The following is a 144,179-nucleotide window of genomic DNA, read 5'->3' as shown; positions in this document are numbered from 1 at the left end:
GTCATGGCTAAAAAGCAAAACCCAACAATGATTTTTTTATGTGTAATTTTCGCTAATTTGTTTGGGGTTTTGAATTTAGCAAACAACTTTTTTGTACATTTTCTTGTTTATCTTCTCATTTTTTCCTTCTAGCTCTCTTGTGTCCTTATGAACTGATATATAATGAGATATGTTGCTGAACTTTAGAGCCTATTTTTACCCTCATAATTTTATTCCTCTTATGTGGTTAGATAAAGATTAAAAGATAATAAATGGAATTAAAACATTTTAAAAAATGGTAAAATGTTATCAGTTCAAACAATTTCAGGTGAACTAGTCAACTACATACATTTCTCTGCAATAAAAATGACTGTAGTGAGAACCCAATTAGATTAACCCTTAAACACCTGGATCGACATCAGTTTTCGTGTGCTGTGTATATATATATATATATATATATATATATATATATATATATTTAAAATTATGTTACAGAAACATTTTTTAGCACTTTATTGAGGTCATTTTTTAGGGTGTTATTTTAACTTTTTTTTTCCTTTGTTGTGTATTTCCAGGGGATTTTCTTTAACTTTTAACTTTTTTTTTTACTAATTTCTCGCTAATCTTTGAGCCATTTCTTTTTGAGTTCACTGCCTTTTTCCCATGTTTTTGAATGAAATCAACTCAGGTTAAAGATGTTGAAAAAGTTTCCTTTTTTGGACTTGATTTGCAGTTGGAAAAGGGTAATAAATTAGTAATTTTAAGTAATTAATCGCAATGTATGTTTACGCAATACTCAACAATTGCAACAATTATCGCCTCTTGTGATTCCCTTCTCTAATAATGTCAAAATGAAAACTGAGGGGAAATTATACATAAAAGTGAATGAGAGCGTCAGCAAATATAGGTATGTGTGTGTCTAAAATGTATAATTTTCAACATATCCAGTGCTATTCTTTCTGTCTTCTGTCACCCTGTCTTTTTACACCTGTCCTCACGTCCCCCTCCTCCACTCTTCCACCTTCTTCTACACACTGCACCCCTGACATCCCCCCCTCCCCGGCCTTCACCCCTCTATCTGCTTCTTTTCTCCATCTTCCTCTGTTGTTTCCCTTCTGCTCATCTACTTAGGGAGCAGTGTAAATCCAATGTTTGATGTGGCCTTTTCATTCAGCAGGGAAGGGGGGAGGGGGCAGGGATGGAGAGGTGAGGGAGGTTCACTTGAGGATGGAAGAGAAAAAATTGGGAGGTAATGGGGGGGGGGGCTGGAGCAACAGGCTATGTTTGTACAGCTCAATGATTTTCACATTTTGGAGTCACTAGAGATCAGTTTAAACAAGGACGTTAAATATTAAGTTGCAATTATTGACAAAATGGGATGTTGTTACCTGGAGATTCCCATAGCTGTGGGGTTTAAACTGAACACTAAAACATCTTTTTATTTGGATTTCTTGTTGATTAGTAATGGCCAACATTTTTTTTTTTCTGCTGTGGCATATATCGCTGTTCTTTGACTCCTTCGGCCCGTCCTCTACCTGCAGCACCCATAAGGGAGAAATTAATATTTTACATTTTATTGGTTTTTGTCTTTGCATTGACCAGCTCCAATGCTGTTAGTTCGCCAACTATGGAGTCTAGGAGCTTGTTTTCATACAGCTTATCAAATGGTATCCGAGCCATATCAGTACATATATTCATGACACAGATCACTTATCGGTGGGGGTGGGGTGGGGAATCAGTGTGTACAGTGGTCTGTGAAAACTTTACGGTGGTTACTTGTCTTTATATATCTCTTACTTATTCAGTCTCTTTTTCAAACTAATTTGGATCTGTGTTTTTGCGCTGTTTAGGCGTAGATGGACAGTAATTAGTGGCGGCATGACATTGCATCTCATTGGTTAAGGTGCTGAAATAAGCGCATTCATCTGCGTGTTGTGTTTCCATCAATGCCGATCATAACCAGAGGCGATAAATACTCGTGACTACTGCAGAGTCGTTTGACCCAGGTGCGAATACCAGTTGAACACTTTCCCACTGCATCGAAAAGCCAGATGTTAGCGAGTGTTAGTGAGTTGTTTTTTTTTTTTTGTGCAGTGGAAAAAGGCTCTCAGGGTTCAACTGTCAGTCAAACACCAACACCTACTATATGCCCCTGCAGCAGCTAAAATTGTAATATTTCCCTAAGATTTTCTTTCTTTTTCATTGTGTATTACCGTTGTAAAAATCCCCTTGACATTATTTTTGACTGCAAAAAAGTCAGAAATATTTTTTTGGATTTTTTTTTTTTTGGTAACTTTACAACAAGCTGACAAAAAAGTAAACTCACCTGAAAGGTGAATAAATGAAACACATCCTGGGCTGACAGATGGTATGACATCCTAATTAGAATGAAAAAACAGCAGTGAACATGAGACACATTGTGCAAAAACAAGACTGGAGCATGAAAACGGACTAATGAGCAGTAAACTGATAACCCATCTCGAGTCTATTTTGAGTGAGAGTATGATGAGATCAAATCGTGGTTGGTTGGTAAGTCAGGCGTGCAGATCAGCTGGTAGCTGAATGTTACAATCTGACATTTGATTCCCAGCTGCGGCACCGTTGCTGTTATCCTCCGTTTTTACAAGAAAAACAAAATTAGTGTTGTCGGACTGATTAACTGACGGTCGAAATCAAACTTGGTTTTTTGTTTTTTTTAATCCATTCTTGGACAATTCGTCTTATGAAAGGCAAGTTGTTTAAAACACAACAGAAAAAGGCTCGAGCTGCTCCGTCCTCATGACACGCAGGTTGTGAATCACGATTGGTTCGCAGAATAAAGGATGTGGCAGTCTGTCTGTTTTTCTGTTCTCTGACAGACTATAACATCGGCGCTGTCAGGCCCAGCCCCCCCCCCGCACAAAGATAAGAAAGGATTTATTTCAATAGCACTGACAAAGGACTGTCGGCATAAAGGAAAATACAGATTATGCTTGAAAACTGGAAGGTCAGAGACAAAGATCTGCATCTCACACGAGTGCCTCAATGTTGCCATGGTACAAACATGGCAACACTGCTTGATTCTGAATCCTAAAAACTCGCTTTTTTATTGATTTTCTCAAACAATTTGATTTCCAAATCTCAGCTCTATTATTCACTTGAAAGAAAAAGTGATAAACACATTACACACACGTTCATCGGCCTTAAAAGTCTTCATTTAAAATAGTGGTCCAGCATGATTGCAGGTACTTTCAGGATAACAAGGCGGCGGGATATCTAATTAACCCTTATGTCCCGCTTTAATATCACACACAATCGCATCACTCCGTGCACAAAATGTGCTTTTCAAAAACAAGCTTTAAAAAATATTATTCATTAATATTATTTTCTACTTTCTTTAAGTTATTTTCTAACATCTGTCCAAATAAATAGTCCATAAATATTGAATATTTATTAATTTTCATTCCAGGTTCTTATCATGATGCCACTATGTTTTTAGATGAACACACAAAAAAAGAATTATTTTCAATATAATACATACTAAGAAGATTTTTTAAATAATCACAACCTAGGATATGACCATGGTTTCCAGCAACATTGATTTTTATGCATTATTATGTTTTGTGCATTGTCAAACACTCACAGTCATACTGCTCTGCACACAAAATGCATTTTTTTAAAAAAAATCAGGCTATAAAAAATAAACTACATTAATATATTATTAATAAATATTAAATATTAATATTAATATTAAAAATTAATTTGCACAGTTTTAACACATTAAGTGCAGTCATGTATAGTATATGCAACGTAGATGTATTTATTTATTTTTGATTATCACAGCCTGGGATATGTCAATGATTTACAGCAACACTGATTGTGAAAGTGCACCTAGTGGAAATAGCATGTATTTTCATCAGATGCCAAATATGGTTAAAAAAAAAGTAATCAGGTGGAAATTAATAAAAATGCCAAATTCCAAGGCAAAAGCCCAGAATGACACACAGAAACAATACAATGCATGTTTTTATGCTTTGATGTCTGTGAGATCAAAAATAACAGTTTAAATGGATTTTAATGGTGCTTTTTTTTTGCACTTAACAGTATGAATGTTAACATTTGGTTTCCACAGCGTATTTTAGACATAATGTGAGCTGGAACTTCCAAAAGTAAACAAAAATACACAATCCTGCAAAATTTACGCCATATCCATGAACACAGCCAAAATTATCAACAAAATTGAAGAATGACAAGCGCGTAAAATGTGCCAAACAGTCCCTGAGGCTTAAATATCGGCTGATTAAAAGAAACATTTATAAGCTAATTATCTTGCATTGTAAATACAATGTACAAAGTCTATTAATTATTCCGTACGCATCTTTAGTACGATAATTGTTCAGAACACCACAAGTTCATCTGTGCACAAGGCTGCACAGATGTATTATATGTCTGTATGTGAAATGATGTGAATACAAACACAGATTGTTGCTTCATTTACATGTCAATGAATCAGACCTGGCACACTGCACATGATATAGAGAACTACAGAGCAGAACAGCACTTGCAGTTTCACACGTCTCAATTGGTAACTATTCACATTCCTGCGTATCAGACAGGAGAAGCTCACACAGCAGCATTGTTCACGTCTGACTGCCTTTAAATACTCACATTTCTATCAGGCCTTTCAGTCTATACAAAACGCAACAGCGCAGACAATTATGTATTTCTGCCTGCAGATTTGTATGTCTATTTTTGTGTGAATGACTGCAGCAGTTAACGATTCAACATTTTTCACTCCAAGGTCGACGCAGAGTTCTTTAGCGAGAGGCAAAGCGCTTCATCGTCCACCTGCACACTGTGAGTAACTGTCAGCATGTCGGCCATCTGCCGCCTTGTTTTTCTCTCTCTCTCTATCTCTCTCTCTACACACTTCATTGTGTTGTTTCTGTGACTGGAACGTTTGCAATCGGCCTGCGTGTATTTATTGCTGTTTATTTTTTTCCTGATGGTCAGACCTTTTTTTTGCACGTTCTTTCATGTGTGAAGTCTGTTACGAGTCTGCACGAAGGTGTGAAAGCGGGCGTGCTCCATGTTGATTCTCTGTGTTCTTTATGTGACCGACTCCTCTTCATTCGTGTGATTTTATGATCTTCGTATGCTGTTCGTCACAGTGCATGTGCGTGTGTTCTGTAGGCGTGTGCAACTGACTTCTTCAAGCATGATGCGTGTTCCCTAAGTTTGTTTGTGTGTCCTTGTGTGTCTCCGTATGTATGCCTGTGTGTGAGTGTTTATAATCCAAGGCCATTCAATAGCACCACATGGATCCATCCCATATCCTGGTTGTCATGGTTACCGAGGCCACTTATCACAGAGGGTCCCGGCAGATCAAACAGGTGTGCATCCGGACGATGTCTATCCTCAACAACTGTTGCTAGGAACCTTTGTCGCACACAATTCAAAGGTGGTTGTTGCCGCCAGTGAAAAACCAGCAGGAGTGCAAAAACATTGTCTTGATGTCCCAGTCTGAGCTGGTGTGTGTGTGTGTGTGTGTATGTGTGTGTTGTACTGGTCTTTGTGTGAAACAGTGTAATTTTGGTCTTCAGAAAGAGGATGCTTTTTGTTAAAAAAAAAAAGGCCATTTTTTGGTCATTACTTTATCAAGATGCTACATTGGGACCTGGAGTTGGGTTTAGGGTTCAGAATAAGTGTTGAAGGTTAAAGCCCGTGAAAACATGGTTTCAGATTTTAAGGGGCACTTCAGCAATTTAGTATAGCAGTTCCAAAAGTTGGGGTACTTACATAAGACCAAAAAAAAAAAGAAATCAGTGAAAATCAGTATAGCAGAGGCCAAGATATCATCTTTGAATAAGTGCAACTTCAAAAATGCCAGGTCCTATAACAACCATAATGCATTTTAATAATATATTACATTAGACCTTGCCTACCCTAATCTTTATTTTTTTCCAATTTTGGAGCTCTCCCTCAATCACAACATAAGAAACTATCCAACTATGTACAAAGCGCCTTTGAGTATTTGTTACTAAATGTGCAACAATCAAACAAAGTTTTCATTTTCATCATCAACATCAACATCATTCAACATCCTTAAGTTAGTTAGGTAGTCAGTTAGTTAGTTCGTTTTTATTTCTGTCATGCCGTTTCTGGCTCATCCCACATGGGATTACAAAACACGATTACAGTACAAAGCATGTGTCATATTCCGGTTTTACACATATCAGCAAAAAAGAAAAGTTAGTCCTCAAGTATTATTTACTTAAATGCTCAAAAAACTGCCCCAATCTTTTCAATCAGCACACTGTAGGCCTGATTTGATGCCATTCGATTACCATTAAGAAGAAGCAAACATCCTCATAACTGTTCTCATTGATTCAGACATTGCAAAATACTTGATTAGTGCACAGATATGCACTTTTGCATTATAAAATCTCAAACTAATTAGAAACATCTACGTTTTTAATACAATTTAAGCCTACTGCATTAACATTACACAGATAGCTTAACTATCAATACTCATATTTGTTTTCGTACGGGAGAGTGTTTTCGTATAAGAGGAGAGGATCCACAGTCTGCCAGCTAGCTGTCACTGCTGTCCAACATGTGGAAGTGCAAATTCAACAAAAACTCAACCGGCATGGCTGAAACCGCTACGAGGCAATACATATAATGCTATGTGTATTTTGCAAAATCGGCAAGAAGATTTGCCATCAACTGAACATATTCACCAGTTCTGTTCAACCTTGTCTCTGCCTAACCTATCCAACGCTTCATTTGATATCAAACAAACCGATGCCTCACGAATAGGGTTATGTACCTGACAGAAAGTTATGCAGGTTAGAAACACAGGTTACAAAGTGCCTGATAACTCAAAGTTCACTCAGGCTCACACGGTTAAGAACAAAGATCTCCCATCCACCACCCCAGCCTGCTTCCATCTTTTCTCCCGATGATGCATTGGTCCCATGACTGCAGCCTTCCAAAATACATAGTATAAACAAATTAGTGGCTTGTGATTATGTACGATACTAATTTTGGTGCATTACTGTACTTAGGACAAGGTACCAAAAGTACATGAAAACAGCCAGCTCTGCCAGGAGACAAGAAAGTCACGTTTTCTCAAGTGTTTGGTCGTTTCTTTCAAAATCACTGGAGGAGGACAATGAGCAACTTAACAAGAAATGGATGAAAAAATGCCAAGAAATTGGTAAAAAGCTACCAGAAAATAAAGACAAAAAAGAAAAGTAAAAAACAAAAAGCACCCCCTGCCCCCCACAAAAAATGACCTAAAGAAAGTGTTTAAATCATTTTTCTTTTTTTCTATACCATTATCTTAAATATATAATTAAGAGAATTATAAATGTAGTTTTCTGGCAATTATCCTCTATTTTTTTGATAATATCCAATAATCCCCCCTTGCTAATTTTCAAATAATTTCCTTGTCACCTTTTACTATTTTTATACAGTTTGTGAGACATTTCTTGCCAAGTTGCTCATTATATTTTTCCAGTGTTTCTGAAAGAATTCAAACCAATTTTCTCAGGTTTCAGAGGTTAAAGGCATCTAAAAGCAGCACAAGAAAACTGATGATGGTTCAGGTGTTAAAGGGTTAACTTTTCTACAAATGTTTAAACCTCTTGTGTCGCAAAGTTGAAAATTCAAATTTAGGAGTGAAATTCAAAGTGTCTCCTACACCTACAGAAAGATTTTGGTCCTGTGAAGGATGGACTCGCCCACGTGGAGCTGCTTGATACTCAAATTTCAAATCCCTCCTGAAGCTGCAGATGTGTAAAATTTCCTTGTGGAGCTTTAAAATTGGGTTCAGGGTTAGGAAAAAGGATGTATTCAATAGGAAAAGGGAACTAAAATAAAATGAAAGGACGGGGAACATTTGAGAGTGCTCGAGGCTCTGCCAGAGAGCCAGGAAAGAAAGACTGTATGAAACAGTGAACCTGGTGAGCGTTCTTTGACTTGCAGACCCTGCCGAGAGCACCGCTCCTCCTGCCCTCCCTCCATCCATTTCACTCACCACTCTCTCCCCCTTACAACTGTATCCACGGCACTGCCACCCTCACCCTTTCACCTCGCTCCCCGCTGTTCTCCATAGCTCCTTCCTCCTCCACCACCCTCCCCCTGGCCTCCGCACGCAGCACCTGTTCTCCTATTCATCCTCCCTGCCCACCTCTCCATCCTCCAGCGCCCACTTTAACCACAGGGTCCTCGTGAGGCATCCCGCTGGCGATAAAGCTACACCTCCCCCACTTCTCCTCCACTACATCCTATCTAATAAACCTGAAAGGACAAACATAAGCACCCCCCCCCCCAACAAATTGCCCTTACCTCTTAAACCTCCTCGCTGTCTGGCATTAAACTCAGAATAGAGCTTCATGTGACATTAAAATCTCCTCGGTGTATGTGTGCATCTCCCAGGTCGGGTTTCTCCCCCTCAGTTTGCTTTGTGCATCACTTCCACTAATAATACTCACAGGATAATTAATATTGACAGAAAAGCGCTCGGTCTTGTTCAGTCAGCCTAAAAGTATCCTCATAAATCCATACTGAGAAGTGGGTTGCAGTCTGAGCTGCCTTCCACCTGTTTGTGAGTTTATTTCTCCGTGAAGTTCAGTGTGCTGCGGGTGCATTTACACCTGCAGCTGATCTGATTTTTGTTCCATCTGATTAGGATTTAATTAGGTTGTACTCTGGTGCCAGGTGCACTTAAGCGAAGGGAGGTACAAAATGCAATTTTTTTTTAATAAAAGATTTCCGTCGTTCTGTTTTCCTCGCTCCACGCTGTCCACCTCGCTCCGTCTCACCTTTTCCATATGTCGCTCATTTGAGCTTTATCCGCTACATAGCACCTTTTTCCTTTCCCTCGCTATCACTCCCCCATTTCTCTCCTCTACCTTGCACCTCTATTTCACCACATCCCTCACCTCTCCTTCCTCAGCAACACAACCCTCCTCCTCCTCCTCCTCCTCCTCCTCCTCTCCTACCGTGTCCCTGCTTGCTTCTGCTCTTTCCATTTGCGCTCCTTCTCCTAACCCAATAACCTCGGCCCTCGAGAGCTCCCATCGCCCCTCCACCTCACCTCCCCAGTTGCTCTTCCAGCAAAAACCACACAGCCTCCCCCCTCCACCTCCCGCCCCCACATCTCTGGCTACTTCTCCCCCTGCGGCGAGCCCTCGTCTCAGGCCGCCGTGTACAGGATGCTCCCTCTGTGAGAGGTCAGCGGTCTTCTCTGATCTCCCCCTCAGCAACTCTCAAACCACGACTGGAGATCACAGAGTCTTTCATTCACTCTTGAATAAGCTGCCAAAGGGTTAAATATTTATTTATATGTCCAATATTGTTTTACAGATACATTTTGACCCTTCGGATTATTTTTGACGGCTTCGCTCTGTGTTCTGTTTGATCCTTTTACAGCCATCCTGACACGGATTTGTAGCATTTTAAAACATGAATACAGGCTTTTCACATTAACTGTGAACCACTGTAATTACCACAAAATAACGCTACACAATGATAGCACACCAGTGGCAGTGTTAGTGCTATTATTTCTCAAAATTAGAAGCTTATTCCCACTGAATGTGGCACCGTCACAAAAAGGATGTCCCTCTCTTTGTGTCTCCAAAGAGAATAAACAAAATGCATGTGAGATTTTCAAATTGTTTTCTCAGTGTGACTAAGTGTATTCAATTTGTGATTGTATCAAACAGAAAAAAGCAAGCAATTGTTGCATTTGTGAAAGTGTGTGCTGGGAATATAACTACTTCATTTGCAGAGTCCCCTTTAGATTTTCCAAACACAGAGTGCAGAAGGCAACCTGGATGTCATGGTTTTAAATCAAACCTGTGACCAGTGGTGATTTATATATATATATATATATATATATATATATATATATATATATATATATATAGGCATATATATTTAAAAAATAAGAATAGACCTAGAAATGTTATTTTTTTTAAACCCCAGATCTAATAATGTTGACCAAAAACACAAGTTTTGGGTTCTCTTTGTCATTTCTGGAAAAGGTGCAGCTCATTTTAAATGCTTTACGTTCTGCTAGGCAGTTCATTCTATGGGCCTAATATCACATCACCATGTATTAGCTGATTATATTTTGTATTATTAATCTGATTCTTCACAGTAACTAAAACAGTCAAGTAAATGTAGTGCAAAAAAAAGCTACAATAGTTTCCTCTGAGATTAGGAGTTATAGTACTTAGTAATATGAAATGGAAATACTCCGACACAAGTACCTTATCTCAAAACTCTAAATTTTAATAATAGAATTTGCAAAGTAGTCTGCTTCTTCACTAATTACGAACAACCACCATTGTTTTTAACATTAAAATTCATAATTAATCTCAAAGTTAAAATAGTTTTAAGGGACAAGAAGATGCCACAGTGCATAAAAAAGTATCAAAATGAGCTTGTTCTTCAAAAAAAAATAAGAAGAAGAGGAGAAAAATCCCTGGACCCCAGTGTCTTTAAACCCTAGAAAGACCCAACACATGACTGTGATTGAAAAAGTTAAAATTTTACATGGTACATATACAGTATGTTATACAGTTTGGAGAGTTTTTAAACTTTAAACTCTTTTTTCTAAATAGGGGTAGATCTCATCGTATTTGTCTCCCTCAACGAAAACATAAACTTTTATCTTGACAAAATGAAAGCCATTCACACCATAAACTGATGTGGAAAAGACACCAACTGATGCATTAAAATTCACCATAACGCAGAAAATTGAGTTTTTGACGCTCGAGATGTTCTGTTGAAGGAAACCTCACATTTCATATGTCCCCCGAAATGTTGACATGAAATCGACACCCCTGATTTTTTTTCTCTCATCCTCAACATGTCTGTAGTTAATACTCTACAGCAGATACAGCAGATACAGCAGATACAGCAGATAAATACACATTTCTTTTCACTGGTCTGATGCTATATGTTTTGCATAACAAATTAGCAAAAGAAAAATAAGAATTGTATGTATTTTTAAAATATAGCTTATAAATGATGATTATAAATATTGCTACCATGCTATATTGTTTAAAAAGGGAATTAATTTAACAGAAAAGGGGGCATAAATTGATGATATTTGAGAAAGACATTTTATTCTGTAAGGCTAATTAATTTTCTGAACCAATTTGAACGCTGTTTACAGTTGTAAAGAGATGTTATCATTTATTATTTTTACCCCAGCTCAGAAGGACCTGTAGCAGAAATAAAATGACTTAATTGCCGAACCTTTTAATTTAACATCCATTTGTATTAATGTACTTTTTGCGAAATTAATCACAACAGAAATTATCTGCGGAATTGCAAATCATAATGTATGCCGGTGGCCAGAGGACAGAGAAATCTGTTCTGTCACCGAGCGAATAATGAAAATGTGTCATCTTGGATGGGGAAGGCAGACACACACTGCTCTTCAGAGAATTTCATTTTCTAATTCTCTGACAGACGCAGAGGGGGAGCAGAACACATGTACCTCCCCCTCACATACACCAATTACCGCAATGAGCAAATGAAAGGTTGTGTCCCATCAGGGCCGCCATAGGGGGTAGAGAGAGAGGAGAATGTGGAAAGAGACGGGGGAGTCAGACATAATTGCCCTCCCTTCCCTCCATATACACACACCCATACATCACCACAATCATCATCTGCTGTCACCGTTGTTGATAATCCCAGAGTTGTCTGTTCAGTTTTACAGCAGATTGGCGCTTGCATTTGTTCTCCTTGTTTTTTTATTTTATTTTTATTTTTCTGTCTCGCCCTGGATTTCTTGTCTTCATCATGCCATTTTACCCACTCCACAGATTTTCCCTCCTCCCCCTTCTCCTCCTCCTCCTCCTCCTCCTCCTCATCAACTGTCACCATGCTCAGTGACATTTTTACTGACTTCGTTTTTACAATAATAGCAGTCAAAATATGTAGAAAGATTCTGTCGGGTCAATCAGGATTATTTGCAGCTTCACAACATCCAAATGGAAGACAATGACTGACTGACTGCTTCTTAAAAACTGAATTATGCAACTATGATAGTGCTTATATTAATGCAGCTATTATACTGCTGTTGTGACAGTATTTGAGTATTTGTAATCACTCTGTAAAGCTTCATAAAGCAAATCTTTCAAATTCTAGTACAGCAGGTATAATTCACTTGCTTTGCTTGGGGGCCATTTTTGCAAAACGTCAGGAGACCAGGGGCCAGTCCCAGCAGCTCCATACATGTTTTGAGGATTTTAGGACATTTCCTAGACTGTAGGACGTTTCTAGGATTTTAGTGTATTTCCAGGACTGTAGGACATTTCTAGGATTTTAGTTTACTTCTAGGACTTCAAAACGTTTCTAGGATTTTAGTACATTTCTAGGATGTCAAGGTCTTTCTAGGGTTTTAGAACATTTCTAGGATTTCAGGACACTTCAAGGATTTTAGCATGTTTCTAGGATTTTAGTACATTTGTTGGATTTTAGGACATTTTTAGGGTTTCAAAGGTTTCTCTGATTTTAGGACATTAGGGGCTTAGCTAGGACCTCTGTCGTTAGTGTAGGGGATCCTTCACTGGCACTTTTTTTGATGAACAAGCTCTATATTGATGCTGATTTATGCTCCTTATGTATACTTAAAGTACAAAAAAATCTGCTTTATCGTTACTGTGGATAAGAAAATGGTTGAGGGGCCACATGGCACCCTATCAGGGGCCGTAAGTTGACTATCACTGCTCTATAGTCATTAACAAAAGGCAACATAATGAAAGTTCAAGTTTAAGTCTTTCAGTCAAATTTACAGTCGCTCCATGAGTTCATCTCCAAAAACCAAATCTGAGAGCCCGACTAACTGCGTATTCCCACCATGCTCAGCTGCAGCACAGTGCCTCTGCAGGCTAATTGAAGTCAACCACAGGGCACCGCTAATGATCAGCCTACAGCGACCCTTGATGGTCCGTCATCTCTCTGTCTGCAGCCCTGCATGGTATTTAGAGTGAAGGTTGAGAGAAAATGAGAGGAAGGCAAGAAGCAGGGTTTAAAAAAAAAAAGCGAGGAGGGGGAGGAGAGGTGAAGATGATGGGGTAGAGGTGATGGAGGTGGGGGTGTTAGACAAATGACCCAGGTGATGAAATGACACCACGCTGTGCAGGAAGTAGCCACATCCGCCTCTGCTCACTTCCGCTCAGTTGTCATTATCCCTCCCTTGAGTTCCCCACAGCTTCAAATTCACTAACACGGAATCAATACGAACAGGTGGAGCAAAAGGTGGGAGGACAGGGACTGTGGATGAGGTGAGAGGGGAGGAGGAGGAGGAGGAGGAGGAGGAGGAGGGGGCAGAAAAGGAAAAAAAAGGAAAAGCAAAGGAAAGTATGGACAAGAAAAAGGGTAAATAGAAAGAAAAAAGAAAAACAGAACGTATGCTACGGATTGTCATAAAAAATAGTATGGACTCCTCATCTAGTCCACAGATGATCTGAGTAAAATCTGCAAGAGTCCTTCCTGAGCGTCATGAGAGTAGAGCACAAAAACAACCTAATTACCATCCAATGCCTGTTTTTGTCATTTGAATCATTTAGCTCAAAAAACAAAATGTAAAACAGTGAATCTTTGTATCATAGCTCTGTTAGAATAATTGTCAATCAGTCACCAACTGTTCACACCAAATGCTGAAATATAAAAATAAAACAAAAAGACAGAAAAATTATTTTTCTTCTGACATTAAAAAAAAGAAGTCCTTCCAATCTCCACGGCTTGTTATTAGAGCCAGTGACAGAACTTCCTATAGGTGACGCAGGGAGCTGCCCAAATCTCCCAAAATAAACTTGGGCCCAAGATGTGCTAGTTTCAGCTCTGATCAGAGTTTTACCTGTTAACAAAATGAAATGTTTTTGCTCAACATGCTGCTATTTTACTTTTTTTCTCAGATGTTCATCATGTCACAAAAAAAAAAAATCAATTCACAAGAAGGAACATGACTGATTGTGTGAGAGCTGGTGGAGGCAGAAAAGTGAGCTGGGAAAGCCGGCAGATAAATGGACTTTGGTATATAATGCACAGGATGTGCACGCAATAACAGCAACACCTGTAGAACATAATGTGATCCAGCAGAACATCCCTGCAGTACTCTGTGAAGCTTTTTCTCGAGACTTTGAGAATTTCATCTGTTGTATTGTAAAATGCACATTTCTGGTCATATGCAGACAGTATGACTTTATATAAAAACTTCAATGCAAAGCCCCTACGTGATCAGCACATTACATTAAGAGCCTTGTCTATATAATGAGGCGGCATGGATGAAGATAAACTCGTCCGGCACTCGAGAGGCCCTCTTTTTGCATGTCATTAACATAAAATCGTAACCTATTTGAAATCATAATGAACAAACACTTAATGATTTGATTAGCTTACCATACACGTAAAAGGAAATTGATTAATGTTGGATATGATGGAAAATGATAAAAAGGACCCCCCTTCCTCCCTGTCCTCTGTATAAGAATTACATCTCACTAACTGGCCTTGACAACCTAATTGAACATTCATCTAATATCGAACATTACCAGAAGAAAAATGAAAGCCTGCTGTCCCTGAAACACTCTGTCAGCTTCATTGTGAACACTACTGTCTTCTCCCAGTTATTTCTCTCTCTGGCTCTGAGTGAAAGGACCTTCATCCCAAAGTGAAGAGCATAATTTAGCCCGCTCTAATGACATAGAACTATTCAGCAGGCTGCCCATAATTGTTGAACCAGGGCTGGCAGAATAATAGTCCAAAACTCTCACCCTCTGAGCTTTTCTTCTGCACAAGTCTGAGTACACGCAGTGACCTAAGTCCTCCAGAAAGACAGAGAGACCAAGATAACTAGAGCCACTAAGTTATGTGAACTATGAGGAGCCCATTATTTCTTAATATGGTTTTTTAATGTGAGAATTAGAAGCCGGCTGGACGTGGAGCTAATTTCTAATGTGTCATTCTGTGAGTGTGGGGGGGTTCATGGGTTTAACCAGGCAGCATGTCCTTATGTGGTGATCTCCAATGTTCCTCAGCTAATACCTTTAACTCAGTGGCTCATTCTGGACGTTAATGAGTACTGAGAAGGGCACACCTCAGCAGGCAGAGAGATGGGGAGAGAGAGGAGTACTTGGGGTGCAGAGAGAGAGGAAGAAAGGAGAGCAGTGCTGGTCTAATGAACTCATAGCTGGCTGTACGCTGTCACTCTCCTGCTCAGTGCTGTGACCTGGACAATGCAGCCACATTGTTGCTTCGGCATTGTGTGTGCTAACCCAGGCAGCCAGCACCCCATAGAGAATCAATGGCTCCTGTAACTTAAACTTGGTGGCAGTGCGGGCCAGCGAGGCAGCTGTCATTCTGAGTATTGTTGGCTCTGACAGCAGCCTCTGATGAGGGCATTGTAAAGAGAGAAACTCGGCAGAACGGCAGAAAACTACAGACACGACGTGGTGCAATGTGGAGGCTGTACAAGTTCACTATGAGATGATAAAGATTTATATCTGAAGCTGAAGTAACTAAAAGAGCTGTTAAGCAAGGGACTGTACAAAAAGTATTTGTGGGTAGGCGGGGTGCACCAAAATTTCACATGGGTTTCTAAACATGAGTAAACACACTGAAAAATGGCTACAGACCATTTTGTGAGTAGTATATGGCTATGCAGCAGATGAGTTTGCCTTTCTGTGTGTGTGTGTGGTTGGTTTGTACCATGGACAGACATCTGTGTAAACTTAACAATGTTTTTTTTTCTTTATATATCTCTATTCAGTCTCTATTTCAAACTCGGTGCAGACTAATTTAGATATGTGTTTTAGTGCTGCTTAGGAGGAGATGGGCAGTAACTAGTGGGGGTGCATCATTGCTTCTCACAGGTTAAGGAGCTGAAATTAGTGCATTCATCTGGGTGTTGTGTTTTATCAATGGCGATCAGAGCCGGAGGCAATAAATACCTGTGACTACAGGCAGGTTTGGATGGTGGATTGATGACAAAAATCCAGACTTTCCCTTTGAGACATGTTCTGAACTGTTTAACCTTTGAGAGAGCTTTGAGTCATTTGAAGGTACATCTACATTGAGGATAAGTGACATAAATCTCATCTTACACATAATTTAAAATGTCATCTCATATAAATACATTGTTCAAATTCCAAATCTGTGTGGGGTAAAAATCTAAGGTTACGTCAACAGTAATATGTTTTCATTTTAAAACGCATAACTATTGTCCATGCTACTCTGGCATTTCAAAACCCCTAAAACATTTTGAAACCCTCTTTTAGTTTGGACACTCCAGGGCTGCTCCAAGGCTTTTTTAAGAGGTCAACACAGACACCCACATTTGCTTTCCGGTTGTGTCTTATCAGTCACGGAGTATAAAGCCAAAATATTGTAGCTTGGTCTACAAACCTTATGTAGGCACTTCTTTACCTTTGCCACGGCACCCTCCATCAATGGATAAGTCTCCCAGTATCACTCTGCTACGTTGTTGTATTTACTTTGCACCGACTCACAATCTTTTTCCGTTGCCTTGACTACCTTATACATATCTTAATTTTAGTTCCACCTCGTTGTTGTTCCAAGAAAATAAATCTCTGGTCTTACTGTTCGCCATCTTCATATTACAAACAAAAGAGTAAAAAATTTGCTTTGTTTTTACACACTGTACGCACACCCTCAATATGCATGAATGGCCATGTGATACATGTTTTCAGACGTGTTATATGGACGGAAATAACTTCAGAAACTGTACTAAAACGCTTGTGTGTACGGAGGTTGTTTTCCTTTTAAAATGCTCAGTGGCAATTACTCACAGAAAGGAGGTTGAATATTCACCATTTTGGGGTGTTTGTCATAAATTTGGCAATTTTCATCTTCACTTCTGACGTGTGTTTTGGAGGCTATCATTGGAAAAAGATATTTAAGTTTAAATTGGAGTATATTATTTTAACAAGTTGTACCAAATTGGTGCTGATCAATAATATTTTGAGATATTGGGAAGAGCTGGGAGGCAGTTTGAAACATAAGAAGCATTCCTCTCCCCCCAGAGATTGTTTTCCCTGATTTATCGCAGTCCCTTATTTATCTCTCTGTGTAAACAGGGCTGACTTCATTACAACTCTATCAGATATTTAAAGAAGAAAAAAAGACATTTTCATAAAAGTAAATGTCAGTGATGCTACGCTGTGTAAATTATGTTTTGATATTGAAACATAGCCACTTAATGAAAGCTTTTATACGCTTCTCTAAGGGTTGTCTAATGCAACCCCTGTAGGCAGTCATGTGAAAGATGAAGTTATAATTTCTACACACTGCCATTAGACAATGTTTCAATTTTGGACCTTCATTTGCCATCAAATTCACAATATGAAACATCTTTAGACAAGAGCCACAGGCTGCAACAACCAATGAACATGGTGGTCAGATCTCAAACACCTTTAACAGTCTTTCTTATTCCAAACCATCCCCCAAAAGACCAAAACCAACAGTGCATTATTCTGTCTCAGTATTTTCTGACTTCCCTTCCGTGTCTGTGGTTCTAATAATAATAATGATAATAATAATTTTACCTTTGAAAAAGGCTCAGTAATTTCCTAAAACAGCTGGGCATTGTAGTTTTTAACAAACGTTACTCAAACAAGAGACATTCTGTCATTGTGGGGACTATTTTCAGCAGTGGCTTAATACACATTTGGTGCTCTATTTAGAATTCACAGCAGGATGGTGTTTGTGGGACTGAGTCAAAATAAATTAAAGTCCCCATGTTTATCACAACGAAGGAACATGTCACCCTGTGCAAATTTGTGGCTCACTGATGTTTATTTAATATTTTTTCTACACATGGAGCTTTATGGATATATCAGACTTTGGCTACACAGACAATACTTGTTATTTGGATTAATTCATTGCTGGTTTTGGTCTTTTCATGAGATTTAGTGACAGAAAGAAAAATACTGTAACACCAGACTCGGGTAGTGAGTACTAGAAGAAGAGTGCCACTTACAGAAACCCCGTAATGCAAAGAAGTGCTATGCACTTTCTTTGGCTGACAAATGATCTGCAGAAGTGCAGAGCAGAAACACCAAAGCCTCAGCTAGTTAGCACCCAGGATGTGACAACTGAAGAAGGAAGTCAAGGATTAACCACTTTTTGTGGTGTTGAGAAAACAGTATTGTTCTTGGAGAAAGCTGTGATTTTACAGTAATCACATGCTTTTGAGCTCGTGAAACACCAGCTTGGGTGTTTTTTTTCTCATACTAAACCTCCCACAGTCTTCTACAGTATATTTTAATATGCAAACCAGTGAAATTCATTTAATCTGTTCTGTGATTTCAGACATCAATCATCCATGTCATGGGTAAATTAAGTATGTGTTACTTCCTGGGAAAATAAGGGTGCCTCTTTGAGATACCAAGTTTTCCTCCAGCAAGAGTAATATATGAATTTTATATTATACATTTAACAGCTCAGCAGCCCCAGGTAAAGCTCCTTAATGGGCTTTAGAGTGAGATTTGATTGGGTCCTGTTATGCCTCAAACCCTACAGGAACCTGAAAGGCTCTGCAGAGCAGAGCACCCAGAGAGCATATGAATAGAAAGGTATTGAAGCAGGTATTGAAGTCCAAAAAAGATGTGTGTATGTGTATGTGCATGCATGTATGTGTGTGTCTGTGTGTGCGTGCTTGTATGTGTGTGTGTGTGTGTGTGTGTGTGTGTGTGTGTGTGTGTGTGTGTGTGTGTGTGTGTGTGTTCTTTTCAGGTCTTAAGAGCTCTTGTCCCCAAGCAGTAAAACATGGAGCGCAGCGCTCCCCGACCCTGCCGGTCATTTCATCTACTTCCAAATGTCACAGTGTCATAGACCTTTGTTGAGATCAGCAAGCAGGGTACGTGTGTGTGTGTGTGTGTGTGTGTGTGTGTGTGTGTGTGTGTGTGTGTGTGTGTGTGTGTGTGTGTACTGTTTATGACTGACAGACAGGGCAAAAAAAGATTTTTTCAAGCACAAAAAGAACACCATATTGATAACTATCGCTCTGCTGTAGTCTGCTTGTACCTCAACTTGTCTGTCACAGTCTGTGCCTGCGCTTGCGGGGGGTCATTAAAATCAAAACAATGCGCATTGTGCAGGTCTTCAGAGGACCTTTTGACACTCACCTATCAGCACCAAAGTCACTTACTCAGTCAGTTACTTCCTCCTCTGTATCCCACCCATCTGCTAAGTAGTACTCCCAACTTATCAATTACTTCTACACCTCTGAGAGGGGTGTATGTGGAGAGGAAGAAAATGAGAAAAAAATCTGTGTTGAAATCGGCAGAAAGAGAGCTAATTAACGTTACCTCCAAGAAGCCGGTAGCCGCAGCTACCAGCTAACGGAGGCTGCATTGAACTTCAATGTAATGCGTTAAAGCTCTATTCAGTAAAAATGAGCATTGTGCGAAGGGCAACGACAACATCCTCATGATGTGTTCAATGTCATCTTGTAAAATGTAGCTCTTAGCCAGAAACTTGAATAAAGACAGCTGGCTGAGGGGGAAATTTGTGGATGTTTTCAAAGCATTATAAAATAGATATTAGAGAGAGGGGATTATGATATTAAGAGTAATGGAGATTTTTGTTTATTTAAAATAAAATAGCCTTTATGTTTTTCATGTGAAAGAAGGTTATTTTGATGGTTGTTTCATAAATGTGTATCATTTGTGCTCATTCAAAGGCGGTGTAATGAATTACTCTAAAATGGCTGTTTTGGGGGGTTTTTAGTTCTAGGTTTTGTGTTTACCTGGAAAAAGGAATACAAAAGAATAATAAATAACAACAAAATACAACATAAATAGCAATATAAAAAGATCAGTATCTATATCTATCAAACAAATTGTTATTTTAATCATCGATATCTGGCCAGACGTTTTTAAAATCGGTACATCCTTTGTTTAATTCTAGTTAGTTTGTATGTTTTATCATCATTTTACATTAAAACATACTGTTTTCTTCTATCTATTCCTCTAATTAAGTTAATTTGAAATTTTTAATTTAGATGATTATTTGTTGATTTGTGATCTATCTGATGTTTAACATGCTGCTGAAAGGAAATTAGTACATATTTTAAAATTATTTTTAATTATTAACTAGATTGTTTATTTGCATTTTGGTAGTAAATGTGTAGTACTTTGTCACTAGAGCTGCAGTAAATGACCTTTTTTTCTTCTTCTTTGGTGGGTGTGGGTACATAGGGGCGAGGCTCAGTTTCTGGTTACAGTAAAACCATCAGCCCGAGGAAGATGGCCGCCATGAAACAAAAAGTCACACATCTTGTCCATCGTGGCCAAGATTAAAGAACAGGAATTCATCGAGACTTGAAACAGCTCGCCGCAGACTAACCATATGATGATGAAACATTACAAACATCGTGGAAGTCCACATCCTCGATACATGTCTGACAAATAAGTGATTTTTGTTGTTCCCTTCTCTCCTCCAGGACAATAATGAGGTGGGACAGCTATGTCGGTCAGCGTGTGGCGCCGGGCCGTTTACCCGCCATTAAAGATTAATAGAAATAGAAGAACGGCAGAGAGGTCAGCGAGGCTGAAGCCAGCGATATTAACAGGAAATAGGATGGAGCAGAGACGCTGTAGGCGGGCTACGGCTAAACAAGCCATTATCATTCATTTACAGGATATTTGTCATTCACAACACAACCTGCAGCCGCAAATACTGTTGTGAAGTTGAATAACAGACACCTGCTGAACATCAAAACAGTTCATGCTTTACTCTTTTTCATTTGCACCGTGCGTTCCCTCTGCAGTTTTCTCATCTTTTTCTTTAATTTACTCTCCTTCCCCTGTTGTCTTTTTTCTTTCCCTCTCTCTCACAATCTCTCATTTCCTTTTCTTTACCCGTTCCTTTATTTTCACATCCTTTTTTATTTTCTTTCCTTTTCTCTTCTGGCCTCTGCGTTACTTGCTTCACTCTTATTTCATCCCCCATTTCTTCTGTTTCCTCCCCTCGTTTTTGTTCACTTTTCTTCCATTATCTTTTCCTATCTTTTGTCTTCTTTTTCCCTTCCTGTTTCTCATTCTTTTATTTGCCTTCCTTCCAACTTCTTTTTCCTTCCTTAACTCTTCTTTCCTTCCTCCTCTTTTTCCCCTTTTCTATTTTCTTCCATTTCTTATATTGTCTTCCTTTACCTTTTCCTTCCTTTCCCATTTCTCTTCCCCTTCTTTTTCTTTCCTTCCAGGACTCTTTTTCTTCTCTTATCACTTCTTTCCTTCCTTTTCTTTTTACCTATTTTCTACCATTTCTTTCTCTTTACATCCGTTTACCTTTCCTGTTTCTCTTCCCATTTCTTTCTTCCCCCTTTCTTTTCTCTTCTTCACTTTTTCAGTCTTTCCTTTCCATTATATCTTCTTTCCTTTCCTGTTTCTCTTCCTTTTCTTTATTCTTTTCCTTCCTCCTTTTTTCTTTTAACTTTTCTTTCTCTCTTCTTTGTTTTAGTTACCCCTTTCTCCTTTTTCCATTTCTCCCATTTTTCCTTTACACCCTGTTTCCTTTCTTTCCAACTCCCCTTTCCCTTTCTTTAACTCTCTTTTCTTTTGTCTCTATTCCTTTTTCTCATTTACTTCTTTCCTTTCCTATTTCTCTTCCCTTTTCTCCCCCTCTTTTAACTTAATTTCCCTCCTCCTCCTTTGTCCTTTTCCTTGGTTCTTCCTTTTTTCTTTTGCTTTGTTTCCCTTTTCTCTTCACTTCTTTTCCCATTTCCTTCTCTCTACTTCTTCTTTCCTTTCCCATTTCTCTTCCTTTTTCCTTTCTTCTCTTTAACTCGTCCTTTCTTCCAGTCGTTTTTTCAATTCTCCTCTTTTCCTTGTTTCCCCTTTCTCTTTTCTTATTCCCTTTTTTCTCCTTTACTTTCCCTTCCCTTTATTTGTTTCCTTTTATTCCAACTCCTTTCTCCTTTCCTTAGCTCTTCTTTCCTTTCTTTACCTTTTCCACTTTCCTCTCGTCTCCTCTCCCTTATCCCGCAGAGATCCAACTTTATTGGCAGTGCATTAGAGAACCAATACCAGGAGATTAAACTTGTGTCCTTTCACTCTTCTGTTATTACAACAACCGTTCTGTCACAACTCTCTGCTCGGCTTCCTGTGTGTGTCTATGTGTGTGTGTGTGTGTGTGTGTGTGTGTGTGTGTGTGTGTGTGTGTGTGTGTGTGTGAGAGAGAGAGAGAGAGAGAGAGAGAGAGAGAGAGAGAGAGAGAGAGAGAGAGAGAGAGAGAGAGAGAGAGAGAGAGAGATCTCCATGCTCTAGCACAGCTTATAGCAGAGTGGGATCCACATTGCAATAGCTACGGTGAGAGTTGAGAGTGTGTGAGTGTGTGTGTGTGTGTGTGTGTGTGTGTGTGTGTGTGTGTGTGTGTGTGTGTGTGTGTGTGTGTGTGTGCTGTACTTATCGGTGCATTATTACCGGCTCAAAGGCAGCTGGGACGCTCTGCTAAATTAATTCATCAAGGCTGCTTTGTCTCTCCCACTGTATGTTGTCTCTTTGTGCTGCTGTTGGCATCAACAAATGCAAATCCAAAGTGCCTTAATATCCCTTGATATGTACATCATGTGTGATAAATGAATAAGGTAATGAATCACAAGTTGATTCACAATCACATTGCGGTTGGTCATTATACAGTGTGGAGTGTGTTGTGACATGGCATGTATTATGTGTTTATGCGACTTTTCTTCAGATACATGATCTTTGATGTTATAGATGTTGGATATGTTTTTACATCTTCAGTATTTCATTTGTTAATATTATTAATAATGCACCTTTTTCACAGGCAACTCCTGATATAGTCCTGTTGATTCCCACTCTAAAGAGCAGATAAAACCTTTTTAATCAGTAAAATCCTCAATACTTAATATCACACCTTATCTGACTTACAGGGCTGCTGCTGTCGGACGATCAGCAGAAAGCACTTTGACTCTCGAGCCTGAACAGCGTGGCGCATTGTGGAAGACTAGTGATTTTGTTGTTGTACATTCCCGTTCCTGACAACAAGTCACAGTCTACCTCAGTGAGTCATGCCTGCACTCCTCCACCTCTTTCTGTTTGTCTGCGCTTCTGACCTCCAGCATCCACATGGCTGCGGTTTACAATTATAATCAGCTCCCTCGAATCTCCACTTGCTTGGAAACTACATGTGCTCACAAACAGAACCTAGAAAACAGTACGTTTAATGGCTCTACCAGAATAAATGCCAGCCAAAAATTAGGGGTGGGAATCACCAAACTATTGCAACTGTAACGATAATATCACGAGTAGGGGTCCAGCATCACACCTGTTTCAAAGTATACTGTGCAATTAAAATTAAAGGCTCTCATATTGTGTACTTTTGCTTTCTGCAGTATTGAAAATAATATGCAATTTATGTCCTCCTCCACAGCCTGTCAGACGTTTTACACATTCTTCGATTAAAACATGGTTTTAAGGTTCTTCAATTAATACTAAGCATTTGTTGAACCAAAAAAACACACGTTTTCATTCCTTTAAGGGGCATTGTGACTGATAATAATAGCAATTGTCTGATACTGTGTACTGTGATACTGTAATATTTTCTGAGATGGTTATCGTACCATGAAAATCTCCTACAGTTGTAACTCTAATCCCAATACTTGAGAACTTAAGTAGAAAAACTGCATTTTTCAACATTTTTTTCAATATGCTGCATATTGCAATATCATATATTGGGATTTATGACCCTTTGTTGACTTTGTCAACATCTGTTTTATCGAATACGATAGTTTTCAGTCTGTTTATTTCACTTAAAATCCAAACAGCAAAAAGCAAATGTCCTGGTAAAGCTAAGCCCTACTTCAGTTGCGATAACCATGCACGTGGATACGGCAGAACTGCGAGACAACCCTACAACACATCTGTCAAACCCAATGGAGGTGGAGAAAAAGGATTATTGTCCCTTTCTTTGATGTCATTCTTTACATATGACTTGTACTGTATACATTTTCCACTGTACCTGAAATAAAGTGAGAACCTGCAGCCCGTTCGTGTGAGCTGATTAATGTTCTGTGCTCTGCATATTCCACCCCATTGTACATCTCAGCCAGACTCCAACTGTGGCAATCAATTCAATCAGCAGCGCTTATGAACCCATTACAATCTAGCTGAGAGCAGGCGGGGGCAGCATCCTTCAACTGGCCTCGGAGTAATTACTATTTAGTCAAGCCAAAAAGGATAGAAGGATGAAAAGATGGATGGATGGATAGATAGATGGAAGGGTAGATGGGTGGGTAGACTAATAAAACATGTCCCTAATGACTCGCATGTGAGTATGAATATGCATTACACCAATTGGGCAATAAGAGTGGGTGTTGCGTTATTTACACCCCCACCCCTCCCCTCTGAGAACGCTGTAGCAGGTTGCCACGGTGACTAACATGTACCATAGCAACCACGCTGAATGTTTCATCCCAATTCTGAAGGCCAGAGGTCTCGCAGCGCTGCAAGCATGTCTGCAGGCCTCCAAGGCGTAATATACTGTATGATGTAGGAAATTCATTGGCCCGCAGCGCTGACAGAGGCGGCCCACCGCTCTCACCTCGTGCATAATTACAGGCTCGTCTCTCCGTCTGCACAAGAAAGGGGATTTTAAAAACGCTCGCTGTGAAAATTTGGAGTGTGTGTTTGAACCGCTAACCTTTGAGCAATTTCTGTGTCACTCGTCTGGGAGCTGTAGTGCTGGGTTTTTATGTGTGTGTGTGAGAGCTGCACATGTGTGGGTGCATAGTCAAAATGGTCCCGGGGCCTTGCAATCACTGATTTAATGCTACTTTTAACCCCTCAACATCTATTTTTTTGCCTTTTCTTTCCTCTTAAGTAGCTTCAAGGTCGGAAAATTTCACATTCACGCAGCCATTTTACTATCATGTATCACCTTGTTTCAGCTCTTAATTAGATATGTAGATGTTTACACAAAATTCTACCTGCAGACTAATGCTCACATTATTCGGTTCGGCTGCAGGTCAATGGGGTCAAAGATGTTGAGCGAACCACAGCAAAATGTACTTGTTTACATGTTTCTATTCTATTATGTTTGCAAGGACACACAGCCCTGTACACACTCGAGTTCATGTACCCACTCCCCTCCTTGGTAATCAGCCTTGACCATGAATAGCCTGAGGTCCAGTGAAAAACACATTCAATTACTCCTTGCCCATTCCGAAAGCCTCTACAGGCTCTGAATGTGTGTTTTTATATTTATATAATATGGTTTTGAATCTCAGAAAAAAAGCCCAAGGCTTGATGAGGATGAATGACACTTATTGTATTCATTTTATTGTGAATGTGCATCACGTGCTATATGAATAACAATGCCATATGGCGTTTGTTGGGAGCACTGAATGCTTTTGTCATTAAATGCCACCTGAGTTACTCAATGATGACAAAATAGCTGTTTTTTTCTTTTTCTAAACTGTCACTGTCATTGCAAAATGAAGCTCAGTTTGGTATTAAAGCTCTGTTAAATATTAGATCTTGGAGAGACAGACTGGCATGTGCATGTGTTATAAAAAACATTGATTATTTTGTCAAAGATAGCTGGAAAAACATCCGTTTTGGGATAAAAGGCCAAGACATGGGTCAGTTTCTTTAGGGAGGCAGCAGCAGTGATGCTCTTAGTAAGTCTTTTAGTTAAAAGCAAATTGTTTTATAACTGAACAATTGTTTGACAGGATTACTGTTTTTTAAGAAAGGCAATTTTATCATCATGAGGCCAAAAAAATAAATAATAGCTGTAGTCTTATACTTAGCTTTAGTACCTGCCTGACCTGCTTATATCTAATATTTGACAAACATACTGGAGCAGACTCGCTTACATCTATACTTGACAGACAGCATACTAGAGCTGGAGATATGATGGCCCTCATTTATTAAACAAACGTACTGCAGAAAACTGGGCGTTCAATCATTTCCATGCAAACCTTGACATCATCAATACGGACAAGAGCGGAGGCTCCAATCGCATCTCACATCAGGTCTCAGGTCGTGTGCATAAGTTTGAATAAGTGTGGAATTGCAAAACAGCAGAAATCTAGCTCAGTTGGAGAATTGTTATTAGACCATACCCTGACTGGCATCCAAGCATTTGCAGCCACATATTAATCACTTAAATATGTCAAGTAAATGTTGATCTGATATTTATCTCAAACTTTTATTTTTAACACTGAGAAGCCAAAGCATCTTTACATCAATTATCGTTAAAAAGAAAGAAATAAACTCTGCAACAGTGTAATTATTTAAATACTAGGTGATAACATTTTTACTGTTGTGCAGCTCGGACACAGGTGCCGTGTCTGTGTTTCCTCCACCACCTGAAAATGAAAGCAGCCCTGTTATGCACAGCTACATGTTCTGAGTCAATTCTAAGCTTTTATATGAATAGTATAAAAATATCAGTATTTTATATTATAAGGGCCATTAATATTGATACATGTGAGCTATAAGACATCACATATCATGGATGTATAGATTATATATTCTAATCTCAGATGGAGTTTGATTATCCACTGCGGCACTGTTTTCCTTCCATATTGCATTTTTCCAATTTCCTGTGATGCCATTTCAGGCTGCCAAACACAACCATTTGGTTAAATTTGTTCTGGGATGTCAGCGTTTCCATTTCTAGATCAGAGTAGTTTTCTCCTCTTGGCCATATTACGCATCTCCATGTTGTAAACTCTTGGGAAGAGGCCTTTAAACCAAGAAAATATTTGCGCGGGACATGTAATTGCTAATTGTTTTCAGAGGCCATATTTATCAACAGCCGGTTATTCGTATGCTGTTCTTATATCTGCAAGGCAAGAACATTTCACGAATCACTCGTAAACCCCATCGTAGGATGATTTCTCCGCTCGGATCTGCGCTGGTTTGTGCACAGGACTGATAAATGACGGACTTTGGCGCTGGATTAACCATCAAGTGCTTCAAAAGAAATGTGCTGTAATTTTGGAGAAAGATAGTTGATTGTTGAGTCTCACTGAGGCATCAAATACCAACACTTTGGGTTGGTAATTGGACTGAACCACCAGCCGAAAGTTTCTGTATCTGAAAACCTTTGAATCAGACCAAACAATCAACTGTATCGCTCCAGAGTTAAGCGACAAATCCTTGTCATAGTCACTAGAACAACACGTAGAATTCAGTTATGACCAAGCAGCAACCTCAAAAGCTGAGAAATTATGCTAATGTGCCAAAAACTGCATTTCATTGGTGGGCCACTTGAGGCTGGGTCCAAAACAAAGTAAATTCCCTTAGACCTCCATGGTATGCCCAGTCTTACGGTAAAAATAAACGTGTTTACAGCCTGGTGCAAAAACCAGTTTGGTCTCTATAGTTAATTTCAGCATTCATGATGACAGTACAGGGGGTAAAATTTTCATTCAACTCATCAGTTTACATTTAATCAAGGCTCAAAGTTACCCATATTTAGGGGTGGAGCTGCTTGAATGACAGGCTGTCTACAAGTTGTTACCAACGGTCATTGCAGTCCATGAGTCGGTTCCACCCCTCACTCCTCCAAAGCTCCAACTAATCATCCAAATATGATCACTTCTGACTCCAAAAACCCAAGATAGCGACGGCTAAAATGTCGAAATTGAGGCTTTAAAACCACCAACCACCAACCAATGGGTGACGTCACGCTGGCGACATTATAGTCTATGGTTATGAGGTCCCTATGAGAAGGATGGCATTGTTCGTCAGTGCCATCAAAAACAGTCACAAATCACTGCTAAAAATCAATTCACCCCACCGGACGACACGTTTTGAGTCACTGATGACACGTTATGACATGTTTCACACCACCCGGCAGACCTCCGCCAGCAGATGGGCATGGAGCTCTGGGCACATGGGGAAGGCTAATCACCGCTCATCTGCACACACTGCCCAACTGCCCACACTGTGATGACACAGAGCTGGTTGAGAATCAGCTAAGTTTTCTTTTAATAACGTGAAAATGCCACAGTTAAGGTTTCCTTGAAAAAAACAGCCTGGTTAGGTTTAGGGAAAGATCATGGTTTGGGTCTTAACATCTACACCCTCCTATGGACCCACTAGACATATGTTATTTTGGGGCACTTGCTAAATGACTGTTGCTGTCGTTCTTAGAGTGGATTTACGCTTATTTAAGACTGATTTATGCTTATGTGAGCCTTTTTACTAATACAGTTGTGGTGTCTACGGTCAGCCTAATACTTCGTTGGTGTGTTCCGTTGAACTTTTGATATACAATCATATCTGCGCATTAAAGCTTGATAATGGTGATCAATAAGTAAAATATCAGGGAGTGATTAATGAATGAGTGGAGCTGGTCAGTACTGAAAAGTACATCATGTGTCAACGATTTCAGCACTATGGACAGCTCCACCGCTCGCATGTCAGCCTACAGTCTCTTCTCTGGCTTCACATACATACAGTATATTCAGTCTCAGGGTTGGATTGTGGATTTATGCTTTTTGTTCAAATGAACCTCTAGAATTGATTTGGTAGTATTAGCTATTTCATTCTGTGTGGTGTGAATCATTCTGTGTGCCGTGTTCACGTTGGTTATGGCTGTTAATGATCTACATTGCTGAAACACTTGCAACAAGTCATTAGATTTTGAGCACCCACCAGCATAAATCGGCACTTATGTGTCCAAGGCATTTCCTTTGTAAGTACAGGCAGTTTAGGTGCTCCCCAAAGTTTATTTAGGCCATATGAATAACATTTTCACAGCAGCATGTTGATAATTTGCGAAGGTGAAGCAGTGGGTATGAAATACACATACACATTTTCTGGCCCCTTCACTTGCCACAATGATTGAGATTAACAAAACAGAATCAGTGTGTACACACAGCTTTATAAATCTGACAAAAAGAAAGCATATTTCTGCCTCTGTGCATACACAATTTCAGTCATGAATCTACAGAGTTTTATGCATCTGGCCCCAGATGTTTCTTTGCAGCTTGAGCCGAACGACCTACTGCTAAATTAGACAGGTATACAGGTATTTAAGAGAAGTCATGGGACTCATGACTGAAAAGGTGGAAAATTTAATTCACTATGTTGCAGTGAGGACATAACATTACTGATTGATTGTATGCCTATTTTAACTGATCACATTTTTTCTTATATTTAAATTTTTTTTTATATATTTCTTTTTTTTATTATTTGTTAATCTTGCCTTTCATTATTTTTATCTGCTCAACATCATTGTAAACGAGGCCTCAATGATTTTCAAGTCTAAATAAAGATGAATAATATCCCATTTGTCTTTGATGATGATTGATTTCAAAACTGTATTTTCATTTTCAGCCCTTTAAATAAAACACAAATTCCTTCACTTTACATCTTCAAAATATATTTCCACTTTTCAGATTAGTTCTTTTCTAAAAACGGGAATTATACTACAACTCTATGCAAAATTGTGTTTCCGCTTGATAAAAAAAAAAAAGATAAAAGTTGCCAGTTTGTGTGTATCGTTTTATCCGTGGAATGTGAGGAACAGCTTGGGAAAATGTGTAAATTCAGAAAACGTAGGGATGGGGAGAAGCTACTTCAAAGAGAAACTGAGATCTAATATCCATACACTATATACTGTGTGTTTATTCTTGAACTAAAAATGTGTGACATTCACAGAGCAAATGGAAAGAGTTAATGTTGTGCTGGTTGTATTCCCCAACCTTGTTCTGCCCTCTGGTGTTCAGCTACAGTAAAACAAAAGGTTCCACACATCAGGAATAACAGATGACATAATGTCTGATGTGTATATAACACAAGCTGCTGTGAACGTTGCAGCTCTGGTGGACTTATGAAACAAGACGTCTGCTGTTTGTTGTTGCACTACTACAGGGATACTGTAATTTATACACCAGGGCATTGGACAGCTTTCTTTCCATGTATTGATTTTGACTGATGAAATTAACATGGAAACAACACAATGATTATTTTTAAGAAAAAATAAGTCAGTAGCAATCCATGATAAACCTGTATATAATTTATTGGTCAATTATACTTTCTTATATGTCCTGTTATTTGGAATCGTGGGGGTCAACCTTTAAAACGATGACAAAGTCTTACTACAACAATGAGCCACACATGTCATAATGAGGCTGGTTACTATGATTACACTAATGTAATGTACTGTATTTAAAATCTACAACCATTAAATGTTATGATTTTGTATATAATAAAATATTGCAAATAATGTTCAGAGCAAAAACTAAGTTACTTCCAGAATGTGCACAATTATAAAGGGAGATGTGTCAATATGAGTTTTAAAATGTGTAACTCATTTTTGGTTTACCAAAGAATGGTTTACAACATTATTTTTGAGGGTTACAAGTCTGAATGATCTCTGTTTATTCTGTTTACACATCCCGACCTCAATAAGACTGTGGCATGCCATTTTGGCCTTCCAAATCTGCATGTTTTCTTTACAAAATTGACGGTAAAATAAATATAAAATATAACCATTTAAATCTGCATGCCCCTACTCAAAGCAAGTTTTTTTGCCAGCATACCTTTCAAATTGAACTCTTGTGTTATCCCCTTTTTTAATTTTCTGTGTTTTGCTTAATTCTGTTTTCTTAACGTTCTACTCTGTCTGTACTGTTATTATATGTCTTTGTGCCACTTTATGTAATTTCCTTGTCAGTTTATATATCCCTGCACTTGCCTTCACTTGTTCTGTTATCACTACATTTCACAATAAAGGAAATTAAAAAAACAAACAAAAAAAAACAACCCTGCTTTACAGTCTGGTAGCAACAGGACTTCAGTGCAGTTTACTGTAAGCAATAGCTTTTTACTTCTGGTAGTTATATTTAGGCTTAAAAATTCCTAAAAGTGTTGTTCATTTATTAAGATAATCTTGCCAAACACAACTTGTACGTATAATAAACGTTCCTTTATGACAGAGCTTGTCCCAAATTCAATGGAAAAATCCCATAAGCTTTTTGACGAGGGAACCAGGGCGACGTTAGCTTCCAGGTTGGCCTACATTAAAACGTCACCCCTGAAGTTCTCAGCATAATATAACAAAAAAATATGAATTACCTGTACTCATCCGTGAGTATAAGTTAAAAGTCCACAAAACAAAACACGCAATTTTATACCTCCACAGTGACAAAATTATGAGCATGAAACACTTAAGTGTGTGAGCAGAGAGAGAACTGACCTCTGAGTCTTCAGGTTTGTTGTCTCGTCGCTTGGTTTATCTCCTGCTGTTTAAACTGGCCCCAAAGCATGAAAATAAAGCTGTTACTGAATCTGTGAGATCTTCAACAGCTGTTTGACAGACAGTTGAGCTTCATTTAACCGTCCAAAGTCCAACTTCCCCCGTTTCTCCAAGACAACATCACAGCGTCCGGACAAAAGATGGCGCCTTCGATTCACCGACACCGACTCCCGTCTGTTGGTTTCAACGTCAGTGTTTTTAGTTACGTGAATACAAGCTGAGGCGTTTTTTTTTAATCTCGCAATTGTAACTGAAGACTACAAGTCTTTAAATAAAACAATATGACAGGAATTAACGTAATTTACTTGGCTTCTGTAGCCCACTTTTCGCCTCTCTCCTCTTGCCGCAGCTAGCATCACAACACACCGGAAAATCCCTCCGAACTGTCGGCGGTCAAGTTGCATCATGGGAAATGTAGGCGTCAGGTTTTGACATTGCAGAGGAAGGCATATAATAAAAAATATCCACAATTTAGTTAAATAAACCTGTTCTTTTTGCATAGTTGCCCATTTCAGATTCATGTCAATATGATTCTTACATCATTAAAAATCAATATATCAATATGTTGTATGGTTTTTCCTACACAAAAAAATACATGAGTAAATATTCCACTTGCAAACTTATTATGTTTTGGGTCTTAAAAAAGGAGGTTGCTAGCAAGTGGCTACATGAGACAACAGAACGTCATCACAGCGAACCGCTCTAAACATGGCTTTACAGCCTCGTAGTGATGGCAACGCAATCGTAGTGTAGCCCGCTTTACCCTAGCAACAGCTTTTTACTTCTGGCAATTATTTTTAGGCTTCAAGAATCCTTAAAGTGGCGTTATTTTTTGTAAAGATTATCTTGCTGTACAAAATGTGTAAGTATCTCAAACATTTGTTTATGGCAGAGCTTATTTTCTGCAATGATCCAAAATCCAGGGGAAAAATCCTGTAGGCTTTTTGATGAGGGAACCAGGTTAATGTTAGTGTCCAGCCTACAGAAATATGTAATTTTTTGGGGTAAAATAAGTCTTGGCTAGCCCACCATACTGTTTACTAACAGAGGCAATGTTTTTTGGAGATTTAAAAATTAAAAATTGAGAACATAAACTAGAAAAGGGCTTGGCCTTTACACTGTCAGTATTGTGTCTCAAATACAGCTTAATAAGTACATCATACTCAAAATGTGACATGAAATATACCCTGCTAAGTGTCTTATTGCTAAATTTACAGACACTGACACTTCCTGCTCCTTTTGCAAACATAACACAAAAACTACCATTTAGTTAATATTTTGAATGTGTAATATCTTTGAAACCTCCAACTTAGTCTACCACTTTAACCTCAGAGATATTATCTGCTATTATTAAAATCCAGACTACAGAACTCTTGAATATCTAATCAGTTTCATAATTTTAAGTGCTGAATTCTTTCCTCAGAAATCACCTCCTAAGTTTGTATTTTTCCTCCTGGAGTTTAAGGCTTTCCTCAAGTCGATCTGCTTAATAAACAAAAACAGTGTAAAGTTTTTGGAAATCCTCTGAATGACGATACCATTTTATGTGCATGCTTATACATTTTATCTTTCTATTTATATGTATTTTTGTTTATTTACCTATTGATTTTTTCATCTACTTATCTATCAAGAATGTTTGTCATCTGTATGCCTTATGTATACTTGCATCTTTCTTTTAGATGTGCTGTACCTTTTACCTAATGTTTTATATGTGCTGATAGAAAAGAAATAAACACACCAAATGAAAACAGGAGATCAATCATATGCTTATGGATGTATTTTAATAAAAATAATTCTGTCAAAATTAAACAGAATACAATATTTCTTTTTTAACATGTTTCCAGTACATAGGTATTTTTTTTTTTTTCAATTATCATTTTTCCTTTTTTATATCGTTTTAAAGGTTTTAAAAGTCATGCTAAGTAGAGGGTAACTCATTTCACAATTGTTTTTTTTTTCCTTTTTTCTTTTTTGCTAAAACTCAAAAGTCAAAATATGAAATTAAAGTCATGATAGAAGTCAATTGTGCACAGCTTGTTTGCGATGCCTAAATCCATTTCTCTGGCCTCTCCGCAAGAAGTCCATGTGGCTTCAGAGGCCTCGGGCCCATTTCCAAAACTGTTCACATCCATCCTTTCCTTAAAACAATCACTGATCACATCAGTGCTTATGTCTATGCAGGGATTAGAGGAAGGGTGCGCGGTAACAGTGCCGAGACGCAGCCCAGGCTCAAACACAAAGGACAGCTGGGAGACTTGTTCCCTACAGGTATGCAACAGAGGTTGTTCTTTCACGTACAAGTGTGTGTGTGTGTGTGTGTGTGTGTGTGTGTGTGTAACAGAAGTCCTTTACAGCGGTAGAAGCGGATGTTGTGAGTGTGTACTGTTTGTGTGGTTATTAGAATAGTTCCTATTATAGCAGAAGGTCTGTATAAAAACCAGCTCAGTAAAAAGTTTGACCACATACCCTGTAGTAAACCCCACATTGCATATACACATCTCCTGTATTATATTATTCCATAGTTCTCTACCATAGACTGAAATTCTCTTATAAATGGTAATATACACTTCAGGGTGGATCCACAAGCCATTTGCCAGGTCACAACAAAGCAGCCCAAGTGACAGCTTGACACTAATCAGACAACATTAAGCCATTGCCATTTGGTAGAAAATAAGTCTGGTGTAAACATAAAAAGATAAAGCTAATGTATGGAACAAACCAAGTTTATCAAAGTCCAATTACTGGATTAGAAATTGGATGAATTTTAGTCAAATCTGTAATCTGCAATAAACAATCATCTGTTTAGATACAGAGACAGAAAGCTGATTGTGATGGTGATAACATGTCAAAATTAAAAATCTAATAATACACTCCAATATTAAATAAAAAAGACATTTTGTATAAATGATCTCACAAACATATAAAAAAGAGCCTATAAACCACCGCAGCAGCATGATATGCAGATGGTCAGCGTCAGTTGAAATGCTGCCGGTAACGACGTAATATAAGGAGCATGAAGGTCCCTGTAGGGCTTGCAGGAGGGGTGGATGGATCGAACAAACCCCGGACTTTCATGCAGGAGCCTGGTTTTCGCTTCCCATCTGAATGTGATCTTTTTGTCAACACCTTCGCATGTGCCTTTTTTACCTAATCCTACCCATCTGCGCCAGAATGTGTCTTTGTTGACGTCCTGGCGTTGGTTGCCATGTGCGTCTAAACATAACCATGTGCAGCGTAATCCAACCATGTGCATTTGTTGAAACATCTCCAGAACATCAAAAGCAGATCCAGAGGTATACTTTAAGTGTAACATAAATCTAATTGTGGCCAGCAGCTAAACAAAACACTAAAAAATCTTGCTTTTCCATCTTTTTATAAAGTTATTGTGCATACTGGGAAGGACTCTGCAACAAACTTGTGTTTAGGGGCTCTATAAACAAACTTGACTACATCCTCCTGTCCAGAAAAAGTAGTAGTAAAGTTACATTTATCTGTGATGGAGAAATGGAGGGGTTTGAGTGGAAAAAAAGCCTTCTTACAACACACACAGCCTTTGAGAGGTTTGGAATCAAACACCTAATATGAAAGAAAAACCGTGACTTAAATATCACAATCACAATCTCCCTAAATTTAAAAAAAGAAAGAAACCCTTCTTTTTGGCAAATGATTTCACGGCTTGATTTGAAACTCTAATTGCAACAGCACATGCACAGAGCAGGTCAGGCCGTGGCCGATGTTAAAATGTAACACTGCAGTAATGAAACCCCTCGGGGTGACTTGACTTTTAGCCGTCCACACACTGTGCTTGTTAGTCTGCGGTTCATAATGGTTTGATAGTGTTGTTGCTGCAGCTGGTGCTGAGCTCTGCCACCTGCAACGACATCACTGACTGCTCGATGCTGTGCTCGTTACGGTAAAATTAAGGCTCTGACACCTCTAATCTTCTAATTCAATCACCCTCGCCCCTCAGCTCTCAACTACAGTCTCCTTTCAATTATGGGCAAGGTTCAGTCTTTCTGTCTTCTGTATCTTCTCACAGATGATGTTAATACACCTCAGGTTTTGTGAACTGCAGTTGTGGGGGTCACCGTGGTAACCAGATGTGGGTATTGTAGTCTGTGATATGGCGAACAACAACAACGTGAGTAAAATACTGATCGTAGGGAATCAAAATCCACCCATTAAAACATAAGAAAAATTAAAAAGGGGGGATTTACAATTTGTCTTGTCCAGGATGAGCACAACAAACTGACAAAAAAAGAACTATAAAATGGCTAGATAAACAGAATAATAATTAATTATCTTTAAATAGTGTCACACATTTCTTTATTTGATAATACTAAATTAAAAGGAAGCTTTCTTCTCTCGCGCTCTCCTCTGCTCCTCTGTCTGTGCCGCTGGCTTGGTCTGACGGACAGCCAAACACACCAATCACACGCATGCTCTTTCCTCCGTCGCCATGACAACTACCTGCTGGACATGCCTTCTCTCAGTGCTACTTAACATTAACCTGTGGAGAGACGGGTAATCATCTGAGCAAGGTAATGAATGAATGGCGCATGATTAAAACAGCTAGATATTTGCATTTGCATTGGTTTTTTGGGATTTTCATTTTGTTTGGGATTATTGCCTTTACTTTTACTTTATTACTTTATATGCTATATGACCACTATATATATATATATATATATATATATATATATATATATATATATATATATATATATATATGAGAGTGTGTGTGTGTGTGTGTGTATTATGTGAATGTTTTCAAACTGTCAGATTAAAGATTAAAAAGAAGTGTTGTCCGTGGTTGTGTGTTAATGATTTACACCACGTAAACTTAACTCACCTGGACCTGGGCTAGTGCAAAAAGTTGTCTACTCTGGCGAAGGAGCAGGAACCAGACCGGACTCGGGCCATGAGCTGAACACACTCTGTGGCTTGGCCAAGCGCTAGCATCAGCGGAGGCTGCTTAGGCAGATTTTGGGACTCTGGAGCAGGAAAATACAGGCGGGGCGGGGTGCGACACATGAGTCAAACAATGCATCCAACTGTGTGTGCTGGAGATAAAAGATTCTGTATCTAAGGCAGGGACAACATGACGTGGTTGCTTTCTTTTTGCCACATGGCTGTTACGCTGATGTTACAGTAAATAAACTGCAGCTGTAGTTTGAATACATAAGTGTCAGTGTAACACACAGTGTGCGTATGTTTTTGCTCTTTACCCAGTATGGCGCTGTTGAGTGCGGAGCAGAGTGATTCTCTCTGCGTAGGGTCTAACTGCTGGCCAACGGGGCAGTTCCACGGATCTGAGTACGCTAGCAGGCTAAATGCATCCTACAGAGAAAGAGACAGACAGACAGACAGACAGACAGACAGACAGACAGACAGACAGACAGACAGACAGAGAGCTCATATGAATATTTTCTGTAGCTTTTTAGGTTGGGCTTATATTTTGTCATTTGGCTCCAAAGCTGCATTTTACATCAGCCCGTCGGTTCAGTTCAGGTGTCAGGTGTGTATAGTACCTTTAGTAACTTCAGAACCACCCTCTTTTTGTGTTTTGTTTGGGTACCTAGCACACTGATCCGGTTCTAAAAAGTGGATCTAGAAACACTGCAGGTCTTTCACTGGTCCATAGAGACTCAACACTCTGTGCTCAGCGCTGAGCTGTATCTGGTTTAACCACTGTCCATACCGTGATGAGTTTTTCATACATTAATAAACTAACAATAAAATGAAATGATGTTTCTCAGCCTCCAGAAGCAGCTGTGGACTAATTAAATTTTTTTTAATTTTTTAAAACTTGCCGGCAAGTTTTAAGGGTGGAACGTTTTCTTGTAATGTTACTCGCTGCATGAGCTGATGACATGAATCCATCAACACACCTTAAATATCAATAAGACAACTTCGACCACTCTGTTTTTAGTCTCTCTTGGATGACATATACTTGTGTGAGTTTAAAAATGTGTATTAATTGCAAAAATGTATATCAATTTGTAGATTTTGTGAACTGCATATGTTCTTATCCTCACTTTTGGAGAAAACTTGACAGAGCACATTCATGTGTAATCTGGCAGCACTAAACTTCTGCTCTCACTTAATAGGGAATCAATGCTCACAACTATTTTTAAATCAAAGAGAAAGACTCTTACTCCAGCCTGATCTTTTTTGTTCTGAAAATTGAGTTGTGCAGTCCGTTTTGTGGATGATAAACTGTGCAAACTTCACTCTGCACCACCGGTCAGCAAAGAAAAACAGCGAGGGCTGCTGGATGGAGCAGTGAGTGACAACAACCCTACATTACTGTTTGCGGTGGAAACACTTAACAGATCTAGGATCTGGATACATGTTCGTGTTACTTTGCCCTGGTGGTGAAACACCACTTACTGTCATCGTAGAGGAAAGCTGCAAAATTGCAGATAATTTCAAAATAAATATCCTTTGAAATGTCAGTTTCTATGACAATTTCTATCATAATATCCATCTTATTGTGATAGTGGTTTTGCTATAATGCAATCGGTCCAAAATTCCTCTGATATTAGAAAACGGTCAGTGTTTAAAGACAACAACAGATGAACCTCTTGGCAGAGTCTTTATCATTCCCATGCAGTGTGTAGTGTTTTTCCAGAGACTCTATTGTTTTCAGAGCGGCTGCTTATGAATCAGAGGACACAGCCTGCAGTACAAAGTAATTTGAGCCTCCTCTTGTGTACCAGAGAACTGACCCACTGGTTGTTGGGACTCTAACTGCTTTATTACAGCACATCCTAAAATCAAACATTGCTCAAATTCCTGCAGCGTGTACAGAATGCTGCCACCAGGATTTTAACTGGTGCCAACAGAAGAAATCTCTTCAGCCCAGTTTTGGCATCACTTTAATCTGTTGTTGCACAGCGGTTTGTTGAAATCAAAAGTGTGTGCACGTGCAGTTTTGTGTGTGTGTGTGTGTGTGTGTGTGTGTGTGTGTGTGTGTGTGTGTGTGTACCTGTAACATCTTCTTGTGTGTGGCGTTCTTGCCGTACTCGCGGCACAGCTGTTCATTGAGCGCCTGCAGCTCCCGTCCAAACTGGATCATCCTCTCTGTGGCTGCCTGGTTCCCTCCACAAAGCTGCCTGCCATTACTGCAACCCTCATCTGCTGGCAACAGACACACACGTGCACACACAGTTTAAGTAGACACATAGAAGGATCCTGCAGGAAGTTTAATGTGAGAAAGAAATATGAGGGAAATGCAAAAAAAGTGGCAACAACAAAAGAATAAAAGAAGCATAATGTTTTCTTAAATGCAACTCTGTGTGTGTGTGTGTGTGTGTGTGTGTGTGTGTGTGTGTGTGTGTGTGTGTGTGTGTGTGTGTGTGTGTGTGTGTGTGTGCGTGTGTTTGTGTGTACCTGTGACCCCATTGCCAATGCTGTTGTCATCTGGCTGAAGGATCTCTTCATGTTTGTATGTGCCATTCATGATCCGTGCTGAGGAGCCCTCAACAATCCCGTTGGTATAGTGCTCTGCTTCGATCTCCATCTCACTGTCACTAAACACACACACACACACACACACACACACACACACCACCTTATTTAACTTCACAGAAAGGGTAACAAATGGCAGTCTAAACATGACTAAATACAACATTGAACAGAGGTGATGAAGCCCACGGTAAATGGATAGTTCAATTTTTATATTTTTTTTGAAGTGGGGTAGTTTGGGGTGCTTTTCAAAAGTCAGTACATTACATACGGTAGATATATAAATACTGACAATGGATAAGTACCTCATACAACCCAACCTTTAAAAATCCGAACTATCCCTTTAAAGATTTTTACCAATCACAGCAATGTGGTTGGTATTTTTTTGACCTTGTGTATTTGTGTGTGTGTGTGTGTGTATGTGTGTGAGAGAGAGAGAGAGAGAGAGAGAGAGAGAAAGAGATCATGGCAAAATGTGGTCCTGGAGACACCTATTGTAGTGGGAACTCCATAGAAGGTTTTTGTATTTTGCCAGGTGTTTATATGTCTCTCTGTGCGTAGACAGATTTTGTCACTAGTGATAGTTTCACAACTGTGTAAGATGGAGTCACAAAACTTTGCAGGTGAATATTTGAGATTGCAATGAATGTAAGGTTTGACAATGGGTGTAAAATTGGATGTGGTTCCCCTTTAATTATTATTCTATGACATTAAATATTCAGGACAAAATAAGAACTAATCAAAAACTTGAATCTAATTCATCACTGTGTGGGTGTAATTTCATCAGATTTGATAGGCAGTGTCTGGCAATTTTAGCAAACAACCCCACAACTATCACCAGATTGTGATTAAGATGTTGTTTAATCTTGATCGTCTCACTGAAAGATGCGATGTCACCTTTTCCAGACTGAGCCGCACCCATTTGAAACCAGTGAGAGGAGCAGAGACAAAAGAGCACAGACACGAATCTCTCATGTGAAATAACCAAAAGTGTAAAAAACTTTGGCAGACCCTAAAAGTGTCTCCATGTAGGAAACACATCATTCATTCAACACAGGACGACATCAAACTGAAACTCTGCAGTTTAAAATGGAATAAAAGTAAAATGGCTCCTGTTTCCTTCTATAAATAATGCACTGACACACAAAGTAAAATGTTGCAGTATCACTGAAGCTGACAATGTTCTTGTTTGCCAGTGTTTTTATTTGCTTGCACTGATTACATATTAATGTCTTAAAATGACTGTGGTAATTATTTATTGATGATAAACTTTCCCATGCGGTTCCTTTGATGCTAAACTGTGATAATAATGAGCACAACTACAGCATTACCTACATCTCTGTGTACAACTCCAATTCCAATAAAGCAAAATGCTATGCTTTGTAAATCCTTTTTGACTTATATTCTATTGATTACAGCACAAAGACAAGATTTTTTTTGTCTAAACCAATTAACTTCTTTGTGTTTTTGTAAAAATCTAAGTCATTCTAAAGTTGATGCCTGCAACACGTTCCAAAAAAGTTGGGACAGGGGCATGTATACCACTTTGTGACATCACCTTTTCTTTTAACAACACCCAGGAAATGTTTGGGAAGAAAGGAAACAGATTGTTTAAGTTTTACGGTGAAATTCTTTCACAATCCTGCTTAATATATAACTTAATTTGCTCCACAGTCCGGGGTCTTGTCGTATTTTGCGCTTCATAATGCCCCACACATTTTTAAGGGGAGACATATATGGACTGTGGGCAGGACAGTCTAGTGCCCGCACACTTTTACAATAAAGCCACACTGTTGTAACATGTGCAAAATGTGTCTCAGAAAAAGACATTGTCTGCATGGCAGCATATGTTGCTAAAAGCCTGTGTGTGCCTTTTGGTATTAATGACACCTTCACAGATGTGCAAGTTACCCATGATGCCATGGGCACTAACAAATCCCCATACCATCACAGGTGCTGGCTTTTGAACTTTGAACTGGTAACAATCTGGTAACAATCTGAATGTTTTTTTTCTCTTAAGCCTGAAAAGACGTCTATGATTTCCAAAAACAATCAAACATGTCCATTTAGAACAATTAGTATCTTGTCTCAGTACTGCCCTCAACTGAATATGAGTCAAAGACGATTTGCAAATCACTACATTCTCTTTTCATTGACGTCTTACACAGCTTCCCAACTTTTTGGGGATTGGGATTGTATTTGTAATAGGCTTGGGTGGTATCATGATATTACAGTATATCAAAGTATTTAGAAATCTTAAGGCATTTTTTTTCGGTCATAAATACATATGCTCTACTAAACTCATAAACTCATAAACTCATTGTATGAAGTGCACAGCACGCACCACCAGAGCTCAGTCTCTGGTCTCTGCTGGTGGAACAGGCAGCTGAGCTGAAAGACTCCACGACATCTAGTGGTGAAGGGAGAAGTTACGGGACAGTAAACAGCTGGGGGCCAGCAACAGCAGAGACTGTGGGGAATAACGGCATGTTTTTTACATCTAACTTGTTAAACTAAGAATTTATTTTGACCAAACTTGAGCGGGTGATTGTTGGAAATGTAGATTTACTAACTACATTACCAATAAGAGCAACCAAGATGGTTTCGGTGAGTTTTATTTTGTTTCTGTCAAGTTTGAATGAAGTGTGTTTTCTGATCAACAAGGCAATTAAGCCTCATCAGTCTCTGGTGATCCAATAAGAGTTGAAGGTGTGAGAATATTACCTTCCTTAACATTTTGTGGGTTTATTGTGTATTTATTAGTATAAAAAGCTAAAAGTAAGTAGTGGGTGGGGGTGGTGCTGCTTATTTATACCATCATATACAGTATATTTGAAATTTCAGGATATCAGATATGAACGTAGGAAAAAATCAGATACTGCCCAAACCTAATTACCAACACCTCAAATCCTGCCTGTTGTAGAAATAAAGCCATTATCAACAAGTCTGGGGTTATGTGCTCAAAATGAAAGTGACAGGCCTTCCTACCTGGTTTCCTGGGTGCTGTTGGCGCTGTGTGGCTGGCTCTTAGTGGAGTCGGAGGAGTTGGACTCGGAGTAGTTGACGGAGGAAGGGGAGGAGGAGGTGGAGGAGGAGGCGGAGGAGGACACGCTGGGGTATTTGACGCTGCTGCCACCAGTGCCACTGTGGCTCTTTGACTTGTTGGGGGGAGTCACACCGTTACTGCAGGTTGGGCTGTCTGCTCCTGATAAACAAAGACGCATATCTCATGTTGTACAATGGCTGGAAAAATCCTACTTTCTATCATTTCCATCTTTGTCACTGTGTCGCTCTTCAGGGAGGACAGAGGTTATGAGGAGATGTGTACCTCCGGTGTGCAGGTGTGTGTTGCTGGCTCCGTGGCGGGGGCTGAGGCTGGGTGAGCCGGGGTAACTGTCCTGGGACTTGGGGGAGCGAATGGTCAAGCAGCGAACCTCGCTGTCTGTACCGTTCACCATCTCCACGAACTGACGACACCTAAAAAGCACACTGGTGTTACTGGTATTTACTGGAAAACTAAGCGTTTGAGTAAGTGGTACCATGTGTTGCTCATCAAGTGAATTTCACATCCACAGCAGTGTTAAAGAAGGTAGAGAATCGGATTTCCGGTCCACAGCTAGCAGACTCCTTTGACAGAAACAGTGATTTTACCTCGGATAACACAAGGAGTTGCTGGTCTGTCCCAGCCTCTGATCGGTTTGTTAGTTTGTGTTATCGTATAGCTTTCATCACCAAACTAACATGGCACCCACAGCAGTAGGCTACAATGATCCTGACCGCTATCTACCGTCACTAATGCATATGCATCTGTATATATGTATTCAATACAAAGGCAATATATATAAAAACTCAAGCACATTCTCATTGCAAAGTTGTCAAATATCGCAGCATTTGCAGTGATTTTGGTGTAAAATCCCAACGCCAAAAGCCACCTTTCGCATCTGCATGATATGCTGCTACATGGCATCAACTAAGAATGGGGCCGGACAGAACTGGTGGCAGCATGATATGCGGCTGGCGTGTGGGTGGCATCAGTTAATTACAAGGCCGACATATCCTGTAGCATCTGCATGATACGCCACTTAATGTCAACAGGTTGGAACGCTGCTGGCAAAGACGTAATGAGAGGAGCTGGAGGGTCCCTATAGGCGGATGGATCCAACAAGCCTCAGACTTTAATGCAGGAATGAGGTGTTCACTTCCCGTCTTAAGGTGATGCTTTTTTCAACCAGGTGCCCAATTTTTCCACCATTTTTGCCTAATCATAACCATCTGTGCAGCATGTGGGTTTGTTGACGTCCCAGCGTTGGTTGCTATGTGCTTTTGTTGATTTAACATCACTGTGCGCTGCGTAATCCCACCATGTGCATTTGTTGGCATCACAGTAGCAGCATCCCGAAACGCCAACAACAGACACAGAGCATAATAATAACCACTGCAAAGTGGCAATAGGTGACGACTTGGGATGAAAACGTGTTGGAAACTCAATGTGTCTTCACCTGGTTAAATAAAGGTTTAATTACATAAAAAAAAGCACCATCTTCCACCTACACGCTCAAGTCTTCCAAGTGTACACTTTCCTTACTCTCCATGCTTATATGTCTGAGTGGGAGTTCCCATTTGAAAAAGAGCACAGACGGATCCACCCTTTAGTCTCTAAAGCGCTGTGACTTACTTCAACATGAATAGTAGGTTGGGGTTGTGTTCTAACAGGCCGGGATAAAGCTGCTGAGTAGCCTCTATGGCTTCGCCCACCCGTCCTGCCAGCACCAGCTTCTGTATTCCTATTAGACAAAAGAAACAGGGTGCTATTTACAGTATATTGATCAAGAGGAACTATGCTTTAACAGCAAACATTTGATAGAGGCCATTCATAGACGCCACGGGTCATAACGGACAAACAATACCCACAGTATCTAATTCTGTACATATTTTATTTCAAAATGATGTTATACTTACACATTTAGTCTGTATGTAATATCTGGTATGGATAGCGCAAATGTCTTTTTTTGTCTTTTGGACAGCAGTTTATATTTCAAAATATGCATCCGCACAGACACAGTTTAGTTCCTCCGCTGTTCCGATTTTTTCAAAATTTAAGAACTGCTTATGTGCATTTTGGGAGAAGTAAAGTGTATACATAATGGCTATATCATACAAAACAACCTAACAGGGTTATTTATCTGATACCTCCAGAAAATCTGGCCATAAGGGTCTAAAATATCTCACATTTCACCCACTTGGTCCAGAACTCAATGAACACACTTTTCTGAAGGTGAAGAGAAAAAGTTAAGCAATTTCTCCATAACATAAATATAATTTACGATATCTATTCGCTCCTGTATTGTCGCGGATTCAGGAAATAACCAGCACCTTGTGAGGACTTTTTTGCAAGCAAATATTAATATACCAAAAAAAAATCTATGAAGACAATTTGTATGAAAATCAACATGTCCTAAAAATGATGTGTTTTGATGGCTGTGGGACCAAAAATTTCAGTTTGAATGGGTTTCAGTGGCACATTTTTTTGCACTAAACAGTTTGAATGTAACAATTTTGTTTACAGTGTATTTTATTCCTATTGTAGGAGCTGAGAAGGAAATTCCAAGATTACACAAAAAACAGACAGTCTTGCCAAAATTTATGCCAAGACAGACAAAATGATCAAAAAATGAAGAATGAAAGGCCTGTTAAATACATAGTCCCTCAGGGTTGTGTTTTTTGTGCTTTTCGAAATTCTGCCCAATGATTGATCTCCTGAAACCGAAACAGTCTCAAAAATTTTGGTGTGCCCTCCAACAAAATTTGCTTAGTGCTTCAGTGTGAGAAAAAAACCCAAAACATTTCCACCCAAACTTGCGCCGCACATGTGATTTGCCACTTTTCCACTGAAATTTACACGCATCCAGCCAGTCTTCATCTGATATTGAAAAGTCACTTTCTCTTTCGCACTAAACGTTTAACTCAGAAAAAAAGTCTGCTTGTAGAAGAGGGTGAGCACTGGAGGTATTTTGTTGTTAAAACAGTCAACTACATCTTAGTTTAGGTAAAAACTTCAGCAACAACACCAGAACCAGAACATTTTTTGTGCCGTTAAATGACTTTATACTGTCTGTAATACATGCAACAAGAAATAATTTGTTTGTTCACTCACTCTGTCTGTTCTTTATAGATGTCTGGTCCTCTTGTATCATGGTCTCTGTGGCTCTGGCGAACGCTGTTGCGGTAGCACAGTACCCATGATGCACCAGGTAGCTGGACACCATACTAAAGACAGAAAAACATTAAAAAAATAAGTTTGAATTTCTTTACGGACAAGTCTGGTGACATTCTTTATTCATTCTATATTCATGTGGCATCACTGTCACATACTGAGGCAGTAAAATTTGCTCCGTTTTGATAACTTTCTAAAATTCACATTCCTCAAACTTAATTTTTAAATGCTTTCAGAATTTAGCACAGAATATTTCTGCAAATTTATCAGCAGGAAAAAGAGAGGTGGGAACAGCAGGAGCACAGCAAGCGGCAATTGTAAAATCGCACGTCGTAAACCCTCTCTGGGGCACTCAGCATTTTCTGTGAAAGGCTCTAAAATGTGAAACACACTACTACCCGAAAAAAAATCACAAGATATAAGGCATTACAATATTATAAAAGTATTACAAGTTGGCTAAAGCAAAATCAGAGATGTGAGCATTTTAAACTATTTTATCATGTTTTATAGAGGATATGACAAGCAGCAAAGGGTTGAGGGTGGAATTGAACCTGCAGCCGCTGCAGCAAGGACATGGCCTTTGTACGCTGGGTGCCAGGTGAGCTAGTGGGCGCCCTAAAGCGCTATTCTTCCATTCCTTCACAGTGGTTTAACACCTATGTTGTTACAAAGCAGATTATTTTAGCCTGTTTTTTTTTTTTTGCATTTTTGGTGAAGTCTGCACCAGTATAAAGGTCTACGGTCTGCACAAATTTCCTGGCAAGCACATCCTTTTAAGTCTGCATGTACTTGCGATCCACATGTCTCTGGGTATGGACTAGTAAATCTTCAAAAACAGGTCATAAATATATAGTCTTGTCATTGAAAAATGCTCAGTAATTTCCTAAAACTGCTGAGCACTGTAGTTAAAGATTCAAGAACTTTATTGTCCTTATGCAAGCATTACAAAATTGCAAATTTGTCATCCTCAGTGGTACATACTAGTAAATATAAATAGTAAATATTTACAAAAAGTGCAATGACTGTGCAAACATCACCAAAAGCAGCAAGGACAGTCAGGGTAAAGTAGACAGGTATGAAGTCAGTGGATTAATATAAAGTGAATATGAATATTGCACTACCTAATGGTGGCCATTCCTCAGTTTTGTGAAATTAAGTTTCTTGTTTTGTTGTTTTTGTTTTACCTTACTCAAACATAAGTAAATAGTGTATTTGTTGGGGACTATTTTCAGTAGTGGATTCATAATTATTGTTTTAGTGAGTATTTACAGTAGCAGAATGGTGTATGTGGAACTGGGGCAAAATAAACCACAGTGCAAATCTTTGTGATAATAAAGAAATATGTCAACAAGTGTAACAGTGATGTCTTCCTATTAGTTTTGGGTGATAACTGAGCTCTGTAGCACAGAATAATACAACATATTTGGCTTTGGTTACACAGAATAAACAGTGTAGTGTTTTTGCAACATTTTGTGTAAAATGTACCCTCATCCAATGCGGCACTGTCACCATCTGCCGCTTAGTATTTAAATTATTTTTGTTCAGCTGCTACATTTTGTCATATTTACAGCTTTCATATGAAGCTATATCACTGTAGCATCACTCAAAAAAGTGTGTTCTCATAATGATGTGTGAGAACATATTGTGTGTGTGTTTGTGGAGACTGGATCTTACTTCTGCAGGACGGCCTGCCACTCCCCCAGCCTCTCTCCTATTGGGAAGCGAGCAATCATGCCGTGGATCTTTGCCCGCCACTCGCTCATGTAGTCCTCGATGTCAAAGACAAACGGCTGCTGGCCGAAGTTAGCGTCTACGATCTCGCCCGGAGTTTGAAGCCCCACAGTGGGGTACAGGTTGGGCTGTAAAGATTCAAAAATATTCCAGGTTATAGAGGTTCATTTCTGCATTGTTTTAAGAATAGCATGAACATTTATAGTTGTGTATAAGAAAAATTAAAGGGATACTAAGAAGGATTTTAAAAAACCCACAGAATCATAGAATTATACAATCTCAATCATCACTTATGACCCACTTAAAGTGCTTGGCGGTGTATTAATCTGGATAGATTCTGCCCTCTGCCTGTATTTTATTATTTTCTCCTCATTTTGCTGTGTTCAGGATGTTCCTGGATACAGTGCGCCGGTAAGGTCAGGACTTTTTGTGCTGATAAGATGCAAGTACAGCATGAAACATTTAAGTGTGGTGAATCTGGGATTAGGCTTTTACTTTCACCTTTGCTCACTACATGATTTACAAACAAGTTCTGCATGGTGAACTTACACCTTTAAGTATCAAGCTAAATTAAAGTTGCAGACATATAAGACACTAACCGTGTTTCCCTCTTTTTTTCTTTTTTTTTTCCCAGCAGTGGTGCCGAAGTGCGTTCATTTTATTTTGCACTGCTGACTTCAAAACCACATATTGTTACAGTTACTTTCGGTCTCCCCTAATTAATCCTGCATTTCTTGTCACAGACACAAAACAGGAAAAATCCCAGAATAAAGTAGATGAGAAAGAGCTGGTGTAGATGAAGATGCCATGTCAGTCGAGGACAACACAAAGTTTGAACATTGTCAGAAAAGTGTTTAGCGTTCAGTGCGGTGATAAGAGAGAGATGGTGTGTCTGCAGGCGGGACAGACAGGTGAGCAGTAATGTTCAGTGTGAGCCAGAACAGCCAGACCAGGGGAGCTATTTTAGCGGCATGTAAACAAATTGTCTTACCTGTTTACAGTTATCTGATTGGCACTTCTAATTGGCCTTCAGACTATTTCGAACAAATAGCTCCTGATAATTATCAGTGGCTAATCGATCGGAGCACCTTTATCTGGGAATGTTTGATTTATAATCTTTGCCCGTCCCCGACTCTGGCTGCTTAAGTAGAAATAACAAATAAATCAGGTGAGCGGAGATTTTATCGTGTAGTGGCCTGAACGATTTAGCATCTGAGCAGCGCTGCAGCTAAATGCATACAGAGGAAACATTCAATAAGATGCTTTTTAGTTAGTAGTTTATGGTGGCAGCAAGCATGTTTTTGTACCTGCAGCTGATCAAACTGGGACTAAACAGTGCAGTTTATCCATTTTTGCCTTTTTTACTGATGTATTTTTTAAAAAACATCATAGGAAATGCAAATAAGAGCTTAAAGGGATCATTTACTTTTTTTAAATGTGGGTTTGTATGGAGTATTTCTTAATAGACAGAGTATTACATGCAGTGAATGTCAGTCGGAGCTAGGGCTGCGTGATATGACGAAATATATTGTCTGACAATAAAAAAACATATATCGTTTTATATTATGCTATATCTTTTATTTCATTTTTATCTGATAATGATTTACCTGAAAAAAAATCAGTTTGAGCTACAATGAGAGGATTTCGTTGCTTTACCTTGATGTCAGACAGCGCATTTTGAAGGGTAAGCCATCATGGCTTCAGTTTCCCATCTATGCTTTAACCAAAGCCACCAGACCACGCAGAGAAAAAGAGTCAAATTAGCTCCCTGGTCACAGGAGCTTCTGGTTTATTGCTGGTTTGATCAGTTTGTTCGTTTCTGTTATTGTGTGACTTAAGTGAATCCCAACTAACCCTTTTAAACACTTAAGTCACACAATAACACAAACAAGTAAACTGATCGAGCTATAGACCAGCAGCTTTCATGTCAAGCAACGTTAAATCGCTGTTTTTTCAATGGAGTCTGGCTTTGACGAAAGAGATACAACGGCCTCATTTTCCCATTAAAAATCACTGTATGACTCCTTTGGGACTCCTTTTAGGTGGCTAAAAAAACATTTTGTTGCTGACTCCTGTCATAGCAGTAGATTGCTTGGCTTTCATGTCAGACTCCAGCCTGCTTCTCCAAACTGGGGGCCCGACGACCACCATCTACTATCTATCTATGTAATACATTGACTACTGATAAATACCTCATTCAACAATACTTCAGAAAATCTGAACTATTCCTTTAATGCCCAAGCCTCACTAGTTCCTGTAATGGAAAACTGTCACTGGGTGAACAGACTGGCTACCAACACAAACTGTAAGCTGGCTTTTTACTGGGCTATCATTAAATTATAGTGTTCAGTTGGACTTTGGTTTATGCAAAAACCACCAAAAGGATATGAAATTAACACCCAGTTGAATGCTGTTTAGGTTTGACTGTGGTTGGTAACTCCATCTGCTCTTCCAGCAACGGTGGCCAGCAGCCAACTGTGATTTTAAAGTTGCTGTTCTATTCTGAAAACTTTTTTAGCTGGTAAAACATTTAAAGTGGCTGTTTGGGGTTTTTTTTCAGGGGACTGTTCAAGTTACTGCGGCCACTGGACAAAAAAAGGCAAGTTTCCAGCCCAACTGCCAACATAAGCTGCAATTAGATATGAACCTACATGTTCAATATTTAGCCATATATATATTATTGTACTGTTAGTCAGCCACTACAGTTACAGGAAAGGTATGATAAGAATCATATGGGTTTGCTGTCATAATATTAGCATTAGTAAAATGTGCTGTAATAGTAATTTGCTTGAGGTAATAGTATATATTTTACTAAAACTTTTTCTCTCAAAACAAACATGGGCAAATTTGGCTGTTTTAATGGCTGCCAAGTTGCTACAGATTGAAAATTGAGGCACATCAATGAAAATACAGCAATAAAAAAAAAAGAAAAAAATAAAGCACTGGAAGAGTTAAGTTGGCATAACATGAAAATGACACATAAATAATGATACTTACAGGGAGGTCTGTGAAGGCTACACCTGAGGGAAAAGGACAAACAGTTAGTTTAGTTTACATGATTATTTAATGCTATAAAATGGCTGTATTTTGTATTTATTTTACTGCCATTTTTTAAAGATTTTTTTTGTTAGAGTTGGGTATTTTCTTTTGAAGCAAAAAAAATCTTAGCCATTTTTAATTACAAAAAAATTAAAAATCAGCCTTAAAAATCAGTATTTTTAAAGACAGAAAATTAGGCAATTATTTTTTGCTTAAAACTTTTTGACAATGTTTCAAACTTTTTTTGTCTTTAAATATTTTTTTGTGTTTTTTTAAGAAAAGATGCCTGTCATACCTACAGGCCTGTGGGTTTGGAAGGCATGCTTTTTAAAAAAATAAATAAATAAATCACCAATAATTACATCATCATAGCCACTAACTATAAAAACAGAAATTATTTTTGTATCTTCAATTTCCAATGGCCCTTGAACATACCAAGTGTTATTATAAAAGTTTGTGAAACAAATATTAAACATATAGCTGAACACACATAAACATATATTAAAAACTATATTTAGTTTTCCAAAACTTTTCCAGGCTAGAAATTGCTATGTGCAAATTTCATGACTTTTCTAAGTTTTTCATGAATAAACAAACACATATACAAACCTAAACTGATGCCATTTTTGGTGTAAAAGCAAGTGTTGTTGATGAGGTTAACGCAGCAGCCAATCACATCTCCCGTGGTGAACGTTGGGCCGTATGGTTGTCCGGTCCCAGAGGAGCAGAAGGAGTGGCCGTCATCTCCATGGTAACCATATGAGTGCTTGTCCCATCCTAAAATAGGACAAGGATAAGGATTAGTTTTGTCATTTTATATTTGACCCCTTTATGAAAAAAGTGCTGGAAATCAAACCCCTCCAGCTAAACACTGGAAAAGGTTGATCCATCTTGTTTTACAGCGTTCAGTCTGCTTCCTATTCAGTCTGATAGTGCACACGTCAAGTGAGCGCTGCTTGGTATAAACACTTTCTGAACCTACAGGAGCAAATGAGGTGAAATAATTTGCCCGAGGTCACTCTTAACAGTAGCTGCTGCTGAACGAGGGGAGACAGTTACTCATTGGCTTCTGTTGCTCAGATTTTCCCATCTGACCGCCTGCAGGGCGACTCATGAAAATTCACACAGACACAAACACACACTCTCTAACTCTGGCATGCAGTGCAGTGCTGTGGGTGACCAGCAGGAGGATCTGGTCTATGTAAAGAAACTGGTGAGTCACTGCTGACAGGAACAGCAGCTCAGGAGGCTGAACCAGGAGAATATAGAGGGGGGAGAAGATGTCAAGACTTGCTCATTAAACCCCCTAATTTCTTGCTGCGGCTGGTACTGGTGCATGTTTATGTAACTGCCTTATTTATTCATCCAGACTGTTAGCTTACTGCAGCTATAGAGTGACAACCCCTTTATTCAGTATGGCGCTCAACACTTCATAATTCGACTATTTCTTTATAATTTTCAAAAAGGTTTTCTGGAAAGAACTATGTGATTTGGTACAAATGAAAATAAAACAGTGACATAATTCAGTGGGGCATATATGTAAGACTTGGGGTTGACAGATTATTGGCCTGGCTGATTATTGTGGCTGATATTTGGCATTTAGCAGATTATCTGTATTGGCATTTAATTTGAATGATTGCAGATAAAATTAATGAATCAAAAAGTGTAAGTGTCAGCATGGGAGGAACTTTTACTTTGTAAAACCTCAGGGAGCTATTTTTATTTAATCAGTTTTAATTAAATTTCCACTTCTTTGAAGAAAATGCTGGGAACTTGCTTTATATGATGTTGGACGTTTAAGTTTTGATTAAACACTTGCTGAAGGCATTTAAACAAAGTTTTGTGTTCGGGTTTGTTATATTCAAAATTCTAAATATTGACAGAAATTTGTCTGTAAGTCTGTGTGTTTAAATATGTAAGTGCATGTATGTCAAAGATTAAGTTCACAAATTAATTAACTAATCAGCTGAGAAGGGGAAGAAAAAATAAGTCTATACTTCCTCCTGCTCCTTTTAGAACATGAAAGACGCAACTTCTTGTCGCTTATTTGAATCTTTTCATTGAGTGTTTTGTGTAGGTTATCATCCATTTTTGTTATTGCCATTTTTTAAATTTTTTAATTTTTCTGTTTGTTTTAATATTCAAAATACCTGCCCAACTACCTAACTATGACCATGAAAAACATAGAGACTGGGCTCAATATGCCTTTTTCACAGCAGACATTTTGACTTGTCCTTGTAGGCAAAGCACAGACGTCACAAATAACAATGGCTCCATCTAGTAACATTAACAATGGTCCTGAGACAGCATGCACAATACCAGGACCCTGAAACTAAAGCAGCTAAAAAGCATTCAGCCATCATTCATTTTATTATTTACACCTGCACTTTTTCTGCTCTGACATGTCAAAATGTCTCCAGAGAAAAAGTAACATAAAATGGTGGTTTAAAAAGCCTTTTGGCTTGTAATGCCTCCAAGAACCAGCCATGAAACTGAATAATGGCCAAAAGTGTTTTGCAGAACATTATGACGATACAGTGAAGTTGACCTTTGACCTTTTGAAAATGTTATCACTCAATTGCTTTATCGATAGACTGTATATAGAGACAGACGGCATGACAGAAAAGTGAAGCTTTTCAATCTCGATTGCCCCCTAGTGTCTGACTGCAGTATAGGTCATAAAGCCCGCCCCTCCACGTTAATGACGGTAGTTCTCATTACCCTGATTTTTGATTGAGGGATCAGTTTTATAAGTTCGGTTTCAATGAGTTTTTCATTTCTACAAAAAGGGGATTTTCCACTATGATTGACAGCTGTGTATGCCAATCCATGTGCATGTGTCAATGGAGTTGCTTGTAATTGGTTGGTGCAAGACGACAGCAGTCGTATCTGGGATATTTTTTGGGACTTGTCGTCCATCTTTATATACAGCCTATGGTTTTATCCTATTAGACGTTTCTGTGAAATTTTGTCACAGAAATGCATATGAATTCTTGAATTATGGCCAAAAACAGGTTTTGTGAGGTCACAGCTACCTTGACCTTTGACGTCCAATCACCAAATTCTAACCTGTTCATTCTTGAGTCCAGATGGACGTTTAAGAAATTCCCTCTAGGTGTTCTTGAGATATCATGTTCAGAAGAGTGAGATGGATGCAAGGTCAGGTTATTACTTAATTAGACATTTATGTGAAATGTTGCCACAAAAATGTGTATGAATTCTTGAGTTATGGCAAAAACATGTTTTGTGAGGTCACAGTGACCTTTGAACTCCAAAATCTAATCAGTTCTTTATTGACTCAAAGTGGGTGGTTGTTCCGAATTAAAAGAAATTCACTCAAGCCGATGATATAATATCAATATTATATGATATAATAATGCGTTTACAAGACTGAGACAGACGAGGTCACCGTGATTTTGACCTTTGAACTTACGCCATCTAAATCAAGTCACTTCATTGTGGAGTCTAAATGTACGTTTTTATCAAATTTTAAAATTGGCACAAACAAGGATTGCAATTGCAATTTTTTGGCAATTTTATGTATGGGAAACCCTGCCCATGGACACACAGATGGACGCTAGTACGTTTGCTACTTACACAACGTGGGCACAGGCTGTGAAAATGACAATCTGGGTCGATCTAAATCTAGAAATGACAGTTGTGCTGTGCTGTGCTGTGCTGTGCGTCATTTTGTGCAGGTGTAAGATATGGCCCTTACAATCACTATACAGCAGATCAGCTGAACACACAATAATGGGTTGTTTGTCTACAGGCAAGCATTTCTTTCAACATCTATATCCAGAATTAACCCTCTATGCTGAATTAACCCTCTATGCTGCTTCTAACACACCCATTTTGGGGCCATTTACACTCATAAAACACATCCTCAGTTGATAAATTGTTTATGTAAAGTTTGCTGCATTATTCTCATATTCTTTCAATGGACTGCTCCACAGTGGTACTGTGGTATGTTATCTTAGAGTAAGATAGTTTATTTTTTATTGTTTTTTTATTTTATTATATTATTTATAATTATAATTATTATAATTATTATTTATTATATTATTATTTTATATTGCAATTCAAACTTAAAGGTTTCTTGAATATTTTCCACAAGTATTTGATTAAATTTTATTAAAATTTTAAACAAAAACCCTCTTTTTTCATTTCTAGCCATTATGGTACAATGTTGCTTTAAGGTAATGTACCAAAAAATGTAACCCCAAAATAAAATGTTATGACACACACACACAAACAAAAAAAAAAACATTATAAGCATTTTTTTTTTTTTTAACCAAATGGTATCATAATAATCATAATAATCCGTACCATAGAGGAATAATGGAGAAATGTTAACTTGGGTAACAAAAATTACATTACATAGTTCTTTTTTTATGTAACTTGTTTAGAAACTGTAACGAAATTATTAAGACATTACAGACTCATAAATATAGTTTGCCATCTATTTAAAGTTTGTATTTTCCTTTTGGTTTCACAATAGGGACCATCAGGCCCACTAAAGCACTGAATAGACTATCTGCATTACCCTTCAATGTGAAAAAAGGTTGTGGTTACCAAGGCCTTCAAAGATGAGGAGGCTTTCGTAAGTATGTTCTTAGCTCTAATTTTAAATCAGTGCACTTAACCATGTCATTCTTTTCAGTCCACGAAACCTCATATAACCTCAGAGAACGAAATTAAAAAAAAAAGCTTGGTGCACCACAGCGCAAGAGAGGCTAATAACTAGGACATGAATGTGCAGCACAGCCGACATCCAGGCTGACCTCAAACAACCTTTATATATACATATACACACACACCATCCCTGGCTGTAAAGCACTCTCTACAGGGTAATGTGTCCAGTACTCTGCCTAAGCCTGCCAAAACTAAAATACAACCTTGGAAATGGCATTTTAGACCTAATTCTACCTCTTATTTTTACCCCTACCCCTTGTGTTTGAGTGCCCCTGTTCCCCTCAAAACAGGGTCACAAAGGGGTAGTGGCTGACAACCCTTCAAGACCATGATAGATCATCAGTAGCGATTGATGGCGTTTATGTATATGGACGAGTCTATGGCAGTAATGGTACAACCACAATGACATTTACCATTTATCTGATGGAGACAGAACAGCAATTCCTCAACACACACAAATTACCAATAACAATGTAACATTAGCCACGGATCCCACATTTTCCCCTTGCCCCACTTACCCAGTGTTTTTCAGACTTATCAGTTTCAAACTCTATTAACCCTTTGAAAGCTGGATTGACAAAAGTGCATTAAGATGCAGTGCAATAAAAAAAGGGGTCTATAATTTTCTGTCATAGAGTATATCACTTCACTGCTAAACAAAAAGAAAGCAGACTTACTGCCAGCTGCAGTGTCTTATTTTGATTTGCAGACTTGTCTGTGATTGTCATTATTAGTACTTAGATGAATATATATCACTGAATATAAAAACGATCATCAGAAGCAGTTAAATGTAGTGCTTTTTACTTGTATTTGTTTACAGTGCAGACCTGCCACATCCAATATGGCGGACATACTGACGTATAGCAGCAACGGGAAACACATAGTCAACGCGGCATCTACATATATATGGCTATGGCTGTTCTTCCTCTTTGAATGAGCTGCTAATTGCTAACAGCTAATTTTTAAATGTCCCGCATTGTGGTCACCAACAAATACATAAAATATGTCACACCTCTCTACCCATGGTGACATTTTTCAGGCTTTACATTTTACACAGACCTAGTTTCAGGGCTGTTACTACCTCCTACGTTGGCTCAGAGGCCGGACATCTCTGCCCCCCCTTTCAGCGGGGCAGAGGTTATACACAGAACGGCGATATTCAGTGTAAATGAGGCGTTAAAGAGGAGCAAAGATGACTGTCTTTGTTTGAATGAAACATCTCTCCAAGAGAAAAAACAGGAAATATCTCAGTCACTTTGGTCCAATAAATCTGAACCAGCTGTCTCATTTCTAGTAAAACATACAGACTGGATCTGGATTTGTGGATCATATCGTCATGATTTCAGTGCAGCAATGAGGCAAGACTCTGACGTCCACTGCATGAATCCCCTACGGCGCGAGGAAACACCACATTTGCCAACATCAGAGATCCACTCGCAGTCGTTTGGATGACAAGCTTGTCATGCCTTAAGTTTTACACAAGTCGAGCTTCGCTCAAGTTCCTCGTCCTGAACTGACCGAGCTGAGAGGGACCTGAACCTGAGAGCGTTCGGCTTCGACTCACTGCTGCTCTGTCAGTGTCTCTCCTCAATCACAGATTGTCGGTCGTTGCCAAAAAGCAAAGCGGGGTTAGTGAAAGTAGGTCGTGGGTGAGCTGAGATATTAGATGTGTACTTGTACATGTGTATATGTGAGCATGTAACAAAGTATTAACCAAAGCCAAATGTGTGAGTTTGTTTTTATGCGCATGTTGTGTGCATTTGCATGTTTATTTTTACTTGAGCGCATACTGTGTCGTCTCCCCATGCATTCTTTTGTGCATGTGTGTATATACGTATATGTGTGTGTGTGTGTGTGTGTGTGTGTGTGTGTGTGTGTGTGTGGTGAGGTATTAGATTAATCTGCTGACAGGGATATTGCCTCTAAAGCCAGGCTCACTGCTCCAACATGCTAATGAAATGGGCAGGCCTCCACAGCAGGATCAGACACAGAGGTCAGCAGTGGAGAACGTTGTACTATTAACGGACACACACACACACACACACACAAACACACATGTACTGTATATAAACACAAATGTACGCATGAGTGCACCAGCACACACAGTGCACGTGCAGAAGGACATAAAAGTGTGCACAAACACACACAGGCGAGTGGGGACGAGCACAAACCCAATCAGTCATTTCAGGACGCACACAGATAAATCCACCCAGTTCAGAACAAACTCACACTGGCACACAAACACACTGAGTCAGTCAGAGTTAAGGTAATCAACAGTAATCTGTCTACCAGGGCTACAGACCATCTGTAGTGGAAACCTAGCAACGAAAAATATTTTCATAACTAAAGTGTGAGCGGGTTCGGAAAACACGGTCATCCACGCAACGCTGTTCCACGTTATTCCACCCTTTGTGTGACATTTGACACGTGTGAATCAAGAAGAGGGGAGAACGAATGATCTGTGTGTGTGTGTGTGTGTGTGTGTGTGTGTGTGTGTGGATCTAGAGTCTGCTGAACTGGCCACAGCATTCCACGAACCTCAGCCACCAGACCGATCTTGACTAGTCAATAAGCAGGTCACACAGCCCCAGCCAGGAATGGAAGCCCCACAACGTGATTGGTCAGAGAGCAGAGGAGAGATCTGATTGGTTGGGAGAGGCAAGGGGCTTTATTCAGGCTCGCTGCTGCTATATGGCTACTACGCTTCCTCTGATGTCACCAGAGATTGCTGAACCATTCACAGATGTCATTGTACGTGTGTGTGTGTGTGTTAGCCGAGTGTATGTATAGGGACATGGAGGGCAGAGGGCTGAGGGTATTGTTACTTTGTTGGCAACTAACTTACAGAACATCAGTGTACCGCATACAATAAGGGTTTATGCACGTTTTTACCAATAAATTTTCATGACTTTGAGGCAAATTTTTAAGACCATGCATTCTCTGAAACTACCATTGATACTCATTACTGGTTCTTTTTCTGTGCTGTATAACAGCTTTTCAATATTAAAGCAATATTAAATTAAGAACAGGACTAGAAATTAATATTTTAAATATAATTTAGGGATTTTTCATTATCTATGAGAGGGGAGGGGATGGTGCAAAAAAGAGGAGGCATGTCATGTGGCAAAAAAAAGGCAATTTTCAAGAAAAATGTTGTTTTTTCTTTTCTTTTCTTTAAAATAAATGTAATTTCTTTAATTTTATTAAGAAAAAAAATCGGCTACTTGTTTTTCTTTAAAACAAATTTTGGAATTTTATTTATTTCAGAAATTCTTGGCAATATTTCAAGAAAAAAAGTCTGTCTTTTAAAAAAAAAAATCTTTGGCTGCTTTTTTAATGAAAGAATCTGGTCAATTTTTTTCTTTAAAAACTCTTTTGTGATTTTTAAAGAAAACATGCATGCTTTGTTTTTAATCATCCGCAGAATTACACCATTTATCATAGCCAGAAACTGTAAAAACAGAAATTATCCTCGGTTTCTCATATTTTAGACAGTCCTTGAACACACCGTGTTATTACACAGGCTTGTGAAACTTTTCCAAAACTTTCACTTTATCTTTAGTTTTCCAAAACTTTTCCAAGTCGGAAAGTTGTTGTATGCAAATTTTCCTTTCCTTTTTTTCATGACCGAATGAACCCTGTACTTAAATAAATGTTTTTGTGTCGGTAGACATCATCATCAATGATTGTTTTCTTGTTAAATTTTTATAGTAGCACCGTTGTTCTCTTTGGACTCTGGCAGGGGACCACTATGGTATCATTTCAACTTTATTCACACGTGATAACAAAGTCACTGAAAAAGGACAGCATGTATAGAATGACTGATATGCTTGACACTTCTTATTCAGAAAATAAGCTTGTAATGAGCTGTAATTCAATGTAATTCAGCACAACTGACTCTATCTTTATCTTTGGAACCGAGCCTATGGTTTGTTTTAGTTGTTCTGGTTGTTTCAAACTTGGTGGTTATGTTTTGTTTTGAGGGGAACTTCAGTGATTTCACACATTAAAGTCAGTTAGTTTACTCAGGGTGAGTAGTATTTATCATAATAAGCACTTCTTTAATTTCATCTGTGTCTCTGGAGGAGCTTTATCACACATAAAACAACCCTGGTGATGTCACAGTGATATTGCTGGGTATGTGAGACCACATGTGAAATTACTTAAAACTCACTCTGTAATTTAGGATTCAAACAAACCTGAGCACAAGTTTACACTAACAGGTTATTTTTTACAAGACTGAATTGTGATGACACCCTTAGATGTATTTTTGTACCCAGGATTTTTCACACAATAGCCTGTATGAAAAATACATACTGTATTCCTGTAATGTGGTGTTGGTTAGGGCTCAAGCCCAGAGTTTATTTCTATGGACATCACAGTCTGAGCAATCTACCATTTCAAAGTAAGAAGCAGTGTTTGTCAGAAGTCAGATTAGTCTGAGGTCAGACTGCAGGCCCCAGTCAACATCATTTGTCACTGATCCATATGACTGTTCAGTGACATGTCCTGACATGTTCTCTCTGCAGCTGTCAGACTGCGCAGACTGAATCCACAAGCCACATCCAATTACTATAGCAACGCCACACGTCCTCATCTCCTCCTGCTTTCATCTCCAAATCTCATAAATGTTGGCACTTCTCCAGCTACTTTCACTTATCCACAAAATCTATTTCTTGTCACTTTCCTCATTTCTTTCATCTACATTAATGTCTTGCCTCCACATATGGAGACACTGTCCAATGACTCTGTCTCCCCCGACTACTCCAGCAACAAAAACATCTATGGCCTAAATGAAAACAATGAATAATTGCTGCTTATCAACCCTTTTCCAAAGTTTATATTGTCAAATGAGACCTCCCTAAATGGTGATGTGAGGCTTAAGGTGCACATCAGGCTACAGCCTGTGGGTCGACCTGGTGGAGGTTCGGGCAGTTGAGCCAAATTGCGAATTTTGGGCAGTTCAGGTCATAAAGTGACAAAGCAGCATTCTGAGTGAATTTTCATAATTTACAGAAATATTGTGCAATAATCAAGTATAAACCACCTCCTCTCTGTCTCTGTCTAGGCTGACATCTATTACAGATTTGTACAGAAATGTTGATAAAACACAACAGACTGTGTTTCAATTGATCAACGTTATGCAACTTCTCCTCTGGTCATATTATGTCAAGATGCATGGCACTGGATGTTGAACATTAGCAGGTTTATTTCTGTTGCAGCCAAGCCGTCATTATTTCCAATCGAAGGCGACATAGGCGATGTAGGCGACAAAGACATGTTATGCGAGCGATAATGGAAAGGGAAGCCCCTTATATGTGGTAGTGAGGGATTTCTGGGAGGTGATAGTCCTTCATTTCAAAGAGGAATTGTGGATTCAAAACTTCTAGATGATCGGCTCAATTTTTGAAGAGTTATGCGATGCAGTAACACCTTCTGTAGCGCCTGCTGCATCACACCCGAGAATTTCATGTGACTCTTTGTTATAGATCATGTGATCTACAAAAGCGAAAAAAACGTTTCCATTGTAGTTGTAACGTCTGGTATGTTGAAATGGCTGTTATGTCACAATAGTCATCGTATCATAACAGCCTGTCAAAAAAAAATGCTTGCTACAGAGAGACAAGTGGAAAAGAAACAGTAGCACATACAGGTCCAGGATATATATATATATATATATATATATGTGTGTGTGTGTGTGTGTGTGTGTGTGTGTGTATACACACATACATATATATAGATATACAGATATAAATATAGACATATATGATATAGACATAGATATGGATATATGTATTATTTATAGATTGAAGACAATGTTTTCTGTATTCAGTAACTGTTAAGATTTGTCATTTTAATTGATTTTACGTCAATTTTAATATTTGTATTTTATACAGACTATAAATCTCACTATGACTTCCTGTTGTTGACAAACTAAAGAACTGAGAGATCATTTTTGTTTAGGTTTTATTGAATATTCAAAGGAAAAATCTATTTATGTTGACATATAAAACTTATTTTGTTGCAGTTCTATGAAATTAATATTAAAATATTCTCAGTATTTTTGTCATATCACCAATATCATATCATCAAACTTATCATTATAGCAAAAGTACCCTGAAATATAGTGATATTGTTTTACAGTCCCACCCCTAGCTCTTGCACATTATTTATATTCAAAGTAACAAAAAAACTCATTGTGAATGAATTTATTTTCATTGTGAATTAGAAAATAGTCTGCAATTCATCCGTCACTGGGCCAAAGCAAACCAACCACACAGCACTGACAGTGCTTGATTATAATCTGAGACGGTGGGGTCCGAGGGCTGGAAAGGTGGGCCAATGAGTAATTAGAAAAGTGCAGGGTCAAGGTTTTGGCGAGCCCCTCCAGAGCTGCGCAGGCTGTCCCGTGTGTAGCCACGACTGAACAAAAGAAGAGAGCGCTGCAAGATGTTTTTCTTCCCAGCTTGCCAATGTACTGGCCCGATCCGACCACTAAGTGTTTGAAATCCTGGCTCGGACCCACAGAGCCAATGCTATCGCTGGACATTGGCATGATTAAATACTCGCCATACCCTCAGCTCATGATGAGTAACCTTGAGTATCCTTATTCAGCCCCATCTCGCTGATTGCTCCAACCACAGACTCCGTCCTGTTGTTCTACCATCCTTTCATTAAATAATTCTGACATCCACCCGCCCTTTCTAACATCCTTAAATTAATTTCAGCATCGATCCATATAACAAAGGTCTTATCTGTCCATCTATCCATCCGCACACTGGTTATATTACAGTGACATCATTCACGTGTTACTCACCAGGCAGTCTGTTCATGTTGACTCCCTGGGCAGACAGGCCGATGCCCATGTACCTGCAAACGACACGAGAGGAAAAATGAAAACTGAAGAAGATTTTCTATATTTCATTGCATGCACCCACATTTTTTTTTTTACAATTTTCTTTTTTTATAAGTTTATGTAAACATACAAAAACAAAATACACAACTAAATGAACACGAAGACTTTACAATCATGTAAAAATGGAAAATAAATAAATAAGTAGAATATTTTTATTTTTATATATATATATATATATATATATATATATATATATATATATATATATATCCTTCATCCTTAAGCTCTAAATATGGAGTGGGTTCAAGGACAAATTTTAATTTCTTTTTTTTTTTTAAAAAAAAAAGGACTAATAAATCTTACTTGTACTGTGTTTATAGATTAAGAAATGAAAAAAAGAAGAATAGAAAAATAGAAAAAATTAAAGCAATGAACAAAAAAAAATAGGTGGGGGAAAGGGAAATAGGAAGGGGGGGGTGTTTAATAAATAAAAACAATAAAATAAAATAGTGGTAGAAAATAAGTTGAAAATCAGCATGCACCCACAGTTAAACACATCTGAATCAAGGTGTTTTCTCAGGTGAAAAATATTCAGACGATATATAGATGAGTGTCGGGCAGAGCTAACTTTGAACATGCTGTCTTTGATCTCCTATCACATCCCAAATGTGTGGACTAGTTATGGCAGAGTGATGAGCCTCAAAGGGAGAGTCGTAACATCAAAAGTGTCAGCGAGAGTTGAAGCTCAGGGGTCAGCGGTGACATCATTAAGTCCGTCACACCAGGATAAGCGCTTGGCCTGCATCGTTTGCATGTGAGCAAGCTTACAAAAGCTCTGCAAGAAACCTTTTTGCTCAAGTGAACCGGTCATCAATATTGTCAGTTGAATGTGTTTGGCAAAGTCTCAGCTCGCGTTGGCACATGCTGATGTCATCACTCAAATCTCGCCAATAAATTGTTTCTTGTCTAAGCCGGACGGATGTCCTTATTCACAAGTTTCTGCTCTTTCCCTCAATGACACTGAGGATGTAAGAGGAGGAAAAGACACTGGTGTCACAGCAGTCAAGTGGAAGATGTTTTTAAGGAAGTTGTCAGCAATTTCATGTTTTTTTATAAGATGAAGACTGGCAGTAGTCGAAATATGTTGGCTTCTTTAGTGATTTAGCCACTATGATAAAAGCTTTTTAACAAAATTCCTCCTTGTTTTTCACATTTTTGGAGTGCCTGGATTCCCTTCCTGTTTATCTTTTTGGTTCCCGTTTTCACCCGACAGAAATTTTTGACCTACGTTTGATCATAGCGCACAAAGCAACCAGTCATCTCTCTCTTTTTCCAAGTTGTCAAATAAGTTGAACTATGGTTGGGACAAGAGTCATGACGCAGAGTAACAGGAAGAAGTCAATATCACTTCAGCAACTGCTCTTCTAGGGAACCGTTTATTATTTTATCTGCCATAAAATGAGACAAAGAGTCTACTGTCATGCTGGCAGCACTTTGGGGCATAAACATGCTTTGAGCTTAATACTAATATCAGCTGAACATTTGTAATTTTAACCTGATAATGGCACTAAATAAAAAAAGTTAGGGGGCCACCATAGTTACTGCAATTCATCCTTTAATCAACACAAATGTATGTACCAATTTTCATTTCAATGCTATCCATCTCCAATTGTTAAGGCATTTCACTAAAAACGAAATACATGTTGGTGCAAAGGAAGTCCTGAGATCATTAAAAAAGGCTTCATCCTCTGCTGACCTTGAAAGTGTTTACTAAATTTGACACCAATCCCTTCTATTAGCTGTTAAGATATTTCACCGGATTAGTCAGTCACATCATTGTGTTAATGTTAGTCTGTTAGTCTCAAACTAGTCAAACCCTCTTCTTACATACAATGAAAAATGATCAGCTTTTGTGTTATTAAACTTTACATTTCCAAACACAAAAGCGATGAGACTTAAGTTTTCCTCTTTTTCTTCCATGGCTGTGAGACAAAAGCCTGAGAAATAAGTCCATAGTACTGACGTTTTGTATTTTTTTAGTCCCAGTTCAGTGGTCAATACCATACTTGGGTTTATTTTGGTTTTAATTTTATAGCCAAGTTCCTTCCTTGGAAATACACGTGCAGGCCATGTTGTTGTAGCGGCATTTTGTGGCATTACTCATGCAGTATTTCCTGATTTACCACTTCTATCTGCACTATCGGAATGAAAGGAACATCCATTCAAAAGTGCTTGTAATGCACTTTTATGTCATTATTTCATGTTGTAACTCAAAATTGAATGTAAGATGTTGTTAAGTCCTGTTTCTGCTGCAATAAACAAGACAATTCCTCTGTATAAACACACTGTGTGGTGTTTTAATTCAAGCGGCCGACTTGATTTCGGAGGCTTTCCCATTTACAGCAAAGGTAGTAGTTCCACATGCAGACACTCCCACATTGCATTTCTCTTTTACATCATTGTTTTGTTCTTCTTGCTGAGCTGCTTAACTGGAACTGGGAAGTGTTAACAGTGTATTATGCAACCTGAGACTTTTGTTGGAAAGGAGGAGAGTTTCAATTTCAATGCAGAGAAGCCTACAGGTCAAAAAGTGACTTCTAAGCACCTAGAAAAGCAGCTACAGAATCGCTGGGACTGATCTTCAGCCACAACACCAGCAGATGCTTTAGCCAAGGGGCAATAATGCAGCATGCTATAAAATTCAGTTTGAATTCATTTTTAAGATAATTTAGTTACTTCAGATGATGTCACCTATTCTGGGTTCTATCTCGGAGCCTGGATTTCTTTGATGCTAGTATGCTCTGGTAAACATATAGCATTGGAAAACGGTAAAACCAGAGTTGCACTGATACCTAAAGAATAAAGGCTTTACCATCTGTCAAATACAATTTCTCCAAATCTAGTTTAAAAACCATCACCCAGCACCACTGGAGTGCAGTTAAAAAAAGGCTTTTCTACGTTGCATCTCTGCTCCATGTTCGTTGTTGACATACATTTGTAATGTCCCATTCCTGAGTCTGAAAAAAACTGGGCCAAATGTCACATTGAGATAATTCTGGTGCAGCTAAGATAAATCTTTTGATTTTTCAGTTACATAGAACATCGACGGTCAGGTTTCATTCCTCACATTAGACGAGTCAGGGCATGTTGGTTAAGCACTTTTGGGTTGTAACATCCCGATTTTCACTGACACGGCAGACGACTTTTAAGTCTTGCACTGTGGATGCATCTCTTTCTGTTGTGACACTAAACCATTTGGAGAGCGGGACAGCTGATGCAGATATTGGCAGCAAGGCTGAAACTACTCTGATAGAGGTCATGAGTGACATATTTGGAGGCACTGTTGCATTTGGCAATGGACTTGGAACAGTGATATCAAGATTGCTGTTTTTATGCAGGCTCAAGGTGAGCGAAATGCTGTCGAAGCAAGTTCACAAATTCACAAGCCGTCACACTGACCCAGACCTTACCAAGACAACCACAAGAAATAACGATGACCAAAGAAAGTTAACTCAATCTAGGTTGATAAATAGCACTACAGGTAAGAAGAAAAACATTTATTTTTTGTTAGGCTGAACTGTTTGTTTGAGATATTTCTCAAATGCTCTCTCTAGAGCCAGTATTACTGAGATCAATTCAACTCATTTCCACTTGTTGCTTTTTGATAATGGCTTATTGTTTGTTGCTAACAAGCCCCCAGGAAGTGCGTCAGGATCTGATGCAAATTTTAAATAGTGGAATTACACCATCTGAGTTGGTCATATGATGCCCGTGGGCACAGAAAGACTTGTCCAGTTGACTTACATCAGGAAAGAGACATCTGTAAATCAGTGGATAATTTCTTGTGAGCATTAAAACACCTGCGAAAAGACCCATCTCACTACCTAGACTTAAGCCACTCAGTTCATTAACATTTGGAAAGTCTAAAAGAGCCACAAGTTTAAATTTTTAGACCGCCATTCAAGCTAGCGAAACACTAAACCGGAAGTCAGTCGCTCCACCGATGGAAGTTACCCTCTCGGGGACACTTGGCTGTTGAAAGTCTCTAGTGCGCTTGCTTCATGGGCCGGTAGATCTGGGTATTTTATACCCGAAAAAGAGCTTTTTTTCATGAGCCAATGAGCACCTCTCATAGGAATGAACGCCTCCATGGCTGTATCCAGACTTTCTTTAATACATCCACGGTAGCTGTAATTTCCATGTAGGCATATACACAAAAATGACAAAACATATTTGCAGATTTACTCCTGGGCGGCCCTTATCTTTATGTCTTACAATTAAAACGTCCACTTGGACAGAACAAGTAGACTTGTCGTGAGTTTTGCTCCTTTGATAAAATTCTCAGGCAACAGCCAAAGCAGAACGTGGATCCATGGACCTGAACATGAAGCTAAACTTCACAGAGTACAGACAATAAAAACTAATCGCAGGAAATACTGAAGTAACTGCTGCTCCAATCAATTTGATTTAAAGAGCTACCATGCAACCATGACCGAGAAAAAGTCCTTATATTACTGAGGACACATGCAATAAAGCTTTGAAGAGATGTATCTGCTTACCCGTCTCGACCTTTGCTGACAATCTTGACTTCAAAGTAGTAGATCCCACAGGCAGCAGGGATCGGGTGTGTGGCTCGCACCGATGCTGCGTCCTTGTGGTTCTTACCATGTCCTGCAAGAGACGATATAAAATGCGTACATGAGCAGTATGGTAACATGTGAGGAGCAAGACCTCTGGAAAATGCATTCTCAATGTTTGTCGTGGCAGTGAGCTGAGAACTAAACCGACAGTTGATGAAGTGACATTAGCCTGCTTCCAGTTTTATCTCTGTAGCTAAACTGAGCTTTAGGTTAACATTGGGCCCGTGTTTGATTGCTGATTTTCCACAAAGGCTGGTACAGCAGACAAACAGTTTCACCACCATGTTTGGTTGTTGGCTAAGTTTAATTCCCAAACCATCTGAGGAAAAGCCGTCAGAAAGATCCTACATTTGTGCATTCAACAGCCCTTGTTTACACCAACTGGGTGTTTAGCATCTTCATAACTGTAGAGTCTAGCAAATCTAACTGCAGCTTTACACTTTGAAACTCATTGTCAGTTGCTGAAGTGGAAAATGAATGTCTTTCCCCTAATTTTATCATCTGAGTCAACAAATACCAGTTCTAGCGCTGGTAAATTGTATATAGTGGTAAAGTGCAAGTTAAAGAAAACAGAGCCTCTGTATGAGCCACAGCATCACACTGGTGGGGTCACTTGTCAGCCGTGTGACAATACTCTGCTGGGGCCGTGACTTCACTGAACGACTGTGCTTTCATGAGCTTTTGTTTTTTATCCTCGGGCCTATGTTTGATGAACAAGCTCCTCTTTGTCATACTTAACGTTTTAGGATGTCTTATCAATCCAAATATCACGTTTAACAGTTTGACCTGATGCACTTGGACATGATCAGTTATGAACAGAAAAAACTAAGACAGAACTGAGTGGAGATGACTTTACTATGATGAGATTGGGGCTTTTTTGTCTCTGTGTGTAAAGATGTAAGATCTTTATTTCAAACACACACAAATATACAGATAGCGCACATTATACACAATCAATGGTAAAGATGTCAGCAAAAGGGTCAAAGGTCTCACGTATTGTCTGTGGACCAATTACAACAAAGTACAACAGTCATTACTGGCTGTCATTCTATATTCAGATGGCTGCTTATGCAATCCCTCGGGCCACGAGAGAGAGAGCGAGAGAGAGACGACCATGCTCAGTACTGTGTTGTATAACTCCAGTAAACATGTGCATCTCTTTCTGTTCCATGTAATCACGCCACTGACTGAGTGCATCCGTCCTGATAGAGTCACTGTGAACTCTGTGTGAGTTTGTATGTGCATGTATGAAATGTAGATCGGCTGTAACCTTAAACGAAGCAGCTGGCTGTCAGCAGACACCTTGAGGCTGTTGCTCTGTGTGTGTGTGTGTGTGTGTGTTTTAAAGACAGACAGGGCATGCAAATTCTAACTACTAACAGACAGCAAGCTGGGAACATACAGGAAATAGAATAATAACAAATATGCTAACTGACTGAAACTGAGCTCACTGTTACGATCTATATTTAACTATTACATACTTCTCCTTTTTTTTTATGTAACATTTACACTCATAGTGATTTTTTCACTCATGCATCATCATCACACCATGTACAGCTAATGTTTACAGGAGACAAATGTCATGCGGTAGTTCCCTGAAACAGTGATACTCAATTTACAGTCTGCAGGCAAACCATTTTCTAATTCACAATAAAAATAAAATGATTCACACTTGGAACTGTTTTTGTATTGTCAGTACACAGTGCATCCAACAGCATCAAAATAGAGCTTGTTTATCAGAAAAAGTGCTATAGGAGGATCCCCCGCACCCTCCGACAGAGGTCATAATTAAGCCACAAATGTCCTAAAATCTGAGAAATGTCCTAAAATCCTAGAAATTGTTGATATAATTCAACTCCTACTAGTGGAAATGTTTGTTATCTACATTGTTCTTTCATTGTAGACATCATGAATGAAATTGTATAACAATATTTTTCTGACTTTAATTATTGGCACAGTCACAAATACATAGATAAGACTGAACATTTTGATTTGTGTTAAATGAATTGTAAACCTCTTTAATTACAACTGCTACTAGCTACTAAATTACATTATAGATATGTTTGTTTGAAAGTGTAACTAGTCAAAGAAATTGTTGATATCTACAATTTCTAATAACTCGACTGGTTTAATGTTAAAAGGGCTTGCTATAATAATAGTAAATTCTGCCCCTTCTACGACTCAACATATCTCCCTCCGTGTCTTCATGTGACCAACATGCCTGTGCATGTGTTTGTGTTCGATTGTCCGCTCTAGTGGTTGCAGCAACATTCACGACGTCTATTTTTAGCTGCTCCTCGTGAAAATGAGTCGTCAGTAGGCCAACAGGTCTCTTTGCAACTGCATAGAGGGAGAGGAGAATGGTCTACTACTTTTAACAACACCTACCACCCCATAAATGACAATCCTACATTTAGAATTTAGTGTTTTAAAAAAAGGAAGCCAAAAACGATTACATCATGAAGGATTTCCAAATTGTCAGGTGACTGGGAGAGAGGTGTTTTAGCGCAGAGGTATCCAACTGGTAGGTTTGTAATAAAACACACTTCATTTTGAAGTACAGTGAATTTCTGGCACAAAGTTTTTATTTTCAAGTGTCATATCCAACTGTAGAGTGAGTAAATAACAGACAGCTGATTAACAGAGACAGCAAACTAGCTTGACTGCATGGCCAAACGTTAGTATGACACTAAATATATAAAACTGCGTGGACCTTGAACCAATGACGAAGGAAAAATCTGGGCCCTGTGGCTGGACCAGCACTGGTTTAGAGACATAAATCTTCAACTACAACAATATCAGCAAGTACTACCAGAGCTCCGATTGTAACATTAACATAAAAATACAAAACTTTTGACCTGAAATATATTGTCACCTGAAAAACAGCAATGGTACAACAGGATCGCACCTTTCCCAAAACCAATGTCCACACTCATGGAGGCACAAGCTGCATTTTCACTTACTGTTCAAGGCGGGAATATCTGCCACCACGCCATTCTGTATATAACCTCCAATTAAAGAAAGGGGGGACAGAGCGCTCTCGCCTCTGAGCTGAGACAGGAGGTAGTAACAGCCCTGAAAGAGGTCTGTGTAAAACATAAAGACACAAGCACTTGACCATGTAAAGCAAGAGTGTGATGTTTTTACCGCATGCTTAGGCGTGAAAACCGCTGCAGATTTAAAGAGCAGCTGTGAGAATAGCGGCTAATTCAAAAGACGAAGAACAGTGGCCGAAATGTCAGCAAACTGGGAAACCAATAAGATTCAGTGGCTCCTTATCCTCCGAGCAGAGGACAAGATCAGCCGCCATATAAGAGACAAGAAAAATGATTGTGATCGACATGTTAGATGTTATGTCATTGTTATTGTTTACGAAGTGCTGCCGACACGTATATTATATGTCATGCTAGAGGTGGACGCTCGTGTTTTTAACGTCATGCCCGTCATGGCTCTTTTGATCGCGCAATGCAGTGTATAATCACACACTGGAGTGGGATGATGTCGCCATCATTTGGTTCTGTGTAAAAGTGCAGGGCCGTTATAAAGGAGGGGACTTCATCGCAGCCCTAATGAGCGATCTCAGACTTTGTGGCGTGTTTCGGATAAGTCCATGAGGGCTTAGAGCCATCCCGCTGTCAAATTGTTCATTTCATGAGAGCTCTCTAACAGACACTCTGAGCGTACTATGCACACTTTCCGCAAGCCTGCCAGAGGGAATAACCAACAATTCATGGCACTGTGACGTTAAACACAGGGTTACCAGGGGAAGCCCTGAAGCATTAAAAAAACTGGAATTACTGCCAGTTGCACTTACAGTTTGGATCTGTGTCTGTGTAAACATGGATACTTCACACACATCTACAACCGGGCAGCACAAAAGATCTATACAATCAGCACAGTTTCAAGATCAGCATCGCCAACTCACTCTTTCCGCTCCTGAGTCACGGTGTTAAATAATGGCCAGAAAAGTGTTTTTGCAAAACATTCTGACATCACAGAGAACTTGACCTTTGACCTTTTGGATATAAAATTTCATCACTTAATTACTGTATCTTATCAGACATTTGTGTGAAATTTCGTCATAATAAGCATATGAATTCTTGAGTTACAGCCAAAAACAACTTTGAACTTTTGAACATTGACCACCAAATTCTAATCTGTTCATTATTGAGTGCAAGTGGACATTGGTGCCAAATTTGAGGAAACTCTCTCGGCCTTCTTGAGATATTCACAAGAATAAGACAGGTGAAAAGTCACAGTGGCCTTGACCTTAGTCCACCAAAATTGAATTAGTTCATCTTTGAGTTCAAGCGGTCGTTTGTGCCAAATTTGAAAAAATCCCTCAGTGTTCTTAAAATATTACATTTGCAAGAATGAAACAGAGGTCACAGTGACCTTTACCTTTGACCTATGACCACCAAAATCTAATCAGTTTATCACAGAGTCCAAGTGGATGTTTTTGCCAACACTGAGGAAATTCCCTCAAGGCGTTCTTGACATATCACATTCATACATAAAACAGTGACAGTAAGTTGAAACTATAAACCCTGAGACTGAAAAACTAGTGACATCATTAAAAAAAGGAACTAGCACTGAAAAACGACAGACATGGAAAAAAAAAACTTAAGATTTAAATTAAAAAATACTTCAGAATTTATAAAATAACATAATGCAACAAGATAAAAAGATTGTAAGATTGTCTTTTTTTAATGACTTTAATTTTTTAGTGTAATTTTGCCTAATCTTTATTTCAGTGCCAATTCAGCTTTTTCACATACAAATGCCTCATTGCCTCAAAAGTTTCCTTTTTCAGTTCAGGTTTTGTTTTCAATGACAGATCATATTTTCAATGCCAACATTTACTGTAACTGTTTTGGCCCCATACATTCACAAGAATGGGACGGACATGCACAGACATAAGGACTGACAACCTGATAAGACAAAGCCTCTGGCCACAACAGGCTCACATTTGCCTGTGTGCATGCCTAAGTTTACACAGAGACACAGCATTAAGAAAGGTTTAATATTGTGCATAAAACAATACATTAGAGAAATGCAAGCATTAGGCTATATTACAAACTTATTTATTCATCAGCCATTTCATTTAACATTAATATTGCTGATGACAAAATCGCATACATTGATTATTTGGCAATTTCTCCTCATCCACTCTAAAAGGTAAGAGCCTGGAAATCCAGGACCGACCCCTAATTGCCTTGACAGTGAAGAAGGTATAAACCTTAAAATATTAGTAACAAACCCTCAACTGCATCATACGCAAGATGTTTGGCTTTTTCAAAAAAAAGATGGCTTAATGCAAAAAAAGTGCTATTCCAATCATAACATTTTAAGCCAGCCCCTCACACTCAAGCACTTACCAGGTGACGTCATTTAAGTCAGTGAGGGTTCAGGACTTAGGCTTCAGGGTGGAGATTGGGATTGGGCCATCAAACCTCTCCACCAGAGGTCAAGGGTCAAAGGTTCATGTCCTGTTTTAACCCACTGAACAGTGAGGCCTTAATTGCTTACTAAGAAACCAGTAATCCCACTCCAGGTTCTAGCACTGACCACAAGTAAGGGGGGCCGGCAAAATCTATCAGTTAAGTAACAGCAAGTACAACAAAGGCCACAGCGCCACAATGTCATCTGCCTCTGAACAGCACCATGTGATCAATAAAGAGGAGAGCGATCACGTAGGAATTAGACGACAAGTTAATAATGTCTACAAGTACATCAACAAAGAATGTATGTACAAACGCAAATCACTGCAATTGAAATGACACAGTTTTGCTTGTTTTTTTCACCTGACGCCTGCTTCACACACAAACCCTCCCATCTCAGTACCAAGCAAACTCTGGCCAAAGTGCACAAAAGATGACAACCCCTTGTTTTGGATGCCAACATTGTGTGATGAACTGTAAAATCTGTTGGTGAAACTCAGACTCTGACATTTGTTAAGTTGCCAGATTACGTCAGCTCAAGAACAGTTTCAGACTTCTCTTTATTTTATTTTTTTTAAGATCTGAAAACAAATTGTCAAAGTTTATATTTAGGTCTGGCTTTGTGGCCACACAGTGCAGGGCTACATGCAGTACTGCCACTTACAGTCAGCACTCACAGTGCAGAGCTTAGGAACAGTTTTTCCCCAAAAACAGTAGGTATGTGCCACACAAATAATTAGCCTGGGAACCAAACGAATCTGCCAGCTCATGTTTTATTTGCCCTGGCAGATACATCTGGTCCTGCTCCCGTTCAAACAGATTTCCATCCAACATGCTCTGCTTCAGGCCTATCACAACCATTTAATTAATATGGGGTTCAATACAACGTTTAAAAACTTGTGGAGCCTTTAATGCAAAATACATGATGACGTCATTTTTGGCTCACAGTCCCTCGCACCAGGGACACAACTGCAAGCATCAAACTACCATAGGAGCACCTTTAACCCTGTGAAACCTGGATCAACTTCACTTTTCTTGTGCAACATTTAGACACCTTTCACAGGTAATTAAAGCTTTGAACCCTGGGCAAATTGGTTTGATTTACTTCAAAAATAATAGAAAATTTGAAAAAAAAATTAATAAAGCTAGGAAAAATGTACAGTTATTATTATTATTCTAAAGTGCTTTTCCCCAGTTATTTTCCATTTTTTTATTTGCTTTGCTTTTTATTTTATTTTCCTTTTTTGTAGCCTAATTTTCTTGTAATTTTTTTTTTTTTTTGAGTTACTTCTCTAGTTGGTCATTGCTTTCCTACCATGATTTAAAAGAAATCAAGACAATTTGCGCAGGTTTCAAAGGGTTAAGACATTTTTGAAAACAACCAATATGGTTGCAGCTGATGTGGAACTTTCCGTTTAGGTACCAATTTCAAATTCTGATGGCAAAAACTGAAACACTCATTCACCGAAATATTGATGCCATCACAGCTCATCTCTGCACGCCTATTATGTTTGTAACCGTCTGCAGCTCAGCTCTGCATCACGTTTTGGTGCTCTGATTGGTTGTAGGCCTATCCATCTATAGCCATAATGCGTTTTGGAAAACAAAAATAAATGTAAAGACTTGTTTGCAATTAGTCCTGCAATGCCAGGTTAACAAGCAATCCCAACAACTGAAACATAATCAACATCAAGAAAAAAAGGTTTATAGGTCTGCCCAAAACTGACAAACATCGTAGCCTCTTACAAATGTAAGTGCCTGGTTAGCAGTGTTTACACCTTATTGTTCAGACTGTAATTGTTAGATATATTAAGCATTTCTGACAGCTGCTATGTCTCACACTTGTCAAAAAGTGACAACAGATCAGTGGCAATGTGGCTGCAAAGCGACCATCTCTGGCAGTTGCATCTTGACAAAATCACATACTAAATGGTTTGTGTGTCCTGGGGCATACAGTCATTTGACAGGCTGTGGGAGGAGGAACATTAAGTGGGTGCTCTTTATATCATAAGAAACACTTAAGGGGGAGATGGGTCACCTTCTCAGGTCAAAAATAAACTCATCATTGGTATAAAAATTAAAAATGTAATCCCGTGATAACAAAATTGATGGCCTTGAGGTACATATTGGCGTTTTTTTTATGTTTATTATAAGAGAGATCACTTTTTTTGTGCTACTTTTGGATTTACAAGTATTTAAACCTTTGACACTAACAAATTGGATAGATTTCTTTCAAAAGCATGAAAAAAGGGCAATGTGCACCTAAGAAATTACAGGAAATTAGTAGATTCATTAAAAAGAAAAATGTAAATGCTTGGGGAAAAAAAGAACAAGCTAGGGGGAAAACATATTTATAATTATTATAATTCAAATTATCTTATAAAACAATTATAATTCGTTTTTTTCCATGTCATTGCTTTGTGGTTATTTTTTAGTTTTTTGTCATTATTTCTTTTCTTAATTTCCAGGTAACTTTCTTGTACTTTTTACTAACTTCTTGTTATGTTTTGGGTAATTTCTTCTTTCGTTGCTCATTTTGAAAAAAATCAAGCCATTATGCTCAGGTTTCAAAGGGTTCAAGGAGCAGTGTTTGAAATGAACTTGGATGAGTCCGAGGTGTCCTGAAGGGGCAGTTTTGGGATTATGGGCCACTGGAGCTGTTACTATGAGCAATTAGGTCCTTGTATAACTGGACCAAAAGCTTTGTCCTCAACATTGGCACTCTGTCAAGCGTTTTCTCTGTAGATGACTCCATTGTGCGCTGTCATTCTGGTTGTGATTGTCAAGGACAGAATTTTAGGGCACAGCCAAGGATTGGAGGAAGTCCAGTCGTCATTGGTGACCTCAGGATTGCATGTCAGATTTTTTTCAGGTGATTTCATTCTGTTAGCTTTTTCAGGCTGTGACCTACATCACTTGGGGAGGTTTGCCCCAGAGTGTGAAGTGGATGGGATGGGGGTCAGCACCTCATGGTTCATGTCAGGAGAAGGTGAATAATACCCACAAGTGCAGAATCTTAAAGCTGCATTAATTGATTTTTTTGGCCCCTTGGGGGGAGTGCAACAAGATGGAATCTCAACAGCGGCACATTACTGACCTTAAAAGTTGTTTTGGCAAAAGTGTTATCTGATAGTTTCTTAACTTTCTTTGCCATTGCACAAAAAACCCGCTAACACTCACTAACACTTGGCTTTTTAATGCAATGGGAAATTGTACAATCAGCATGCACACCTGGGTCAAATGACCCTGCAGTAGTCATGGGTATTTATCGCCTCCAGCTCCTATCGGCATTCATGAAAACACACCACCAGGGTGAACTTAGCTAATATAAACTAATTTACCAGCGAGATGACACACCGCCTCTAGAGCCACTTTTTAAATCTCCCCTGGTGGGTTTCACGCATAACACGTTTTCAAAAACGTCTCACTCACCCCACTCACTGTCACGTCTTACCAGCTTTACATTTCACACAAACCTCGTTTGAGCGCTTGTTTTTACCACCGTTCCGGACACAGAGGCGAAACAACTCCGCCCTCCCTTTCTGCAAATGTAAGTTATATACAGAATGGCGAGGCAGAACGACAGCGCAGTATTCCCGCCTTGAGAAGGCAATGTAAACGCAGCTTAAGTTAAAGGCTGTCAACTTTAACTTCATAACTTAGCTTTGTAGAAATGGTTATATCTTAACATAAATGAAATTGTTAGCAACATGACAGTAAAGATTAGCTAATATCATAAACTATATATCATCTCAGACCAGATAATCAAACTTTAAAGTTGCTTCAATGCCATTTCTGTTTACCTTGGAAATTATTGACTCAACGGCAGCCTGTTGTTTCCTGGAGTCTTGGTTGCAAGGCAACCAGTACAGTCTCCAGGAAGTTATTGTGTCAAACCAAAAAATACTCAAACAACATGAAACCACAACATGTCCTTTTTACTATTTAAAGATGTCTGCTCATTTCCAGTCAAATTATGGATGATCAAAAGATTAAATGAATGCTAGTGATTCTAAGTTTAACCATCTAATTATTAATTTATACTTAAAGAAGCAAAAAAAAGGGTTGGGTGATATATAAAATATACTCGAGGTATCGTGGCTTGTTCAACATTGTGTTATATATAAAATGACTATATTGCGACCATCGAGTATAAATTGTCACTTCGTTTTTACAAACCACCAGCATTTCGGTTCTCTTGCTCTCTTCTGGACACACACAAACAAGAAACGGCTTTTGCAGAGCTCCAGACTGTGACTATTTAGTTACGCTTTGCAACCATGGAGCACCACTATGACTTGCAAATAGCATTAATATATGATCTGGACAGCTGTTAGTTTGTTTCCAGGTAACAGTGAATAAATCATCACGTTTAACGGCTCTGCAGTAACAGTCTAACTTAATGAGTGGTAATGGCGGAAGTGTAAGCAGGGGAGGTGTGTGTTTGTACCTGCAGAGCTCTGATCATGACTATTTAGTCACATTTTTTGACCATGGAGCACCAGTGCGACCTACAAATATTAATATATCAACTAGATAGTGGTTTGTTTGTTGCTCGCTCAGTGTGATTGAATCCTCACATCTAAAGGCGCCATGGTATCTGATTAACTGTCTGCTAACACTAACATCCAACTATTGACTATTAGCTTCAAGTCCACAGCGAAAACATTGATGCTTCCAGCCTGAGATGAGCCAGATCCTTTAAAATAAAAGCACCATGGGTCCCTCTTTGATTTATTTAATTATGATATTACTTTTTATAATTTAATTGTAAAAGAGATTTATTTAACTTCCTTATAACTGTATTTTATTAAACTTTCTTATAACAGCAGTGTATTCAACTTTATTATATGACAGTAGCTACTTTATTTAACTGCAACTGCAGTTCATTCGATAATTTTGTATTTTAGTAGTTAACATTAGTTTAAAGGACATTTAAAAATATCGAGATATATATTGTGTATCGTGATATAGCCTAAAAATATTGCAATATTATTTTAAAGCCATATCATCCAGCCCTACTATAAGATATACTACAGTACATTACAGAATGCTTTACTGCCTTCATAATTGTATCTCTACCTGTAAAGCAACTGTATCTGTCTTTCCGTTTATCGACCCTTAAAGCCTATTAAAAGAACAATGATATCATCTTTTCATCAGAATAATGCATAGAAATCCATCATGGACCAACGTGCTACAGTTTTTATAAAAAAATAAATAAATATAACATTGCTCATTGGTGTGTTCATAAGCCATAAGTCAATGTGTTTGTTTATGTGATGCAGTGTTTATTTATGTACCCATCTGTTGAGACTGGTTATATTACTCTTCCTGTACACAACAGGAGCAGGTAGACACTGTGTGGCCTTGAACAGAGAAAACTGGCACACTGGTCAAAATAGCATTCAAACCACAAGGGTAAGGGAACGGAGCAGGAGCTGGAACTACCAGGAGGAGAATTATCCTGCACACTCCAGAATGGGCCTATTTATATATCATCCCTGAACAATTGTGCAGTGTCACTCAATCTGTGCACTTTTCATAGACATAAAGACTCAATGCCCTACATAACAGCACCATGACATGACGTGTCATCTCCAGACAAACATGGGCCCATTCATCATTCTGTACCAATGTCATAGCTTTGACAACTGCATTTGTAACTCAAGCCAGAGTGGCAGGATCTCAATACACCTGATTCTAATGAAAGGCAAGACGAAAAATCCTTTAGTCACTACTCTTCAACAGAGGTCATCAGGGAGCTCAATAGCATTCACCAAAAAAATGCAATTTAAAACCACTGATAAACAGAATGTAGGCTTATATTAACCGTTTGAAACCTGAGAAAAAAACAATTTGATTTCTTTCAAAAACATGGGGAAAAAGGCATTAAGCAACTTGGCAAGAAATGTCCCGACACTGCATGAAATTAGATTTACAAAATTATTTTTAAAACCTAAGGAAAAAAAGAAAACAGGTAGACTAACCTAACTTTTAGTCTACCAACTTTTAACTAACTTTGACCAATTTGCACACTTGTTTTTATGTATATGTATATAGTATATCTTTAAAAAAAAGTTTTAGCATTTAGTATTTAGTAATTTTGTATAAGTTTTAAAGTATATTCTTTATATTGTATAATCTATAGATAATCTATAGATATACATCTCATTCTTACAGCATATGCTTTGGTTTATTTTTTCTAGTGATATTCTCTTCTGGTGTGATGTGTGTATCGCTGTGTTTTTACTGCTCCAGATCAATGCCTTTATGATCTGCTGCTGTAGCAAAATAAATTCCTGGCTATATCAGTCTATCAATCCATCCATCCATTGAAAAACTATCTATAATTATCATAATTAAATATTTAGAATTATGTTACAGAATGATTATAATTTTTAAGCACTTTTTCCCTAATCATATTTGCTTAGGGGTGTTTTTTCATTTTGCTTTTACTTTCTTTTACTTTCTCTCTTTTTTGGGTGGGGTGGAGGGGTGTTATTTAAAATAATGTTCAGGAGATTTTCATGTATTTTTTTACTAATTTTTCAACTTAGGATCAAGAAAAGAAAAGAAAAACTTGATTTTTTAATATCATAATTACATATTTAAATGTATGTAATGGAATTATCATTTGAAGCACTTTTTTCAAGTGTCATTTGCTTTGTTTTCATTTTTGTCTGTTTTGTTTTTACTATCTTTATCGGTTTCATTTTGTTTTTGTATTGTTTTTAACTAATTTTCAGGAATTTCTGGTGTAATTTTTACTTATTTCTTGATAATTTAGTGGTATTTACTTCTTCTGTTCCTCATCCTCTATTTTTGAAAGCAATATGCTCAGGTTTCAAAGGGTTACTTTTGACCACCTTTCCACATCAACAGCAGGGCCCTGATCCATTATGCATCACATAATCTGTGAGTTATATCTGGCTATCTGCCTGGAAGTCTTGATTTTTTAACAAATAATAGGCCTTCCCTGCTATTCACAAACAGCAGGACCATTACTACGTACGTGCCAAATAAGCTTTTCAAAATGGGTTACACAGCCTGCCTGCATCCTCTCATCCTCTGCATGTTTCACTGATGTAAACAGCCAGCAGGGCCCAAAGTGGCCTTGCAATGCCTCTGTGGGGATTTTTCAGAGCCTCAGATGCAGGGCTAGCTCGCCTGGTGTTGGAGAGGGGAGGGGGGCTGCCCTGACGCGTCGCCTGACGAAAAATAAGAACAGGACTTCACTCAGTCACCTTGTTTTGATTTAGGAACTGGATGTTTAAAATAATCCAGCGGATAGGCCTGGTGGTCTCAACTGACGATATATTAGCCATCCGAGTAAGTGACTAATTGCACCGTCTGATGCGTAAAGTTGCTGTTGTTGTGAAAAAGCCCAAATCTGCCGATACCAAGGATTTATTACAAGATCGGTACATTTGGCCTAATGCAATGCGCAGAGGCCTCCTCCCTCACAGTCAGCAGCTGTTGAAAACGAGCTGGCTGCCTGCTGGAGACTGTTGTTGAGCTCTCTCACACACACAGATAGATCTGAATGGAGTTGGACCGGTTGCTTCCAGGCTGGAAAAAATGATTTACGAAATTCTGGAAAAGACTTCCAGAACAGTGCCACTGAAATCACGCGAGAAAAAACACAACAATGCCATTTTTATTCTATTTTGGTGCTGTCATACACACACAAAAACTGAACAACTGCAGCTCAATGCTAGCTACATTGTAATATGTTAACAACAAGTTTGGCTCGTGTCCATCTTGTAGCCTCCTGTTTTAGCCAAACACAGGGAAGGTTAGCTAGCGTTAGCTTGTTAGCCACAAAGCTAACTACTGTATTTGCTGTTAGCTAGCTCTTGTTTGTTAAATACCATTAGTTAGCTTATTGGCAGCCCCCTGTCTATGCGTCGTTATTGCTGCTTAGTGCCCCCTATTTCCAGCACAAACTATGGAGAACATCAGACGCAGTTTACTGCAAAAAAATAACGTCATAAACGGTAAATAAACAAAGGAGAGCCGTGTTGTTGAAGGTGAATTTCAGTGTGGTGGTAATAACTGTCAGGGTTAGCGAGTTCACTGTCACCCATTTGGGCATTCCTCTGCTCATTTGTGAAACAAAGCAAGGTTACAGGACAGGAGAGGCAGCTCAGACTAGATTTACACACACACACACACACGCATACACAATCAACATAATCGCATATGTGTGAGTGAGTGTGTGCGGGTGAGAAAGACAGACCCCCGTCCGCAACAACACAGTGACATATTTGAGCTGAGACCCCTCTGCTGTTGTGACTACTTGCTGGGCTGAGGCAGCTCTCTAACCTTTGTAATGGACCCGCAGGTTGTTCTGTGACAGCCCAATGTAGCTGTATTTATCCTTGGGGCTCCAGGATCGAGGTAAAGGGGTCTCTTCCTCGTTCACAGCCGGGTAGAGCCGCTTCAGTCGCTCGTTCAGCTCGTGCTCCTGGTAGTTAAAAGCAGGATCTCCTAACGGCAGGCTTCCCGCTCCAAGCTCTGCCATGTCGGCCTGTGTTTTGTGTCTTATTGTTCGGTCTTTCTGTCCAAAGCCCCGTGTCAGTCCGCTGGAGCTGTAGGCTGAGAGTGAGAGGGACTGAGGGGAGAAAATAGCAGCGGTGTGACATCCCCGGATAAGCAGCAGAATGTACTGTAGGCTGGAGCAGTGCCCGATGGGTAATGTAGTTCAGCCGCACGCTTTCTGTTATGATACTGTCTCTTGAAATGACTACACAGCTCCACTACCCGTATCCTGGATTTGGGGCTTCCACTGAGAAAGGCAGCTAGGAATTGTAGTTTTTTTAAGATGTAACATTTATAGATTGCTTTTTTAAAAAAACAACATTATATAATTTTATATTTATCTCTCATTTTATCCGCATGTGGTAGATGTATTAGAGGAAGTGGAACATAAATATCCGTGCTAGCTGGATAGAAATAAATTAACTGCAAAAAATAAGTTTTTTATGGTGGCGTATGTTACAAAAAATAAACGTAATAATTCTCGTAATTTTGACCGCTTGCGGTGTTATTAACAGCATTTACTTGTATTTACAATACAATAGTTCCTTTTTAAGTACAGTTAATATCAGATATTTTAAAACAAGGTGACATTAACTTCTACCAAAGTCATTTTTCTGGTAAGAAATCTTTACTCAAGTACCATGGCTTTCAGGGACTTCATACACCACTCAGTCTACATATAGCGATATTGATATTATTGGTAATACGATTTTAAGATAAATAAGGTTCAATGGACACAGATGTGTGAGAAGTAGTAAATACTATGATCTGTGAATGAATTGTAAATATTTATATATAGTTGTGTATTTCTGTAGGCTGGTACATGTATGACAAGAATGAATACTTAAAAGAGAGTTATTGATTTAATTATTGAACAAAGAGGTAGGATTAAACAAGTTTACACGACCTCCTGATCCTTTTCCAACATGCAAATTGAAGCTAAGTGTATTTATTTTATTTATTTAATATGAAAATAATAGTTTCTCGCGTAGATTTAAGCATATCTCCTATGCTATTATATTTTTGGAAGTTGCAGTTTTATACGGTATTTATACATTTGTTTATTTTTTATCACATACTCTATGTTTTTAGAGTCAGGGGTAAATGATAACTACATACGCGTTTAAAAAAGTTGCAGTTCACCGTTGTTCGAAACACTATTTCTATATTTTCTATTTAAGAGGAAACTTTTCCTCTTATACAATTTGAAAACTAGTTAGGCGCGCCACAGTCAACTATGTGGGTCCTGCTGCGCGCTCCGTCCTGGTTACCATGGAAACCCAGTTACAACGCTGTGAGCTGTGATGCTAAAGTCAACCTTGAGCTAACCGGACCAAATTCAGGGCAGGTCGTTTTATCATTTAGCCTTAAATAGCTGCTAGAGATGTCACCATATAAAGACAATAAATTTCCACCGTTAACGCCGTCACAAAAACAAAGGCAAGTGATTAAAATATAGTCATTTAGCGAAAATGTTAAAACTTTTATTGTAACAAATTAGCTAGCTAGCTATCACTTAATTACAATGTTCAATGTAATTTTGCTCTGTTCGTTTTGTTTCAGAGTTACATTTGACCGCAGACTTAAACATGTCACTGCCCAGAAATCAGAGGAAGGGCGAGATGGAGAAAATACTGATGTTGCTTCTGTCCAACCTGCAGCAAGAAAGGTAAGGGACTGTTCTCTACTTGTCAGAGAAGTACGCTGGACTGGGTGTGATTTTTTTTTTTTAAATCTCGACCGTCCATGAAGTTACAAGCTGTTTCCAAAATAATAATAATAATAATAATAATAATTATTATTATTATTATTCAAATCTATATTTACACCAATGCAATGAGCAAGAAAAAAAGTAACTATTATGTTGTGATTATAAATGTGACAATGATTTTGTCAATTTTTTAAAATCATGAAAATAGAATTGGTAATAAGACACTATATTTAGCTTTTTTCCTTAAGGATGTTGTGCAGTATAAGTAAGTTGTAACAAAACGTTTTGAGGATGGAAGTTACCAAAGCTAAAAAATAAAATAAAATAAATGATGATGAATAATAATGCATGCAAGTTTTTACTATTTCTGACTATGATAACCAGTAGGATTTTGACGTTTTTAAACAACAGCAACAAAACAAAAAAAACACAAAAAATGTGCCTTTCAAACCTGCTGGTGGTATTTGGGGTTCAGAGGGAATTTTAAAAAATCCAAAATACAACCGTTTAAAGTTGTATGCCCTTCCCTAAGCCAAAATATGAAACATAAACCTTCCCCAATGCATACAAATACTTAAAATGCCTCCTCTGTTTTGCACCATCCACCAAAAATACAAACAGTCCCTAAGCAAACCAGGTAGCGAGCTACAGGTCCATCAAACCTGGCAGAATGTCACTCATGAAAAACCCACTTTATATTATGGAATATTTGATTGCTGTTATTTGATAATGTCTTATTATCGAAACACTGTGTGTGTGTGTGTGTGTGGGTGTGGGTGGGTGTCTATGTGTGTGTGTGTGTGTGTGTGTGTGTGTGTGTGTAATAAACCCTGTAGTTGTGCTGGACAGGTGGCACTTACATTTATGCAGGCTCAGGGAGAAAGCCTCAACTGCTGATGCACCTGGAGAGCTACATGAACAAGGAGCTGCATACTATCAGCTCCCATGAGCCGAACTTTCTGGAACTAAAACTACAGGTGTTGTGTTTTTGTTTGGTTTTGAGGGGGGGCAATATAACCAGAGGAGCTACCATACACACATGTTCTTGTCAAAGAGAGTACTCATATCATAATCTGCTCCGGCCACAGGTCTACCGTGATGTCTTCAGTTGTTTCATCAGAGAGTTCAAAACCTACCAACCTCTTCTTTCTGCCATCAAAAAGGAATATGAAAACACTTTAGGTCAGTGCCTTTATGCTGAATCATGTTTTGATTATGTTTAATGTGGAACTTATTTTCTATCATTGATTGACCCTTTGAAACCTGGAGCAACATCACTTTCCTTGAGATATTTTCAAATGCCTTTCACAAGTTTTTAAACCCTTGAACCCAGAGCAAACTGTTGTGATTGCTTTCAAAAAACATTGGACAAAAATTCTTATTAAAAAATATATTTTCCCCATGTTTATCAAAGAAATAAAGCCAATTTGCCCAGGTTTTAAAGGGTTAATCTCTCAGTTATTTTTGCACTGTATCCATTAATCATTCAGCCTCTAAAATGTGTCGCATAATGACATGTCCCTATCACAAAATCTCATATCCTGAAGGGATTGATGCCTTCAAAATGCTCAATCATTTACTTTTTACTTTACTTAACAATTGTCTTGGGTCTATAGTTTCCTGATCCATAATTTTAATGCAGCTTACATCTGTTCAGCATATCAGCAGGATCAAATCCGAGAGCTGGAACCACTGCGATCCCATCTGAGGCTGGTAACAGAGGAATGTGACAGGAAGATTCAAGCTCGCTGGGCAGAGGAGCAGACTGAGATTGGAGCCTTGAAAAGGGAGAAGCAGCAACTGCAAAGGGACATTGAGGCCATGAGGGAGAAAGAAAAGGCCATGCAGGCTGTGGTACATGTTCTAACCACTATTTATTCATTTGTTATTCATGTGACTTTTTAAGGTCATTCAACTTTGTGTGACCAATTTCCACATTAATCCTTAGAACCTGATCGACATTAGTTTTGTTGTGCTTCTTTCAGATGCATTTCACAGACATTGGCAAGGCAATAAGCAACTTGGCAAGTAATGTCACAAAAATGGCATTATATATTGAAAATGATGTTACATCAAATATATTTTATTTTATTTCAGGTAATTTTCCTGCAACCTTTTTTATTTATTTTTGTGCACATTTTTGGCCCATTTCTTGTTAAGTTGCTCATTGCCCTCTTCCCATGTTTTTGAAATAAATCAAGCCAATTTGCTTAATTTCAAAGGGTTAATTCCTTCTCTTAAATATGATATTTCATTTCATTTATTCATTTCATGTATTTGAACATTTCTATAAAAAAGCTGTTAAGGATCACAGGTAGAGATCCCTTTATCCCCCAAAAATGATTTGTTTGTGATTCTGTTCCGATAGTGAGGTCAATGGTAAATTACCACTATGTTTTCTCACCCACCTCACTATCCTCTATTCCTTTCCAGGTGGATCATCTGCAGTCTGAACTCTCCAACCAGTATCTGCAGTATCGAGAGGAGCGTGATGCCCGCAAGTTGCTGATCTGGCAGCTTAATGACCTAAGAAGAGGATCTGTGAAGGAGGAGCATCCTGCAGATGAAAATACAGGTAGAGCTGCAACTATAGTATAGCTTATACGCTGTCTTGCTTCAGTCCTCTCATTTAACTCTCATTAAGAAAGCAAATAGCAAAGGCATATTTCCCAAAAAATGCTAAGCAAAAAATTAGCAATACCTTTAATATTAGGAAATTTAAAACAAAAGACTCCAAACCAACCAGATCTTTAAATGATAAATATCTAAAATTAAGGGACCGTTCGTTATTTATGAGGGCGGCAGCAAGCAAATGAAATGGGGGAGGGTCAAGGAGTTTTTTAGGCAGTGGTCCCAACTATCTAACAAGAGATCCATACACTGTTTTAAAAGCTGCCAGGAAATTTTAATTGTGCAATGTATCATTCTAATAGAGATCTTCGTCACGCATTTTCAAATTCAAATTTGGATTTGAAAATGTTCAACGAAGATCTCTGGTACATCGAAACATTGCACAATTAAAATTTACAGGGAGCTTTTAAAACAGTGTGCGGTTCTTTTGTTTAATTCTTGCCTTTGTTTGATTTTTTGATCTAGCACCTGTAAAGGTCCTTTAGATGTGCATGCCATACACCTTGCTTTCAGTTCAGTTCAGTTCAGAGCTTTTAATGTAAGGTTGAAAACAGCACCACTACAAAATGTGGGATTTTTTTTGGTGTGGCTGGTTGGCTCTGGAATTAAGTGCACCAGGTGGTGTATTAAGGAAGCTCAGGAGGCAGAGGTCTGTGCAAAAAAAGGCAGTAATTTATAAACTAAACTTGCAACAGAAACAGGAGAGCAAAAGTCCCAGGAAACTTAGCCAAAACAATTAAGGCAAAATCAACTGAAAAGAAAAACCACAGCCTCTCAGCAAGCTGCAAACAAAAAAATCATCCAACCCCAGTCACAGCCCAGGTGTCCTAATAACCCCACCTGGGCCCACTCTGATTGGACTTGGATGAGTGCCAGAGGGTTAGGGTAAACCAGGAGAGGAAAATAACCATCAGACACGTCCTAGAGGTCAATTTCAGTATTTGGTTGGCAAACGTTAAACAGTTATACCAGAATCACTTCTTAGTTATGCCTAGGATGATCCACACTCCCCATTTGTCAGGCTGCTGAGCCCCGCCCCCCCCCCCGCAAAACATACTTATTATAAAAAAAAATGCAACAAGAAACACAAAACCTGGTTTATAAAATCCCAATTTTGAGTCATTTCATTTGGCACAATAGAGAGAAAACACTTAATTGGCAGCTTCAGTCTGACTAGCAGGACGCAGGTGTCCTAATCAAGCCTGACGTCAGTGACTGCTATTGGGGATCGGGGCATGGGGAAGGGTAAGGGGTGAACCCTTTCACATCCCTCAAGAGGAAATTTGATCTAAAACTATATAAAAATACAATAAACAGGCACATAGAACATCACAGCAGCACACAACTAAACTCTAAGCAATCCCAATCAGCAGTAAAAGCTGAAGTAAAACTATCGATGAAGGTCATCTAAAAGTGTCAACTTGTTATCTCCCACCTCCACCTAAACCTTACCGGACCTAATGAACAGTCAAACAGCCCCTAAGCATATTTTGGTCTGAATTTTTTCCATCGTTAAAGAAGAGTCTAAGGACCCTGTGGAGCTGCAGCTCGCTCTGAAGGTGTGTCGCAAGGACCTTACTAAAGCCCAGGAGGACCTTAACAGGATGAAGGCAGACTACTGGGATGTCGTGCCAAGACGCAACTGGGACACTCTGGAACAAACACACAAACAAAGCCTTCTGCAGGTGGCATATAGACAAATATACTGTCCACACAGTACATACCTCCTTTCACATAAATACACGCAAATGCATAATTTCAAATCCTAATAGTCTTTACCGTGGTCTTGTTTTTCTATTTTTCGGGCTGTCCAGTTGAAGACACTGCAGGGTGAATTTGATCAGTTGAAGAGTGAGTATGATTCCCTGATGAAGCAGCGCAGAAGAGGCAGTATGAAGACACATGACTCACATGACCCCAGCACTGTGCAGGTACATTATAATACCCCGTGGATTAAATGTGGGCAAAATATGTTGATATCATTGCAGAGTTTTGTCACCAAATATACAGTAAAGGTATATTATTTATCTGCTTAGCTAATTAATTTGTTGGCAATCGCAAAACACTCTAAAGAGTCATAACATTTAACCTAAACAGTTAAATCTATGTTAGGGATACTCCGCTTGCTTTGCTTGGTGGCAACTTTTGCAAAATGAAAGGGGGGCAAGGCCAGTCGCAGCAGCCCCAAACATGTTTGTAGGATTTTGGGACTTTTCTAGGATTTTTGTATGTTTTTAGGATTATAGCACATTTGTAGGATTTTAACATGTTTCTAATATTATAGGACATTTTTTAGCATTTCAGGACATTTCTAGGATTTTAGGACATTAGGGGCATTTTGTTTTGATTAACAAGCTCTATTTTGGTGCCATTATGGCCACTAAGAGTACAAAAACAATTCACAGTGTGAATCTCTTTCTTTTTATTGTGAATTAGAAAATGGCCAGGGGGGCACCTGGCACCCCATCATGGCCAGATTTACCCGCAGGCCGTAAGTTGAGTATCTCCAGTCTATGTGCACAGATTTGTTTTGATGAGTTATACTAACCTCGGTGAAAGAAATATGGCTCATTTGCTTTCTGCCAGGAGTCATTTGAAAAGGATTTATAGCACCATCATCTCTTCATGTCTTCAGTATGAAGCTGGTGACAGATAGCTAAGCTGAGTTTAGCTTGGTTTAGCTCAGCGTAAAGAGTGGAAACAGGGAATGCTAGCCTGACTTTGTCCAAAGGTAGATAAAGATCCAATTCATGCTAACTGTTTCCTCTTGATTTATTACTGACGCTAAGCTCACCATTTACTGGCTCCATGCTTCATAGTAAACTACCAGATACGGGAGTGGTATCACTCTTGGCAAAAAAGGTGAATATGCATTTTTAAAAACTGTTTCTTGTTTTTCAGAGGGATGAGAGTGTGTCCCAAGGGCAAAACCAGACTCTGTCCAGCCACCTTAAAGAGCCAATCGTCTCTGATGCCCCTGAGAGCAGCACACCCACTGTCCAGGAGATCAGGTGATATAAATAGATGCACACACACAATCCTTGTCAAATCAGTTTTATTCATATATCTGGAAATCACAAACTTGCCTTCAAGGACATTGTAATCTGTACAACATGTGACACCTTCTATCCTTAAACCTTCGAACCAGATAAGGAAAATACAAATAAACCCTTTGGTAGAAAATAGAGTTTTTGTTCTCAATGGCTGACTCAGAATTCCTTCAGAATTTGTCTTTTATGTATATTCACATATGTACAGGGCGGCCCTGAGGACAGCAGTCCCTCTGAAGTCAGATGAAGAAATAGATGAACTTGTGGCCCCGACTCAAAGAGAACCAGACAGCAGCAATGACACCGTCTCCTCTCAGAGACTCCACAGCCTGGTACGTACCAGCAGAGGTTTCACTGTCTTTTTAGGCTGATTTTAGATCATATAAATCAATAAATGTTATCCAAATCTTGCGTCTGCAGCCACTCCAAAATCTGTGTTCTCTCGTGTGATGGAAACACTGAATGATTCCTAGATATTTACAGAAATTTTGGGCACCTAGACCAAGGTAGACACCTCAGTGAAGCAATGTCAAATACAGTGCATTCAGGCAGTTTTCAAACCCTTTCACTTTTTTTCACATTTTACTGTATGGTGCAACCTTTTTACAAAAATTGCTTATATTCATTTTTTGCCCTATCAAGAACCCCGTAATGACAAAGCAAAAATAGGATATAAGAATTCAATCCAGCTTTATTATCATTTTGCTATACATTAACATGCAGAGCAGAATGAAAGAGTGTTTCTCAGAGATCCTAGCTGCAAAATATAAAGATAAATGACATTAAACACTAAAAACATGCTCGCTATCAGTAATAACAATTTAATTTAAAATACAGTCCCTGAAAATAATGTAAAATAAAACAGGTGCCATGTACAGGATTGCACCTTTGGTTTATCTCCAGAGGGGCTCCAGGTATGTTAGTCCAACTTCAAAAATTTGATTTGGTGTGATTTCAGTCACACTAACATGTTTACATATATTTAAAAATCCAGCTTTAGTTGGACTAAAACAATAATTCACCTTTTTCAACTTTTTTGTACTGATTGTGTTTTCATTACCTTAGAATGAGCTGTTTATATCTGCATGTGGAGCAGATCCTCTTCTGTGGAATCTTTTTCTTTCCTTTTTGTCATTACTGTAATTTAATTGTTATTTACAACATCTGTTGCGCGTCTGTCCATCCTGGAGGAGGAATCCCTCCTCGGTCGCACTTCTTGCAGTTTTTACCACCCCTCCCCCTCCCTAAGCCCTCTGAGGCAAACTGTGTTTTGTGATAACGGGCTTTATAAATTGAATAGAACTGAATTTAAATTGTTCAACAGTAGCCCAGAATGGACAAATAAAACACGTTTGCACTTTCACATCAGCCGCCGTAGTTCTCCTACACGCTTGGCACACACAAGAGAAGCAAAAACACCTCTAGATGGTTCTAAATCCTACACAATGGACATTTTAACAGATATTTTTCACAACACACACTTTGACTTGTCAAAAAAGGAAAAGCACAGGTGAGATTGATAACATTAATAATGGCTCATTTTAATTAAGTGTCCCAGTGAGCTATTGTAGTGAGCCAATATGCACAGCACCAGGGTCTCCCCACGTGGAATGCAGCTGTTATTAATGTTATCAAATACACCTGTGCTTTTACTACTACGACATGTCAAAATGTTTGCAGGGGTCTGTTTAGCTCAGGAGCCTCTCATTTCTCCTCATCATCAATGAGGTGTTTCTACAGCCTGACTGGAGGCCACCTGTGGTAAATTCAGTTGATTGGACCTCGTTTAGAGAGGCACTCACTTGTCTGTATAGAGTCTAATTGCATAAGGCTGCTATGTAATAAAAGGTGAAGGTGTTCGAATACTCCTTTTTTAAGGGTTTGAATAGCCTTCCACTCACTCTCTAAGACTTTGCTCTCTTGATCTTTATGCTTCCACAGCCGGCAGAATCAAGTGTGGCCCTTTTACCTCCAGTTTTTGAAGAATCAAAAGAAAATTCTGCATCAACTCACCTTCCAGCCAGTGACTGATATTATGTTGTAGTACTGAGTTTACTGATAATTAAGAAGTGGCCTGACTTGCAAGCTAAACAACATGTTAGAAAAAATGGTGTGGGAGACCTTAATTCACAAATGTCCCCTGCAGCACATTTTCAAACAAATGCAAATATGCACAGTAATACTGTAATATCATTATCTGCTATCGCTGACTTAAAATTGTGCCATTTACCTCCTTAGCAATGGAAGTTGCTGCAGAAGTCTCAAGATCTGAGCCTCAGTCTAGGAAATGCTTTGTGATTTCAGTAATCTGCCAAATACAACTGATCAAATTAGAAATAAATCACTATAAATCTATGATAGTCGTTCAAATGGCTTGTTTTGTATGTTTCTTGCATTCTTTAAGTTGTTCATCACAACTTAAAATACCTTTAATTTAATATTTTCCAGTATATAGTTATTGTTCATTAAATAAGGTGTTAGATTATTTGGTACTTGTAGGTTTTCTACCTCTTGAGCAAAAGTGAATGCCACAGCTCCTTTTCTCTGTTTTCTCTGGTCATATAGCACTGTTTATGCATTGCATAAACAGTCCAGTTTTGTGAAAAGAGCAGCAGTGAAATACTTCTTTAAGGTACAGAGAACTGTGAGATCAGAGGTGAAGAGCCAGGTAGACGGCATGTCAGTGCGTGTAGACTGGTTTGAGTTAGAGTTGGACTATCTTGAAAACAAGATACAGACTGACATTGAGAAGAAAGAGGTAATGCTGGAAAAACAGATGTATTTATGTGTCAGGCAATGCAAGACAAATCAGTTGATACTCAAGACATGCTGCTTTGGCCACCTCTTTACACTTTAAACTCTGACAAGACAAGCTTTAATTGCCTTGAAATAAAGCTATTCTGATGTCATGTTCAATTCATATCTATATCTTAGGTTTACTTAAAATGTTGTTGTATTTACTTCTTTTTGTGAAGTCAACTTTAAAATCACACGTGGAATTAACTTCTTTGTAAGTGATAGCAACTTAAACAAATCAAGTTAGTCTGACTTCAATTAACTTGTGTTTACTATTTAGGAAAATTATTGTGTTTGATAAATAAAGTAAGCAGAACAAAGAATGATTAGTTTACTGGGTTATTTTCACTTTAACAAAATGCCTTTCTGAACATCTTGAGACAAGACCGTCATTTGTATGAAACAAACAAAATTATGCAATCAAAAAGCCTTGTAAAAAAATCTTTAAAAAAAAAAGTTATTCAGACGAAGTATTTCTCCTTGACCCTACATAGCATTGCAAATAATGTACATCATTCTTTATAGATTACCACTTTTTAACATATGAAGAGCATTTTTGTTTTTATTTTTATTTTTTCTGTTTTTTTCTTTCTCTCTCTCTCTTTTGCTCTGTGTTAATATAATAATTTTACGTTTCGTTACCTTGCATGACCTTGCGTTACGTTATGTGCTATATGATTGCAAAAAGAAGTATTTTGCAGAATTAAAACAATATTACAATATCTTAATAGAAAATATTGTGGAAAAAAATGTAACAATTTGGTATAAAATAAACATAAATGAAAACTAATAGTCATATTTACCTACCTTTATGAGGGCAGTTGGTTTCCTAGATATATATACGTAAGATCAGCATGTGAGTTTACAGCGTACCTAACCTTCAGTGCATGTCTCAGTTAATAAAAACAAGCAAACTTACCTTTTTCCAGTTGAGAAAAATGATGAAACTGCTTACAAATTCTCGTCCCAATTCAATGAATTTGATTTTGGCTCACGGTAGAAGTACTGTTTTGTTGCATAACAAAGGTCAAGTAACAAATCACTGGTGGGATGACTCTCAACAACAAATCTAGCAACCGCTGGATTATCAGAAAATCGTACTTCTACAATAGCAATATTTGGATTAAGATATAGAGAGAGTAGTTTATATACTAATTCACAGTTCTGTTTTCACACTAACTTTCTTACACCACGGCCTGTGACACATTAACAGGCCACACTGTTCGTTCTTGTGTGTGTGAAGCATAGTTGGGTTGTGTTACAGTTCCAGTGGTATATGAGACTAGATCTGCATAAAGAAAGGCGGGCCTCAAAGGCCCTTTAAGTTCATGGCCTGGGGAAAGAGATTAATGAATGTGCTGTTAATGATAAAGGGGCCACCCCAGATAAACCCCTTTGAGTTATAAGCAGTAATCCTTAAATGCTGTAAAAAGTCATTTTGTGTCATTTTTTATTCTATTGTGAAGAAATTTTGCATCTTTTTTGGTGTTTTTGTTTCTTTTTGTAGTTATTTTGTGTCCCTTCGCAGATCTTTTGCATTTGTTTTGAGGTGTCTTTGTGTCTTTTCCTGGTTGCTATCTATTAATCTGAAGGGGGGTGGGGGTATTTGGGGTATTTGTTAAATATACAAAAGCTCCAACTCTCCACAGCAGAAGTCACTAACTGCACTTTCTGATGGGCTAGCTGCTGCATGCTCAGTGAGCAGACTAGGTCAAATGCACGCAAGTTTTAGACTGTCAGAGGGACTCCCAAGGACATGAACCACACGCATGTCCACAGATATAATTAAGCCATATATTAGTGAGGTGAGAAAGTTGGTGTAGAAGTCAATGGTCTGATCAAGCACCTGTTTGGGCAGTTTGCTGAGGAAGAGATCCAGATTAGGGTGGAGGTGTTATTAAGCCACACCCTAACAACCCTCTTTGAGAAGATGCCAAAAATTAGGTAAGAAATTCTTCATGCAATTGTGTCCAGCAATCCTCGAATGAGAAATGAAATATGAATTACACAGAGGGAACTAAAATATTTTTTAGGGTATGTTTTAGTTACTTATTGCTATTAATGTGTGACAGAAGTTTTCTCCCTGGCAGTTTGCCTTACAGCAACAAGTCAGGAGTGAATTAGTGAACCAAAGTCAGATTCTTTATCACAGTTTAGAAACAGTCTAAAAGTTGTTTGGTGCTGGGCAGCTTGTGTACAGTAGATTCATTGCTTTTGGAAGGACTCAACACCAATCGAAGTATCAATATGTTACCTAAATTGTACATAACTACAGTACATGAGAAATATATTTTCCACCACTTATGGCAGAATGCAAATTTAACATAAATGTATTAACAGAGGGTACTTGTGCCCACAAACTCAGCCAGAAACCTGGGTGTCATGATTGATGACCAGCTGACCTTTAAGGTTCATGTGGCCTCAGTTTCTCGGTCTTGCCGTTATGCCCTCTACAACATCGGGAAGATCAGACCCTTCCTGACCCAACAGGCCACACAGCTTCTGGTTCAGGCTCTTGTGATCTCATGCATTGACTACTGCAACTCTCTTCTGGCAGGCCTCCCTGCATGCTCATTCAAACCTCTTCAGATGATCCAGAATGCAGCAGCACGTCTGGTCTTCAACCAGCCCAAAAGAGCACATGTCACCCCGCTGCTAATTTCTCTTCACTGGCTTCCAGTGGCAGCCAGAATCAAATTCAAAGCACTTCTCTTGGCTTACAAAACAATCACAAGAACTGCTCCAGCCTACCTGGAATCCCTGATGCAGGTCTACTCTCCTTCTCGCCCACTACGCTCTGCATGCGAAAGACGCCTGGTGCTTCCAGCCCAGCACGGCTCCAAATCCCTAGCCAGACTCTTCTCTTCTGTTGTTCCCAAATGGTGGAACAAACTTCCAAACTCCGTGCGTTGTGCTGAGTCCCTTTCTACTTTTAAGAGACAATTGAAAACTCATTTGTTCTGAGAACACCTCGGCACTTAACCTGACTCTTCTCCGCTTTGCCCTTTGGGGTAAATTAAGTCAGAAGGTCCAAAACCCAGCACCTAATGATTATCTAGCACTGACAAAGTTGTGTGATGTTGTATGTTGACTGTCATCGTAAGTAGTGATGCTGAGATTGTTGAATCTCAGATGCTGAGATCGCTACTGGTTATTACTTTGGTTTCAAAAAAAAAAAAAAGGGGGGGGCTGTGCGGCACTTCTTCTGCCACTAGACAGCAATACCTGTGACCAATCACACCTGAAGCACTTTTTGCACTTACTAAGGGTTTTTTCCTTAAGTCTAAATTCTTGCTTGTGTTGTACGTCGCTTTGGATAAAAGCGTCTGCTAAATTTCATTTAGCAGACGCTTAATAATAGAATTGTAGAAAAAACAATGTGAAATAAGGAATAAAGAAAGCTGGAATGTATGTGTACATATACACATGCTATAGCTTGTCAGTTTTGGTTATGTTAACCTTTGCACAATTTGCATTTGTCTAAAACCACGAGTTTCAGGCCACAATGAAATTAAATGAACATTTTTCCTGTTTTTAAGAGCTGAAGAATCTGATTTGTTCATACAATTCAAAAATCCAAATTTCTCCAAAAATTATTTTTGCTGAATTTTACATTTATAAAACTTTTTTATATACAAATTTCAAAAAATCTGATTTAGATGCACATCCTCAAATAATTTCAAGCTTGAAAATATATAATAAAAAACTAACCTAAAGTACAATTTATGCAAATCCTACAGCTTATATAACTACTTATATAACTAATTAGTTAAACCCCTGTCAGTGTTCATACTTCATACATTTCATTTTTGTCTGGTTTTTACCTACTTGTCTCATTATTTTCATTAGTAAATGTCTATATTGACCACTGAATGTGCTATTAATAAAAAGTTGGGGGGAAAAAAAAATACACAAATAAAAAAGACACCAATTCCCACAAACCACCGGGGCGGTTACGACTTTAAGTGCGTGCCCTCGTAGGGGAGCAGACACTGCACTTTGCGATCGCAACCGGCCTCGGTGTTGGTAAGAGGTAAGTTTTTATTACTTGTTTTAAGGAAACCGCCCTATAGAATAATGAATGGAAACATGCGCGAAAACAAAAAGCGCTAGTTTAGTGTGACATTTGAACAAGTATACGGCGGTATAAGTGGTTCAATTCGCTGCTGCCACCGGGTTTACGGCTAACGTCGGGCACGCCTATGTAGGGTAGCTGCTCCGGGGTCCGGGGGCTGCGCGCGCGGGCCCGCAGGAGATAACAACACTTGGAGGAGACGGGGAGTATTTTTAGCAACCGTTGAAAAGGCCAGTGCCTGCCAGCCAGCTAGCTAACGCACGAAAATATCATTTATCTGACGCCTAACATTTGCTGGTGGGGAGGCATGCTAGGTAGCTAACTGTATTTGCTAACGCAGGCTAAGTTAGCAAACAAGACAGCTCACACGCTAGTAGCAGCTAGTTAGCGTAACTAGCCACAGCAGCTTTTCGATTTATTGACAAGTGACCTTATTTCACCCTTTCTCTAGCCTGTACTGTATTCACTCGGACCTTGAATTATTTATGTCTTGTATGTTTGCAAGGTATGTGGTTTCATAGCTGATTTTCAGTGCTCATAGATTGTTCTAGTAACAGCATTGCACCGTTATGTGAAGCACATGACTTGTGCTGTCAGTGTCACCCAGGCGGATAGCGACATGTTTTGCAAAACTCGGCTTGCCTGTTTTCATTGGAGCCGTTTTGAAAATGTGTGTTTTTTTCACAGTGTGGTGGTAGTTACACACCTGTAGTGAACTGAGTTCTAGTTTTCAATAGTATATAAGTCACAAGGGGAATTGTACCGCAAAACGAGTTCATTTACTTTCGATACTTTAACTACGACGTACCGAAAATACTTATTTCTTTTACAAAAGGAGGTTTTTGAATGTACATATTGTTTAACCCTATAAATGTGGAGAAACTTGGCTTTTTTTGTGCTGCTCTCAGATGTCTTTCACAAGAATTTAAACCTTTGAATTCAAAAACATGGGATCAGTTAGTAGCATGGTAAGAATTGTTTCACAAATTGCATATTAAAAAGCTAGGGATAAACTAATGATTTTCATAATAACTAGTTTTACTGTTGTTATTATTATTATTATAAAACGATTATAACAGTATCATAATAACATATTTAAAATTATATGCACCTTTTCATATATCTTTTCTTATGTTTTTTACTTTCTTTTTTGTTTTATTTATTTGTGTATCAATATTATTGTTATTATTATTATTTGTTGTCTTTTTCCACTGTTTTTTTAAAAGAAGATTCCCTGCATTGTTTTACTAATTTCTTGCTAATTTTTGGGTAATTTCTTCTTTTGTTGCTTATTGCCTTGTTCCCATGTTTCTAATAGAAGTTAAACTAATTTGCTAAGATTATTAAACGGTTAATCGGGAATGTATTAAATATATGATTTATTTATTTTTTTTTATTTATTTATTTATTTTTTTTACAGAGAATAAGTCCACCAAGTGAACACAGTTATGTTTCAAGCTGATATAAATCTATGGGATCCAGATTGTGTATTTAACCGCTTTGGATTTGTTCTTTTGGTCTGTAAGGGTTAATGTTACTCCATCAGAATTGGAAATTATCACCAGCCAAATGCTGGTAAAATAGTAAGGGTCGACAGATATTGGTTTTTCATGACAGATACCAATACCAATTAATAGTAGTTAAAGATGCCAATATTTGGAACCGATATGCATTTACAATAAAAATGAGAGTGAAAATGTAATTAAAAATTTGGTTTTACAAAGTAAAAGTTCCTCCCATGCTGACACTTTCTTTCTTTTTTTAAATTCATTTTATTTGCGATCATTAAAATAAAATATCAATACTGATACTGGCAAAATGCCAAATATTGGTTCCCAGTTATTGGCCAAGCGAATAATCTGTTGACTCATATGATATATGCAGGTGACTGTTAGATTTTGCTTCGCTTTCAGCCAAAAAAACAAGTAATCTGTTGAGAGGCTGGTAGATTTTTGAATCCACCAGCAGCAGTGGCAGGTGGACAAAAAAGCTAATTCCAACCCTATATGCTGGTTTTAGGTCAGGGATGCACAATATTGGATTTTTTTGCCCATATATCAATTCCTTTGGCTGATAACTGATTCTGACATTGATATATAGGTGTACATTTTTTTAAACCTAATTTTAATGATCATGACATCATATTATGCATACATGTGAGTACCAGTTGCCTTAAATGTTATAATATATTGTAATGTAACTGTATTTAAAATGTATTTTTGCTGAATCTGGTTCAAAGAAGTGTTTCTAATATTTTTGTTGATATAAATGGCAGCAGACAAAATATTACCAACACCTGTATTATTTCCCGAAGGTGATTAGTAAGGGTGGGGGAGAAAATCAATACAACATAGTATCACCATATATTGCATGGCAAAAATGTTTCAGTACACACACACCAAGTATTGATATTATATTATAATCATTATTAATGCTGCAAATACAAATTTAACTTTTAGGTATCCTGTTAGGTAAAAAATATGTCGCTTTGTCAGTCCACTGGATACATATTGCTGCAATAGAAATTACCCAAGTAAGATGATGAAGACTGAAAACTTTATGTTTATGAGATAAAAACACAGTTTTTCATTAATTTTCAATTTTTAAAAAAGTCATGAATTGAAGTATGTGTTATATAAAATATCACAATAATTATCACAATACTAATTATATTGCAAAACATTCAAAATCGCAGCAATATGTTATTGTAATCTAAGTATTGTGACAGTTTTGCATTAGGGGGGCTCTAGTTGATTCCCACCCCTAGTGATCCGCAAATGACTTGTGTCATTTTCATACTCTTTTAGCCAACCAACTTAGTAGACAAGGCTGCTGTTTGGGTGTATTTGTGTTTATCGCCTGCATTTTCATCCATTTTTCATCTGTGTTTCTGACCTGCTCTTCTTCTGTTCCTCCAGTGTGTGTTGCTGGGTGATTCAGGATGGTGGACAAGCCTGTGTGGGAGCACATAGGATCCAGCTTTGTGCAGCACTATTACCAGATGTTTGACAGTAACAGAGAACAACTCGGATCCATATATGTGAGTGTGACAGAACCATGTTTTCATTCAGTGGCAAGATGTCTTATGAGTTATTTTTGTTTATGAATGCATCACAAATCAAACAAGAATGTTGGGTCATTTCTACACTAGTTGTGTATAAGTAATTACAAACCGAGTCTGCTCAAGTAGGATTGGTAATACAGGTTTTATTTAAGAAAGTGTGGCCAATAAAATTTTTAAAATGCCTGGGAACATCTGCCTCAACAAGCAGTCTTAGCTGGTGTAAAAATAAATTCACAAATAGATGAAAAAGGCATTGTTGCACAGCACTACAATATAATTCAAAACACATTTAAATCTGAAAAGACTAATCAATTAATTGATTAGTTGATGGAGAGAAATTAAATCCTATTTTGATAATACCTTACTTGTTTCAGTAATGTTAGAAGAAAAAACGCTAAATTATCTCTGTTCCCAGCTCCTTGAATGTGAGAATATGTTGCCTCTCTCTGTTGTGTGAATAACTTAATTAGGTAAACTGAATGTTTTGTGTTTTGGACTGTTCAAACACAAGCAGTCTTTGTCTCTGGGAAATTGTAATGGGTCTTTTATATTTTTTTTTTCACATTTTATTGACAAACAACAAATCATTAATCTATTATCTGTAAGCAGCAACTCACTGTTTTCCCCCCGTCTCTCTCGCTCCACACAGATTGATTCATCATGCCTCACATGGGAAGGACAGCAGTTCCAGGGAAAAACAGCAATTGTTGACAAACTCGCTGTGAGTTTATAACTTGTGTTTTATACAGAGGTAACTTTTAACAGGTGGTGGGTGGCCCAAGTGAGAAACATGCTGGAAATTTCGATTTCATGCACACAAGAAATCTGGTTATGTTGGTAATCAGACAACCCACTTACATGCACTGTAGTAACCTGGTTATTGTGAAAGCTGTGTAGACACGCAGCAGTCAAGTAAACCAATTTTAAAACCATAGTACAATTCTAATAATTATTATTATATATTATCAATGTTTAACTTTCAATTAAATAGTTCAACAGAAGTAAGAGAAATCTTAGGTAAATGCTTTGATTTATTATATTCTTTTAGTGTCTGAATGTGTGTATTAATGTTGCCTTTGTATACTATTCCTTTGTCTTTGTGTGTACCAGAGTCTACCCTTTAGTAAAATAGGGCATAATATAACGGCGCAGGACCACCAGCCAACTCCAGACTGCTGCATCTTGAGTATGGTTGTAGGACAGCTAAAAGTAAGTGGTGCTATCATTCACACCTTATTTTAAAGCATGTCATATGTTTAACAGCCAAATCATCACACATTGAATTCCAAAGTATGTTTTTTTTAGTGTACTGTGTAGCCATAAAATGAGAAAGTTGGTGGTGCTTGGTGCTCATTAATCTGTATCCAACACGGCGGCCGATTCACAAACTGTCTTACCGTACAGTTGACATCATTAACCTGACATGATTGCATCTACATAGAGCCTACGTCGTAGGTATGGCATTGAAGTATAAATCCTATTTTAACTTATTTGGTTTCTGGCTTTGAGGAAAAAGTAGCTCATGATCACAAATATTGGTTAAACTTTCCCAGGCCGTGGAAATAATATTGGAAATTTCAATTAAATGCTTAATTTCCCCTTTAAGCTAAAACTCCTAACCTTGATTTGATCTGCTAGTTGGGTAGGTAACCTCCCCCTACCTTGAAGGTAGACTTTCAGTTTTGAGTTTGCAGACCCCAACTCCAATCCAAGGTCCAAAAAGGTGTTTTTCTATTGCAGTTTTGCAAAATATGTATAAATGTCTGTATGTATGTATAAATAATATTTTTCGACTTGCCTGAAATACGACCTTGTGTGAGCGAAAACCTTTGAGGAATAAATGGGAGTTGTTGTTTTTTTTTGGTGTATTTGATATTCGCAGTTTCAATTTGTGCAATTTGAGGAGAAATGAAAACCCGTCCAGTACGTCAAGTTTTATCATTACATTTCTTAATTTTCTCCCTGCATACCGTTTTATGTTCCCCGGCTAGCTGAAATGATTTTTAAATAGAGTTTAAATCTGATGAGTTTGAAAAATGTTGAGCAAGTTGGGCAAGGAAAAAAAAATGGGTCAAAAGTTTTGAAATTTTGCCCATGAAAATGAATGGGAACCCTGAAAAGTGATTGGTACGCCCCACAACTGGTGATCAGCGGATAAATAAAGAAACTGTGCTGCTGACTTTTTCCTGAATCTTTGCTCTTTGTGCGTGTGTTCGCAGGCAGATGACGACCCCATCATGGGTTTCCATCAGAGTTTCCTCCTGAAGAACATTAACGATGCTTGGGTGTGCACCAATGACATGTTCAGGCTGGCCCTTCACAATTTTGGCTAAGCCCCTCTCCCCTCACTGGTGGGCAGGGGCGGCCATAGTGAAAGGCACCATGTGATGAAGTACGGAGGGAGGGGAAGGAGGAGCTGAGGATGGAGAGAAGGGAGAACCTCATCCCTCCCTCCTGCTGTCTCATTAACGCCTGCTTGACAAACAAGCAAACACCGGATTCTAGATGTCAATCACTGAACCTCATCCAGGTGGGTTTTTAAGCCCCGCCCAGCCAGTAGAACTGCAACGCATTTCTTTGCTGAGAGCCGGCCGACCAATCAGATGCCCCTGTCTGCTACTCTGCTGATCTGCATGACGCTGGGAGTCCCCCGTTTTCAAATCTCCACTCAAGCCACCACAAAGACAAACAGCTGACCGACGCCATTAACTCATGCTCTGCTCCGCTCTCCACCGTTCTTTACCGAAACCTAACCCGTTCTACTTTACTGTTGACTCCAATGCTGTCAACTCAGTTCTGTAAGCGCTGCCGTTGACTGGTTTTGTAGATCCATGTTCAGGTTGAGAGTTGACTCCATCAGTTCTGACTTCTTGTGTTGTAACTTGTTTTTAGATGCCACTTGTGTGTTGCCTTAGTGTGTTTAACTGAGTTTTATCTTCCTGTACACAATTGTTAACTTTGCCATGATTCATTCTCATGCCAGGTTTTGCTCTCGCAAACCAAAGAATCATGGAGGGCGTAAAGTTTGAGTTTGCTGTGTGGTGGGCTCCTGCATATTCTCTCTCGCTCTCTCTTTCTCTCCATCTGTCTCTCACTCTTTCTTGATCTGTCTTTCTCTCTCACACACGTCTGGCAGTTAACATGGACTACAGCCGTGATAGACAATAAAGCCTGGACTTTTTTCATAACGGTGTGGCCTTGTCTCTCCGCATCTTCCCTATAGAGTACCCCACGAATCAGTTAGCATTTCAGCACCATTGTTTCCCTCATCTCAAAGTGAGTGCGTTTTTTGAATGGGTTTTTGGGTTAGAGGCCTGAAATAAGGTCTGTGGTTAACACTACCTTAAAATATGTCAGTAAATACCCCACTGGCAAACTTGTATGTGTCTTAAAAATCGAGTTTTCTAACAAGTGGTTAAATGAGACTGCAGAGCATCATCATGCGGAGATGCGCTCAACACAACTTCACCGCCTCGTGTCAGTGACTTTAAAGTAATGCGACCGTGGTGTAGTTTGTATAAAGCCTAATGGTAGCTTTTTACTCATAGAGATTTCAGTTAGGCTTCAAAAAGTCTAAAAGTTCTGTCCATTTGTGAAAATTATCTTGCTGAAAAAAGGTGTAAGTATTTTAAATGTGTGTTTGCCAAAGAGTTTATATTTTGCCATAATCCAGATCCCACAGGCTTTTTGACGAGGGAACCATGGCAATAGTAAATTCTTTTTCGGCGTACAGAAAAATGTAATTTCTTTAAAAAAAAAAATTGTTAATTCAGTCATTTTTCAGTAAATGTATATAAGCATAACAGTGAACATACAAAAAAGTATGGAAACCTGCACATTACTTGTGCATGTTGATAAAACATATGTTTCTGGTTACACATTTAATTGATGAACCATAAATTGTAAATGTGTTTGACCTAAAAATATCCTAACCTCTCTTAAATAAAAATCCAGAAGGGAATTTTAGCACTCCAGTTCGCTGACCTTATAAGACAGCCCCCAAACGTGCATCTTCCCCAGATCCTTCAAGGTCGCAAGGACAACGTGCACGCTTCACAGGAAAAAGGGGGAAAAAATGTCATCCCCGAGGCACTATATAGCTGAGTTAATTATCCTTTAATTATCTTTCTACAGAATATGTTATTACAAATGTAATTTTTGCTTTTTGCAGATGTTTTAGCTTGGGTGACATTACTGCAGAGGATCAGCTGGAAAAAAATATTTTTATTTATTGGGATCCAATGACTTAACAAATGACAAATAACTTCGCATCAGCCATTGGTCCTCTGCATTGTAACCGGGCCTATATTGACCTTATTAAGAGGATTGTGTTGCCGAGCCAGATGTGACCTATCCACAGTTAATACAGTCCATCAGTGTTATAAAATCCACCATATTAGTTACATTCATTAAATCATAACAGGCTGCAAACCTTAGTGCCACAGCAACTCCCAGCCTCTTGTGGCCTTATATAAAAAATTAGTTGCACACTTGACTGCTTCTACTGCTATCTATTTATTTACAGCATCAGTTAGCCTGTATTTTTACAGTTTCAGAGTCAATAAGTGCAGGAGACCACACTGATGACGCAGGTCTGGAAGTAGGAGCCAGTCAACTGACGTGCTCATTACTCAGAATCTATATATAGAGTCTGCCCTTAAATAAATAATAGCTTTTCACTGCTTAAAATAAATGACAGATTGATTGACTAAAATAATAATAAACTAATAAAAAGTGATTTTCTTTTTTACTGGAATCTAAAACAATTAGACCTGGTGATTAAAAACACTGAATAAAGCAGTTTCATGTTACAAAAAAAGTGTTTCTTTGATGCTGTTAAGCAGACAGGCTATAAGTCCAGCACCTGCTGATGCACGCTCCCCTTTTGTGTGCTCACCTTTCTGTCTCTTATAACTCAAGGTCAAGATGATCAGGAGGTTTGTTTTACCAGCAGACAAATTATCCGCAGAGAACCCACACACACCCCTATAGAGGTTCTAGCTAAGCAGTAATGTCCTAAAATCCATGAAATGTCATAAAACTCCAGAAACATCTTAAATTTCTAGAAACATCCTAAAATCCTAGAAATGTCCTAAAATCAAAGAAATGTCATAACATCCCAGAAATGTCCTAAAATCCTAAAATTGTCCACAATCAGAGAATTGTCTTAAAATCCAAGAAATGTCCTAAAATCCTGGAAATACCCTAAAATCAGAGGAACATCCTAAAATCTTAGAAATGTCCTAAAATACGAGAAACGTCCTGAAATCCTGAAAACGTCCTAATATCTTAGAAATGTCCTAAAATCTGAGAAATGTCTTAAAATACAAGAAATGTCCTAAAATTAGAGAAATGTCCTAAAATCTATTAAATGTCCTAAAATCCTTAAAAGTGTCTTAAAACCCCAGAGATGTCCTAAATTTCTAGAAATACCCTAAAATCCTAGAAATGCCCAAAAATCTAAGAAATGTCATAAAATCTAAGAAATGTCCTAAAATCCTAGAAGTACCCTAAAATCAGAAAAACATCCTAAAATCTTAGAAATGTCATAAAATCTGAGAAATGTCTTCAAAGATGAGAAATGTCCTGAAATCCCCAAAACATCCTAAAATCCTAGAAATACCCTAAAATCCTAAAAACATCCTAAAATAAGAGAAATGACCTTAAATCTGAGAAATGTCCTAAAAATCTAAAAACATCCTAAAATCAGAGAAACGTCCTAAAATCTGAGAAATGTCCTAAAAATCTAAAAACATCCTAAAATCAGAGAAACGTCCTAAAATCCTCAAAATGTCTTAAAATATGAGAAATGTCCTGAAAACATGCTAAAATCAGAGAAACGTCCTAAAATCCTCAAAATGTCTTAAAATATGAGAAATGTCCTGAAAACATTCTAAATCTGAGAAATGCCTTCGAATCCTATAAGAGTCCTAAAATCCTAGAAATGTCCTTAAATCTAGAAACGTGTTTGGGGCTGCAGCGACTGGCCCCTGGCAAGAGGCCCCTAAGCAAAGCAGGTTGAGTATCCCTGCTCTAAACCTCACAAGTTGGGGTAGGAACCAATGACCTGACGCGGACACGGAGTCGGACCTCACGGCGCGGACCTAACGGAAGTTTAGACGGTTGCTCTGGGTGAACGAAGCATCGCATCAAACAAGAATTATTCTCTCCCCCTAAATTAACCCGGTTTCCCCTTTCCCTCACACATGGCGTCCAATTCCAACATAGACATTGAGGGTGCGACCCAGCATCTCCGGGACATCCTGAAGCTCGACCGGCCCGGGAACAGCACCGGTGAGTCGGACCGGGAACGAGCAGCGGCTGCGCTGGTTTAGGCCGCAGAGGCTAATGCGATGCTAGCTGGTACCTAGCTACCGTGAGTTGGTTTAGCGCGCTGCTGCACTCGAGTAAAGTTAGCACAACAGTAGTTTCACGCCAACGAAAGCAACCATACCGCGTGCAGTCATAATTTGAATAGCAACTAATGTACACATGTATCTCTTAACTATTTTTATTATGAATTGGTTCACGTTTTGTCGTAATGTTGGAGCGCTAACTGCGCCGGAAAGTCGTCCCAAGCGTTAGCTACGAGCTAGCTTATGTCTCAGTCTATTTTCTGGACTATGAAAGCTGTGTCTTTGCTACCAGGCGGCGATAAACAAAATAAAAAAATGTTTTTTAATCGAAATTATCTATTGAACACTTGCTCATGTGTGACATACTTAGTAAACTGAGTTTTATCTTCAAACCGCATCGTTAAGCCAGATTTATTTCACTGCTATCAAGAATTAGCTTGAGCCTCCATAACTGCGTAGAAGGTCAGTGTTCCTGGCTAATATAGATACTCTCCTTTAAAGGTTGTTTGTGGTTCTCCAGCCAAGTAATAATCGATTATAACGAAATTAACACCTGTAATAATGATGAAGTTATTTTAATAAAAGCAGAACTTGCTTTTTAGGGAGGATGTAGATAAAGAATACACAGGTTTCTTGAAATGTAGTCTCAATCATGCTCCACAGTAATCTGCTCCTGTATTAACGTTATTTACCTTTATAGGCCAGTATTTTGATGTTTATCTATTTTGAGACGTACATCATATTTACATAGCAACACATGATTATGTCTGTATGGACTGTGGAGCAGTCTGTCTTTTTACCTAGACATTTTTCTCTAGCTACTTTTTATATATACAGCACTTTACAAAGGTCTCAGGCTACCGAAAATTTGTATTTTTTAGTTGCAATGAGGATAGACATATAGTCTCTTTATTAAGATACAAACAAAGAATACAGAGAACATGTGCAATGCATCAATATATCCAAAAGTCAGATCAAACTAGATTGTTCGGACTGAGGTCAATATTTAGTGTTAACATGGAATTGGATCATGTAATTACAAGAAAAGTTATGAAATTAGAAAAACTAAATTTCAGACCTGGAAATGATTTGGAATTAACAGAGTGTTTTGGAAAAGTTTGAAAAAAAAAACAAAACATTGGTTTGGCTGTTGTTTAAATATTTTCACGAAAAATCTCAAAACACATCTATCATTTCGTGAAATTTCTTCCTTGTGTTGCTAATTTTAAAATGTAGTGCTGCGCTGCATGACAGGTGATTCATCACTAGTGTCATGTGACACACAGACAAGACTGGCGTCATGCCTTTGCCAAGATTGCAGCATCACAGACGTTCAGGTTCAGGCGAGGTCACAAAAACAATTATTAGATATGTTTCAAAAGCATACACTCTTCAGAATCCTAATGCAAATGCGCAATATCTAGAATCTTTGATCTCCTATCCCTCAAAAAGAGATATGTGGTGATGTGGTCAATTGGCATTTATAGCTAGTTGGCGACAGGAATGTCTAACAAATAAGTGAAATTTGCAAGGGCTAGCATTTTGCTTATTTGCAAATGCCTGGGAAATGTGTGTTTGTTAATGGAAGGCTGTTTGTTTTTATTTTTTTAATAATTCAAAAAAATTGTATAAAACTTTTTTGAGTAAGATAAGAGACGCATTATTTAGGCAGCTAAAAAAAGAGGGACACTGTCCACCTCCTCTCATCACTCCCTGCAAAGGTATGTGAGGAAACAAAAAAGGGAGAAAAGACACACACAAAAATCAGAAAAACAAAAAACAAAACACTCCAACAAAAAACAGTGTAGTCTGTCTGTTTCTGTGGTCATTCGTGATAAAGTTTCATTGCATTATGAGAAGTGTATAAAGACAAATGTTCAACTGATAGTAAAAGTCAATGACATGTGATAAGGCCTTTTAGCCTTTTAGTGCTGTAGCATAATAAAGGAAGGGTTGTGATATCTGTTTAAATCTGTGTTTTAACTGGTATCTCATAACATCTTGGGTTCCCATGATAATACAATATGTTTCTGCTTTGGGCTGTGACCACTGTAACAATAATACAGTAAGAAACCTCCAGAACAAATGGGATCTATCTGGAGGCTTAGAATTTTCCTGCTGGATTGTAAAGTACGTCTTTGTACCATGTATCTTAAAATAACCCCTGCATTCATCGTCTTTCCTCAGATGCCCCATCAATTGATGGCCCAAGAATGCCGTCTTTTAATGGGGAGCTGAATGGGTTATTGGGAGCAGCAGGCCTTTTAGGAGGCACTGATCGGTCGACCATGTCAGAATCTTCCAGACCAATCTCCACAGACTTAAGCAGCGCTCAAGAGTGTCAGATAATGTGAGTTGGTTTTTAAAATCTTTAAACTTTAACAACTTTGCATTTAGGCTGACTCTGTCATCATCCATTTGAATTTGATTATTAAAAATGCATATTTTGCAGCCATTTGTATTAAAAAAAAAACAACAAAAAACTAAATCCCAGTTGAACTAAAATGTATCTGATGCAATTCAAGCTGCCTTTCTGGTGATGATCGCTCCACCTGCATCCCCATCACCTCCAACAATGTGGAGATTGTGGCGAGTCAAGATTCCAGCATCAACAGCAAGGCTCGTGGCAGCAACAAGGTAACAAGACAATTCATGTCAGTTTAGTTTATAATGAGCAACACAGAAATGGAGATCGACATCGCCAACAATGTTTGCGATGAGTCACCAGAGTTGAGAGGTTGCTTTTGTTGCAGTGCATTTAAAAAAATCAGATTCTTGAATCCTTAAAAAGAATAAAAACCTTGATTTTTTTTTCTAAATGTATAGAAATTATAACTGATGTAAATGTTTGAATTAGTGCATCATTTTTAATGGCCTCTTGGTTAAAAAGTTAAAATGAACTTTGTTCAAGGATGATTTATTGAATTTGACTTAATAAACTTTGTTCAGAGAGATTTTATTTATTTTGAATGGTGAATGTGTTTTTCATTCAGGTGAAGATTCAACCTGTTGCCAAGTATGACTGGGAACACAAGTATTATTATGGCAGACTGATAGCTGTGTCCAACTCCTTCTTGGCCTACGCCATCAGAGGTGAGTGTGCCTTTTATTTCTACCATCAAATAACTAACAGCAAATAGCACTTGGGATGTTAAAAACAAGATCTACTACCATGGATGATTGTTAATATCTTGAATTATGACACAAAAAAATATTACATGACACAAAAAATATTAAATCATCAAGATCTATCCTTTAACACACGAGAAATCAGTGCAGTGAGTCAGGGACTGGTGTGATGTGCTCCACTTTGTTGGTGTTAGTGAGGACTCTGGCAGCAGCATTTTGGATGAGCTGCAGCTGTCTGGTTGATTTTTTTTTAAACTTCCCATATCCAGGAAGACTCAAAGTTGTAATTGCTGCCAAATTGGCTTTCACAAAGTACTAAATTGGGGTCTGAATACTTTCATTACATCTACAACACAACAAAGTGTGCAAAAAGTATAGGTGAATCAACTGTACATTGAACCAACTTTTATTTCTAAGTAATTTGAAATAAAACCGTAATGAACAATTCAATATGCATTGTATAAATATTAGATTTTATTTCTCACTTGTGTTGGTGTCTTAAAAAGCAGATAGAGAGGAAGTGAATGTTTTTTTTTTGTCTCTGCTGCTCATAGCATTGAAAGATGCAAAAGAAACAGTGACCCTGTTAGTTTGAATAATACCCACCTCACTGTCTGCAGTTTTAATAGAAACAGTTTTCTTTGTAGAAAATACTTATAAATAAGAAACTGTTGTTTGTGTATGTGTGAAAGGAGGCCACAGGTTAAGTTAATATTTCCTCTATGTAATATTCCAGTTCACTACGTGTTTGCTCAAATGAATTGAGTGATGTGATACCCCAGGCTCCTTATCAGTTTCTTTATAACAAACCTCTCTCTTCCCTCAGGAGCCAATAACCATGCAATGATTCGTGTCCTGAGTCTGGGTTTTAATGAGCGCTCCCTACTGAAGGGCTTCACCGGAGCCGTCACAGATCTTGCTTTCGCCCACCTCGACTCCTCCCTGTTGGGTTGCGTGGATGAAGCAGGCAACCTGATGGTCTGGCAGCTCACCTGCACTGGAAACAAGATACTGTATCCTGACATGTGGGAGAAATTGGAAGGGGGTGTGTGGGAGGATGTGCAGGTCTATGTGTGTCTCTGCAGAGTGGATGTTGCTGCCTTTGCACTGTTTATTTCATCTTATTTCTGTGTGTTCTTTTTGCAATAATGACTCACAGCAGCCCAAACTGCCTTGTGATTTTGCACAAATAACAACCTGTTCTGGCAAAGTGATCATAAAAACAGATCTTTCCAAAAAGTGCTTTTTGTCCAGTTTTCCTTAAGGGGACACTTTGCTAATTTCAATCAGCTTTGTATCAGAACAGTGGACTAGTTTTATGTGAGGTCTCTCTTTATATCGATGAAATACTTCTTTAACCCATGCTTCCTACAGAGATCAGATAGTGGTTCATATCCAACGGCCAGAAGACACTCCACTGAACTCCCACCGTCGGCTCATCTGGTGCCCGTTCATCCAGGATGACAGTGATGAGAACCAGGATGACACTAGCCAGACTTTAGCCCTTCTTCATGAAGACATGGTATCAGTTGTTTTGGCATCAGAATTGTATCGAGAGAGAAAAGTGGAAACTATGCATGCCTAATGTTACTGTCCGCTCTCTTTAGGCTGAGGTTTGGGACCTGGAAGTCCTAAGAGCGAACAACAGCAGTTGGCCCGTCGATGCCACAGACGTGAAAGAAGGGCTCATCACAGTCAAAGGACATAACCAGGTAGGAAAAAACAGCAATGTAAGGATTTTTTGTAGAGTGCTGAAAAGTACTTAACCAGCCGTGTGTAGGGTGCTGCAAGGAAGACCTTTATTTGTAGTTAAAGTTTGCGTCATTGCCTAACTCTCAACAAAAATCCTATGGGATTTTTAAAAAATTATTGCAGAAAATAAGATTTGTGCCAATCAAACGGTAATGATAGTCAAAGTTTTGTTCAGCAAGATAGTTTTAACACATGAACCAGATTTATGGTTTTTGAAGTGTAAATGCAGTCACCAGAAGTAAAAAGCTAATGTTAGGCTATAAACAAACTACATAACAGTGGGGTATTTACTGTTGTACTTTCCTTTGTAGAACAAAATCTTAGGTCTCTGAAGACCTTATTTTGGGCATCTAACCAAAAACTCATTAAAAAAAAAATGACTTTGAGACGAGGGATGTGGAATTGGTAACATGCAAACTAAATTCTGGCTTTTAGGACTCATTTATGCAGCATTCTATTGATTCAGAGCAATAAACAAAATTAAATTAGGCTTTGCAACCGTTTTTCTACAAAATACGCAAAACTATTTTCATGACTAAAGAGTTTGATGATTTTCATTAGAAAAAAATAAAACCACAGGAACAAGATGTACAAAGTTGTGTGCTGTATGATTTTGGGTTTGTTACACATATCCTTTGCAGTACTGATTGTGTTTTTTGTTTCATGTCCCTCCAGCGAGTCAGTGAAGGGGCCCTGTCTCCAGATGGAACCGTGTTAGCCACAGCCAGCCATGATGGATACATCAAGTTCTGGCAGATATACATAGAAGGAGGACAGGACAAACCGAGGTAACAAGAAGGGATTTCTTTTTTAATTTGTACCATCTCATTCATTTTTACCCGTTATCGTGTGATGTCAATGTAATTTTTTTCAGCAAAAAATAGCTACATTATCTGAAAATAGGACATGATCTTCATTATGTAGTTATAGTGACATGATTTCGCCAAAACAAAAAACCTACAAACCACTGAGGGGCTGCTATACAGGTGATTGCCTAATTGACATGTCGTCTTCCGTTTGGATCCGTTGAATGACTCTCCGTGCAGTCATACTCAAGCGTGTTTATTTACAATCACTGGGTCCGTTCAATGACATAACCTTCGCCGATCTACACACACTTATTTCCATTAATAACTTGTATGCAAAACAAACAAAAGGCTCAAAGTACGGCCACTACACGACAACAGTCAAAAAACTGTGTGCTTCCCTCACACACCATAGTTCATACACCGTCGACCGTGGCAACAAGGGAATTACAACAAAATAAAACATATTTCATTCACAGACTGATAAACACAAAAATGGCTCTAACAGTAGTGTTTTCCCCTCTCACCCACTTTGCGGTTTTATTAGTTTCATAACCCCGTTGAGATTAAGAATTTCTTTTTCAAGGGAGACCTGGCCAAGACAGACAGCAGTGAAAACACAAAGATGCAGACAGAGACTCAAAAGGGAGACACAATACAGTTCAAAAGCACTAACATTTGCATTAAGAGAGAACTACTATGAGCTCTATGAGTCAGAAGAGAACTTTTCTGGGGGTCAGTACAACCAGGCAGGCTAAAAACATTGACATCTTATAGGATCTGCTTGAAAGGTCCTGGAGTTTCAAGTTATTCTGCAACTAATTCCAGGCTGAGGGTGCAGAATACCCAAATTCCCAATGTCTGTCTGAGCATTTGGGACAGAGAGCGCCAAGAGGTCCTGAGAAAGCAATGAATACTGTTTTCCTCACCTTTTCACTTTTCTGTTCTCTGTTTTCCAGATGTCTTCATGAATTGCGGCCTCATGGAGGACGCCCCCTCTCCTGCCTTCTTTTCTGTGACAACCACAAAAGACAGGACCCCGAGTTAGTATACGCCAGTGCACACACAAGTTTTCAGTGAAAACTGTGACATCTGATGCTGCTACATGAATTTTATTTATTTATTTATTTATTTTTTACATTTTTCTTCTCCTCTTATTTGTCCCCTCTGGTTGCTTCCACTTTTCTCTTTGCAGGGTTCCTTTCTGGCGGTTCCTTATAACAGGAGCAGATCAGAACCAGGAGTTGAAAATGTGGTGCACTGTTTCCTGGACCTGTTTACAAACCATCAGGTCATTGCTTTACTCCATCATTAAAATTTAAAATCTTTTTTATGCTCCGTGTCCTCTGTAATGAGGCATGAACTCGCTAAATGTCTGCTTTTAAAGTCTCCCATCAAAGGCTGGTGCTTCAGATCAGTCCAGATTATGTTCTCAAAGCTGCTATCTGAAGCTCATCTCATTATTTAATTTAGGAGCCACAGATTAAAAGATACCAATGTTTGCATTTTTTCGTTTTTCTTTTCAGGTTTTCTCCAGATCTGTTCAACTCATCAGTTCTGCCGAGTCTGAAGGCCAGTCTGGACCTCTCTGCCGAGTATCTTATCCTCACAGACGTACAGAGAAAGGTCAGCACAGTGTTGTCAGCTGTGTGCTTTAACTGATGTTCAAAAAAATAATTGTTTTAACAAATACTTTTGATCAGCTACTACGATTTTTTATTGTTTCCTTCCAACACCAGAAACAGCAGTATTAATACTTTTACATAGATCACTCACATGCTCCTAAGAAAGACAAAAGAAAAAGACAGTATAAATACAGTGGAATAATTTGAACCACTAACATGATCCAAACAATAGACAGTACATATTGAAGAAAAGTGCTCGTTTTTAGCTAGTTAAAATTAAATACGAACTCGGGCTATCCCACATCTGAGAGCCGGCCCGAGTAACCGCTTCATACTCTGCTGTTGTCATTCTCTGCCAGGTTCTGTATGTGATGGAGCTGCGACAGGATCTGGAGAAAGGGAAGGCCAGTTTTACAGCGGTGTCCGAGTTCTTGCTGACTCACCCAGTGCTCAGTTTCGGGGTCCGGGATGTCACCCACAGCAGATTGCGACACACTGAGGTCCTCCCTGCAGAGGAGGAGAGTGAGAGCATGACAACAGGTGTGCACAAAAACACACAAAATGCATCACAAATAAAAAAAAAATATTCTCACCCCTGAAGTTTTTAGATAATTTTTGTTACCATGTACTGTTTTCTATCAATCTATGGCATGTTCTTAGTCACTCAGATATTCAAAAGGCCCGCACAAACACGGTTATTTTTAAAATAAGGCAATTTATGTGCTTTCAGCTTTTATTGGAGACTTTTTGGGACCACTGTTAAATTTAATTGGGCATTAAATATGTAGCAGCATTGATCCCAATTAACGCAGCATCACTTGTGTGTGTGTGTGTGTGTGTGTGTGTGTGTGTGTGTGTGTGTGTGTGTGTGTGGGTGTGTGTGTGTGTGTGCTTGTGTGCGCTTGTGTGCGCGTGTGTGTGTATTTGTGTGTGTGTTTTCTTCCAGAGGGCACACAAGGACCCACAGAGTCCAAGTCTGGGATACAAATTAAACTCTACTGTGTTCACACCAAGTAAGTTTCCGTCCGCTGACCGATGTCCGTGTCATGACCGTGTTGGCTTACGTTGACCTTAATTTCCCCAAAGAGGCGATATGGTGACCGTCTCCAAACACCATAGTCGAGCTTTTAATTTCTAACATTCAAACAAAGAAAATCACAATGTTTCCAGTCAAAGTTTTAAAAATCACAATTTATTTATTCTTTTGTCTCTCTGTGTTTTCAGGAGTCTGCAGGATGTCCAGATCTGGTTTCAACCCAATTTGGGTTCCAGCTCTGCAGTCTTCCTGCCACATTCTGATTCCCAGGATGGTTTAGGTAAGTCACACTCCCAGAAATTCAAAATTAAGCAGATGAAAGGGATAAATCTTTATCTTTACGTGTTTCTTTCTTACTGTTTGCATTTAACATCTGTAAGCTCTCCTGCACAAACTGCATAGAGAGAAAAGCAATCGAGGGTTAATTTAGTGAGAAATATCTTGGGATGGGAAAATGTTACATTATTTATGTTTAATCAACAGCCATGTAATGTAACTAAAGGGCTCACATAATTAATGTGTCAGAAGTGTATCTCAGTCATTTACTTAAGATATAAGTATATAATAGTGCAATTGCTTACTATTAGAGCATTCTTTGCCTTTTATGATAAAGTTTTTCTCTTCAGCTCTAGCTCTCCTCCTGATCTTGGCTTTTACCTTCACTGTCTCCTCTCCTCCATCGTTTACTTTGATTTTTGACCTTGGATTTCATAAAATGTGTCAGTGCATGATTATTATTATAGAGGTCTTGGATTATGAGGAGTGAAAAGATGCTGCGAAAAAAAAAAGTTACTTTTCGTGTGTCCAGCTGGGTTTTCAGACAATCTCACCGACCAGAGCTCTGACAAGGAATCAGCAAGTGGCTCTCAGACTGACCTGAGGAAGATCCCATCACTTCCTGCCCCCGCTGACTTCCTGTCGAACTCAGGCGCCAGCAGTGGGACCAAGCTGATGACTCCTGATGCCTTCATGACGCCGAGCACTTCAGTAAGAACATTCAGGAGCCTTGTAGACGGCTGCTCTCCGTCTTTCAATGGGCTGTCTGGTTTATGTTTGACTCCAGCATGCAGTTTACAAAATAGTCAAAACACTTAAGCTCCAACAACAGAGCACCGTGCTTCAAACATTTTTGTATTTGTCGCCTAGCAACATCACAACCCTTGAATAGCACCTTCTCCCACGTATTGGTTGAGTGATGCAGTGCACAGCAGCTCAGAGCCCTGTTTATACAAACTGAATACCATCTCACCTGTCAACTGCGGCTGCTTGAGTTTAACATAAAGTCCAACTCAAAGAGTCAAAGATAAAGTAAATCTTCACTTTCACAAATTCTGTGAACATAGAGGCTGGGAGATAACTGAAGCATGAGATTTGGAATATTGACAGACATATATTCCCTGTGATAACCTTTTTTGGAAGACTGTTATGAAAGTGTATTGTTGAAATGGCTCATCTCAGTTATCTGCTGGTTGCTTTAGTTTTGTTTAGTTTGGGAAGTTTTGGTATTTCCCAAGAAATATCTAAGAAATACTTGACAGACAAATTAAATTTCAGTTACTCACTCCATGTTTGGTTTCAATCCTGGAGATTTCTCGCATGACTCCATGGTGAAAGAAGAATCCAAAAACTGAGAAAATTATTGATAAACTAAAGTACACAGGCTTCATGTTTTAAAAACACCAGAAGTATATCAAAATACTGTTTACAAACTATAACACAACTAGTGCAGTATAATCCAAGTCTCATTAATCCAGTGGTACAATCAGTACTTTGCAAATGCATGCATTTTTGCCTAAACATTATGTTTTAAAACACATATGAGTAGTGTGTTTGGGCAAGCAGGTGCATGAGACGATAAATGACTGATTTTACGGCTCGGGTTGTTTGAGATTTTGCTGTAAATAGATGTTTTAATATATTTTTGCTGTTATTAAATGGGGCCCATTTTCAGTTTCTTGTTTTTCGATACTTTACAGTTAGAAAGTGTGAGAAAACCGTTTACTTCAGGGCTTCAGTGTAACACTGAGTGAGTAATCGATGAACAAATATTTATCTTATGGGTGAAGTAATTACCTGACAGACAACAGACAGTAAGACGAGGAAAATAATGCTGGATATAAAAGAAGAATATGTTTTCTTATTTTCAGAAACACTTGTTATATTGACTTCTTATAACTCATTTTTTTGTCCCCCTCCAGGTACCGGCATCCCCCGGCAGCAGCGCCAGCAGTCTGACCATTGTGACAGCTATCAGCAGCAACTCTGACTCAACTAACAGGTGAACTTCTCTATGCAGTTTAGAAAGGATATGGTCATATTTAATGGATTAAAGAGAGACCAGCATCTGTATTTTCTATTTTTTTATTTGAAAACACTATTTTAATATTTCTCCTAATCACAGGCAGTTGTCCTCTCAAAAAGATTTTTTTTCTTTTTGATTATTACAGAATATGTTTACGATGCACAATGTCAGCTCTTCTAATTGTTAGACTTCTTTGGTGCTTATTAACTTGAATTATTTGAGTTACACAGAATCTATTATTGTTCCCTTTTGAGATGATTTCTTTAATGTTACCAGTTGTATGTTTGGATGTAAATTTTCTGCCATTGCAACATACCAGCGTCTTTCTTCCTTTTTAATTTTACATACAGACTCTGTTTATCACCTGTAGATTAACATACCTACATGATCGCATGTGAGTGGCGTCCTAGAGTACAGTATGTCTGTGTTTCTGTGTGCAGAGCTATAGACGATGTCAATCAGAGTCCCAACAGAGTGGAGAACAACAGCAGCAGCAGTCTGGCACTCTCCACCTCCACCAGCAGCCCAAGAGCTGCCTCTGCTGTGCTGCTGCCTGGACTGGAGAACCTACAGGTAAGACCGGACTCTTTCTCGTACCTCTGCCAGTCTCTAAATACTGTGAATTACATAGTCCGTTTTTTTTTTTGTCACTATACTCCTTATATCCATCTTTAGGCTTTAGCGTCCCCCAGTGGTCCTCTTGCCCTCGACGGTCCTCAGGTTCTGGATTCTCCCCTGCTGCCACCTCTGGCCTCTCCAACTAGGGCGCGCTCTCCTGACGTCATCTCCTCAGCCTCCACAGCCATGTCCCAAGACATGCCGGAGATTGCATCCCAGATCCTGCAGCTTCAGCGTGGACTAGTGTCCGGCTTGGAGGCTTTACCTCTTTCTGCCCTTCAGACAGACAGCATGGCCTCTGCTGCATCCGCCCTGCACCTACTCACGTCACCGCGCACAGCCAACAACAACAGGTACGTTGAAGCAATGTTAATGTAACCACAAGGAAAATGTATGCAGATTTAAGAGTTAAAAGTGATAAAAAAAACTAGTATGGCCCTTTAAATTGACAAGATATTGTATTTTCTGTTTTAGCCTGTTGCCACTCGAACTCGGAGGTGGTGATGGACCAGTGGGCGGGGCAGCAGAGTCAGAGCCCAGACTCAGTCACACCCCATCTCTACTTGAGAACGCCTTATCACAGGAGAATCCTGGTGTTGGTGGAGGTTCATCAGATGGTAATGTTAGCCTCACGCCTTGGCCAGCTGCGCCCGACATCACCAGAGAAACCAGGAACAGTCTCAGGGACAACGGTCTTGGAGACTGGTAAGAATTTGCTCGCACAAATACATATTCAAAAACTTCAACATGAAGGATTTCACTCATCTGTAAAATGTCATTTGCTAAATCTGACCAGAACTTTACATTTTAGGAAATCACTTGTATTTAAGTAGAGGTCTAAAGCATTTTATGCCATTATTTAAGAAAACTAGGAAAATATTAGCCTGGTGAGACCATCGTGATGATGTGAGCTCAACATTCTGTTATGCTCTCTGTATCTGTCTGAACTCGCTGCCATTACAAACACTTTCAGTGGGAGGGAGTACTCACTTTGACAGACAAACTCCTTCAGCCAATCCTGAAGCTAGCACTGGCCTCTTACACTAATATGTTTTCACAGTAAGAGTCTAAAAAATACAATTTATTCACATTTACCATTTGTATGTGACATGTACCTCATCGTCAACAATCCCCGTGAGGTTTTCACGATACACTGGCAGTGTCCTTGTTGTATTTCTGTGGCATTGTGAGCACAGATCTGCATGGCCGTGACTCCCAGCTGTGAAAGCTATTTGGTCCTCCAGTTGATAAATCAAGCTTTACCAAATCCAGTTCACGAAAATGTCTTTTCTCTCAGAAACTCCACAGTTGCATGCTCTTGTTTGTTTAAATGTTGTTGTTGACTCTATTTCCACAGTAACATTAGTTATTGCTCTGTTTACTCTACTAACATTAGAGTTAGCACTCATTGCTTCAGGGGTCGCCATAACTGTCCCGCAAGCCTGCTACAATGCAGTCCCTGATTGGCTTAGGTTGTCGCAGTGTGGATCCCTGATTGGCCCAGATTGGCCGCAATGAGATTTTCATTTCTGGAATGTGTTTGGGGCGACAGCGATATGCAAAGCGAAACAGAAAGTTGATCTCGCGTCATCAGGATGGTCTTACCAGGCTCAGAGAATATTACTGGTGAAACAGTTTTGTTGTTCAACTCTTAACATAAAAAAGTACATGAAGTACCTGAAAATAAACACACATTAACATTAATAAGCAGCTACATAAGGCTTGCAACCAAAAGCAATAGGATGACATGGCGTTAAGAAAAAGAGGTTTGTGTCATGTGTGTCTGCTATGTTTTAGCTCAAGAGAGGAGTCGAACGACAGACACCTGAGCTCACCTTACCATCGACGCTCATATCACCTCACGCAGAACGACAGTCAGGATGCTGGCGCAGAGCAGAGGTGACAAATGATGACACCATCGCTTTCTTTATGCAAATAAACAACACAAATTCAGTACTTAATTTAGGGCACAATAACATTTTGATTTGATCCTTTTTTCCAAGATGATGACAGAGTATGTGGCAGACACTCACTGTGTCTCTGTATGTTTCTGTGTCCGACCCAGTGACCCTGACGATGAGGTGGCCAGCCTCGCATCATCCTCAGGAAACTGTGGCGCTCGTTCTTCTCACAGACTACCAGTCAAGGACGGGAAGACCTCACCACGAGGCTCGCCAAAAGTAAAGAGGAAGACCAAGAAAGATGACGGGTATGTTGAAGTTTGACAGAGGAGTACTCAGAGTATGAAGTGGGGATTTCATCACTCGAAGGCGATTTAGCAGTAATTCACATGTGTGACGTGTAGTTGAAAAAGTGTTTATGGTTTTAGTTACAAACTAATTTAGGAAAGAATGACAATAAGAAAAATCTTTCCACTGTGAACGTTGCAGAAATCACACGTGTAATGTAGAGACAATATAGGTAGGAATTAAGATCTGCATAAGGCCTCTAAAATGAGACATCCCTGTTTTTTATAAATATGAATCAGTCTTTTCAGTATATGTAATTACACCCATGCTTTAATGTAAAAGAAAACAACAAAACATAAACGTGGGTACTTTTTTATTGTTAGGAAGTCTATCTTCAATAGTTTTTATGCTCACTTTTATGATGGATGATGCTCTCTGTGTTTGCATCGGTAGATTGTCAGGCAGTCACTTAGGCTTGATTGTAATAGGTTGTTGACTGACAGACGTGATCAGTCACACTTAAATTACTATTAAGATGCAGTTTATTTTCACTGCTCATCACATAAAGTCGAAGCGAAATAAACAGTGTGCTCTCAATCCATTCCTTAAAGCTACAGTTGGTAACTTTTATGGAAATAACATTTTGTAATATTTGCTGACTGTATTTGCATTTGCGAGAATCTACTGCTGATGCACAAAACTACCAGTCAGAGCTGAGGAGTCTTTCTAACGCAGCTGTCAATCATTTCAACCCCTGCTTGTAAACTGCAGTCCAACTTTCAAACAAGGCAGCACTGATCAAATATGAATCAAGATTCTGTTACTGCATTGCTTATCTTTTGTGTCAAATGTTTTTAAAAACATATTTTGGTGCACTGTTGAGCTGTGGAAGAAGAAAGTGTGTTCTGTTGACAATGGGTGATAATGACATTTTTTATTGTCATGGGCAAATTATAAGAGACTTAAAAAGTACCCATAATAGCCTGACAAAACCGTGTGAAACACAAGCAGAGCATAGTAACTTTGAAAAATCTTAGATTTAAGATGTATTAATTCTCACAAACATTGAAATTACATTTTTCCTCTGCAAAACGAGCAGAAACCCCCCCAGAAATACGAATCGCTAAATTGAAAACTTAATATTTAACCAATTAACAAATATTTCAATAGCCAAATATTTGGGTCAAACCCTACATACACACACATATACATATAAACATAATTGGTGGCTTTTTCAACATACCATAGGTCCTCGGGCACTTGGCCTGCAAGGTGTTTCGATTTTGATTCGTGGTCCAGCTCCATAAACGCATCACCACTTAATGGTCCACTACCGACTTGATGTCCTATTCCTGTCTCACATGGAACGATAAAACACGGTCCTACATGATAAAGCACGGTCAAAAACTTTATCGGACCACACCTACACAGACTTCTCATTGTCTACTAGCATGGCTACGTAATGCAAATAAGAACATAACTTTCGTTAAGTGTCTGTACACTGTTCAAAATATACAGAAACTGATGTAAAAACTTGAATTATCTCAAAACCTTTAAATATGTCATATACCAACGTTAACATTTTTACAAAATATAAAATATGTGATAAAATGGCTCTTACAATAATGCTTGATACTTGAGTTATTATCAGTAAAGGTGTTTGCTGATTCTTTCTTCTTTCCTCTCAGTGAATCTTCTCAGTCCCGGCAAATGGACTCTGGTCAGGTAAGGTGATCACAAAACATTGATTGTCTTCTTATATATTCAAGAAAAGTTATTTTGTATTGCAAAATGACTCAATCGATTTTTGACCACTAGGGGACAGCAAAATATCAAAACAAGCCAGCAGATACTGATCCACCAGCTTATACAGGACATTTCTGATCTCTCTGCAAATAATTGTCTACTTACATCTGTGTTAAACTACAAAATATTTATTGAGCAGATGTATATGTTTCAGCAGCACTTTCCCTTTATGCACTTTCCCCCCTTTCCAATGATTCTCTCCGCAGATGAATGCAGAAGTACAGGACGAGTTGTTGATGCTCCTGCGCAGCCAGCAGAGGGAGTTAACTGAACTGCGAGGACAGATTGAAGCCATGCAGAGCACCATCATGGCCCGAGTGGAGCACGTCCTCACCAACCACCAGGAACAAGAACGTATCCTTCAGTCTTTTCTTGTTCACTGAACTGGTTTTGATAGGTTTTTGTGTTTTGTTTTGTTTTTTTCATTTTGCATTTTCACCACCAATGAAACTTTTTGTGAAAAACTAGAGGCCAATCTGTACTCAAGGCCGTTTTAAACTATTCTGACAACACAATGATAAATGATACTTTTGAATTCAGCAAAAAGGCCTTGAGCTGCAGAAATGTGGTTTTGTTTTTGGTCACACAAACTGAAGCCTGGAGTTTACTGAAACACCTCGAGCAACTCTACATTATTTCCAAATACTTAAAGGGATATTTCAGGGATTTTCAGCCAGCTTTGTATCTTAAGATAATCAAGATATCAAGATAATGTTACTGCACTCCCTATTTCTTGTCTTAAATGTTTTCATAAACAAATCTTAGTGTCCTTTGAGTTATTGAACAAGAAGTGGCTGCTGTACTGTTTCTTGCAAAGTGAAAACAGGCTGAAAAACACAGAGATCAAACAGTAAAAATAAGCAGCGTTAATCAAATATAAACAAAGTTTCTGTTACTCCATTGCCTATTTCTCACTGCAAATGTTTTCATAAACCTGTTTAAGTGTACTGTTTAATCCTTGATCAGGTCTAGTGTTTCGTTTTGATGCCTTTCACAACCGTTTGACCTTTGAAACCTCAGCAAATTGGTTTGCTTTCTTTTAAAAATATGGCTAAAAAGGCACCTTGGCAAGAGAAGTACTGCATATTGCAAGACATTAACACTGACGAGAAAATTAACTGAGAATTAGTTTTTAAAAAAAAAAAAAAAAAAAAAAAAAGCAGAATAAGAGAGAGAGAGATAAATATTATAAAATAATAATTAGAAAGTAATTAATTATATATTTAAAGTTAATTAAATTTAAATTTTTGGCACTTTTTTGAAGACATGTGCTTGTTAGTTTTATTTATTTATTTTTAATAATTTTTCTTTTGTTTTTTAGGTTTGTGTTATTTTTATTTTTTTGCAACATTTTATCAATTCCATGCTAAGCCAGCCCATTGCTATTGTGTCAAATAAACGAGTTGGCATTACATCACCCACCACCTTAGCGTTTGTCTGCTGCGGTGCAGTGCATTCTGGTAGTTGTAGGTTTTTTATCTTTCATGCCAAAGTAAATACAGCAACCTCTTTTTCTCTGTTTTCTCCATTCACAAAGCACCAGTTTCACAAGTACTTTCTACTGCAGAGTTGGCCTAGTTTTATAACAAGAATATCTTCCCAGCTGTGAAATACTTTTTTAAAGTGAGTTCAGTAGGTTAGTGTATTCAGAAAGTTATTTGGAGCCGACACCTTTTTTTGACAAACCCCTTCAAAGCTGTTAAAACTGTACGAATTCAGGATCTGATGATGAACCCTCTGCATCATATTCTTGTAAGCCTTGACCTGTCACGACCTCAGAGCGCAGACTAGAGCGAGTTCTGGCAGAGAGTCAGAACCATCAGCAGCAGCTTCAGGAACAACTCAGCCAGCAGCTCGGCCACACCCTCAGCTCGGCACTAACCAACAGAATGGACAAAGTGCTACGAGAGGAAATGAAGAAATCAGTCCCACAAAGTAAGCACACACAAACACACACATAGACAGACATCATTAAGTGAAAAACAAAAATCAGCAATCACAGAGTCAGAGGTAACAGAGGGGAGCTTTTCTCTGCTTCCCTCCAGCGTACTGTGTATAAGAGCAGTCGTCCACATTTGTTATCATGTGATGTATTGCACCTTTTCATTTTTTGCCTGCTGCAGACAAGACTATTTTAAGTATATATATCTTAACAGCCTGCATAAGTTGCACACTGCTTTGTCCTTTTCTTGGCTTGTTCGAGTCTTTTCAACATCCACTTGGAAATGTATGCTTACTCTAGGAGACTGAAGTATACATTCTTCTCTCTTTATCTACTGTAGCTGTGTCCAAGGCACTTTCAAATGTGCACCATTTCTGAGTGGCACTTAACGATGCCTCGTATTGTATCTTTATTATTTCTCCTTGTTTTTTTAAGTTTTATATCTCACAGTTGAAGCGAAGCACATTTCTTGGTTTATTTTATCCTGCAGCTCAGAAAACTCTCTGTACTCAGTTTAAAGCCAAAAATTACAGTTTAAGTGGTTTGAGCTGCATTTTGCTGCAAAGCAGATGTTTCAAGTTTCATGAACAGAATAGCTTATCATTTAAATTATTACCATTCATCTTGGCACGCTGAGACTGAATGAACAGAAAACTAAAACATTGAATTTTATGAGAATATTAACACAGAAACTGTATTTGATGTGGAACGGTCATGTCATGGTTTACTCTCTCAAAGAGGACCTATTAGGCTTTTCTTATTTTGTGTTTTTTTGTATAGTGTTACAATGAAGGATGTTCATATTAAATGTGGCCAAAGTGTCAAATATTGTTAGAGTTATGAGGTATACATGTATAGAAGTAATCCATGTGAGCAAAAACTACAGTTCTGAGTATTCAATTACAGATTTTTCTACTCTTGTTACAGTATGATGTCACAGTGTGCAGGATTTCTATATATGGTCATGTGCTCCAAGGACGCCACTGCAAGTGTTTACAACACGTTAACTGCTACATGAAGCTACCAGGGTTGTAACGATCCATTAATCTGAATCAAATTATCAATTCAATGACTATGATCCAGTATCACTGATGCAAAGTAAAAAAATAGATCCATATGATCATCTTTAGGTTAAACTTTTAATTTGAAATATTGTGTCACAGTCAAACAGCAGCAGGCAGATAATGGCAGCAGCCAAGAAAACAATGACGAGGATAACGTTATTTACTCTGCACTACACCAGCAGTGTGGAAATATGTTTGATTTTAGAGAAAATACAGATGAAAAGACACCCAGACAGACAGTATTGTTAATATATAAAATAAACACGACTTACCTGCTTGACCAGGCATCTTACTTCACTTACTAGAGCAGCGATGTTAGCTGCTCCGTTTCAACAATGTCAGGATAAAAAAATGTCAAATGCGGGCTGAAATTCAACCGTGCTGTTCTGTCGGGAGATGCGGTGACTTTAACCAGCGATGAGTAAGAAAAATATAAATGATGCATGTAATTTGTCAAGCTGTGAGTAGAGGAAAACTCTGCTAGCTGCTAGGCTAATGCATGCAATGCAAAAGTGATAAAAGGGTACATTATATCATCTTCAAACAATCGCAGGCCCCTGAGTTAAATCAAACCCAAAATTGTACTGTGGCAAACGTTGTGATATCAGCAGATATCGTATCATTGTCCAAAGAATCAATATAATTTCAAATTGTGATGAAAACTAGAAATTATTTTTTAAAAATTACAACCTTAGAAGCTACATGCTAACATCAGGGAAACAAAAACTTGGTTGCTGCTGTTTTTGGTTTGAAGCACTTTATCAGAGGGGGTCACATTGCATAAATTGTTTGCACATATACACAAACATAGAAATTATTGATAAATATACAAATGCAGGATGAATATAATTAGTGCATTTACATATCTAGTACAGATACTGCTCTTCTCCAGGATTAAAAAAAAGACAAAAAAAAAGAGAAACAAGCTAACTACCAAAAAAGCAAAACAAAACACACCCCACCGAACCTAGACACATGCTGATGTTTTTAATTTTTCTCAATTTCAGATCAGATTCCTTCTGAAACATGTCCACTTATTTTTAGAAGCTTTTATTGTCTATTTTTCATGATAGAAAGTGCAGCTCTTCTCCATTATACTCACCCCTCGGCTGCAACTGTGTTACAGAGATACTGAAGACCTGAAAACACAGACCAATCAGAGCAGACTGGGCTTTTTTGGGAGGGGAGCTCTCAGACAGAGGGTGAATACAGGTGTTTTAGCACAGACAGTATGTTTTTTTTACCATTAAAACATGTAAACATAAACTAGTAAAAGCCTTAATTAAATGTACATACCTGAAAATGAGCATTAAGGTCCTCTTTAATAAGGTTGGTTTCTGTACTGACAGATGGAATCAATAAATCCCTGGTCTGTATTAGCTGTAAACATTACCTGATGAAGGCTCTTCATAGTTTAAGTGAATCTTACCTCATCAGTGTATTTTTTTCTGTTATCTTCTCTGCAAAAAAGGCATTTTGCAGCATGGAAGAAATGGACAAAGTGCACACCAGGCTGTACATCAATAAATTACAATGTTATTTTCATGCTTGAGATCACCCCAGGCATCAGATGAATTAGATATACTCAAGGCAGCTGAGGTGTGTTGGACTGCCACACTAAAATTAGGCCATCTTAAGAGAGATGTCTTCTTGCCTTATCTCTTCTGCCTCTCCAATTCAAGAATAATGTTCCTGTTTTTTGTCCCCAGCCTTGACCACAGTGTCTAATTGTGAGGGAGTTCTTGCTAATCTGTTGTCTTTTCCCTCTGTAGCAATCTCTAAGAGTTTGGAGCCCGTGACGGGCCAGCTGAGCAACACAATTGCTGCTAAACTGACTGCAGTGGAGGTCACCCTGAAGGACAACGTCAGCAAGGTGGTCAAATCAAAGGTAAGTGGCTGGCTCTGTACCCTCATCTATCCGAAATCTTTGCATCATCACCTGCTCTCTCTCGCCCTTCTCACTGTGCTCGCTCCCTGTTTACAGAACACGACTGATGCTATTGGCCGAGCAGCAGCTGAAGCGATGCAGGGGCCCATCCAGGCAGCCTATAAAGACACCTTCCAGAGCATCGTGCTGCCTGTGTTTGAACGATGCTGCCAATCCATGTTCCAACAAATCAACGACAGCTTCAAGCAAGGCACACAAGAATGTAAGGCCACCTCGCCAAACAGCAAGATTAGTGGTTTCGTCACCGAATACATATCAGAAGCCCTTTGTAAACAGAGATCATGCTATAGGGCGGCTATGAGGTCCCTTCTTTATGCCTCCTTTGCATTTTTACACAGAATCAAACAGTGCCGCTCCAGTGTGGGATTATACACTGCATTGCTGCTTTGTGAAATCAAAAGAGGCGTGACATGTATCATAACAGCATCGGCCTTTTGCGTGACGTAAAACATAAGTTCTGGCAGCGCTTCAGTACAGAGGCACATGGGTAAAAAAAACAAAAGCAAGACTTTGTAATGAATTCAAGCATTAAAATAAGACTGCTCGTTTATAACTGGGAACTGAGGAAAAGCTACCATAAGTGAGGGAATAACAGGGGCAGGAAAAAACCTACAGATAAAAAATAAAAATAAATAAATATAATATTAATAATAGGTAAAATAAATGAATAAATAGAATACTTTAAATGGGAGATGAAGGGTTAATAAAAGGATAACAGCACAAATGATAAAAATAGATAGAAATGTTAATAACAGTATGACTGACTAAAATATATAAATAAATAGTCATTAAATAAATATGTAAAGTTCGATTAAAAGCCAAACTACAACATGTCAATAACAATCATTTACTGGTCCTGTTATATGGCAGCTGATCTCGTCCTCTGCTCAGAGGGTAAAAAGCTCTCGAATCTCACGCTTTTCCAATATGCGAACATTTATAGCAGCTGTTCTTCTTTAAATCTGCTGCTAACAGCTGCCTTTTTAATCTCACGCGGTGCATCTCACGCGTAACACATTGTCAAAATATCACACTTGCCCCACCCATGGTCACATCTCCAGCTTTCAGTTTTACACAAATCTAGTTTTGGCGCTGTCACTACCTCTTGTCCCGGCTCAGAGGCGAGACAGCTCTGCCCCCCTCTTGCGATCGTACTTTACATACAGAATGACGAGGCAGCATAATGGTGCATTTTTCCCGCCTTGAACAGGCAGTGTAAAAGTTAAAAATAGCACACATATCAACATATGATCTAGATGACCTACTGCAGCACAATGGCCAATTTTAAATAGACTTCAACGCATTGAAGTCTTTCACTACATCCAGACACTCGAAAGTTTCGGACCTGTCCCTTGAAGCTGTTCCAGTAGTTCTTCATGGCACTTGTCCTTTTGGAGGCACTTTGTATCAGCACTTCCTCTATATTGGCTGTTCCCTGTATCTAGCCCTGAAATCAGGGTCTGTTTATCTGGAAGTCTAATTAAATAACCATCTCGTTCAAAAAGCTCAGGGACAGCTTTTGTAACGATGCCTTTGTAGACAGAGCCAGGGCACTGATGTGTTGATAAGCAGTCTCTTTATTCTGAGATCGTGCTCATGCCCACCTCTGTAAGCTGGCAGCTTGATGTTTTTAAAAATGAACCAAGGCTGTCATAATGTGTACAGAGGGGAGACACACACAGTTACCCTGCAGTAAATAGGCAGGCCACAATCCCCCTCTGAGCATGTGTGCTCCTGTGAGCTTGTTCCAATTTAAATTTAATCCGCGATCAAATTCAGGGTTTAGCTCTTTGTGTGTAAATATTGACTGTAACTTTGTGAGTGCTGCATAAACATCTGCACTGCCATCTAGCCACTGTGCACGTCTTCAGCGTTGTCTTTTATGTCCACATTTTCTCTATGTGGTTGGTGCATGATGTTAAAGGGAAACTTAGGTATTTTTTTAACTGGACCCTATTTTATTAAGTTTTTGTGTCAAATGTTATAATGACAACAACTATTTTTAAAACTGGTCAGGTATTAACAGGCTGAAATTTAATTACTACGAGCAATTGTGCACTGACAATTTAAATCTTCTAAAAGTGCGTGTTTTTTGCCACCGAGAGGCTCAGATTGTTACTAGTGTTTTACAACATTACGCCGAGGATCTGACAGAGAAATTAAACTTTTAGATCTAGCACAGTAAACAGTAAAGTTTCACTTTCACTGCGCTTGCTGTTCGGCTGCTCCGTCTGTGACAACAATGCGATCTGAGCTCTCAGAGTGTGGTTCGGAGCAAACTCTGCCCTAATTAATTAAAGACATCTAAAAAAGGCTTACTAAAAAAAGAAATCAATGTCAGTTCAGGTATATGCTATTTTTCGATTATTTCCATCGCGTTAACTTGCTGAAAGACAGTCTTTACCAACAGGGATTCGAAGCCGTTATATCAAAAACACCAGACTCCACTGAGAAAAACAGTCATTATACTATCACGAAATGGTGAAAAAAAGCACTTTGAGTGGATGTAAATTGATATTGACGACCGACGGAGGGATATACTGCAGGACTGATTTATAAAAAGTGTCTCTATTAGTCACTTTAACACTTAAAGTGCAATAACGTCACAAGTGTTATGTATATCGATACATCATGCAGTACGCCACAACAAATTTCAGATGAGTGTGTTCACTGATTAACTACCACACTCACACAGACTACCTTCATCTCTTTGAGGGAAACCATAAACAATCCAATCCTTTCACCGGCGCTGTAATTGTGTTCAGTTTAACTCTGTCACCACAGTTATGGAAGTGACACTTGAGAGCGCAGCAATAAATCAGGTGCCCGATTCAACTACAGAGCTTCAGCGCCGGTTGTTAATACTTTTTGGTTTTGGCATTACTGCTGCCCTTTCACATTGCTCTGAGCAACTTTATAATGTGTTTGCTGATGTTTGGGGGAGAACTGATTTTCTGTTGACTTTCATCTTTGCAGACATCCAACAGCTTGAGACCCACATGAAGAACAGGAAGCAGAGGGAGCAAGAGACACGAGACCCCATGATCAGCCAGCTCCAGCAGATGATGGACAGCTTCCAGAGCTCCACTGATCAGCTCGCCAATAACATCACAGCTAACGTCCGGGCAGACGTCCAGCACCAGATCCAGATGATGGTGGGAAAGTACGTATCCTAGCTGTCCATCATCGATTGCACTGCCACTCATAATTGGAAAGCTTTTACTGAAACCTTGGTTTTTGTCAGGGTTCCTGAAGGTCCTTAAAAAGTCCTAAAAGGCATTGAATTTATTAATCTAAAAATAACGCTTATATTGGTATTAAAATGAATTAAATGAATATTTCAAAAGTCTTAACAATGCTCAGACATGGGACATAAGATTTATGAATCATTTTTTGTCAAGTTGCGTATTAAAATCTCAGTGGACTCTCACATGCATAGTGAGAAACACAAAATCCTTAAGAAAACTACCCAGAAATGCCAGACATTTCATTCTTCTGTTGGTAAACCAGATACCTTTATGATAATAATATATGTTTATTGTCTTCCATGTGTTTTACCCTTAAAATGGTCGTTTTATCAACATTTGACATAGAAAATCTAACTTTTAGACTGGACAAAAACGTTTTGTTTTATGTCACAAAAAACATTTTGGCACAAATCTGACCTTCAGTTTTGGCAATTAGAAACTGGGTCTTCAGTCTTAAAAAGTATTAGAAGGCCTTAAAGCAATAGTTCACCCAAAAAGGAAAATTAAGTCATTATCAATCACCCTCATGCTAATGAAAAGTCTGGTTGAGTTTTAAAACACTCCTGGAGGTTCAGGGGGAAAGGCGTTGCACTCATCTCCCAAACAATTGAAGCAAATAGTGACCAGAGTTCAAATGTTTAAAAAATACGTAACTAAACCGCAGAATGTCTCCATACTGCTCATTCAAAGTAATCCAAATGTGCTGAAGCTTCGATATGCCAAGTTGTCTTGAAAAACAGCAGCAAGCAACAAGTCCCTTAAAACTACTGTGTTACTGTGTCATTGTTTTTTAACTATAAAACTTCACCTGACTTTCTTTTGGCGTGAAGTGAGTAGATAATGACTGAATTTTTATTTTTGGGGTGAGCTGTTCTTTTAAGTAGCACTTGCCTTAAGCTGCAGGAACCCAGTTTTGTCACATTTTAATAGAAGTGAATCTCCTCTGAGCCATTTACACTTTCTGTTTTCCTTCCTCTGCCATTTAACTTCATTTACATGTATGATCATGTTGTAATTAGACACAGCATGTCTGCTCTCATCAGAACAGTTTTTAATACTGAAAAAAAAAACACTGACATTTGCCACTCAGTAAGATGAGATTTAACCATCAGATTTTCAAAGAATCCTGCTGCTAAGCGGTATTACCTGCAGCGGTTGATGGGATAGCATTGATTGACATTCCAAGCAGATATTTTGAATATCAGATATGCATATCAGCAGATGCCTGTGCCAGCAGCCCTGGCCTCATTCACTGCCTATTGAGCTGATGCATAATGGGCTGGAGAGTAGAAACAAGCAAGGCTTAATCCTGGGGCTAATGTAAGAACATAAATTCGATCGAGTCTCTTGTTCCCTCTGCAATTAATTTCATGGCCTCTAGAGTTTATAGATTTGTCGGGGGCGGAGCAGAGAGAAACTAGTTGGCCAACTAAAACTTTAAAATCTTGAAGAGGAAATGACAGCACTGGACTGGGCAGAGACATTTTTTGTTTTTACTCAGATTCAAAGTAATATGTTAAGTACATCAATTGAATCAAACTTAGTGCCAACACACAGACAAGATCACACTCACAAAAAGTGACTGAATGACAGTGTCTTGTTGTAGAAAGCCTGCTACAGTGCATGATAGTGGTTGAAAATAAATGTGATACAGAGGATAAGCCTCTTCCTCACGTTTCCTCTCCTGTCCTTTGCCCTCCCCAGTTTGCAGGAGTCTATTCTTAGCCACGTGCAGCGAATTGTCAAAGGGGAGGTGAGCTTGGCAATGAAGGAGCAGCAGGCAGTGGTGACCTCCAGCATCATGCAGGCGATGAGGTCGGCGGCGGGCACGCCCGTCCCCACAGCTCACCTCGACTACCAGACACAGCAGGCCAACATCCTGCAGCTCCTACAGCAGGGCCAGCTCAACCAGGCTTTCCAGCAGGTAACGCACGCACGCACGCACGCACGAACGCACGCACGCACGCACGCACGCACGCACGCACACAAGCACACACACACACACACACACACACACACACACACACGCACACACACACACACAAGTAGCCAGGTGTAGCTCTGCACATATTGCAGCCTCTGCAGCTGAACTGTATTTTCCAAACATTAATGAATGCAAACACCCTCACACAACTCATGATCATGCACGTTCGCACGCAAATGTCCCACCAGGATTATGAGGCCCAGAAAGTTAATATACTTTACACATTTCTCTCTTGCAGACAGCAGTAGTGCATTAGCTGTGCTGCGGATACTCATTTCTGTGTTTCTACTAAGTAGTAATGTATCTCGACCCACTGAGAGTGGCCACTAAAAACTCTTGTCCCCTGCATTGTACTTCCAACTTTTTTTTTTTTTGACCAAAACTTTATTGGCTTTTTAAACAATTATAACATTAAACCAACAAAACAACCATAAAGAAACTGCAAGGATACATAAAAAAAAAAAAAAAAAAAAATATATATATATATATATATATATACATATATACATACACACATACATACACACATACATATACATACATATATACACACATACATACATATATATACATATATGTACATACATGCACATACACACACATATAATACACATTAATACATAGACATATACATATATATACATGCACACATACACATAGTTAATATAAATAAAGTTAATTAAATTAAATTAAGTTAACAGAAAATAAATGAGAGATCAAAATATCAGCATAGAGGTACGGGGCTAAAGCAGAATATAGCATATTCAGTGTGTATCAAGATACAAATGAATTACTACAAAAAGGGGCTACTGCCTGATCATGAGATGTAGCCAAGGTACTTGTTCCATTTCAATTCATACCTATCCACCTGGTTGTTAATCCTAAAGGATAAGTTTCTCCAGTGCTGCCACTGCTCCAAGCTGTGAAAACCATACATGTACCGGAGGAAGATCAGCTGATTTCCATTCTTTTAACAATTATCTTCCTACCCAACATAATTGCTGTGTGTATCCAGTCGCTAGAGGTGCAGGAGGGTGCTTAGCGGGATTGGTCCCCAGAACATACAGACTAGGTGTGTAAGGTATATCTTGACCTGTAATCTGCTTTATATTTTCATGTATAGCACCCCACAAAGTCTGCACCTTGGGACATTCCCACAAAAAATGGATGAGTGTACCATGATCATTCTCACATCTCCAGCAAGTTGGACTATCTCTAAGTTTAACTCGGTACAGTCTTGATGGTGTCCAGTATACTCTGTTAATTATTTTAAATTGTACTAGTCTAGTTCTGAGTTCCCGTGACATCTTTTTTGAATTGCGAGGATTATTTTCCATTCTGTATCATTAAAATTTTGCTTCAAGCTTCCACCTCCCAGGACTTCTTAAGATTAGAGGCTGGTCCTTGCTGTGCCAGTAATATTGAGTAGTATTTTGACGCTTCATGACCAGCTCCAAAGATGGTAACTATTACTTTAAGGAGGTCAAACTCTAATAACAGATTGGGGTTGGGCCCTAAAATTGTCAATAATAAATGTCTGATTTGAAGATACTTCCAGAAATTGTTATGTGGAAGGTTGTATTGTTTCTTGAGCTTTGCAAAACTTTTCATTGTAAACCCTCATACATATCTTTTAGTGCCAGGATGCCTTTTTTCTGCCCACAATTTCCAGAAAATGTTTTTTACCGATAAGGAGTCTCGGATTTAGCCAGATGCTGGAAGATGGGTTAAGATAAAATTAAATTTGAAAATAGAAGACAACCTCTTCCAAATCCATCTTAGATGGAGAAATATGGGATGATCACTAACAGTCTTGGTAGTTGAGCAGTGGTAAAATATATCAGAGGAAGACTGTCACAGATATAGTTCTCTATTTGGAACCACGGTGGTGCACGCCGGGGTAGGGTCCAGTGGCGCAGGTGTCTCATACTGAAAGCGAATGATAAAGCAATAAATTTGAATACCCAATCCGCCTCTGATCCACTGGCCTTTGCAATTTTTTTCAGGCCAAGTCTAGGACGTTTGTTGCTCCACAAAAATTGATTACATAGTCTGTCAAATTGTTTGAAATATTTAAGTGGGATCTTAACCGGGAGGGCTTGTATAAGATAGTTAAATTTAGGTGCACAATTCATCTTGAGAACATTAGCCTTCCCCCACAGAGATAAGAATAGGGGTTCCATCTTTTCTATATCATTCTTAAACCTATCCAAGAGAGGGACCATATTAACACTAACCAAATCTTAATATGGGGGAATGTTATACCTAAATAGGTAATTCCTTTTAGGCCACTGTAATTTGTCCACCTGAAACAATGTTTTAGGGCAGTAAGTTGTCAAAGGAAGAGCTTCAGATTTTGCCCAGTTAACCTTATAGCCAGAGAGTCTTGAGAATGATTCCATAATATCAAAAGGGCCGGTAGTGACTTTTCAGGCTGCGTAGACAAAAATCAAAAATATCATCCGTGATACAGCATTATTTTATGAGCTGTCTCTCCACTTGTATCCCTGGAAAATTTCCAGCATTACGGATGGCAATGGCCAGAGGTTCAAGTGCCAGAGCAAAAAGGATGGGGGACAAGGGATCTCCCTGTGCAGTGCCTCTACCAAGTTCAAAGTTTGGGGAAATGATACCATTGGTCAGAACTGATGCTTTGGGATTGGCATAGAAGCTGAATCCATCTAATACATTTTGGCTAAATCCATATTGTTCAAGAGTAAGAAATAAATAGGGCCACTCCACTCTATCAAACGCCTTTTCTCCAAGGCCCAAAGAAATTGTTGCCATAGGACCACTCTCACCCCGAGAGAACCACATAATGTTGAGAAGGCGTCTGATGTTGTCTGCAAAACTTCTTGAACGAATAAAACCGACTTGATCGGGATGAATCAAACTTGTCATAATTTTATCAATTCCATTAGCCAAAATTTTGAAAAGATCTTCCGGGTCTTGTCCCAGAAGAGAAATGGGTCTATAATTTTTACAATCAGAAGCCGGTTTACCCTTTTTAAGAATCAAGGTAATTAGAGCCTGCTCAGAGAAGGTGGCAAGGTGCCTTTCTCCATTGCTTCCTCATACATACTTAGCAGTACTGGGGCGATTTCATCCACGTGAGATCTTATAAAACTCGGCCGTGGTAGCCCAATCCTGGCGCACGCCCACTCCGCAGATTTTTAATGGTCTCTTTCAGTTCTTCTATCGTAATGGGCCTATCTAACAACTCCCGCTGCTCTTCAGACAGGGAGGGGATTGTCAGACTACTCAGAAATGAAGAAATCTCCTGAGTATCTGCCTGCAGTTCTGATTTGTATAATTTTTTATAGTAGTTTCTGAATATCTCATTAATTGAGGTGGAACTAGTCTGTAGAGTGCCGCTCTCATCTGTGACGCCTAGTATAATACTTGCATTTTCCTGCTGTCTGATGTACCTAGATAACATCCTACCTGCCTTATCCCCTTCCTCAAAATGTTTATGCCTTGCTCTAAAGAGGGCAAACTCTGTTCTCTGGGTCAATATGGAATTGAATTCATACTTCAGACGGGTAAGGACCATGAGATTAGATGAGGACATATCCTGTTTGAAAGTTCTCTCTGCTGTCTGAATCTGCTCTTCAAGCTCCAAATATTTGGTCATACTGGCCTTTTTTTTTAAAGGAGGCATACTGAATAATATGACCTCTTATAAACGCTTTTATAGGGCTTCCCAAGCCACTCCAGCAGATGGTGTGGATGGTAAATTTGTTTCTTATAAATTGATTTGGTCACACAGAGCTTTATTAAAATCAACATCCAAGAGCAAACTAGAGTTAAGCCTCCACCTAGGTGTCCTATTTTTTTGCAAATGGAAGGTGACCAAAATAACAGGTGCAAGTGGTCTGGAGATATGTATACTGCTCTATAGTACATGATACTGTGGAAGAGACAACTGCATTTGTAACAAAAAGTAATCAATCCTGGATAAAGTATTATGAGGGGGAGAAAAGAATGTAAAATCACTGGCTGACGGGTTATGGAGGCGCCAAACATCAGCAATCCCCAAATCCTCACACATGGCCTTCAGTATATTTGTTGAGCAGCGAGGATGAGGAGAAGGTGGTTTACGGTCAAGGAAAGGGTCCATAACCTGATTAAAGTCACCCCCTAAAATAATAGGAAAATCCCCCATTTCTCCAACCCTTCTCTCAATTTCCCAAAAAGCTTGATCATGTATGTTCGTGCATAAAGCATTAGCCAGAATCAATGTGAACCCCTGTATTTCTACTAAAATCAATATAAGTCTCCCTGATTCATCTCTATTTTCCTTTATGCATTTAAAATGCAGGCCTTTTTTCACAAGAATTGCTACTCCTCTGCTTTTTGTTGAGCCACTAGAAGTATGAATGTGCCCCACCCAGCCGACACCCAACTTTTTAATCTCTGCAACTGCTAGATGTGTTTCTGCAGAATGCCACATCACAATTTTTAGATCTAAGGAATGATAAACATTTTTTCCTTTTGGCCGGATTATTTAACTCTAACATTCCATGAAATCAGGCAAAGCTCTATGACTGTCAGTAGACATCATGAAAAGTATAAGCCCAGAGTCCTCTTTGTTGGTAGATATAGCCGACAGCAGCCGTGTAGAGCAATAAGTAAAGAAAAAGAACAAAACAACAGTAAAAGAAAATAAAAAGGGGATGAAGGAAAAAGATCATCCCACTACTCCTCCTCATCATGAGGGTGTAAAAAACAAAAAAAAAGTCATACTGGTCCATAACACGCAGAGAACAGCTGCCATCCAACCCACCTCCACTAAGTAAGAACAAATTAAGAACCAAGAGAACAATTAACGTGTTCACAGTGTTTAACCAACACCCCCTACCCCAAAACCTGGCTTTCCCCTTTAATGGGCACTATTGTGAAATGACTGGGATTATGTAAACGTGCCCAATATTACTCAAAACAAAGTTAGCAGCTAGTATGAAAGAAAAGAAAGAGAACCAAAATATTACATTGTAAGGTTTACTGATAAACCAATGGCAGAGTAATGCAATGTGTGCACAGACTAACACCAGGTCTCAGTTAATGTCTCCAGAAAATAGGTGCATCATGCTGCTGCTTTTAACTCAGTTATAAATTAATTTAACTCGACTTTTACCTGAGGTCTCTGTAGAAGAAGGAGAATCATAGTCCAGAACAAGCCATGAATGGGGGGCAACGTAGGTTGCTCTTCGTGAGGTAAGATGAATTCACCCAGTAAAGGTCACCAAACAGCCGCAGGTAAATCACTCAGGGGAAGTCCACACAATTAATGTCCGAACGGGTGGGGGGTAGGTAGTATCCAGAAAGGCTCCGCTCCAGTGTGTTTATGAAAGAGAGAGCTTGTTTGGGGTTATCAAATGTCTTCTGTCCGCCTTTCGTCTTGAACACCAGGGTAGCGGGAATTTCAGGGCGAACTTAATGTGGCGCTCATGAAGCAGACGTTTGCACTGATTAAACTGACGTCGCTTTTCATCCACAATACGAGAATAGTCCGGGAAAAGCATAATACGATGGCCTTCCCAGGTGACATTCTCCCGTTCACGGGCGGCTCTCAGGATCCGTTCTTTGTCTTGGTATCGCAAGAATCTCACCATAAAGTGTCGCGGTGGTTTCCCGTCCGGTCTCGGTCGGGCGAGAGATCGGTGAGCCCGGTCAAGTTCGAGCCCTCTTGGGAACTCCAAGCCCAGAATTTCAGGGAGAGAGGCCTGTAGGAAAGAGAGGGGGTCCCCCTTCTCGCAAGACTCGGGGAAGCCCACGATCCGTAGATTGTTACGCCTCCCGCGGTTATCGAGCTCATCCACTTTTACGTGAATGCATCCAAATCAGCCATGCTAGCTTGGTGGGTTGGCTTTTCAGAGCTCTGTCGGCATCCTCCAGAAAGTCCAGGCGGCCTCGATGTCATTGATGCGGCTAGTCAGCTCGTTAGCTTACCATCCATGGAATCTGTGGCTCTCTTTGATATCATTCAGTTTAGTTTCTTGCTGCTCGGATGTCTTCTGGAGAAGTTCATAAATTCTTGCACATATCCTCGCCATGACGCCTTCGTTGCCAGTAGGTAGTATCGTCCTTTATACGGTCGGTGGTAGCATCCGAAGCAGCACCAGCGGCTACATTAGCATAGCTGACACCACGATGCTCTCCCGTGCTAGCAGGTGTAGAGCTTACATTAGCAGCTTTTCTCCCCTTTCTGTCCACTTTTTCATTTACTGGAGCCATGTGAACACTGTTAAATCTCTTAATACAGTATCTTGTCTCTCATTGGTAACTTTAAACGTGGAATGTTGAAGAGGTGGCAAGAGCGAAGTTTTCAAGCAGCCATTCTCCGACAGGCGTCACGTGACTCCCGTACTTCCAACTTTTAATGTGTTTCAGCTATTTGTCATCTACTCTGTTTGTGTGTTCATGTTGAGTTCAGTTCTCAACTCTTGGACTTTTTGATTGACTCTCTAAAACAACAGAATAGACTGTTTAAGCTCATACTTTTATCAGAAAACCTTATTCACTTCTTTTATTAATAGAGGTGTAAATCACAAGTTCCATTATGCTATGATAATATATTGATTTTTGGACAATGATAACACATTTGCTAATATCACAAAGTCTACAACAATGTGGCTAATTAAATTCAGAGGCCTGTGTTCAATATGAGACAATATCAGTAAATATCCTCATTATCTTTTTCACATTTTCTTACCATTGTCTGCTTGGTACTAGGCTGCTAGCTGTTTAAATGTTTAGAACGTAGGTGTGCTTGGATGGAAATGGAAACACAGTCATGCCATGGGAATTTCACAATAAAGACACACCTCAAAGATGATGATATATATTGATGTTTTCACTCTGCCCTTTTTAAACAGAGCTTGCATTATAGAGCCACTACAAAGTCCCTTCTTTATGCCTCCTTTTCAGTTTCACACAGAATCAAATGATGGCGGCATTGTGCTGCCCCAGTGTGTAATAATACTATATAATTTACTCTAAAACTGGCGGACAACCCCTTTCTCTCGAAGGTGCACTATGGCTGTACAAGGATGTTTTTCTTTTAGATGTATTGCAGGTAAAGAGATATTTGAACTTGAGTTCTAATGTAAGATTGATAAAAATAGCTTCATTTTGAATAAAATGCTCTCTCTTCCTCACTTCCAGGCGCTGTCAGCGACAGATCTGAACTTGGTGTTGTATGTGTGTGAGACCATCGACTCTCAGCAGGTGTTCGGTCAGCACCCCTGCCCTCTCAGCCAGCCTGTCCTGCTGTCACTCATCCAGCAGCTCTCCTCCAACCTTACAACCCGCTCTGAGCTCAAAATCAGGTGAGATTGTTACACATGAAAGTGTATTTCCCTTTACACTCACTAAGATTACATGGCTCTCACCAGGGGTCAGAGGTAACATACAGTGTGTGATTTTTTTATTTTTTTTAAAAAAATCACACAAAAAAAATGAAAAGACAAAAAAATCACCAAACTTTTGCTTTAAAAATTGCCTTCAGAAAAATTTAAAATAAACACACAATTTTCAAGACACAAAGTGTCTTAAAAAAAAAATTTTCTTCAATCATGCCTTGCAAACGCCCTGGACCACAGGTTTGAAAGGCAATTTTTCTTTAAAAAAAACAAAACAAAATAGAAACCTTTAAAGTTGTATGCCCCTTCCCTGAATTCAAAATTAAATAAACATAAGTCCCTCTCCACTGCTTACAAAATTATTTGACATGCCTCCCCTCCCCTCCCCAAATAGTCCCTAAGTTATATTTAAATATTCAGTTCAAATCCTGTTCTGTTTTTATTATTTTTAGAATAATTTATATTTACAAAAGCTATTATAATGTAATTAAAAAGAGTATTGACGGTTATTTCAGAGACTGTACGGCCTTTAGATTTTCCTCAAAGTCCTGGAAACTTATTGGTTAAATGTGTGTGAACCCTGTCTTTAAAAGTTTATACTTGCATTATTATTGTCTTAAATTGACCGTTATAGTGCTTATCGCAATTATTTTAAGGATAGTGTATCATCCACCAAAAATAGTAATCATGACAGGCCTACACTGGAAAAACATCCACTGTTTGCGATTGAGAATAACGAGTATATTGATAATTTTTACCTGTATACTTTTCATATAACTTTCAGTATGTTGTCTCACACCACTGTGGGTTTGATGTAAGACCTGTCTTGCATTGCAGTAGGCAGAACCTGGGTTTAATCAAAAACCTGTGAGCTGTATAAGCTTACTTCTTCCCAAAGTGTCTCAATTTTGAGTTCATTTTGTCAGAGTGATAGCAGTGAACACGTTTTAAATTGCATTACACGCCTTCTCTCCCACACGAGCTGGATCCTCGTAATAAAGCCAGTCTTTGCCTAAACTTTTGCTCCCAATATCATCTCCATTGTATGTCCATTATTCCTTGTCTCCTGAGTGTTAAACGGTGCTAAACTGCTGACCCCATCGCCCTGCTCCGTCTGTAGCCCTGCTGCATGGCTGTCCGGGGAGCGCGGACGATCCTGTGAATAGCTTCAGATGCCCTCTTTTGTTCTGCTCTTTCTACGTCCTTGTGTCTTTTATTCTGCTGTTCACTCTTGCACTTCTGTCTGTTTTTTTGTTATTTTATCAGAAAGGTGTGTTGTGTTGTGCTGTAATTCTCAAGATGCATGTGGACATGTGTCCTCAGAGATCCCCCCGCCTGTCTCACTTAATGTCCTCTCTTAAAAAAACCCTTGAATCCCTTCTCTTGTTCGTGTCTCCCCCAGAAACCCTCTGTCTCTGTCAGAGTCCCTTTACAGCTCTACTCTGTGTCTGGATCACCTGTCTGGTTCTGCGTTTATGTTGCAGCTGCCTACTGCTGCTAATACGGCCCTCTGGTGCCCCTCTGTGCCATCTGGAGAGAGACGGGCAGAGAGATGAGGGCAGCAGGGTGTGGTTCAGTCTGAGGCATTATTAGGACAGAGCACGATCCAGGTTGGATGGCTTGTGGTGTGTGGGAGTTCACTTGGTAGAATCAAAACAAGATGAATCACAAAACTTCTTCACATCTTCTCACTCTTTCCTACTTTAAAGAAGTATTTCACCGATATAAATTCAATTCAGTTTTATTTATAAAACCCATTATCACAAATTGCAATTTGCCTCAGAGGGCTTTACAGCATACGAAATCCCTCTGTACCTGGACCCTCACAGTGACTAAGGAAAACTTGCCCCCCAAAAAAACCTTTAACGGGAAAAAAAATATGGTAGAAACCTCAGGAAGAGCAGCTGAGGAGGGATCCCTCTTCCAAGACTGACAGATGTACAATAGATGTCATAAAGAACAAAAAGATATACTAGATGACAAAATTATACATAGGAGAGAGAGGGAGAGATGCACAGCAGCGATAATAGTAAACGTAACAAAAAATAGTAAATGGAATTTATAATAGCATGTGATATTACATTCAAATATTGTAGTTAATGTATGTGGTAATAACAATTGAATGTGTATAATAACAGTGGAGGTATGACTAATAATAATGGCAGTAGTAGTTGGCGTTCAGCTGTGTAATCTGTATCTGCAGTTGCGGCAATACGAAGCCTGTATATTTAGCAACAGACTGAGAGACATTTAGTGCAATTTACATTTTTTAGCGGTGTTATCTAGGCACTGATTAAACGGAGGGAAGTTAACCACAGTTCGTCCACACATACTACCCACATTGTTTTAATACAAAGCTGGTTAAATATCGTCGAAGTACCCTTTAAATGTTGCAGGAGATAATCTGCTAACTAAACTTTGCTCAGTCTTTTCAAACATAAAAAAATCCACATTTAATTCCTCTTCATGCTCCCTTAGTTCACATTATTCTTGCATCCGTCTGAACATCAATGTGTTCCTCAAAACCAGCTAACGATCCTGCTAACGATCCTCTCTGGTCCCAACAATTCGAACGCTGCATTTGTTTCTCTTCGGGAAACTTTCATAGATTCTTCTAAGACACCATCAGTCAGGAAAACAGAAACGGAAGGCTCTTTCATCTTGTGCAAAGCCTCAAAAAAATACACTGTATAATTGTAGTTTTTGTCTTCCCCCAATATTAATTGACTCCCATTTACTCATAAAAGCACAGATTTTTCCTGCATGGCTCAAATACAGTTAGCCTTACTCTTTATACATCTCTAATACTTCTTTAAAGTAACCAGTGAGTATCTGTGGTGTTCTTTGCAGTGACATTAAATGCCTTAAAGAGTGTGTTGGCAGTGTTTCGAGGATTTGATGGACCCGTGATGGGTCGAGGGGAACTCTGGCTAGAGGCCAGCTGGCGATGTGGGAACAGCGCTAATGTTAGCCTGGGATCAGGTAATGCTCCGGACGAGGAGATGAATGGTCATTTTAACTGTAAAGACACAGGGTGGAGGAGCAGGACAGAAATAGAGCACCGCTGGACAGTCTAACCACCAGATGTCGGTCTGAAACGATTAACTGAGCAGTTAAATGCGGTGCGGTCCGAGCGAGAGGACAGGACGCAGGTGACAGTGGCATAACTCAATTTCTGCTGCGATATTTGAGTGAAACACAACAAGGTGCACACTCGCCCAGCGGGCCGGCAGCCAGGAAGGAGAACAAGGACGGCGCTTGACATTCAAACTGTGAAAGACAGTTGAGATAGAGGCGGGCGCTCTCACTGTCCCCCGCAGCAGCTCAAAGGGTCAAAACACAAATGCAAGTTAACTTCGTATGCTTTTATAGCTGAATGAAAGATGCTTCAGATTACAGTGAATCTTGTTTCATTTTGTCATTTTCTCCTCATAGACAAACATGACAATGGCCTTTACAAGTTCAATTTTTTGTCATACTGTTTTTTCTCGATGCCTAAGTTTTTGGCTTAACAATGTCCTTCCTGCCAAAACCTTCAGTAGATAATAGAAAGGCGAACTCTTTCCGTCTCAGCTTTCCCCCATGGGACCTTAACTCTGAAAAACACATTCAGTAGTTATTAGAGAATAGCGCTGGACCCAAATATTTGACTGTTTGCGTATTCATTAATAGTATTGGATTTTCATTTTAGGCATTGGGATATTCTTTTTTTCCATGTTTTCGTAGAGGACGACTGCCATTTCAGTGTTTGTGACCCTGCTGCTGCGCCTGTCACACACACTGCGACAGGAATGATCATTTTACCCAACAATTATTAACGGGTTTATTGACTGACTCGAGCCATTTCTGTGAAAAAAGGACGCTTATTATTTCAGATGCACTATGAAATTTAACAGACTAATTTAGAACACTGGACACAGATTATTGGACTGATAACTGTCGTGAGTTTTTTCCAACTTAACAAACTATGAAGTGTCACAATGGCTGTCAGACATACGGAGGAACACCGGGCTCTCTCTCAGCTAACAGTGAAGCTCCGTGGCGCACAGTTTCTCTCTCACCTGACGCACGGTCTTTCCCCACCTGATGGTGAAGCTGTGACGCACACAGCGTCTGCACGGTCTGTCAACCAACCCCTCTAAGCCTCTCTATTTGTGCCTCTGTCCTCATTATCTGATGTTTTTTGTCCCCTCTGTGTCCCTGGTCAGCTACCTGGAGGACGCAGTGATGAACCTGGACCACTCGGACCCGCTGACGAGAGACCACATGTCCTCTGTGTGCGCCCAGGTCAGGCCGAAGCTCTTCACCTTCCTGCAGCAGGACCCCCACAGCCCGCTCAGCAAGAGGGCGCGGCGCCTGATGATGATGCTGCAGGGCCTCGTCAGCCACTAGTCCTTTTGTTTAAAGAATGGTGCAGGAGGACCTCAGAGTTACAGATCACAAGTCCACGAATGTTTAAAAAGAGAAAGCAACAACTTCACCCGACTCGGAGCGGTTCCTCTGAGCTGAGGACGGGACGTGCTGTTGGGTGGTGAGCGAGGACGAGAGGTCCTGAGTGACTGAGTATGAAACCTATCGCGTGGTTCAAGAAGAAGGTTCCCTCCTGCCCACCTGTCTCTGCACATGAATCCAGCTCTCCATTTGTTCCTCCCTCTGCTCTGCCTGCACCATTGAAGTGTCAAGTTAGGACATAGAAGCTGTTTTTGTTTTGTTTGTTTTTTTTCCTGGAAGTACCTTCAATGCAAGACATTAATGGTCTGGACTCCTCTTAAGTTCACTGTAGATTCTTCCAGACCTTCGTTACTGCTGCTTTTACCCCCCAAGAGGCAGTCTGGTTGTCTCTCATCCTTTTATCCCCATCATGAAACAAAAGACTGTCTCAAAAACAACAGCCAGAGAGCCTGAAATTTGGGGTCGTCCCTGCTCCCAGACACATCGTACCTGACACTCCTTTGATGCCATTTCATCCAAATGTGCATAAGACTCAAAGAATGTCCAGCCGAGTGGTCCACAAGACCGAACATTGCTGTTTTTTTTGTTTGTTGTTTTTTTTTGTCTGTCAGATATGTTGGGATACTAAACAAGCTGTGGTGCAGGGCTGAGTACGCTAACAGAAGACATGTTTTGCCTCAAAATGTCGCCTTGTATCTTAGACTTATGAACAATCATCAGGCTTGGACACCTTTTTTTTTTCTTTTTCCAAAACAAACCAGCATCCTTGCCAACTTGAGTTGCTGCAGGATTACGCTGCCCTCAGTTCAGGTTTTTTTTCTTTCTTTTTTTTAAAATCCGAGCTAATGCCGGCAACCAAAAGTATGTATCATTCAAAGCCATTTCTTGTTGGTGGCATATTTCCTTTCAGTTATTTCCTAATAGGTTGGAGACGACAACCTCACCAGGCAAAATCAGTGTCGGCGCTTTGCAGAGGATCAACATGCCGAATTGTTTTACTGAGTTAATTGAGTTTGCTCCTGCGTTGGTATTCAGGAAGAACAGCATATTTCGTACGTTTTCCATCTGGCCTTGTTTTCACAGATCATCCTAATGAGCGCCTCTGAAGGATACCAATAAGATTAAAGGATGAGAAATAACATTTTTGAAATGTGACAGATATTTGAGGGGGTCCGCCAGGCGGAAAAGAATTCCCCTTTAAGATCTGAAATGTCGAGTTTGGCAGCCGTCCACGTGTACAGCTCTGTCCTGTAAATTGACTTCTCCCTGTGTTTTCCTTCTGTCCGTCTGTCCCTTTTTTTATATAAACATTTAGCATTTGTAAGACTTGTATACTTGCTTTAAGAGTTGTCAAACTAGTTATAATACATAATAAAAAAAAAACAACACTTCCTAAAAATAATTGTTACTGATGATGTTATTTTATCAGGCTATTCCAAATAATGTTTGTGAACTTAATGTGCAGTGGCTTATCATAGGCTCTAGGAGGCAGCACTTAGTTGGACTGCAGATGTTCACCCCTTCTTGTTATCTAGGTTTTGGATTCAGAAATCATTCCTGCTCTGTTTTACCAAACATTGAGAAGCCTGCACCCGTATGTTCATCTTTAAAGTGTGTTCAAAGTGTATGATAGTTTGTGTACAGCCCATTTACACACATCATTGTTTCAGTGCAGGGTGACCACACTGTTTTTGTTTTTTTTGCTGATTGTAAAATAAAAGTTCTGTTCATTTGACCTCCGTGTTTAGATTCTGTTAAGTCGGATTTGTCTAGCAAGTGCCTTATTGTATTCTACATGTTTTACCGAGACGTTTGGGCCTTTAGACAACTTGTTTGAGCATTATCCAATAGAGGTTCCTTTTTACTTTCATTTATTTTGTTAAGATGCTCTGAAGCAAGGTTCAGTGGGGGAGAATCTGTGTTTTTGTTTGCAAACATTTGACTACCAAGACAACTGATTTAGACCGATATTTGAATGCTCATGAACCAGAGAGAGAGGTACTATTTTGACTTCACCTGTGAGTTTAGAGTGGGACATGTTGACTCCCGCTCTGCTCTGAGTGGGAGTCGTGTGTGAGAACCAACTGAGGCTGGTGTGTATGTTATTTTTCGGTTTCCATTCTGTTCATCTCCCTCTGCTTGGATGCTTATGTTGTATGTTTTACAGTTTATTTTACCCTAAACATTTTTGGAATAAAAAAAAGACTTGTTCACTTTATTGTGTCGTTTTTCACGCTGACCTGAAGTTGAGGTGAGCTGCTTTAGCGTCGAACAATCTGTTCCCTCGAGTTAGAACGGCGTGATTCCCTGAAGATGGGGACTGGGAGCCTTGCTCATGAGCACTTCAGCGACCCACAGTGGCGGAAAGTAACTAAATACATTTCCATAAGTACTGCTCTCAGCATAATCACGAGGTACTTGTACTTCAGTATTTCCATTTAATGCCACTTTATATTCTGCTGGACTACAATTCAGAGGGCAGCAGTGGAGTTCATGCGCCACTACATTTACTTAACAGCTTTTTGGGTAAAGATTTTATATGAAAAACACAAAAGCTTAGATAAAGCTGCAGATTGTTAAGGATTAACCCTTTGAAACCTGGAGTGACATCACTTTTTGTGCTGCTTTCAGACACCTTTTAAAAGTATTTAAATCTTTGAACCCTGAGAAAATTGGTGTGATTTCTTTCAAAAAATATGAAATAAGGCAAGGAGCAACTTGGTTGAAAGAAATAGTCCACAAATTGCAATAAATTAGTTCATGTAGAAAATTATTTTAAAAAGCAAGGGAAAATATCTATACTTAAAATCATATTACAGAATCGTTTTAAGCCCCTTTTCCAGGATATTTCTTTATTTGTTTATTACCTTTTTTTTCAGGTAATTTTTTCTTTACTACTTCCTTAGGGCCCGCTTTAATATTACAAACACTTGTATCACTCTGTACACAAAATGTATTATATATAAAAAAAAATACCATAGAGATAGCATGTATTTTCTCCATATGCCAAATATGGTAACAAAAAAAACAGTAATAATAATTAGGTGGAAGATGACAAAAATGACAAATTCCAAGGCAAAAGCCCAGAAATAATACGATGCATGTTGGCTGTGGGATCAAAAATTGCATTTTGAATAGGTTTTAAATGGTGCATTTCTTGGACTAAACAGTGTATGTAACACTGTTTTTTACACAGTGTATTTCAGACTTATTGTAGAAGCTGAGCTTGAATTTCCAAGATTAAACAAAAATACACAGTCTTTCCAAAATGTATGCCATATGCATGAACCCAGCTGAAATTATCAAAAAAAATGAAGAATGAAAAGCACGTACCAGTCCCTAAGGGTTAATATGTC

The 144,179-nt window shown here is 38.9% G+C and overlaps 4 protein-coding genes across 9 annotated transcripts; 3 read left to right on the top strand and 1 right to left on the bottom strand.

Moving 5' to 3' along the window:
* Nucleotides 1-33,007: 33,007 nt before the first annotated feature.
* On the bottom strand, nt 33,008-80,003 carry ranbp10 (RAN binding protein 10). Of its 2 annotated transcripts, none has more exons than XM_088079761.1 (15): nt 79,660-80,003; nt 65,810-65,921; nt 61,212-61,264; nt 50,309-50,476; nt 49,658-49,680; nt 46,604-46,788; nt 44,870-44,982; nt 43,391-43,499; nt 42,044-42,192; nt 41,704-41,920; nt 38,641-38,780; nt 38,237-38,388; nt 36,474-36,585; nt 36,098-36,239; nt 33,008-35,755 (listed from the first exon to the last, which is right to left on the bottom strand). In XM_088079761.1, exons 1-14 carry the CDS (start codon nt 79,856-79,858, stop codon nt 36,109-36,111), a joined length of 1,863 nt encoding a protein of 620 aa, XP_087935887.1. In that variant the 5' UTR covers nt 79,859-80,003; the 3' UTR covers nt 33,008-35,755; nt 36,098-36,108. The 2 variants fall into 2 exon arrangements, with proteins under 2 accessions (XP_087935887.1, XP_087935888.1); XM_088079762.1 differs by having other exon boundaries at nt 38,237-38,385; nt 79,660-80,001.
* tsnaxip1 (translin-associated factor X interacting protein 1) lies at nt 77,018-90,434 on the top strand. 2 transcript variants are annotated; one of them, XM_088079764.1, is made up of 11 exons: nt 77,018-78,663; nt 81,439-81,544; nt 82,423-82,563; nt 82,675-82,768; nt 83,244-83,440; nt 84,020-84,161; nt 85,736-85,902; nt 86,032-86,148; nt 87,119-87,228; nt 87,476-87,599; nt 89,209-90,434. In XM_088079764.1, the coding sequence occupies exons 3-11, from the start codon at nt 82,483-82,485 to the stop codon at nt 89,296-89,298; spliced, it is 1,122 nt and encodes a 373-aa protein (XP_087935890.1). In that variant the 5' UTR covers nt 77,018-78,663; nt 81,439-81,544; nt 82,423-82,482; the 3' UTR covers nt 89,299-90,434. The 2 variants fall into 2 exon arrangements, with proteins under 2 accessions (XP_087935890.1, XP_087935889.1); XM_088079763.1 differs by lacking the exon at nt 77,018-78,663 and adding an exon at nt 81,037-81,315 and having other exon boundaries at nt 89,209-90,433.
* A 3,554-nt stretch (nt 90,435-93,988) lies between these two features.
* Nucleotides 93,989-100,390, top strand: nutf2 (nuclear transport factor 2). 4 transcript variants are annotated; one of them, XM_042496880.2, is made up of 5 exons: nt 93,989-94,096; nt 97,057-97,178; nt 97,852-97,923; nt 98,313-98,411; nt 99,422-100,390. In XM_042496880.2, the coding sequence occupies exons 2-5, from the start codon at nt 97,080-97,082 to the stop codon at nt 99,533-99,535; spliced, it is 384 nt and encodes a 127-aa protein (XP_042352814.1). In that variant the 5' UTR covers nt 93,989-94,096; nt 97,057-97,079; the 3' UTR covers nt 99,536-100,390. The 4 variants fall into 4 exon arrangements, with proteins under 4 accessions (XP_042352814.1, XP_087935885.1, XP_087935884.1 ...); XM_088079759.1 differs by having other exon boundaries at nt 94,034-94,089; XM_088079758.1 differs by lacking the exon at nt 93,989-94,096 and adding an exon at nt 94,335-94,643.
* A 2,880-nt stretch (nt 100,391-103,270) lies between these two features.
* edc4 (enhancer of mRNA decapping 4) lies at nt 103,271-143,036 on the top strand. Its single transcript, XM_042495835.2, has 30 exons — nt 103,271-103,496; nt 105,746-105,908; nt 106,084-106,195; nt 106,552-106,651; nt 107,514-107,700; nt 108,062-108,209; nt 108,295-108,399; nt 109,115-109,227; nt 110,205-110,288; nt 110,441-110,536; nt 110,772-110,871; nt 111,230-111,410; nt 111,817-111,883; nt 112,095-112,186; nt 112,715-112,893; nt 114,105-114,184; nt 114,649-114,781; nt 114,884-115,179; nt 115,301-115,531; nt 116,624-116,725; nt 116,892-117,035; nt 118,704-118,740; nt 119,028-119,175; nt 120,601-120,756; nt 123,600-123,715; nt 123,812-123,977; nt 126,752-126,938; nt 128,728-128,947; nt 136,175-136,338; nt 140,580-143,036. The coding sequence occupies exons 1-30, from the start codon at nt 103,409-103,411 to the stop codon at nt 140,761-140,763; spliced, it is 4,179 nt and encodes a 1,392-aa protein (XP_042351769.1). The 5' UTR covers nt 103,271-103,408; the 3' UTR covers nt 140,764-143,036.
* Nucleotides 143,037-144,179: the final 1,143 nt, after the last annotated feature.

The sequence above is a fragment of the Plectropomus leopardus genome, chromosome 7 (assembly GCF_026936395.1).
Source record: "Plectropomus leopardus strain MGB_pleo_1.0 chromosome 7, ASM2693639v1, whole genome shotgun sequence".
Classification (NCBI taxonomy): Eukaryota; Metazoa; Chordata; class Actinopteri; order Perciformes; family Serranidae; genus Plectropomus; species Plectropomus leopardus.
This window is presented reverse-complemented; position numbering and strand designations above follow the sequence as displayed.

Coding starts and splice junctions, on each gene's coding strand:
- nutf2 (XM_042496880.2), top strand. CDS start 97,080: ATGGTGGACAAGCCTGTGTGGGAGCACATAGGATCCAGCTTTGTGCAG. Junction 97,924..98,312: donor CAATTGTTGACAAACTCGCT/GTGAGTTTATAA, acceptor TGTGTGTACCAG/AGTCTACCCTTTAGTAAAAT. Junction 98,412..99,421: donor TGGTTGTAGGACAGCTAAAA/GTAAGTGGTGCT, acceptor GTGTGTTCGCAG/GCAGATGACGACCCCATCAT.
- edc4 (XM_042495835.2), top strand. CDS start 103,409: ATGGCGTCCAATTCCAACATAGACATTGAGGGTGCGACCCAGCATCTC. Junction 112,894..114,104: donor TCATGACGCCGAGCACTTCA/GTAAGAACATTC, acceptor GTCCCCCTCCAG/GTACCGGCATCCCCCGGCAG. Junction 136,339..140,579: donor CGCTCTGAGCTCAAAATCAG/GTGAGATTGTTA, acceptor GTCCCTGGTCAG/CTACCTGGAGGACGCAGTGA.
- ranbp10 (XM_088079761.1), bottom strand. CDS start 79,858: ATGGCAGAGCTTGGAGCGGGAAGCCTGCCGTTAGGAGATCCTGCTTTT. Junction 41,921..42,043: donor CACACACCTGCACACCGGAG/GTACACATCTCC, acceptor TTTGTTTATCAG/GAGCAGACAGCCCAACCTGC. Junction 36,240..36,473: donor ACTCAACAGCGCCATACTGG/GTAAAGAGCAAA, acceptor TTCCTGCTCCAG/AGTCCCAAAATCTGCCTAAG.
- tsnaxip1 (XM_088079763.1), top strand. CDS start 81,260: ATGTCACCATATAAAGACAATAAATTTCCACCGTTAACGCCGTCACAA. Junction 87,229..87,475: donor CCCACTGTCCAGGAGATCAG/GTGATATAAATA, acceptor ACATATGTACAG/GGCGGCCCTGAGGACAGCAG. Junction 87,600..89,208: donor CTCAGAGACTCCACAGCCTG/GTACGTACCAGC, acceptor ATGCTTCCACAG/CCGGCAGAATCAAGTGTGGC.